Raw genomic sequence first — 144179 nt, forward strand, 5'->3', positions numbered from 1 at the left:
AAGAATGGTGTGAAAAGGGAAAAACATCCAGTATGCGGCAGTCCTGTGGGCGAAAATGCCTTGTTGATGCTAAAGGTCAGAGGAGAATGGACCGACTGATTCAAGATGATAGAAGAGCAACTTTGCCTGAAATAACCACTCGTTACAACCGAGGTATGCAGCAAAGCATTTGTGAAGCCACAACATGCACAACCTTGAGGCGGATGGGCTACAACAGCAGAAGACCCCACCGGGTACCATTCATCTCCACTACAAATAGGAAAAAGAGGCTACAATTTGCAAGAGCTCACCAAAATTGGACAGTTGAAGACTGGAAAAATGTTGCCTGGTCTGATGAGTCTCGATTTCTGTTGAGACATTCAGATGGTAGAGTCAGAATTTGGCGTAAACAGAATGAGAACATGGATCCATCATGCCTTGTTACCACTGTGCAGGCTGGTGGTGGTGGTGTAGTGGTGTGGGGGATGTTTTCTTGGCACACTTTAGGCACCTTAGTGCCAATTGGGCATCGTTTAAATGCCACGGCCTACCTGAGCATTGTTTCTGACCATGTCCATCCCTTTATGGCCACCATGTACCCATCCTCTGATGGCTACTTCCAGCAGGATAATGCACCATGTCACAAAGCTCGAATCATTTCAAATTGGTTTCTTGAACATGACAATGAGTTCACTGTACTAAAATGGCCCCCACAGTCACCAGATCTCAACCCAATAGAGCATCTTTGTGATGTGGTGGAACGGGAGCTTCGTGCCCTGGATGTGCATCCCACAAATCTCCATCAACTGCAAGATGCTATCCTATCAATATGGGCCAACATTTCTAAAGAATGCTTTCAGCACCTTGTTGAATCAATGCCACGTAGAATTAAGGCAGTTCTGAAGGCGAAAGGGGGTCAAACACAGTATTAGTATGGTGTTCCTAATAATCCTTGTTTACATACAATATATTAGCAGGTTTAAGTGTGAAATTTACAAGATGGTCTTTGTGGATAGTAACAGATTTATAATAAATCTTCATTATGGATAATTGTATTATCTTTAAGATATGTTATGGAAAAATTCTTCCTGTTGAGATATACAATACATTTCATAGCACAGAAGCATCTTTTCAGTCATTTAAATATTAAAGAGTGTAACAGTTAACAGAAATTGTGGTTGTACTTTTTTCAGTACGAGCACTTTACGTATACTTACAGTGTACTTTCCCAAGAAAGTACTGTATTATATTATATGTAATTAATATGGGTTAAGGTTAGGGTTGGGGATAGGTTTAGGGTTGGTACCTAATAATTTCTGTAGTTATTGTAATTATATAATACGTAAATGTAGAACAGTACTGTAAATAAAGTGGTACCGAAATGATTGACAGAATAGCATAGTTGACCAGACATGTTATTGACAATCTTCATTGTTTGCTTTGTAACATATCAAACATAAGTTACATTTTGTAAAAGTTAAGAAAAACTTAATGAATGATGCATATACTGTAAGCTTAAATTATGACCAAAAATGACATATATCTTATCTTAAAATTAGATGATTATAATGTGAGGGGAATAGAAATCATAAATATTATCAGTGGACATCAGATGTAGACCAAATTATAGAATCACCCTTATATTTTTACATGCTTATGTCCCTCTACATTTCACTCTATAACCAAATCATCAATTATGTCTTCATCTGAGATTTGCTCTCAAAAATATCAACCTTTACAAGGGTTACGTTTACCGGTAATTTAATTTGCAAAAAGATGACAAAACTTGCTGTTGAAAAGTGGTGGAATAATGATGACTCAGTTGATGTAATAAATTGTGCAAGATGAGTTCAGAAGTGTCGTGCTGACAATTTGTGTTGCAAGAGAAGCGTAGCTCCATTTGGTTTCAGAGTCCACATATCATGACTGTTTGTAAAAGTATAGAATACTAGCTTACTAAATAATGCACAGTATATACTTTACACTGGAAGAAAAAAAAAATGTATTAAAATATGGACTTTAGTTTCCCTATGAAAATTAGTTTCCCTAATATGAAATTAAAATATAGTCTCCATTCTAATATGTTGTGTAGAACAATGTAATTGATTTGAATATGGTGCAAGTTTAAAAAGCATGACTCTTTGTTACATGCCTATAAAATACATAGTTTATCTTATCCTCAACCTATCCATTAGTTCAACTCTTCTCCACAATGGTAACCTCCTAAAACAAATCCAACACGACAGTAACTCCTCAAAAATCCCAACATAACATTTAACACTAACAAGTAACAACACTTGTTTCATTTAGCATAGAAATACATTAAATAACACTTAATTTAAAAATGTACTACCTCAAATCAGGCCTATGCAAAGCATGCTGGGCAATGCAAATCCACTGTCCGGATTCAGCAATACATTGATGCAACACATATTACTCACGTAGTCTCAACACAATTGAATTTAGTAAACATGATGGAATTAATGAAATTAAGTTGAGACCAAATGCTAAAGAATTGTGTAAAAATCACGTTGAGTGCACACCATCCGTTAGAAGTCTGAATCCATTTGAATATGTGATTATATAATTTTTTGATGACTGTGTTGTTTTCAAGGAGTTAAGGAGTCTAATATCACTTCTGGATCATTCATTACACAGAAAATGGAAAGACAAATCCAGCAAAAGTGTGTATACTATGCACAGTATACCTACTATATATGTGTGCTGGGGGGTGATGCAGTACTTTGGTAGCACGCTACATAATATAGTCAATCCCACACTGCCACCCATTGGGTTTGTAGAAGGAAACTCACTCACTCATGGAGGGGACTCCATGTTAAAATATTGCTAAAGAGCTCTATCTAGTGGCTTGAGTCAGAACTAATATCAGCCACATGGTGAGTGTCTGTGCTGATGGTTTTCAGACAAAGCAATAGGCTACTACATGGACAATCCTTTTAGAACTAGCTGTTTTTTGTGTCTTGATCAAACACACAATAACTCTTCTTCTTATAGTTCGATCTTGCTCTAAACCAGATGGGTGCTAGATGGGCTGGTTTGAGTATTTCTGTAACTGCTGATCTCCTGAGGTTTTCACACACAATAGTCTCTTGAATTTACTCCGAATGGTGCCAAAAACAAAAAAAACATCCAATGAGAGGCAGTTCTATGGATGCAAATGCATTGTTGATGAGAGAGGTCAACAGAGAATGGCCAGACTGGTTTGAACTGACAAAGTCTGTGGTAAATCAGACAACTGCTCTGTACAATTGTGGTGAGAAGAATATAATCTCAGAATGTAATTCTGAGATGCTGGTTGGAGCTGATTTGGCGGCACGAAGGGGACCTACACATTATTAGGCAGGTGGTTTTAATGTTGTGGCTGATCGGTGTATTATACATGCTAATTCTTACTTGATTTACATTTGACATTGCTATTTGATGACAACATTGAATTAAACTAACAAGTGTAATACAAGAACAGTATAATTTGGCTTTTGTCATTTGGGTTTACTGCAATTTGTGTATCTACAGTATGTCGTAGCTTCTGTGTATCTTCTGTGTAACTTATGCATTATGTGTAGCTCAATTCTGCCGGCCAGATGCATATCATGACATTTCAGTGTGGAAGTAATGAATCTTGTTCTATATTTGTTGCATCATCTATTTGATACTGTATATGAAAAATAAAACTATATATCAGATATATTATTTTTATTATTTTTTATTTGTCTTGAAAATGTTTTGAAAATGTATCTGGGCATTTTTGGACATCCATTTTGGATAGATACGTGGTGGGTTGCTAAAGACCCGAGTATGTAATAATGTTTGGGGAAACACCCATGAATTAAAGGGTGAAGGAAAGATGGCCCTGGATGTGCATCAAAATGCAAGAATTCTAAAAGATGGCTATTTCCTGAAACTGAACAGACTTACTTGAAGCAATAAAAACCATACCTTTCTTTAAAGGCTTGATGTTTTCAAATTAATGTTTTCATTTTATACCTGTGGTGAATTTAAGTTAGGAGGCTCTTGTTGTGCAATGGCTTCTGTGAAAAAAAATTATAATAATAAAAATCCCCAAGGGAGGGGGATTTAGAGAGATTTTCATAAAAACCTGTGAATTCAACTCACACTATGTAAAGAGTTGTAATGTTTATAATCTTTATGCTGAACTGTTCTAGTACTACACTATAAATAATACTTTAGACCACTAGATGGCTCCCATTATTTAGAGAGATACCTCAGATCAGCTTATTCACAGAGACAGCACTCCAAAACAAATTATAATTATAATAATAATTTTGAGATTTGTGTATTTAAGTTTCAGAACAAAATTCCAACAACTTAAATTGAGTAATCTTGAATGAAATATAATCTAAACAACCGCTAAATTACACTATTTAATTTGAATGAATTTTGATATTAAATTAAAATGCATAATCTTAAAAACAGGCTAACACATTTTTTTTGTTTATTATTAGATTAATTATGATTAGACTGTTACTTTTCTTGCTGAAAGAGATATATTTGTCAAAACCTGCTTAAATCTGACATTGACATTGCTGTCTGTGCTGCTTAACTAGACCTAAAGTCACAGACCTCAAAACAAGAGCGTATTGTAAGATATTTTAATGAACAGGATTGCAAAATGACAAGGTACCTTCTAACTGTATAGGTTGCCCATGGCCAAGCTAAACAAGTACAGCAGCTTGTAATTATGTGCTTTGTTTTTATGTGCTTTGTTCTGCATACAGGCAGACAAGTACTGAATATGGACTTTAAAATGCAAGCAATTCTAAAACTAAATTTGCATAAGTTCAAGATTGTTTTCTTATTTAACACTTGACCTAAATAGCACTGTTTATGGTCATATGGTGGAATTACGTTTTTGTTGTTGTCCCCACCTCTCCTCAAGGTTGGACGTGTTGTGCATTCTGAGATGCTTTTCTGCTCACTACAATTGTGCAGAGCAGTTATCTGAGTTACCATAGCCTTTCTGTCTGCTCGAACCAGTCTGGCCATTTTTCGTTGACCTCTCTCATTATCAAGACATTTCCGTCCACACAACTGTCGCTCACTAGATGTTTTTTGTTTTTGGCCCCGTTCTGAGTAAACTCTAGAGGCTGTTGTTCGTGAAAATCCCAGGAGATCAGCAGTTACAGAAATACTCAAACCAACCCATCTGGCACCAACAATCATAACATGGTCTAAATCTATGAGTTCATATTTTCTCCCCATTCTGATGGTTGATGTGAACATTAACTGAAGCTCCTGATCTGTATGATATTATGCATAGCACTGCTGACCCACGATTGGCTGAATAGATAATTGCATGAATATGTAGGTGTAGAGGTGTTTCTACTAAGTGCTCGGCAAGTGTGTATGCCCCAAAATATTATCAGTTACCCATTTTATATATCTGTTTGTACAGTGTATAGCCATATATCAGATAAGCTACACTGCAAAAAAGAAATTTGTCAGGTAACCTAAAAAATTGTGCTTTGTGAAAATTCGTAATCAAAATTAAATGTAAAATTTACAGTAATCTGACTAATTAGGCTACACCAACATTTTTATGGTTAAGATCGAGTAGAAATAGATCCATAAGGCAACAATTACAGGTTCTGTGTAGATTTACCCCACTCTGCAATCTCTGCAAAGTTGTCTTTAGAATCAGCTCACAGTTCTGACACATTAACTTACATGAATAAGGTGAGACAATTGACATATGGTGATGTCACAACTGTAATATTTATTCATTACACTTACCACCAGTGTTGGGTAACGTTACTTTTAAAAGTAACACGTTAAAATATTGCGTTACTCCTTAAAAAGTAACTTTTTTTATTTAATTTATTTAATTAATTAATTTTTTAATTTTTTTTTAATGAAAAGTAAAGTGTTACTTTACATTTGCATTCTCACAGCCACTTTCTCTTCTGCTATGCTATGCATTCCATACAGATAACCCATGCATTCCAAACAAGAGACATTACAGGTCATGCTGCTGTACAACCCTCATGTCAAAACAACATATACAGATATTTAGAAAGTAGGTCTTCATGTCATATTTATAATAATCAATAACATGCATATGCATGATATGTTTTTCCATCAACTTGGCAGCCAGTATGAATAATGAAGAATAACCGCTGTCTTACCTAAAGCAGCAAAGTCCAACACTTGAACCTGCATCATATCTGTCATCGTGTGCTGTGCCCATCGACAATGTCAGAGTCAATTTATAAAGTTTTTTAAAAGTCAGGCTAAAATTCAGTAGGGAATGCCAGTCTAACATGTTTAAGGAATGTGTCTGATAATAAATGAATATTTTTCACTTAAGTCATCTCAGTGCATGCTTGTTTTGAGATGATCCACGGTGCATACAGATGCCACAACTTCAAAGGCGCAATTTGATACAGCTTGAATGGAATTGTTTTTAATGCTAGCAAAATGTCATAAAAACTGTTTGCTTCATAAATCAAACTACTTGTTTATTATAAAAAAAAAAATTAGAATAATTTTAGAAACTAAGACATTTTCTCTGCATACACAATCAATGTAGAACGTTGCTCAGAGCCACAGATTCAGAGTCTTTTCTCATCCTATTCTCCCAGTTAAGTTGAGCTGTAAAACAGAGCAGTTCGGATGCATAAGTTAGTGAATTGAGTGAGTATTTCACCCTGTGTATTATGTCGTGGCCAGTGGAAGACTTATAATCCCTCTGCTTAAACGCAATTACTAATTTATTAATACAGTGTGTATTAACACATGAATCAACCGTGTTTTACTCAAACTAACGTTGACCTCATATTACTCTAAAACACGAAATGTGCATGCGCATTAGCAAGTTGATTGACAGGCGATGTCTGTATCAAAAAAATGATTGGCTCTATTACCTGCAAGGCGGGGCTTCCTTTCTACATCCATTGAATATTGGGTACTAGAGCTTCTTGGTTGGGTGTTCCAATTTCTCCCATTTATTTAAACAGTAGTGAGTCATCACTGCTAAATAGTCTCTGGCCTCACACTCTGTAGAACTACAATGCCAATCATGTGCTATATCTCCTCCACGAAGTTTGCACACATTTACTAATGATTTCTCGCCATACAGGGACAGTAGAAGTGTACAAAAGCAATGCATTACTTTATTTAAAAAGTAACTAAAAAGTAATATTATGTTCTAAAATTAAAATATTGTGTTACCCCCAACATTGCTTACCACTGGTGTTTAATTGGAAAGCGAGCAAAAGTTGTCTGAGCTACAAAAAGACAACCGGGAGAACAAGAGAGTTATTGTTTGACAGAGGAAAGGGTAAAAATATATCTGAGTATGCTGTGTGAAGGGCTGTTTCGTCCCTTTCTCCTCTACAGAGTGCTGTGTTAGCATTTTATGATTTGAGCCTTGTGTTCTGAGGTTCATGGTCAGGACTGTGATTACTGGGGGGTGAATAACAGAGAGCCAGTTGTCTCCATATTTCTCTGTCTGACACTTACTCACTAAATTTATCTGTATCTTGATCTCCCACATCATGTTCAAACAAGGTGTCATCCTTTCTTATCAATAAATTGCCTTCTTCTGAATTATGGCTGAAATCAGTGAAGAGTGGAAGACCCAATGATAACCAGTGGTTGTTTAATGACTATGGTTGTCAGTCTCAGTGATGGATTTCTCACAGGGAGAGATCGTTATTCAAGTATTCACTGTAATGAGATAAAGCTGTGTGTGACTGAGATCTCATTAGCTCCTCACGTGAGAGTCTTTGTCAGTAGCAGGTAACAGGCCTGGCATCTCTATGCACCTATCTTGTCAATTTAAGCAACGTGATGCAGCTAAACCTTGTGAAGCGAGACCATTTAACATGATTTTTATGAAGTTTTGATAGGTTGCAACAAATTATAACCATCTTGTGTATGTTTTGGGAGAGAGACAGCATGTATAATTATAACAGTTGAGTGTAACAGGGGTTTTTTTCCCTCTGGTCACAAACTGCCATCAAAGCCAGGTGTAGTGGTGACAAGACAGGTGACTAAACAAAAGCTCACACCTACAACATCCACATGATGTCATTTATGAGGATGGTAAATGTGTCAGCCTGCCACGGAATCATCTAGTACATTTATGATGTAAAGGGGAATTCTAAGGAGCTGAATGCACACTCATATGCACATGAATGCACATGTGATTACACGTGTGTGATGCCTATTGCCTACATGTCCTTCCCAACACTTGAACCACACACACAAGACATGTACAAATCTTTACAGGGTTCACTGAATATTGAACTCAAATCAATCAGATCACTCCAGTGAAAAAAGCAATATGGCCCCTGTTAATTGATTTTGTGCTTAATTACTCATAGAGCTAATGGAACCATATCTCCACCAAGACACAAATATCATCGATTGAATTGTTTATATGAATTAGGTAAAGATTCTTATATCTTGAGTTATGGCCAAATGTATTTGTGTTTGTGTGTATATATTATGCAATTTTATAATAAATATATATCAACAAATAGATGTTTTGTAGTAAATGTAATCATAAATGTACAATTTATTTGTATGTAACAATATGATATATTTGAACATACTGTAACTTAGAATAATTATGCAAATATAGATGTGTTTGTATAGTCAGACATTATTTATTAAACATTTATTGTTTTAGTTTTGTGTACACACACACACACACACACACACATCAGGGACGGATTATGACTTGCAAAGTCATAGGGCCAATTATCTCCAAGGGCAGCCCTCCAAAAGTCATTTTCATGGCCAAAAGTTGTTGGGTGGGGGCGTGGGTGTTTTCATTGTTGATGGGTTTTGGAGCGGAGGGGTGGCCAAACTGGATTGTGCAACATTGAAGCCTAGGGCTTTAGTGTGGGCAGTCAAGGGCCCCTGGTAGTCAGTGTGTGTGTGGTTTGGGTGGTTTACGAGGATGACTTTTTAGGTTACAAACTGGTAATTACAAGGGTATTACGCTATAAATGTGGTTTATGATGACTTTTCTAGAGTCCCCATAAATCAAATCGCTTTAAAAAGCGTACTAAACAATGTTTTTTGAAAATTTAAAAGTTTAGAAAGTTTTTTGTGAAGGTTAGTTTTAGGGGTAGGGTTAGGAATAGAATCTATAGTTCGTAAAGTATAGAAATCATTATGTCTATGGAGAGTCCTCATAAGGATAGCCTTACCAACATGTGTGAGGGTGTGTGTGAGTGTGTGTGTGTGTGTGTGTGTGTGTGTGTGTGTGTGTGTGTGTGTGTGTGTGTGTGTGTGTGTGTGTGTGTGTGTGTGTGTGTGTGTGTGAGTGCGTATTTATCCTTTGTGGGGACCAAATGTCCCCATAAGGATAGTAAAACCCGAAATTTTTGACCTTGTGGGGACATTTTGTCGGTCCCCATGAGGAAAACAGCTTATAAATCATACTAAATTATGTTTTATGAAAATGTAAAAATGCAGAAAGTTTTCTGTGAGGGTTAGGTTTAGGGGTAGGGTTAGGTTTAGGGGATAGAATATAAAGTTTGTACAATATAAAAACCATTATGTCTATGGAAAGTCCCCATAAAACATGGAAACACAACGTGTGTGTGTGTGTGTGTGTGTGTGTGTGTGTGTGTGTGTGTGTGTGTGTGTGTTACACACATGTATTTATTTTGCAGTTCATTTCAGATATACAGTAGATTGCAAAAATAAATTTGACTCTTTATAAATAAATGTCACATTTGATTAGTCTATGCTGTAGATGTTCATAGCAGTTCACATCAGTCATGCTGGTAAAAGGTCACTTTCACACTTGTTTTAAATATTAACAGTGGGTTAGCAACTAATACTGAAATAAACGATTTTACAAAGATGAGAAATGGCTGCAAGCATTCACTACAGTTCCATTGGCTTGCATACAAATTTAAAACGCGACAACATCAAAGTTCTTTGATATGCTAAACCTGACAGCTCATAATCTTGCTAATGAGTGTGATAAGTGAAATATTGCACAATCTTTTCTTTGTGTTGGTGCCAAGACCACCACCGGGAGCAGGATCGTGTGAGTGAGAATAACATTAATGTAGTGACATGGGAAAGAGACATCACACTGATACACAAGCATATATAGGCCCAACAAGCACATACTTCAATAAATAGAAGACAGTGCAAGATTCAGCAGTGTTGTACTGAGCTTTATGATTATGGACCATGGTCCATTTAGAAGCTAAATGGTCCTTTATCTTAAAGGCTTTATACTCTGTTTCAAAAAGATCTTGGTTGGACAGATAGTGAGATAATAATGCATGTCTGCTTAGACTAGATTGTGTTCTCTCCATGGCTTGACTCAAAGATGTAAGCCCACACTCAAAATGTTCTGTGTCAACTTTGTGATCTTTGAAAAGAGGAATACCCACACTTCTCCTTAAGAGTGAATTTGGATTAGCGTATAGCCAAATATATCAGTAGCTAAGCAAATATGGACTCGTTTAACAGAATCGCTGTACCACAGAGTCCATTTCAAATAATAAGTCTTTTAAGTTGTGATATTTCGTGTGCAAGAAGCCCTGTCCATGAATTCTGCATGACTGCTTATGGCTGCATCACTTTACACAAGGGAATGAAGGAGAGATGGGCTCTCCCAATTTGCATTTCTCATCAGGGTCAGAACAGCTTTTGCATGCAGTGAATCTCTGATGTTGGTTTAAGGTTTATAATACAATGCATGAAACAGCAGTGATGAGATTGAATACTAAAACATCATTACAGCTACATTAGCCACCAACGCCACCAGAGAGATGTTGCTGACTGGAAATAACATCGCAGGGTGGGTACTATATTAATGGTTCTACAAGGAGACTGACAAACAGGAGGTGTTGACAGGGAACCCTCTACTCTGTCCCATCCTGAAGGTCGTTGCTGCCCTCAAAGCCACACTGATATGCAACATCAGTTTTTATGTGCCGTTTAGGCAATGTGACAGCATATATGTGATTGATGTACTGAACCTTTAACATTGGTAGTTTGTATAAATGTTACAAGGATTAAACAGTTTTCTTTTGCAGTACATCTCTAAGTCGTCCTCAGACGAGCCTTCCATCGTTGCCTCCAGGCATCCCGATTCTCCATGCATCCGGCCAGTTCGTTGGTGCTCTGGGCACCTGTATCCCTCTTGAGTATGTCCACGTATGTTAGCGTGGGACATCCTCTTGACCGATGGCCATGTGTTGGTTCCCATAGCACCAGCTTGCTGGCTGGCAGCTTGCGATGCCTTCGGCAGTGTCCTGCAAGTCTCATTCTCCTCACAGCAATCTTGTTGCTCACTCTTGATGCTCCCTCATACAGGATTTTGTTGGTTACATGCACACTCTTACTGGTATTAAACACTGCACGCAGCATCCTGGTGTAGCACCCGTCCAGGGACTTCTCTAGGGTTGGATTCAGGGTCCAGCATTCACTGCTATAGAGGAGAACGGACTCTACCATTGCGTAGAAGAAGCTGAGTTTGATTTGGCGGGAGAGGTTGGAGTTCCATACACTGTTCATGCCGTTCAGGGCCCTCCATGCAAGTGCCTTCCTCACTTTTAGGTCTTGCTCAGTTGAGTTGGCCCATGCGCCCAGGTACTTAAAGTCCTCAACTTCTTTCAGCACAGTGCCTCCTACTGTTATGAGAGGTTGATGTTCCGGTGGTACGTTGTAGGTCATGACCTCTGTTTTCTTTGCATTTACCCTAAGGCCTACCTTAGTGCACTCTAGCTCCACCCTGCGTAGTAGTTCCTGAGCTTGTTCCATGTTATTGGAGAGCAAACTAATGTCATCCGCATAGTCAAGGACTGTCAAGACTACTGCCAGGTGCCGACTTGACTTCCTTGGTGTCAGCGTAAAGCCAAGTTCCTGCTCTCGCCCACTGATTGCCTTCTTGAGCGCATAATCAAGGACTATGATAAAGAGGAAGGGGCCTAATGTGAACATAGGACATTCAAAAGGACTGAATAAAGACTTGAAAGCTTCTAAAAACTGCTAGCTATGGCGGTGTTGCATTCGTTTTAATAGAAAGCAAAATACCTGGGGGAAGGGAAAGATTAAACTTGATAAAATTAGATTAGAACTTCCTAAATGTGAACAACCCATTGCTGGGATATACTGTTCTGATGCAGTGGGCTATTTCCCAATAAACTGTCAACCCTACTACTTGTCAAGGTGATTATTGGTGGCTGCAATCATTTATCTTTGATTAATCATTGCTTTTAAGCTTCTATCAATGATTCTTTTTAAAACCACACATACAATTTCCCTTCGACCGGTCAAATGTCATGAGACATCACTTGTCTATATGACAGGCTCAGTGCTAAAATCTGTAAACATCAACAACAAGGTCACAGCCCTCCCGTGTTAGCCAATCAGAAAGCTTGAAGGCATCTCTCTGCCAATGCCAGACGTTTTAAGGCGGGACAACTTCTGTTGGAAATATCTGGACATTCAATTCCGATGCTGTTGGTTTTACAGTAAAGTAAACCACAACTATATTTGTGATGTAAAATCTTTTAGTTTCAACTTTTAAAAATTATTGTGTTGCTTTTTTTCAACATGTTCTTCCCACACCGTACAGAAATGACAATAAACAACTTTGACATTTGATTTGGAATTTGGTTTTAAAGGGACAGTTCAAACTCAAATTAAAATTCTCTCATTATTTTTTATTAAAAAAAAAAAAAAAGACTCAAATATTGATCTGTTTCTCACCTAAACCTATCATATATAGCTTCAGAAGACATGGATTTAACCACTAGTGTTTTATGGATTACTTTTATGCTGCCTTTATGTGTTTCATGGAGCTTCAAAGTTCTGTCCACCATCTGCTTGCATTCTACAGACCTACAGAGCTGGTATATTCTTCGAAAAATCTTTGTTTGTGTTCTTGGGTAGAAAGAAAGTCACACATCTGAGATGGCATGAGGGTGAGTAAATGATGAAAGAATTTTCATATTTGGGTGAACTATCCCTTTAAACGTCCTCGTCTTGAGTGCTGCGCAGTCTTGGGAAACGCAAAGACTTGCAAGCAAACCAGACCAACCCCTGGGCGGAGAATCCCAAGATTGATGACTCTAGTTGCGCTCTCTCACTTCTTCACACACACTCGGGATGGTCTCGGACAGAGAGAGGGAGTAACGGAGGTGTTCGCTGAGTAAGGTGGACTTTAGACGTAGCGCATAAGGGAACGAGCGCACAGAGTTACTTCAGAGAAGCTCGACACATGAACGGACAGAAAAATCCGGATATTATACGCTACGTTTTCTTATTTTTATTGTATTTACTCTTTAACCGAAATCAAGTGGAATTGGAGACCGTGAGCGACAGACATGTAAGATATCTCTCGCGAGCTTTACGTGACAGTTTTCTATCTAACTTTTGACTCTGGTTTTTTACATGACAGTCTGTTTTCCTTTATGTTTATATACCATATGTATTTAAATATGCACGTTTATGGCGTTTAAATGCCAACACAAACTCTTAACTTTATCCCAAAAATATACTCAAGCCAAGTGACACACAGGTGACAACCGCTGTGAATGTTTGAAACTTACAAGAGAAACTTAAAGGAATAGTTCACCCAAAATGATACTCTCTCATAATTTACTCACTCCCATGCCATCACAGATTTAAGTACGACTTTCTTTCATCTGCAGATGTAATTCAACAGGGTCCAAAACTTTGAAGCTCAGAAAAGCACATAAAGGCAGCATAAAATGAATATGACTACACTGGTTAAATCCATGTCTTCAGAAGTGATATGATAGGTGTGGATGAGAAACAGATCAATATTTAAAGCCAAAGAATGTAACTTTTTCTGTGTTTAAATACTTTTTTCTATCCCATCTTATTAGGCAGACAATTATAAGTAAGCCATTCATAGATTAATTTTCTCTGAAACTGTAAGCACTGTGTTTCTGTGGCACTTTGAAATTTGTTTGTTTTGAGAGACCCGCTTAGATCCACCCCAACAATGTTACTCAACCAAAGGCTTTAGTTGTGGGCTGGATTATCTCCGTTTGATTATGCATATGCTGTAGAACACAAAAGCAGATGTTAGCGTCAGTCACCATTGCATCTTTATTAGCATACAATGAAAGTGAATGGTGACTGACGCTAACATTCTGCCTAACGTCTCCTTTTGTGTTCCATGAAAGAAAGTAATTCTGGTTTGCAACAACATGAGGGAGAGTTTCATTTTTGGGTGAATTATCCCCAAGCTTTCATTTGCACCTTGTTGGATTTTCTTCAGGTTTGTTCCACTAGAGATATTCAACAAAGAATGAAATTTGTCAACCATGGTCTTCCTTACATGAGTAAGAGAACTCTAATATTTATTTCAGCTGTAAATTATATAAAAGCAACCAGAGGAGCTTGTCACCTCAGATTTATGGCTGGAGACAGATGTCCCAACGTTTTACTGACGTTCCCACACTTTTTACTATTTCCTCAGGTGTAACCTGTCAGGAAGACACTGAGAGGATCTTGGTTGGTGGGCTTAGGAATTTTTTATGGCAATGCAGAGCAATTAACCTGAAATCAGTGTCTGTTGCATCTATAAACAAACTTGAGCTGTTGTGCAACTCGGCAGCTCTAACATGGCATCCAGTCTTACCTTTCCTGGTGTGGTGTGGGCACTGTTGTCCTTCCTTTGTGCGGCCACGTCCTGCGTCGGCTTCTTCATGCCATACTGGCTGCTTGGATCACAGATGGGAAAGCCAGTGTCGTTTGGAACATTCCGGCGCTGTTCATACCCAGTAAGGGATGAAGTGCGTGGTGGGACGGTGATGTTAGAGCAATGTGGACGTTATGCCTCCTTCCAGGGCATCCCGAGTCTGGAGTGGAGGATCTGCACGGTGGCGACAGGGACAGGCTGCGGGCTGCTGCTCCTGGTGGCTCTCACAGCACTGATGGGCTGCTGTGTTACAGATCTCATCTCTCGGACCATTGGACGGGTGGCTGGAGGAATACAGTTTGTGGGAGGTAAGTCCAATTTGGAGATTTGGAGAGATTGTATGGAATGGAAGGATGCACAAATGGTTGGTTGGATGGATGAATGAGTGAACAGGTAGATTTATAGATGTTTGAGGGATGAGTAGATTGATGGACACCTAGTGTTGATAAATGAATGATTGAATGGGCAACTGTCACAGTTTTAAGTAGTGATAGTCTGATATATTGCTCAGACCGATAACTCAGAGGATTTTTGTCTACTTTGAAATATTTTGAAACGTGCCCACTTGGCCAGGTAACAGAAGCGTTAAAGGAGTATTCTAATTTTAATAACAAGTTAAGGTCTGTCGACAGCTTTTATGGCATAATGTCCATTACCACAAAAAATTAATTTTTACTTCTTTTCGTAAAAAAATGGAGGTTACAGTAGGCACTTACAATGGAAGCTAATGGGTCCAATCCGTTAACGTGAAAATACTCACTGTTTCAAAAGTTTAGCTCAAGTCGTAAACAATATGCACGTTAACATGATTTTAGTGATAAAATGTTTATGAACCTTTTCTGTGTAAAGTTATCTAAAATTGTACAACTTTGTTGCTCTGATAACATAACACCGTAGACCCTGTAAAATCTACAAGTTTTAATTAATGTAAGCGCTTTTATATTGCTTTTATGTTGCTTTTTTTTTTCAAAACAAGGGTTTTGAAACATTATGCCACAAATAAAGTCGATTGAGCTGAACTTGTATTGAGAATTGTATTGTATTTCAAGTCAAGTCAAGTAATTTTTATTTGTATAGCGCCTTTCACAACACACATTGTTTCAAAGCAGCTTTACAAAAGATCAGGCATTAACAGAAGATACAAATTTTATATCTATGATGTCATCATATAAAGTCACTGTAAAACAGTTAAAGGATGGGCAAAGAGGAGGCGAGAACCGGCTTGTCGACATAAATAATATTTTAATGTAAACTTAAACCAAAAGCACAAACATAAACACACATGACGGACATGCCCGTAATTCTCTCTCTCTCGAACCATCGTCACCGGCCGCCTTTATCCCTCGCGCGCCTCATCAGGCCGATTGGGGACCGGGCACGCGATATTCCGACCCGGCCCCGCCCCCCTCCGCTCCACACTCCTCCCGGCGTTATCTCAGGCCAGGGTGCCACCGGCATGACGTACACCCCCCCTATCCCTGGGGCGGGGTGTATCTTGCGTCCCACGTGGTCATCCCCGCCTTCCTTGCCCTGGGAGGAGACAGGAGGGGAAAAAACCAACAAAATAGGCGAGGGAAAAGGCCAACACGGTGCGAAAGGGAGAGAGAGAGAGGAGAGAGAGAAAAAGCTCACTCACCGGTTCTCTGATGTACCGTTGCGTGGTCCTCGAACACTCCTCCACACTCAGGCGGACAACAGCCGCTCCAACCCCGGGCGAACCGGAGTGAAACCGTCGACCCCCAGTGGGCAGAATGCGCCTCCACTTTTCTGGCGGCAAATGGGGACACTCCTCCGCCCCTGGCAGCGGCTCTACCGCTCCGGGCGGTCGGAGAGTTTCTTCCCTCCTCCCCTCGTGGACGGCGGTCTTCCCTCGACCCCTCCGCGTCTCTGGGGACGGCAGTGGCTCCTTCGCTCCAGGCGGTCGGGGTATCCAGTCCCCACTTGCCCCGCGGACAACGGCCGTACCCCGCATCCGGGCGGTCGGGCTACTCCGGCAGATGGCAGCGGCGTTCCCCTGGGTGGACGGCGTGTCGAGCACTGTGCGACGGGCATCCCTCCTCCTTCCCGGGTTTCAGCACCAATGTAAAACAGTTAAAGGATGGGCAAGGAGGAGGCGAGAACCGGCTTGTCGACACACATGACGGACATGCCCGTAATTCTCTCTCTCTCTCTCTCGAACCATCGTCACCGGCCGCCTTTATCCCTCGCACACCTCATCAGGCCGATTGGGGACCGGGCGCGCGATATTCCGCCCCGGCCCTGCCCCCCTCCGCTCCACAGTCATCATTGGGTGGTTTGATAAAATACGATTGCGAATTGTGTTTAAAAATAAGTCATTAATTAATAATTGTATTTATAACCCCAATGAGCAAGCCAAATGCGACTGTGGTAAGGAACACAAAACTCCATAAGATGTTGATTAATGGAGAAAAATAACCTTGGGAGAAACCAGACTCACTGTGGGGGCCAGTTCCCCTCTGACTAACATCATGAATATAATGCCAATATTACTTATGTATAGTGCAAGTCATGGTTTAAAATGATTAAACTTAGTAAGTGTTAAAGGTCAGTGTTTAAACTAAAGATTTTATTAATGTTATTGAAGTCCATCCTAGAATTAATGCAGAAGTTCACATAGATGCAATTGTCCTTGTTGGTTATAATTATTTAACTAAAATTGGTCTGTGCTTTCCGAAATACTAAACACTGCCCCCAGTGGCCAAAGCGGTAAGTGTTGCTGGGTGTATGGACATTTGTGAGCTCCATTTTCCAGATGGAAAATCCACTGAGTGGTGCCAACAAGGCAAGTTGTGGTGCAAGTTTTTTTTAGCTGTACAGGCTAAATGTTTTACATTGTAGTGTACATGCATACTTTCCCCTGGCAGTCCTTAGCCTATATTATTTGAGCCTTTATCAGCTATGTTTTGAGCATTGTCCTGTCCACTCTCTAGATATCGTTATTGGCATTGGCCATTGAAAATTCCATATTGGTTGACTACTAGTGTAAGTGTATCTATTGAGGCTTTTGGATATGTAGATGGGTACCTGAAAATGGATAGCCAGGTGAAACACTGCAGTGAACTTCACAAACACACACTTCTGGTTGTCATCTTCCCTTGATGTAAGTACCATCCATCTTCAGAGTGGGAACGAATAATGATGACCTTGTTTTGGCATTCTGTTGCTACGACTCATTCTGTGAGGAGCAGAAACTCTGACCTCTTGTTGATTTGGGCCAAGACATGAAACTGACATCCTGGTGAAAATCAGCTTGAGTTTGTTTGGAACCAGAACAACAGTGAAAGGAAAACAAGCATTTCCTTTCATGTCTTTAAATGCCAAGAGAGAAGACATGTGCATAGCACATGCACACACACATACACACATACATGCACAACACACACACACACACACACACACACACACACACACAGAAAAACAGAGTAGGAGATACAGAATAAATTGCATGACAAATTGCCCCCTATTACTGTGCTTTTTTAAGACCTTAAAAGACCTCATGAAAGCAAAATGTAAGTTTTGTGCCTTGCACTCCATGTCTATAAGCTCTTTAAATCACCATTAAACTTACTTGTTTGTTGTTGGACGACTAGTGGAACATCCTGTCCCATATTTGGGATGTGCATCTTTCTATGACTGCATGTTTTACGTCCGTCGTCTTCAGTCAGTCATTTAAATGCTCCCAAACAGCCATATTTATTGGTTTATATGAGTCTGGTTTTATGTAGGAGTTTGTGTGTAGTAGCCCCAGTTTTCACTTGAGTTGAAAGTTCATGTTCAGTCCGTGTCACTTGGCCAAGCACCACGCGGACACGTCCGTAACACCACCACCAGCACCAACACATGCTCAAGATATTTTCAGATTTAGGCTTACAAAATCTACCTTGCCACGTGTAAATAAATATGTCAACACAGGACAGAAAGCTGCATCTTGTCAAGTGATTTCATGTTGTCTTTATGTTTGCGAGGCAGTATCATAGCTGCTTATGAAGCTATCGGCCCTTTCTAATGAGCTGTGTGTAAAGGGAGGGCCTCTTACAAGCCCTAATGACTTACATCATCGTCTCTCTCTCTGTCCTGCCTCTGTGCAATGACTTTGCTCCATCCCAGTGAGAAAAGCTATAACAAGGGTTGATTATATGTGACCTCCCTGTGAAGGACCCTAGGCTCCTCTCTTTCATGTCCCTTCACCCTTCTCTTTTTGCTTTACCTTTATTTTTATCTCACATACACGGATTGATACACCTGCTTTGCTTTGCGTTTTGTGATGTATTATTCAAGGGCAAAAAAATATTTCCTGCATGCACTTTTTCCTTGTCCTGGAAAGCAGCCTCTTTGCTTTTATCACTTAATACAGTAAAGTAACAGAGACTCTCTCTCTTATGCACTGACTAAATTCTGGGGCAAGTGCCAGATGCCATATTGGTATATCATGTGTTCAAGTTGCCCTTTTTGAGTGGAAACATTGCTTTTTGATAGGTCAGGGTAAGGCATGTGAAGTAAAGCACTCTATTGTACTTCATTCAGGTTTCCATATCAGTTTTTATTCTAATCTTGGATGAATGAATGCTATGGATACTGCATCCTTCTTTGGCTTGATTAGATTTAACTCTCACACCCAGCATTTTCCTTCAAAGCATGTTTGCGGACCTCATGCACGCTTGAATATACAGTGGGATTTATTAGGTTTGTCTCGCCACTGTCAGGATCTCAGCCAATGCGAATGCAAGACCTTGAAATTAGTCTTGTTCGCTTGAAAAGGCCTGCCGATATGACTTGGTGGAATTGGGTGTGAAGTGTATTTTCTCAATTACTCTTTAATGTCTTCTTATCACATTATTACAATACTGAGGACATATCCTTTCAGAACAACCTCAGCTCCTGGGAGACGCTTCTCACTTTGTTATAATGACATTGCCTGATGAGTTTGTTACATTTTCGGAATGCAAAATGTAACTGTTCAGAATTCTCACATGCTTTTTTCTCCCTCTCACGGCCTTTTATTTTACTTTCAAAATGAACCTGTTCTTAACCTGTTCTCTGATACTCTTTCCTTATCTCTCTATTTCCTTTACTTTATACTGTTGCATCAGCTCTTTCTTTCAGTCCCTGTGCAGTAAGTGGAGATGAAAAAGAATGCATTCATTAAGTCATATTGACCCTAAAGTTTCACATTAGCATGATTTGTTTATATAGTAACAACATGGTTAATTTGTGGTACATGTACCATGGTTTTTAAAACCATGATTAATTTTAGTAAGGATGTGTGTTAAAACCATGGTTTTAAAAACCATATTGTACCACAAATTAACCTGGGTGTTACTGTAGTAAACATGTAGTAAACTGAATGATTTAGATTTTATTTGAATAGTATTGGTTTTCCAGTATCATTACTATGGTTTTTCTGTAGGCAAAATAAATATCATGGATAATAAGATGGTTATTTTAGTAAAATCATGATTACATTTTGTAAGGGATGAATTAACGTTTTGCAAGAGTATGCAGAACAATTGCGGAGGAATGAACAACTTATTGCAAGGGAATGTAAAACCTATTTTGAGGGGATGCAAAACTGTTGTGAGGGGGGAAAAAGCTATTTAAGAAAATAAATTCCCTCCCTGTACTCTAAAGGGCTCCGTACATTGAAAACCTGGAAATATTGGGGAATTTTACCTTTGTGATTTTCCTGCCTGGAAAAGTCATACTTTATGTTTTAATGAAAATAAATAACTTATTAAAAAATAGATGTATTTTGTAGTTATGCTCAGCTCTACAATAATTAATTGCTAGAAAGTTCTGCTTGTGAGTACAATCTCTGTAAAATTATTAAAAAAATTATAATTTTTTATAATTTAACCCAGTCAAAATGAATGATTCATGAATGAAAGCTCCCCATTCCAGCATGTGCCCGTCCGACTCCAGCTTATCTGGCCACACACCCACACACCCACACTTTCAGTCAAAACAATGGAACACAAACTTCTTTATATTCGACACCATACCATATTCATTCCATGTCTTTTTATCCCAACCAAACACTCCAGTACATATGCCATGCTATCAGTATTTTATTAAATATTTCAGATCATGCCCATGCATACTTCACAAGTCAAAATTTTTAATCACAAATGACTGAAAAAGTAATGGAAATTCATTGGTCATATGGTGTGGGAAATCTGAAAAATTGTCAAATGTGTTAAAACAAAATACAACCTTACCCTGAAGAAAGCACGAACTAAGCCAGGTGACAACAACTGTGTAAGAATGAGTGAGCTTTGGAACGTGACGATTCAGTGATCTACCCTGTGGCAGTTGTCTCACTGCAAGCTTTCACTTCTCAAACTCTAAACCACAAACAAATGCCAAAGAAGTAGGGTCAGTGAGCCTAAATGGCTTGTAAAAATTATGAACTTTGCCTGTCTATGTTCGAGTTAAGGACCATGTGTAGCAATACACCTTTTTTTCCTCTTATCTTTTGAGTCATTAGGCAGTCAAAGAATGCCAATAATCCTGAACTCTTTTCTAAAGATGTCCTTGACTTTGAGTCTGGTCACAATGAACTTATATGAAGGTATACAAAATAAGGTTTGCTTCCCCTCTTTTAGCTCAGATGTTAATGATGTCATGTGTGTGTGCATGTGTTGTTGTGTACATTTGTGTGGGTGGATGGAAGTGTGTGTGTGTTTGAGCAACATGCCATGTGTATTTATGGTTGTGTGGGAAAAGCCCTGGCTGAGGGTTTGCGCTGGTTTTAGTTGACCCATTCCGACCCCTGGGTGCTTGGAAAGAGATGGCTAGAGAGATGGAGAGGAGGTAGAGTGCTGTGAATAAGAAAGACAGCTGCAGCAGCAGGCAGAGACTTACTGACTCCAATATGAGGAGAAGACTGCTAAGCATCTCTCACTATTTCACACTGTCAGTTTCTTTTCTGTATACAGCATTCTGTGGGTCTGTCTATCTGTCAGAAGTCTCCGTTGTCTCTTTGGAATGTTTGGAATGTATTGGAATGCTGCCAGAAAATAGGAGAAAAAGAGACAGAGAGAGTGACAGATAGTGAACAGAAGGTGAGGAAAACCTTTTCCAGTCCCTCACAAAAATCAATGAGAATGTCTTTGGAAGTGGAATCAGATGGTATCTTGTAAACTCACCCTGTGCCCATTTACATACCAAAATGCTGATTACTCCCAAAAACCAGTTTAATTCAAATTTAGACAAAGCGAGAAATCCATGATTTTCATGATATTTGAAATTATCCCAATAATCGTCAATCGTCTAACCGTGAAGAGGCATGCGCAAAACACTTGCGTACATTGGATAAGCCAGTAAAAATGCCGGTTAAGGTGTTTACATGAGCAAAAATCAACCCTTGTCGATCAGTTTCTTTGTACTCCCCGATAAAAAAAAAGAACCCTGTTTAATGCATTTAGATGACCACACATAATTACGCATAATCAGTGTAAGAATGTGCATGTCAACACACTCACTGATGGGTTCAACACCAATTGGTTTTGAACATTAGGACAACAGATATAGATTTCATACATTCCAGTTTGCTTACTAATCTTTTTTTTTATATGTTTGCAGAAATAGTAAGCTCCAGAAGTGATGAGAAAAAGTCATTTACATATTTTTGCATGTGACATTATTTTCAGAACTGATAAGCTCATTTCTGTGGCAATTCTCACTACTGTAATTTGTTTGGTGATCATGTCTCTTTTACGATTCCATTTTTCTTTTAATGGTGATTCTCCAAATAGTGTTGGACAATATTTTTTATGTGAAAAATAATTATTTCAAATTTGTAGCTGAAGGAAATGCAGAGTGCATTTAATAAATTACATCAGGGATTATTATTAAATAACATATTTATCAACTGTGCATTTTTATCTAGTATATAGTCACCAAAAAGGATTCCAGAATCCAATGGAAGGCTAAATTCTAAAAAAAATAAGTGATGGAGAAGAATCAAAGTAAATGCTCAACCACAAAGTGAGAAGGCAAATTTTTGCTTGGATTTAAAAACGATTTTGAGTAGATAAAATTGTATTTATTGATAAAGTTGTTTTTATTGCAATGGACATGACAGGTCCAACATTACTTTGGACGTAGTTTGAAGTCAAAAAGGAACTTTCATTATTTTATCAGTTTTTTTAATCACTTCCCATAAAAATATGTATACTGTGATATACAATATTGTGATATGAAGATTATCGCAATATAAGTATTTTTTAATATCGCTCACCCCTATTTTTAGTGTCTAGTGGAAGTATGCAAATTCAGATGCAGCCAGAGAATGATATATTATGCTTACGAAAAGAGGCAGTATTAGAGCTGATCACTAACGATTCTCTGTTTATGAGCAATTAGCCATGGTTGAGACTTGCCTTTCTCTGTTCTATCCTGTTTGCAAACACACATGATTTAGGGCATATTTGGGGCCGAAAGAATCATTGCGGCAAACTGTTTGCAAAGATCCAGGGATTTCATTTTCCTCCGAAAACAATGTGCAAGCAGCTGGGCACCATCAGTTAGCTAATCTAATGTTTAAAAAAGAAACCTCGTGGTTTACAAGAAATTATTCCACCGCGGCTTCTTAAAAAATGACTCAGAAACCGAAGTTCCAGCTTGCTTCAACTTTGGCTCCTTTGACGAGAATTTACACAACACAGCTGTAAAGATATATAGGTCACGGCCTCCACTGGTGTTCGTATGTGTTTACATTCTTGAAAGAAAAGCGCTGTACTGCTTGACTTCTTTTTAAGCTTGGCAGTATCTTTGCCTTTGCTTTGCAGTAGGCGGGAACGATTTTTAGATGGATAAAAAATGCAAAGAAGGATTTTAGGGTGACAGTTTTCAGGCCTGCACAGTTAGTAAAACAGGACTTGTGAAGTATGCATGATATGAAATATTTAATAAAATACTGATAGCATGGCATATGTACTAGAGTGTTTGGTTGGGATAAAAAGACATGGAATGAATATGGTATGGTGTGTCGAATATAAAGAAGTTTGTGTTCCATTGTTTTGACTGAAAGTGTGGGTGTGTGGGTGTGTGGCCAGATAAGCTGGAGTCGGACGGGCACATGCTGGAATGGGGAGCTTTCATTCATGAATCATTCATTTTGACTGGGTTAAATTCAACCTTCAAATCCAGTTTAATATTTTAGCTTTGAGGCATAAATCTTGAAACCGGCTCACATTATTGAGAAAGCCAGTGAATCATGAGAGAGGATTTTTTTTAATCCCCTTTGCTCCCAATTTGGAATGCCCAAATCCCACTACTTAGTAGGTCCTCATGGTGGCGCGGTTACTTACCTTAATCTGGGTGGCAGAGGACAAGTCTTAGTTGCCTACGCTCCTTCCGCGCATCTTATCACGTGGCTCATTGCGCATGACACCATGGAGACTCACTGCATGTGGAGCCTCAAGCTACTTTCCGTGATCCACGCACAACTTACCATGCGCCCCATTGAGCGAGAATCACTTATTGCGACCACAAGGAGGTTAAGATAACACTGGATATTCAACAATAACAAGTAGGATGGAAATTGATAGTAGCCTGAAAAGTGGGCATTTTGTGCCAGAATAGAGCCAGACCTAAATGCAAGTGTTGAACACTACACCCATTTGTTGAAACTTCAGCAGCCTTGGTAACATCAGCTGAAAAGGAAAGTAGTTTCAAAGGAGTAGCAAGTTTGACATTGTGATGAAAGATAATGAAGACAAACATTTTGATCTTTGGAACAATGTGCACTGATGAGACGCACTAAGATGAGGAACCTGTATTAAGAAAGTAAATAGGGTCAATGTGCCAAGAGCTAGAAGTTATTAATTTTCACGAATGCAGACACACGCTCACTTGAACAAAGCCAGCTTTTCATGGATAAGCAAATCTTTCCGAATCTTTTAGAAGTTCCATGGCGAACTTGGCTCAGTCCACTTCCAATGCTGCATGGCTCCCTCCCTCAGATTGGAATTCAGGTTTGCATTCTGGAATGTATCAGACTTCCAGATGGTCCCCTCAGGTCCACGACTGTGGCGACACAGACATTCTTTAGCTAAAGTAGAGGAAGTAAATGGTTATCTTTCCTAGCTCTGAGACCACTTCAACAGTGTGGCACATAGAGATTGTTTTGGGATAAAGGAGAAGAGAAGAGGTTTGATTCACACAGATGGCGTATGCATTTTTGAAGAACGCTCAGTAGAGAAGCGCTTTTGTCTCTGGAGTCTCTTGTGACTTCAACATGGTTTCTCTGAGTCTGTACCGTTAGAGCCTTGAGGGTTTTTTTTACTGGTTTCTTGAATTGGAATATTTGTTTGTTCTTTCAAAAGCACTTTTATACCTATAAATGCCTCTTTCTACCATGGCGCAAGTGCAAATGGTTCCTCATGAAGGAACATGGCTAATATAATTTTAAAGAGCAAATATAATTTTAAAGAGCAAATATACTGAGTTAAATGCAATTTATCCTAAATGCATTGTTTTAACACATAATTCACTAAAGGAATTATGCAAATCAGACATTAGCGCCAAAATTCCCACAATATTAGCAACATACTGAACTATACAGCATCACCCCAACACGGTGATCATTTCCTCATTCCTGCCCCACCCAGTGATTTCATGCAGTTGTTAATAGTGTGATTTAAGCAAGAAAATGTTTTGGAATAATCTTGTATTTTGTTCATGAAAACAATGCCAGCTGAAGGCATTAAGTGAAGTCATGATAATGGTTTAGGAGGCACCAGTGGCCTTTTTGCTTCTCTCTGCCCTTTTCTCTCACCATTTCATTCTGTCACTCTCTGGCTGATTGAAATTAGAGTTATGGTCCGTGGCAGACTGTGGTGGTCTTTAATGGATTGTGATGACAGCACAGCTCTACATTATGTGCATGTGGCTGATATCAATGGCAGGCCGCCAACTTGAGCTGGACACGGGTGCTGTCAATCATGTTTAGGGATGCAATGCCAAGTTTTATCATGGTTCACATATCACAGTGTGAACATTTAAGGGTCTACGCAGTCACTGCTGCTCTCCCCTACTGCTTTTTTAAAGGGATAGTTCACACAAAAATGACAATTCTGTCATCAGTTACTCACCCACATTTTGTTCCAAACACTTATGACTTTCTTTCTTCTGTTGAACACAAAAAGAGCTTTGCAAAAAGATTTTGCAGTATGTCCAGAGCGCTCTTTTGTTATATAACGAAAGTTAATGTAGGCGGGGGATGCTGAGCTTCAAACATGACAAGTTGTCCATGTAACTTTTGCACTATATTCAAAGTGTTCTGATATCGTACAGTAGCTTTGTCTGAAGAAGATTATCAGTGAGTTAAGTTTGAAATTTCAGTCTACTCCTCACACAAAGCTATCATATGGCCTCAGGAGACTTGGAATATAGCGCATGAGTCAAACGGACTACTTTAATAGTGCTTTTTTTGCCTCTGTTCCCATGCACTCTCTTTGCAGAAAGATTTTCTGGTGAACCATTATGTAGACTTGAGTAGAAGTTTTTAGTTTGGCTTATGTACAAACAGAGTTCACATACACAAACACACCTAAATTGTGCACACAGATACCCTAATAAAATAAATTGTTATAAAATCCCTTAATGAATCACACAATCCCATTTTTATCCCCTAATAAAAACACTTACCGGTAGCAACAGGTAAGGTTTATCTAGGTGTGATTTATATGCTCTTGCAAGATCAAGACCATAAATTTACTCAACTCAAACAAGTAGAAAAAATAATGATTTTGTAGTGTTCGTGACTGCCTTGTCCGCATCGTCTACACTATAAAAAGAATCCTGTTGTTTTTACAACAAAACAAAAAAACTGGCAGCTGTGGTTGCCAGAATATTTATGTAAAAATACAGTAAAAATATAAACAACTCTATAGAATAACCTGTACATTTTACAGATTAAGTTGGTTGTAAAATAAAAACATTATGTAAAAAATATAGTAAAGAAATTTCATAAACTTGATATTAGCTGTAAAAATCTGCTTATTACTTTATAAGGTATTTGTTAATCACTGTAGTAACTACAGAAGGGCACATGACCAATAAACATGTAGAGACAGTGCTCAGTGTCACTCATACAAACACTAAACACCATAAGGGTAACATGTGTGAGATTTAAATAATGCAGTAAACATTAACTTAATTACATCAAATATAAAACAGAACACCCCAGTGTAAGTAACTTACAATAAAAATAAGATGAAACATAATTCTTCCCATAAAATATAATGAAATGTGATGGGTCACGCAGGGAATTCTGGGAATGCCGATTACGTTTTTTTACAGTAATTGTAACAAATATTTACTGTAAAAAGTACATGTACTCTCTTGTTAAACATAATGGAAATTTTTACCATTAATTTTTCAGGAAAATCTCAAATGTTTTATTTTTACAACATTTTATTGTAAAAACTACTGTATTGTCTTTTCAAATATATAAAAAAATGTTACTATATATTTTCCAGTTAATATTCATTAATCAATTACCATTTTATTTCTGTAGCATTTTTACAGTATTTTACTGTTAAAATTACAGACATTTTTTACAGTGTATGTGCTCTTGCTGTATTCCTTCATGGTATAGTCCATGGGTTAAACCTACAGGCGATCCCTGTCAGGGGTCAGCAGGAGTAAGAAGGTCGTCTGGAGACTGTTGACCCTTTATTGCCCTTTCGCAGACTTCCGTCATGGAATCTTAGTCATGCTATGTTGCTCTTTGTTAAAAGGGTTTTCAGATGAGAGTCATGCAATTCTCTAGAAAAGTCAGAAGATTTTTTTTTGAGTGGGACACACACACTGTCAGTCTTTTAATCAAAAGTTTTAATTAAATTAATTACATTATATTACAATTAATTCATTGAATTAGTTGCACCAATATTTGCTGAGAAAGGACCCACAAATAAAGAGAATCCAATATAAAAAATACATAATAATTCAAATAATTATAAATATTATACACATAATATAATTATTTTGATATTCAGATTTAAATATACAGTATGTGATTGAAATAGGCTATATGTAATATTCTGTCAGATGAGTAAGGCATTGATTAGACAATACAAAATGTGGCTTAAGAAATAAGTAGCCTATATTGTTCAAAGTGTTCCCATGTTATTGAATACAAGCTTAACATTGAACTACTGTCCACAGCAATCCATTTTGAATTGAGTCCATTAATATGTCCTGTTCTTGCAGTCCGTCTGTGCTATTTTTAATTGATAGTCTAGGTACATGTGTCAGATGGATGCTTAGGAGTGTCTCACTGGTTTTCATTGTCATAAATGCAGCATTATTTGTTTGCTGTATCAAGTAGTAGTTGGAAAAAAATTGATTTCTGGATTCTGTCACTGCCTGTGAATTGCACTGACTGCCACCTGCTGACACGGCTTGTAAAAACATGAAGTTAGATGTGCTTTAAAGGGCTAGTTCACCCAAACATGAAAATTCTCTCATCATTTACTCACCCTCATGCCATGCCAGATGTTTATGACTTTCATTTTTTCAGCAGAACACAAACAAAGATTTTAGAAAATTATCTCAACTCTGTTGGCCCTCACAATGCAAGTGAATGGTGATCAGACCTTTGTAGCTTTAAAAATCATATAAAGGAAAAATACAAGTAATCCATATAACTCCAGTGATTAAATCCACATCTTTAGAAGTGATATAATAGGTGTGGGTGAGAAAGAGAACATTATTTAAGTCCTTTTGTACTCTAAATCTCCACTTTAACTTTCTCATAGTCACATGTGACTCTCAGATGTAAAAGTGAAAGTGGAGATTTAGAGTTAAAAAAAGGACTTAAGTTTTTATCTGTTTTCTCACCCAAACCTATTATACCTATTATATGTAAGATATGGATTGAAACACTGGAGTCTTATGGATTGCTTCTGTTTTATTTATGTGATTTTTGGAGTTACTAAGGTTTGATCACCATTCACTTGCATTGTGAGGACCAACAGAGCTGAGATATTCTTCTAAAAATCTTTGTTTGTGTTCTGCTGAAGAAAAAAAAGTCACACATCTGGGATGGCATGAGGGTGAGTAAATGATGAGATAATTTTTGGGTGAAATTACATTTTTAAACTTCAGTCACTCCAATGGTAGAAAAATATATACTTTTATTATGGAATTTACATATGGGTCAGGGGCATAATTAATTGTGTAATTTTTTTTTTTACACTATATTTTTGGAATAATTAGTCTTACTAAATTAATGCTTTAAATTAAATCTAGTCAGATCTTTTCTAATAAGGTTTGTTTAGACAGTGGTGTAAGATTAGTGCTGGGCAATATTGCTAAAAAACTTTCCATCTAACTGTCACTTCATGAAATTTGTGATCACTCTAATAAGTTGTTTGTTTTCTCCTCAAATTTACCCTTCTTTTTTATGTTTCTGGTTGTTTACTAGGTCTCTTTTGTGTTCACACTTAGCTGGTTCCTTCTCATGCGGCACACTTTAACAAACAGCAGCAAATTCATCACTAAAGCTGCCAAAAGCAGTCAGCCGTGGAAAATTCCATCTGCAACAGCAGGTCTGAGTCGGTGCAGGTCTGTCTCTGTGTTTTCACAGTGTTAGGTTTTGATAAGGCAGTACGACACTTCCTGGCAAAGAGTCTTGATTGGCCTGTTTCATGTGGCGGTACACAAACATCCACCTGCCCACCCACATATAGACACAACAGGATGGCACAATTTTAAGAAATGGAAGTAAATGCTAAGCAGAGTTCCAGACTGTAGGTATGTGAGTTCTGGAACTCTTGTCTATTTTTTAATGACCAGTTCACTTGGCAACCCAGACGTCAACAATGGCATGACAAGCTTGCCAGCAGTAACCCTTCATCCCTGGTAGGCCACTTCAAAGTAAGGCTCTTGTAATTGAGATGTAATTTGCCTAGCTCAGTTATTTATAGATTGAAAATTCTCCAAGCCCGTTGTGGATAAAGTCAGATGAGGAGATGACAAGTTACTCTATGTGCTAGTGTTTGCTCCCTTGTGGTTTAAAAACATTGAATGGTAAACTGCTATAGTACTTACAGTATGTTATTTACTTGTGACAAATGGTTAGATTTATTTCCACTGAGTTTTAAATAGGTGTTGCATAATCTTTAGACTAGATGTTAACTTAACTTACTTTTTAAAGGACATTTTTAGTACTTGCCCATTGCCTTGGCGTTGCAATGCGTTTACTAAGATGTTTCAGAGTGGTTGCTGGCGCATTGCTTTTTGTTTGCTACAGAGTTCTAGGTGGTTGCTAGGTGATTATACTTATAGTCACCTGCGTTGCCCTGTGTCATGCAAGCTTTATTGCTGAAGGTTTGCTGTTAAAGCAGGTTCCATATACCTCCTCTGCATGATGTGAAAAGTATTGATTATCCATTTTGCAAGTGTGCTGTAATTATATTGTTAAAAAGCAAAATGGCATTCAAAGAACATCTAACTTCAATTTTCATTCAACCCCAGGAAGTGATATTGGATTTGAAATCACTGCATAAGACAGGCATCATTGGTAATGCAATACTTACATTGATTTCTTTAGGAGAAAAGTGGGAGCCAGACAGGAGAGAGAGGGATGAAGGGAACAGATCAGAAAAACAATGTTCTTCAGAATGGAACAAACGAGCCAATGGTTTAATATGTGACATGTTTAGAATTTCTTTTTTTGTAGTTTATGATTGACTGTATGTATGGACCAGTCAGTTTACACTCAAACCCACTGTGTAAGTGGAAATCATTCATTAAGTCTATTCCAAGCATCTGGCCCTTTGTTTTTTTTTATCTCAACCCACTAAAACTGTGTTTATCTTTGGCTCAACAAATTTAGACACACTTTTATAGGAACTGGTCAGTGATGATGACTTTATAAGTGTTTGTTTATGCTCTTTGTTATTTTGAAGCTTGTGGCTGTATATCTTCCAAATCTGACAATGATTATTTTATCAAAAGTAATAGCTTGACTGTGCAGTATTTGCTTGTCTCTGTCATGTAGCCCAGGCTAGCTGCCCTCAAAAAGCTCTGAAGATGAAAAGAAGAGAAGACTTTTTGCCATTTCTTTAGAGATAAGGCGGGAGACACCAGTGCTAGGGGCCGTTCACTAAGGATGTGCTCTTGTGTCAGTCTGTTGTCCTTTTTAATTGTAATTCTATGTAAGCACACCCTAGATTGATGTGTTGCATCTTGCTGTTTTTTCAGTGTCTTGTGCGGTTAGCGCCATGTATTTAAGACACTGTTAAAACACCTGCATTCTCTTCCATCGCACTGCATCTAGCTGTATTTAAATGTAAGAATGTGTTCTGTGTGACCATCCCCCTTCACTCATAAAAGAGTGAGCAGTGTGATGTGAAGGGACAAACACCCAATTATATAGTCCTACACAGTCAGACAATGCAACACAAACACTCAACCTCTCTCATGTTCAATTGCTGGAATATTCTAGAATTGTCTGTCTGTGCCAATTGTTCAAGAGGCTACTTCACTGCAAGTTTAACTTTTCAGTTTCGGGATTTTATCTCTTGTCGTGGCTCACAAGCAAAAAGAATGAGTCACGGTCACCTTGTATGGCTGAAGGAAAGGACACAGTATTGATCATGACAGGAGAAATATCAATGAAAAGATAATCACTCTTGACCCCAGTGCCACTGTGACCTGTAAGAGTGCACTGATGCTTCTTTGCACACATAAAAAATTTATAAAGATGGTGTAACAGTTCATAAAAAGGAGAAAGCAGGAGCCGGGTGAATAGTCAACATATCGTCGACATATCTTTGGGCCCTCCAATATACATGCACGCACGCACAAAGGACAGGCGTGTCAGTCTCTCTATCTCTCTGTCTTCTCTAGTGTCTGGCTTCCTTTTAAACTCTCCCCCACCCTCACTAGAACAAGAAACAGGTGTTAGACTCATTATAAAAAAGGTGACAATCCTTACCGTTCTCATCTCTCCATTCACACTATAACGCTCATCCACACCCCCCACCACCACAGATGGATTAAAGAAAATGTTTGTTTGTTTGATTTATTTAGTGTGTTCTGGAGTGAGAAAGGTCGAAATACAGACCATTTCTAAATGCATGAGCAATGGACTATAAATTAGAGGGGCCATATTTTAAGAGCACTATGCCTTAGGGCAGGCATAAACGGTAGACATTTTCGGCTGTCGTGTGAGCTTCCGACCGGTCGGGTAAGATGGTGTGGAAATCGGAGAGGAATTAGGAACAGAGCCGAGCGGCTTAGGAGCAGCTCACGACTCCCGATAATTTTTTTTATGTCTAAAATGTTTGGCCGCTGTCGGCTTGAATTTGTGAGGTGTGTGCTGTTGAATGAGCACATTTGGCAATCTATCTGAAGTTGACCAATCTGGAGAAGGTGTTACAATTCACATGAAGCTTTTACACATTTGGATTATTCACAACCACAACACTGAGAAGGATTCTACAGAAAGTAATTCTGTTCTCTGCTCTTCAAACAAATCATTTTCCATACAGGTTGCGCTAGAAAACAATCTTCATCACTCTGACGGACAGAGTTATGGTCTATTTTATACATCATACATTTTGGGGGTTATGTATGTATCATCTGTTATAATTGTATATACACGATAGTGGACTCCCCAAGCGAGTGTCTGATGAAACCAAGGACTTCTAGGTTGAAAGTTATACCTGTCAATCAAGCACTGCACTAAAACAAGATTTTAAAATTTTGCTACGTGTGGGACGTCTTTAAAGTGCATTCACATGGCTAAGACCTCATGGATCTTCTTCAGTATGTCTGCTATCAACATGCAATACAGATGAGAAGGATGTAGCCTACATCTAAAGCTGAATAATACATACAGGTAACCTACTCCACTGAAATAACTCAGAATTCTGCACTAAACATCAGATTTGCAATTCGATTAAATCCAAGTATAAATGGCAGAAGCAATGCAAGAAATGTCCGCACATTCTTTTTATTCTTGTACATTTTGTGCACTTTATTATCATGCAGTAACTGGCAGCAACACACTAACGTTATGACTGAGGTATGCAGTCATGAAATCACACAGCCTCCCTTCGAAATCTGAATCTGACAAATGTCGGAAAGCATTTGTATTAATTATCCATCTTCTTTTTTTTTTTTAATGGGCAGATGAGTCTTCAGCTAATGTAGCCCCTGGACATGCCAGTCTTATTTTTATTTGTAAATCGCAAGCTACAAGGATTTAAAGCAATCTCCGCCTTTGGCTTTATGTCTTATAATGAAAAATAGCGTGAGAATTCATGTAATTGCTTCGAAATTCGCCAGGTCGTAAAGTCATGTGTACCACTGCATATGTATGATTATCAGGACCTCCGGAGTATCAGACCTCGCACTGTGTATGCCTCGCCTTAAGTGCAGAGCTGTGTGATAGCGCAAAGTCAGGGGGCTTGCTCGTGAATTTTATAATTTTGCGCAAGTATGTGCTAAGTCTAGGTGCAAGTGCATTGGCAAAATTGTATACTAATAGGCTGGGACAAGTGTAATATAATTATGTGGTTCTTCTCCGGTTATTGCACGGCCTGGATCCTATTATATAGTCCATTCCCTGTCAAACAACGTCAGTATAAGAGAAGACAGTCCATTTATAAGAATTTGGTAGTGTAATTTGGTCTGTGACTATATTGAGTTCTGTGCTGCTCTTGAGGGGACTGTTGGCTCTCATCCTGCTTGCCCATGTATCTCAGTTACCTGAACTATGCTTTGCTTCTATCCCATTGTTCATTGTTTTGTAATGAATATTTGTTATAAGTTTCTCTTTTTAATATCTTATGTTTAATTTCTGAACAATGTCCTTGAGTTAGGAAAGGCACAATACAAAATAAACATTATTATTATTATCAATATTATTAATAATTTTGATCTACTGACACACAGATAATGACTAGTATTATTGTGATAGATAGCCCTTTGATATTGTCTGCTGGTGGAATCCCCAAATGCAGGAACTGAGTTTAGACAATGTGCTGAGATTTGACATGCTTCTCAGATGTCTTAGCGCGACATATGTCAATAGCAAATTACGTTTTGCGGCACTTTATTAACATACAATTTACCCACATTTTGCGTGCATACACACACACTGTCCCATGGAGGCCTACTTATGCTTTGCGTTGCAATGAAAATTGCGTTTAGAATCAGCGCTCTCACGGAAATTTGATAAGCGTCGTTGCGTGTAGCTCTGCGCCTAGCGCGGCCACAAAAATAGAGCCCGAGGTTTCATTTGCTGCCAGTTTTTGCATTACTTGTTCTTAGAATGTTCTGTGATATTTGACAGTACGGGTGTGTGCATTTTTTTTTATCTCTTTTTAGTGCTGCTATTATTATTGTTCATAATTAAACTTTGGCATGTAACTTATTCATCCTACACAGTTTTTGCTGCAAGCATACCTCAAACATCAACTCATGACATTCATCCACTGGACAATAAAAAACAGAACACAAAAAAACAAACAAACATATATTATGTTGATGGAGGGGCCTTTAGTCATTTCAATCTTCAATTTCAACCACCCAGAGCACCCTAGAAACAGCATAGTAAGTGTTAAAAATCACTCAGAACACCATATCAACCACATAGCAATGCACTGGAAACCACCAAACACACCATTGCATAGTAACTTCAGAACAAATTTATTTCTGAAGGAGAGTAGTCCTTAGCATGTGACATTCTGCACTGAACTCCCTTTCCCCTTACATCTCATTTTAATATTAATACCCCCCAAGAAGGATGGTTAATTAATCGCCTCTTGACATCTATCACTATTTCCCATAAATATTAATTTTTCTTCTCTCGCTCTCCATTTGTCTCTCCACCCTTTGGCATGTCTTTGAAGTTGCTGTTCCTGTTCACTAATGTTTTTTCCCCTGTTCTAATGGAAACCTTTGTTGCCTGAGACTGTTTACCACTAGTTTCTGATCTGACTTCAGGAACCGGATCTGAATTTTTTTTTTATGAAACAAATAGTTCAGACTCGTAAGTTTGTTTGGACGAGCCACGTTCAATTTGTAAAATGACAATAAGCACACCTGTCTGACCACCACACATTATATATTAATGCATGAAGTTAAAAAATTGCTTGGCAGCACACAGTTAAGGCGGGTGCACACTGTACGATTTATAATAGTCCTTTAAGATTGTTGCTTGAAAGACTGTACGATATGAATGCATCATAGCCGACTGTTGTCCCAATCGTCCCGATCAGTGAACGTGACTCACGTTACGGGAGTGTTGCAGAATAGAAGCAAAACGGCGAAATTTGCCCACCACAGATGAGCATTATTTTCTCTCTCTGAAAGTTGGGACATCAGCATTTTCATTGCTCCAATACCACTCCGTCATGAGCATAGGCTAACATTTACAGGAAAGATGGATTTTGTCAAACAGGCCTATAATAAGACTGATCACAAATACAGAAAATTACAGATGTTGAGAATAAACGTGTGGAAGAGGTATTATTATACAGTAATAATGAGCTACCTCAAGCAAATATTTATTGTGGAAATAAAAAGACTTAAAGACGAAAAATTACAAACTTCTCTGTTCACATTGGAGAAAACAAAAAAGGTGGGTTATAGTAAAAAATCTTTTTTAGCTTAGTAAACTTTAGGCCATGCAACATTTTTAAAATTCAAAAAGGCTGATAATATATCACACTTGTAAATTCCCTATGGATGATGCATAAACATGACGTAGATTTCTATAATTTTATCCAACTGTATTTGCTGATTTGGATTAAAACGTCCCATAAATACTTACCAGTATAAATTGTGTGCCTGCCTTTAGACTATAAACTATTTTGTAGAATAATTGTCCAATTGTTATTATTAGTATTATTATTATTTATAAAAACAATAAAACAGTGGATATTGCTACTGTTTTGTAAAAGCAATATGCTACCTTGGTCTGTGCATCACTGTAATTTTACCATGGAGTTTTTGCTTGATTTTCCCACGTTGTGCCTCAGATCTTATTACTGAAATGCATGGCCTGTCATGGCCTTTTGCTTTATTTTAAGCAGAGGGCCACAAGGTACCTTCTTAATCCTTTATTGCATTTTATGAGTGAGTTTTTGTCTTATGATATGAGTATCAAACAAATAACATGAATATTACACGGGGGAAGGAGAAAATGAAAGAGAAATTGTTTTGGGGTTTTTGTTTTGGGAGCTTAACAAGGATTTTCTTTCCTCTCTACGAAGCAATGAAGACTCTACTTGTGATGCATCTCTCCCAGGCAGTGACTTTGATTTCTCTTTTTTTCTCTTAGTCTGTAATAGATTTAATTGTTCTGATAAAGAGTAAATTACTCCTCCTGCTCCTAATGTGGAACTTCATTTCACAGTGACATTTGTCATTGGAACATTTTTCATGTGATTTTTCACACACTCATCTCCACCTTTACATGTTTTCCATAGCCTTCTTTGATGTTACTACTTTCTCTTTTCCCTTCAGATTTCTGCTCCACTGCTCTTCCACGATCAAAGACTTTTTCTTTTTTAAATCATGTGTTGAAAAAGGGAAGATATTAAAAGGGTACAGGCTTTTGAAACATGGCAAAAACCTTACACATTAGCTCTTAAAATTCCATTTTAGCTGAATATAAGGCAGTGACCATAACATTTAATTGAATTAAAATGTACTTGCTTTAAGGGTTAAGATGCTGGATGTATAGCAGTCTTTTATGTCAGTCATGTTCTTAATTAATGACAGAAGCTTGCTGCCCTATGTACGATTTCAGAGTCAAGTACAGTATTTAGTAGTTGATACGAAATTTAAAGCAGTGACAAATTGTTATTTTATGTAATTTGCTATTTCTAAAATATTAAATGTTATTCATGTCAACTACACGTACCTTGGTGAATCTCACGAAAACATGTCCAGATTAAATTTCACCCCAGAATAAGAATAAAAAGAGGATGAAAATAATTGCAGCCTATTTTAGGAAAATTTTAGGACTGTTAAATTGTAAATACTTAAAGGTGCTGTAAGCAATTGTAGCATTCTCTTTCAAGCATATGTTTCGGTTTCTCACTATGGGATATGCCCCTTCCGTGTATTGCAATAAGAAAGCAATGCAATTAACAATAAGTGAAATATAAATCATAAAGCAGGTAATTAAGTTATACAAACAATTCATCTCAAAGTGATTATATTCAAACAATAACATCTAAAAGACAAAAGCAACACTTAAAGATTATAAACAAGCATATTGCAACTAACAACACACCCATAAGGAGAGGCTTACTTACCAATGGCAAGATGCAGCCTGTGGCCAAAACTCTGAAGTCTGGTCCATTCGTTTAACTCCACAGCTTTGACAACCTTTGCTGCATTATCAGTGGTTATGCACGTCTGTCTCTCTTCGTTCAGATGCCAACTGGATAAACACTCCCTTAGTCCATGGGCAATATTCTGTCCCGTTTGGTCTACAGGGAAGTATTCAGTTTGCAAACAGCAAGTCTTCAGCTCGAAGTCATCATTGATAATGTGCACAGTAAGACTAAGACACGGTTCGGTCGTCCTGCTTGACCACAAGTCTGTTATTGTGATGTAATATTCCACGTGTGTCAATTCCGTCTCAACTTTATTCCTACATTCAATGTACAGCTGTGGGATTGCAACTCGGCTAAAATATGTGTGAGAGGGAATTGTATATCTTCTATCCAGCGTTCGGATGAGATTTTTAAACCGCTCTTTGATCACTGCATTAAAAGGCACTATGTCTTTAGCGAGGTAGTGGGTTATGGCATTAGTTATCTCCTGGTGCCTTCGTGAGGTCTTTCATATGGTGTAACAGCTGCAAACAACTTTGCTGTTGCTTGTTACTAGACTGAGTGTCACTGGCAGTACTTTCAGTCGACTTTTTTAGCCTGTGGTGCTTTTTCAAGTGCTGGTAGAGGTTTGTTCTATTCCCAAGTGTTGTGGCAACAATTCCACGACAGCTCTTGTAAATTAGCTTTTTTTGTTCTGTGTCTGTCACTTTGAAGCCGAAAAATCACATATTACCGAAGTGCTGTTTTTCTTTGGTATTATTTCGCCTAATGATCGCTCTGACTCTGCAGACGCCATAATCCCACTCATTGCGCTTTCCTGCTTGTTTTTTAATAGTGGCCGTTTACGCAGTTGGCTAGGGCAGTGTTGATTGGGGAGAATGGAGTTGCGCTCACTCAATTGGTTAGTAAGACTGCCACACAAAGAGGGCAGTCATGCTTTTGCTCTGGGACAGACTTGCTGCATATTTTTCATATCGCATCCACATAGCAGCCTTTTGCGATTAGTTAATCGCAACATTTAAAATCATGATTGCGATTTGATTAATCGTTCAGCCCTACTGAGGACCATTTGGCACCATATCCAGGGGCTGGCGAGCCCCCTTCTCTCACTCTCTCTATTCTCTCATCTCGCCCTTTCCCCTCCTCTTCCCCTTTTCCTGGGGTGGCATTCCACCAAATCTGGCACCCCATTCTCTGGGTTTCCTTAACTCGCCAGCTTCCTCTCTCTCTCAATCTTGCCTCCCCCGCAGGTTGGTGACTCCGCTGCCAGGGTTGCAGGGGTGAAAGCCTGGGCAAGTCTGTTGGTGCTGTGGGGAACCCAGACATTTTTAGGACCAATTCCAGGTGATGGAGGTAAGGGTCCTTGATGTGCCACAGGCTGCCCCCAATCGAGCAGGGACGTACCAGATACCAGTGAGTATTCAAGTGGATTCAGAATGTAATAAAACCTCAATACACCAATGCTTGGTTCAAGATGAGGCTTTAGATGCATCACGGAGGGTGAGCGTGCGATGTGTACATGGGGATGTGCATGAATAGCCTTTAGTGGTTGTCACAATTCAATTCCAGGGCCTCACCCATCCACTAATCTTGGGTACCAATTGGCCAGCGTTCCAAACATTATTGAAGGGAATGTGTGTGGATGGGCCCTGCAACAGAATAATATGTGTGGGGTATGCAGCATGCTGGCTGGGGAGGCGGTGCAGGGGGTCATCCATGTCAGCTCCTCATCAAGATGATGCAAGGGAGGAGTAGGGCTCGACTCTCCCGCCCTTGAGAGGGATTCCCCTAGGGAATGTGGCGGTTACTCTCTCATTCCCGTATTTCTCAGTTATAAAAGACCGGTTGTTTCGGGAGAGGCAGAACCCTCAGACAAAGGAAGGTACAACCCAGTTTTTGGTACCAAAGAGCCGTCAGGAAATGTTATTCCAGGCAGCTCATCATAATCTGATGGCAGGCCACTTAGGGCAAGATATAACACAAAACTGACTCATGGCCTGGTTCTACTCGCCGGGCATTCGCTGGGATGTTCGTAGGTGGTGTGCAACATGCCGCGAATGTCAACTGGTAAATCCACCGGCCAACCCAAAACCACCATTGCGCCATCTACCACTGTTTGGGGTTTGCTTCAAAAGAATTGGTATGGACCTCATCAGGCCATTAGAACAGTCAGCACATGGACATTGCTTTGCTTTAGTCCTGGTGGATTACGCAATGCGATATCCAGAAGCAGTTCCACTCCAAAAAATCTCGGCGTGGTGTGTTGCAAAGACACTCTTCAGAATTATCTCCCAAAAGAGATCCTCACTGATCAAGTGTCACAATGATCAGTCACGAGTCCAAGTGCAAGTGAACAGTTTATTAGAGACGGATAGCACAGGGAGAAACTCAAAACGCAGCGTTACAGGCGGGCGACCTAGAAGTAACAATCTAGAAAAGAGGTAAACAGGACTGGAATATAGCGCGAACACAAGTCAGCGGCAGGATCCAATCTCCCAGACGATCCCACAGAAGACTGGAGGTGAGGAGCAAAACGGGTGGCGCCCACAAGGAACAAGGACACAGGAACTGGGTAACAGAATACAAACATGAATAACGAACCGACACCATGCATGACAATTACCAGCTAGATAAAGGCAGCTAACAAGCAGTAGTGATTAGTAGCAGCTGACGGCAGTGGAGTAATCAGCTGGTGCTAAGCAACAAACGAGCACTACACACACACACACCCACACACCTATAAACACACCAACAGATGACGGAATGAACACATGGATCGATGAACCGTGACATCAAGGCACTGCTTTTATGTCTTGCACTATCCGCAAACTTTACGAATTACTGGGGATTAAATCGATTTGTACTGGTGTGTACCATCCTCAGACAGATGGACTGGTCAAACGATTGAGAACACGATTCGTAATTTTTTTCATGATGATGCTCTTATTGGGATAAGTGGCTCAAGCCCCTATTATTTGCAGTTTGAGAGGTCCCGCAAGCCTCCAGAGGGTTCGAGTCGGATGTGGTCAAGCTGTGAATGGAGAGCGAGACCAGAAGATGAGAGCGGTAAGGAGTAACTTCTATGGCAATTTTACTAACAGCTGTTCTGTGTTGTTGTGAGGTGACATAGAAATAAAAGAGAGCTGAGAGCTACAGAGAAGGACAGTGACACACGCCAGTGTGTGTGTATGTGTGTATGTGTGTGTGTGTGTGTGTGTGTGTGTGTGTGTGTGTGTGTGTGTGTGTGTGTGTGTGTGTGTAGTTTTGTTGTCAGCACTGAAAAGTGTAAAAAGAAACTGAATAAAATACGGAGAATGGAGAATTCACCTGGCTCGCCACTTCCTCTTTTAAGGGAAAACGGGTACTTGTTACAAGAATTCTCAGTGCCCTCTGTTCTTCTCTCTAAAGGATCAGATCGCATCGCTGGGAAAAGATGCGCTGCCACATGAATGGCCTCGGACTCTCCTTAAAGCCTTCCTGCTGGTAGCATTGAATTGCCAACCCTCTCCAGAGTGAGAGAGAAGGGACTGAGAATTATATTAATAGCTCCGCGCTGGCCGGGGAAGAATTGGCTGGCGGAGATCATATATATGCTATATAAACTGCCGTGGCCCCTTCCACTGCGGAGAGACCTTTTGTCGCAAGCACAGGGGGAGATTTTTCATCCTCATTCAGAGTGCCTTGGACTGTGGGCCTGGCCTGTGAGTGGTTCAATTTGAACAGAACTTGGTTGCCCCATAATGTTTTTAGGACTATACAGAATGCTAGAGCATCATATACTAGATCTCTGTAGGGGGGTGTGTTTGAGCGTTGGTGTGCAGATAAACAAGAGATTCCCTTTCAGTGCTCAGTGGCAGTTATTCTATAATTTCTACAAGAATTGATAGATAAGGAGAAAGCATTCTCAACCATAAAAGTGTTTCGGGCTGCTATATCAGCATGTCATAGGCTATGGTAGTAATACAGTAGGGCAGCACTCTTTAGTGTGCCGCTTCTTGAAGGGTGCGCATCGTGCTCTCTCTGTTTCTAAACGCTTTCTACATAATGGGACTTAGCGATGATGCTTGATGCTATTTCAGGGCCTACATTTGAGCCATTGGACAAAATTTTATTTTAAGATATTGTCATTCAATATGGCACTATTGTTAGCATTGGCTTCAACAAAATTAGTCAGTGAGATACACGCACTTTCTGTATCTTTTGCATGTATGCAGATTATGCCAAGGGATGCAGGGGTTTTATTATGACCAAACCCTGCATTCATGCCCAAAGTTATTCAATCTATTGTTCCTCTTGAACGCAGGGCTTTTTTCCACCACCCTTTGCTTTGTGAAAATTCATTCACCCATCAAATTTGCTGGTGGATCATTTGGTGTTAAACTGAGTTTAATTGAAATCTCCATAACTCTTACAAGTCATAGGTATAATTGTAGCTTCATTAATAATGAATCAAAATTATTTTCAGCTCTTACTTTCAGCATGGCTCGGATATTCTCTTAATCACTTCATGAAATGTTTTATGACACAATTGTAGCGCTTCTCATAGAACAATGGAACACTGTTCTTTTCCCCATAACATATCAACTGTCATTTAGCATCTGTTATGGATAATCTGTTGTGGGAAGGTTCCTCCCATCAGAACACTTTCTCAGCTCTCTCCTGCTGATTCTCGAATGACGTCCACTCCTATGTGTGGGAATGTACTCTGTCATAACTGTATCCAGATGTTTTCAATGTTGACTTCAACTAAATCAAATAAACCTCCTATTCGCTCTGGGGTTAAAAAGAAAAGGAGTACATTGGCTTGAAAAAGTGTAGTTCAAGTGAAATAATTTGGCTGTTGAAAGTAGGACTCTAGAAGCACTTCAAATCATAACCCGTTTCCAAAACACCAAAGCTTTGTGCTCCTTCTCTGAAAATGCCTGGCCTATGTACAGCTTAGGACAACAATGACTTAGCTTTCTCTATTTTATTCTCAATCTTAAATTGCTTTCAAGAGTTTGTGGGTGGTCTGGAGAAGTTCTCTTCCATGGTGTGTGCTTTATATGTGATTTGGTGTACCATATCCACCGTATACTAAGGAGGATAAGCCATCTCTCTCTCTCTCTCTGTAATGAACCCCGCCCCTTCGGTTCGCCCCGATCCCACGAACGTGCACGCTCGTTCTGAGCCCGTGAGCTTTCACGCTCATTTTGATTCCTCAAGCTCTCCTGCTCACACGCAATCTCTCCCCTCGGGCTCACATGCCCGCTCCCAATCGCCAGAGTATTGATTACACCTGCACTCGTCCCAATCACCACATCATTGTTTACACCTGCACTCACCTCTTTAAATACCACAGCACATTCGTCTCACTCCTGTTGGTTATTGTTTAGTTACCCCTTCACTTTGCCAGCACTAGTGTTCCCCTAGCTCCCCCTGTTTATTCTACTTGTTAGATTGCTACGTTTATTCTGATTACCCCGGCTTTGACCCCTTGCTTTCCTTGACCACTCTATTGTAGATTTGCCCTTTTATAATATCCTGATTTCCCGGCTCTCGACCCTACGCTTATCTCGACCATTCTCCCCTCTGGATTTTCCCTACTGTACCTTCGCCTGTTCTTTATCTAATAAAGCAGTTTTGACTTGCATTGTGACTGTCTCGTCTTGTGTGTGTGTGTGTTCGGGTTACACTCTCTCTCTCTCTCTCTCTCTCTCTCTCTCTCTCTCTCTATCGATCTCTCTCTCTCTCTCTCTAAGTATTTTTTTTTTATCAGAGAGAGAGAGAGAGATACCTTTGGACAAACATTGTGAAGAAAAATATTTTAATACTTCATTGTGCTTTGATGCTGAAATTGGGATGCAACCAATCAAATTCTGCATATAGAAGCACATATTGAGTAACACAAATTCATCTTCTTCAGGGTTTGAGGAGATCTGCTTATTTAAAATGCTAGATGATACTTAAGAAGGCAAAAAGTAATACAGAAATTAAGAAAACTAAAAAAGTTCCAGGTTGTAATGTGTTCCCATTACAATGTTGTCTATGGTAATGTGAAACTAAATGAATTATAGTTTATAGAATCAGTGTGATTGAGAATAAATGCCTAATTTTCCCCACTTCAGGTACCAGTTTTATTGTCGCAACAAAACATAGTAAAAGTTAGTATACCTTTTTCAACACAATGCATTGGTCCTACAATGTTTACCATGAAACTGCCATTAAATATAAAGTTTGCATCATTCTTAAAAAGGCCCTTCATTTCAGGTTTGAGCTTCAACCATATGCTGCTTTAATGGAGCCATCTGTGATCAGATCTTCTTGCCAGGATGTCACATACTAATGTTGATGACAAGGAAAACACAAGAACATGGAGAGTGAGTTTGGTCATATGAAGCCCTTAGGGCTCCATTTTCTTAAGTGTCTCATCTATATGGGTGAGACTAAAGCCAAGAACTATCTCTACTTCAGGGTTGTCTGTTTCATTAGCCAGGAATATGTTAATTTTAAGCCTTCTAATGTTTCTAAACCCATACTTATTTAAAGCATTGTTTGACTGCACTATAATTAAATTATTAACCATTGTGTTTGATCATATAATTGAACAGATTTTTTTATTTTTTATTTTAATTCAGTGGTCCCGTGCAAAGCGCACAAAATGTACCGTGGTGATGCCATGGTTTATTGATGGTATGCAATGGTAATACCATACTTAATAAGATAACCATTGTGCTGTTTATCTTAAAGAATATATATCACATAGATATGGTAAATCCCATATCCATCCATCCATCCATCCATCGTCAACCGCTTATCCTGTGTACAGGGTCGCGGGGGGCTGGAGCCTATCCCAGCTAACATTGGGCGAAAGGCGGGGGACACCCTGGACAGGTCGCCAGTGGTAAATCCCATAGTAGTACAAAAATGAAACTACCTCCATCCATCCATCTTCAGCCGCTTATCCGAAGTCGGGTCGTGGGGGCAGCAGCCAGCAGGGAGCTCCAAGCTTTCCTACCTCGAGCCACATTATCCAGCTCTGACTGGGGGACCCCGAGGTGTTCCTAGGCCAGTACCTCAGTTTATTAAACAAGGGCTCAGATTCAGATTTGCTAATCCTCATTCCAGCCGCTTCACACTCGACTGCCAAACGATTTAGTGAGAGCTGAAGGTCATGGGCCGATGATTACTTGAAGACCACATCATCTGCAAAAAGCAGCAATGAGATCTCCAGCCCACCGATCCGCACCCCTTCCCCACCCTCCCCCTACACCTCGATATCCTGTCCATGAATATCACAAACAGAATTGGTGACAAAGAGCAGCCCTGGTGGAGACCAACCCCGTGTGATACCCCTGTAGTTGGCACACACTCTCTGGTCCCCCTTTTTGAAGAGGGGAACCACCACCCTGCTCTGCCACTCCTTGGGCCCTGTCCGAGACTTCCACGCAATTTTGAAGAGGCGTGTCATCCATGACACCCCCTCTACATACAAAGCTTTCAGCATTTCTGGTTGGATCTCATCAATTCCCGGGGCTTTGCCACTGTGGAGTAGTTTGACTACCTCAGTGACCTCCCCCAGGGAAATTTAATCTGATCCCCATCAGCCTCCGGCTCTGCCTCTAGCATAGAGGGCATGTTGGGATTTAGGAGTTCTTCAAAGTGTTCCTTTCCACCTAACCTCCTCGGTTGAGGTCAACAGCATCCCATCTTTGCTGTATACAGCTTGGATGGTTCCCCGTTCCCCCTCCTAAGGTGGCAGACGGTTTTCCAGAAGCACTTTGGTGTGGAAGTCCTTCTCCATGGCTTTTCCGAATTTTCACACACCCATTGCTTTGCCTCCCTCACGGCAGAGGTTGCAGCCCTTCGGGCCTGTCGGTACCTTGCAACTGCCTTCGGAGACCTCCGGAACAACATATCCCGGAAGGCCTCTTTCTTCAGTCGGACGGCTTCCCTGACCACCAGTGTCCACCACGGTGTTCGAGGGGTACCACCCCTTCAGTCACCTAAGACATTGAGGCCGCTGCTCTCAACCGCGGCTTCGGCAATGGAAGCTTTGAACATTTCACACTCCGGTTCAATGTCCCCAACCTCTGCAGGGATCCCTAGAAAGCTTTGCCGGAGGTGTGACAGGGACCTCCTCCAAATGTTCCCAGTTCACCCGCACTACTCGCTTGGGCTTCCCAGGTCTGTCCAGAGTCTTTTCCCACCCCCTGACCCAACTCACCACCAGATGGTGATTGGTTGACAGCTCCGCCCCTCTCTTCACCTGAGTGTCCAAAACATATGGCCTCAGATCTCACGACACTGAAACTACCTTTTAATGGAAAATCCATGATGGTAATGCCATTGTTTAATACCATGATACTACAATACAAAAACGAAACTATTGTTATTGACAAACAAACAATGGTATTGCCATCATAATAGTGTCTAAAATGCCATGTTATTACCATGATTGTTTTTGCATGGTATGTTTTACCATGGAAACACCATTGCACTTTTTGTTAGGGGTTGAAAGTTGTATTTATGAGTTGACTCAGCAATAAGGATTATTGAAATTAAGATGAGCTTATTAAAATGTAGTTACTCTTGAAAAGTTTTTAAATGTTTTTTCAAAAAATATTTAATTAATACTAAATATGTCAGTGCTTAAGTTTATATGATGGTTCCTGAGTCAGTAGTAAATAGTATGTTCTGCTGATTGACATGGCACCAGGCCTGGAGCCTTATCATCTCTAAGAAGTGCTTACTAAGGAGAACATGAGTGAACTATACCTAAACTCACAGACCTCATCTTGACCCATTTGTCATGGTCTTTCTTCACTGACCTGACACTCCCTCAGAGAGCAGTCACAGTAGCATTGCTGATCGGTGGCTGTTTTTGCAGCTGCTGAGTTTAATCATTTAAATTGCCATTACAGTCTTCTGAATAAACACAGACCGATTATTTAATAAAAAAGTTTTGGAGTTTAACCTTGTATAATCACAGAATAATTCTAAAATGTCACAAAAAAATAACTCTCAAGTTATAGGGGTTATACATGAATAAAGCTAATTTTGGAAATATGTATCAATGCCATCATTTGAAGAATAATATATGATATTGAGTGGCATATATGAAAATATGACTACTTATTAATATTAGAATATTAAGAAAGTCTTCGATTGTTGTGATATGAAAAAAGAAGAAACACTAAAATATGCTTAACATTTTTATACTTAAATTGGTGCTGTTAATTTATTACAAATAATGATGTAAAAAATTTACATGTTTAATCATACCCACCTCGCCGATTGTGATTGATTAATCGTGTCATAATTTAGAGTACATTTTTATCAACTCACAGCGCTAACTTAAATACATTCAGTGGTCTGCAATCTGTATTGTATAAACTTACATTGCACTGACTATGGCATTAGGATCCTAAGCTAAGTGAATTTATTGTTGTAATCATCAAATCAGCAGAAAATATTTTATCAATAGGAAAAAGTATTTTCTAGTCCAGTAATTGTACAGTCCAAGATATCTGAGATCTTGAAACAAATGATCAGGCCAGGAGGCTCATCTTTGAGCCAATGCACTATTCTTCCTCCTTCCCAAACTTGGAGTGTGTATTTTCCGGCGAAACATAGAGAGATTGTGAGTGGGTGGGCATGAGAGAGCAAGAGAGCAGGCAGGGAGCCAGACATTTAGATCATGAAAGAGCTCTTATGATAAACTATACCAAAGCCCTATAAGAACCACCAGCACTGTATAATTTTCTCCCTTCTTGGAAAATGACGTTTATGTCAGGGTTGCGTAATACACTTGTGGAATAATGGCTTTCAATGTTGAAATGAGAATCAGCTGGGTTTTGTTCACAACCAGAACCCATGGTAGCCTGCCAAAAGCTTTTTAATAAAGAGAGGCAGATTTATGTTGACATCAAAGGGAGGTGCTAGGTGTCTGACATTTCTTGCCAGCCCAGTGCCTAACGGTACAGAAGAGAAGATGATCGATGATAAGTGGTAATATCAAAATTTTGAACCTAGATAATTTCTGAAGAAACTTTCCACAAGCTTTAGACTTGTAGATGACTTCCAAAGTCCCCAATTACTGTATACATATTTTGATTTTAAAATTAGTATTTTCATATCAGAAAAAAAATACTTTGTAAAATGCAACAGCTGTCCTTGATTCAGTAAATTTTGTTTTCATATTTTACTCACCCTAATGTCATAATTTTCTCCTTGTGAATATCTAAGGAAGAATATCTGAGCTTCTCTTTTACATACAATATATATATATATATATATATATATATATATATATATATATATATATATACACTCACCTAAAGGATTATTAGGAACACCATACTAATACTGTGTTTGACCCCTTTCAGCCTTCAGTACTGCCTTAATTCTACGTGGCATTGATTCAACAAGGTGCTGAAAGCATTCTTTAGAAATGTTGGCCCATATTGATAGGATAGCATCTTGCAGTTGATGAAGATTTGTGGGATGCACATCCAGGGCATGAAGCTCCCGTTCCACCACATCCCAAAGATGCTCTATTGGGTTGAGATCTGGTGACTATGGGGGCCATTTTAGTACAGTGAACTCATTGTCATGTTCAAGAAACCAATTTGAAATGATTCAAGCTTTGTGACATGGTGCATTATCCTGCTGGAAGTAGCCATCAGAGGATGGGTACATGGTGGCCATAAAGGGATGGACATGGTCAGAAACAATGCTCAGGTAGGCCGTGGCATTTAAACAATGCCCAATTGGCACTAAGGGGCCTAAAGTGTGCCAAGAAAACATCCCCCACACCATTACACCACCACCACCAGCCTGCACAGTGGTAACAAGGCATGATGGATCCATGTTCTCATTCTGTTTACGCCAAATTCTGACTCTACCATCTGAATGTCTCAACAGAAATCGAGACTCATCAGACCAGGCAACATTTTTCCAGTCTTCAACTGTCCAATTTTGGTGAGCTCTTGCAAATTGTAGCCTCTTTTTCCTATTTGTAGTGGAGATGAGCGGTACCCGGTGGGGTCTTCTGCTGTTGTAGCCCATCCGCCTCAAGGTTGTGCGTGTTGTGGCTTCACAAATGCTTTGCTGCATACCTCGGTTGTAACAAGTGGTTATTTCAGGCAAAGTTGCTCTTCTATCAGCTTGAATCAGTCGGCCCATTCTCCTCTGACCTCTAGCATCAACAAGGCATTTTCAGCCCACAGGACTGCCGCATACTGGATGTTTTTCCCTTTTCACACCATTCTTTGTAAACCCTAGAAATGGTTGTGCGTAAAAATCCCAGTAACTGAGCAGATTGTGAAATACTCAGACCGGCCCGTCTGGCACCAACAACCATGCCACGCTCAAAATTGCTTAAATCACCTTTCTTTCCCAATCTGACATTCAGTTTGGAGTTCAGGAGATTGTCTTAACCAGGACCACACCCATAATTGCATTGAAGCAACTGCCATGTGATTGGTTGATTAGATAGATAATTGCATTCATGACAAATTGAACAGGCGTTCCTAATAATCCTTTAGGTGAGTGTATATATACTGTATATATATATATATATATATATATATATATATATATATATATATATATATATATATGTATATACATAGTGATTTATTCAGCCAAAAGGTAAAAAAAATATATAATAAATGTAGCCAATATGACTTGTGCACCTACTTCAGAAGATTTGGAATATAGTAGACGTACATTCATGATACTTTGTGGTACTTTGTGGATCTCCTTGTATTTCAAGAAAGAAAAGAATGTAGTTAAAACATCATGAGGTTGAGTAAAAGATGCCAGAATTTTTATTTTTGGGTGAACTAGCACTTTATATAGAGTATCACTTATTTCCTATGCTGCCCAATTCCAGAGAACCGGTCATGGGAATCAAACGTGGTGGCAGGGAATTGCCACACAACTGGTAAAAACTAGAATCTGCAGACCTCCATTTCCATATTCCTTTGATGTGAATTCCCCCAGTCTTTTGACATAAGAGTTTGACTAGACAGAGGGGATGAGGAGGCTGATTGCAGTGGAGACTAAAGTGGGATGTTTTTAGACTCTTGTATGCTGTCGGAATAAGATATCCGTCTTATCATTATGTGCTAGAATGTTTACTGAATCCATGAGCTCTTTTGGATTTGATGTGAGAGGTAAAGATCAAATTATTCGTAAGATAAAGAAAACTCCTACCTGTGACCTATTTGCAGCTAATTTTGTATGCGAAGTGACATATTTCTATGTGCAGCTGGATCATTTGGAATAACATTCACAAGACTGAACATGCATTTATAAAGTAAATAGAGTCGATTTTGATTTCACGTTCAGTTAAAGCTGTTTGAAGGCAGTTTGAATCTGCATTGTTGCTACTGCACTGCTGTCCCTTCCTCCATTTCACAGCATGCCTTGTTCCTTGGGGAAACAGACTCTTGAGAAGCCACGAGAACCCCCTATCTCGCTGAAAAGTGCTTGGGTTAGTAGCAAGCAGAGGTGTTACTCTTAGTGATAAGATGGTTGTCTCAGCTGTCCTGTCTAGTATCTTCATCAAAGAGCCGGTCTTGGTGCTGTCATTTGAGGTGTTTTTAGCAGCATGAGTGCTGTGTAGTGTTGACAGTGGACCATCTGCTGTCGTGAACATTAACTACAGTTGTTTAAGAGAGAGAAGCTTGCAGTTGCTTTGATAGCAGAAAGTTATAAAAGGACTCGTTTATGTTTAGGTCTAAGTGGGGTTTTTTTTTGTGAATTTAAATGAGCTCAATAACTGGGGTCTCTGATTTCTCCTCATGACCACATTATTAGTGATAGTACATTCTGTCACCTCTGTCAAGATTTTGTAACATACATTAGCGTACACACACACACACCACTTCCACTAGTTTTAGTGCATACTAGTTTTAGAATGTGTTAGTAGATGAATAGTGGATGCTTATTTTTGTAGTACACACTGCCTTGTCAGCACTAACTAGTGCATAGTAGTATTAAAGTGCATACTTGTTCTTGATGTACATACTACGATGTGTAATCCACCAATATTATTACACTACGAAGTGTATACCACCTAGTGAATACTAGCTTTGGATGCTTGTTTTGGTAGAGCACACTACCTATTATACATTACTTAGTGCAGACTAGTTTTGTAGTATGTTTTTGTTGTGTACACAGTCTAGTGAATACTGAGGCACTACTAGAATGCACTTCAACTAGAACGCTCTAAAAAGTATATACACATTTTTGTGCTGCTACTTCTTACCAAAAGTGAATACTTATTCTCAATGTACACTACATAGTGTATACTATCTCAAGTCAAGTCGAGTCAAGTGGTTTTTATTGTCGTTTCAACCATATACAGTTAGTACAGTACACAGCAAAACGAGACAACGTTCCTCCAGGACCATGGTGCTACATAAAAACAACAAAGGACCAACATAGGACCACATGAGACTACACAACGGAATAAAATACCTATATAAACTACCTATATATACCTATATAAAGTGCACGTGCAAACATGTGCAAAAAGTACAGGACAGTACAACAAATTACTGACAATGAACAGGACAATAGACAGTGCAGCGCCGACCAGTACTCAGTAGTGCAAAAAGATGACAGTTTCTAAAAATGTAAACATAACATACTATGAGATAATGTTCTATGCACATAGCAGTTATTGAGGTAGCAGACAGTTATAAAGTGACAGTTATTAAAGTGCAACTCAGGACACGTGTGTGTCAAACCAGTCTCTGAGTATTGAGAAGTCTGATGGCTTGGGGGAAGAAGTTGTTACACAGTCTGGCCGTGAGGGCCCGAATGCTTCGGTACCTCTTGCCAGACGGGAGGAGGGTAAAGAGTTTGTGTGAGGGGTGTGTGGGGTCGTCCACAATGCTGGTTGCTTTGCGGATACAGTGTTTTTTGTAAATGTCTTTGATGGAGGGAAGCGAGACCCCAATGATCTTCTCAGCTGTCCTCACTATCCTCTGCAGGGCTTTGCGGTCCGAAACGGTGCAAGTCCCAAACCAGGCAGTGATGCAGCTGCTCAGGATGCTCTCAATAGTCCCTCTATAGAATGTAGTGAGGATGGGGGTTGGGAGATGTGCTTTCCTCAGCCTTCGAAGAAAGTAGAGACGCTGCTGGGCTTTCTTGGTGATAGAGCTGGTGTTGAGGGACCAGGTGAGGTTCTCCGCCAGGTGAACACCAAGAAATTTGGTGCTCTTGACGATCTCCACAGAGGAGCCGTCGATGTTCAGCGGAGTGTGTTCACCTTGTGCTCTCCTAAAGTCAACAACCATCTCTTTTGTTTTGTCGACATTCAGGGACAGGTTGTTGGCTCTACACCAGTTCGTCAGCCGCTGCACCTCCTCTCTGTATGCTGACTCGTTGTTCTTGCTGATGAGACCCACCACGGTCGTGTCATCGGCGAACTTGATGATGTGATTCGAGCTGTGCATTGCTGCACAGTCGTGAGTCAGCAGAGTGAACAGCAGTGGACTGAGCACACAGCCCTGGGGGCCCCAGTGCTCAGTGTGGTGGTGGTGGAGATGCTGTTCCCGATCCGGACTGACTGAGGTCTCCCAGTCAGGAAGTCCAGGATCCAGTTGCAGAGGGAGGTGTCCAGGCCCAGCAGGTTCAGCTTTCCAATCAGGTGCTGGGGAATGATTGTGTTGAATGCTGAGCTGAAATCTATGAACAGCATTCGAACGTATGAGTCCTTATTGTCTAGGTGGGTGAGGGCCAGATGGAGGGTTGTGGTGATGGCATCGTCTGTTGAACGGTTTGAACGATACGCAAACTGCAGTGGGTCTAGTGAGGGGGGCAGCTGGGTCTTAATCTGCCTCATGACGAGCCTCTCGAAGCACTTCATGATGATGAGTGTAAGTGCGACGGGACGGTAGTCGTTGAGGCAGGACACTGAAGACTTCTTTGGCATGGGGATGATGGTGGTGGCCTTGAAGCACGTTGGAACGACGGCGCTGCTCAGAGAGATGTTGAAGATGTCGGTAAGAACATCTGCTAGCTGGTCTGCACATCCTCTGAGCACTCTGCCAGGAATGTTGTCTGGTCCAGCAGCCTTCCGTGGGTTGACTCTACGTAGAGTTTTCCTCACATCTGCCGTGGTAAGACAGAGCACCTGGTCGTTGGGAGGAGGGGTGGACCTCTTCGCCATCACGTCGTTCTGCACTTCAAACCGAGCGTAGAAGTCGTTCAGCGCATCTGGAAGGGAGGCATCTTTGTCACAGGCAACTGATGTTGTCCTGTAGTTGGTGATGGCCTGGATGCCCTGCCACATGCGCCGCGTGTCACCGCTGTCCTGAAAGTGACTGTGGATTCTCTGGGCGTGTGCACGCTTTGCCTCTCTGATTGCCCGTGACAGTTTGGCCCTAGCTGTTCTTAGGGCTGCCTTATCGCCTGCTCTGAAGGCGGAGTCTCGGGACCTCAGCAGCGTGCGCACCTCCGCAGTCATCCACGGCTTCTGGTTGGAGCGTGTGGTGATGGTCTTGGAGAAAGTGACATCATCAATGCACTTGCTGATGTAGCTGGTCACTGATGCTGTGTATTCCTCCAAGTTGGTAGAATCGCCATATGTTGCAGCCTCCCTGAACATGTGCCAGTCAGTACACTCAAAACAGTCCTGAAGAGCAGAGATGGCTCCTGCTGGCCAGGTTTTCACCTGCTTCTGAAGCGGTTTTGTGCGTCTGACGAGCGGTCTGTATGCTGGAATTAACATAACAGAGATGTGGTCTGAGTAGCCGAGGTGGGGGCGGGGCTCCGCCCGGTACGCGCCTGGGATGTTTGTGTAAACAAGATCAAGCGCGTTCGCCCCTCTCGTTGCAAAGTCCACATACTGATGGAATTTAGGGAGCACTGTCTTGAGATTTGCATGGTTGAAATCTCCGGCGACAATAAACAGTCCGTCGGGGTGAGCGTTCTGCAGTTCGCTCATAGCCCCATACAGTTCACAGAGCGCTTCCTTAGCGTTAGCGCTGGGGGAATGTAAACTCCGGTTATGCAAACAGTGGTGAATTCCCGTGGTAGATAAAAAGGTCTGCATCTAACAGTCACAAGCTCCAACAGCGATGAACAGTAACTAGAGACTAGCATAGAGTTCTTGCACCATTCCGTGTTGATGTAAACACACAAGCCACCACCGCGAGTCTTACCGCAGAGAGCTGTATTTCTGTCGGCACGAAACGAGGCGAGCCCGTCTAGCTGAATGGCGGCATCCGGAACTCTGTCGCTGAGCCACGTCTCCGTGAAAACAAAGACGCAGCAGTCTCTAAACTCACGCTGCGTAGCCTGCTGGAGTCGGATATAGTCCAGTTTATTGTCCAGGGAGCAAACATTTGAGAGCAGGATAGACGGGAGAGCCGGCCGGCTAGGGTTTGTTTTTAGCCTAGCATGGACCCCCGCCTCTTTCCGCGCTTCGCTTCGCGACACACCGCTTACGACGTCCTCTCCACCGGCATCAGGCGACGCCGAGGGCTGGAGGCCTGGTCTCCGCAGCAAGCCGAGTACGCGTAGCGCCTCCTGCAGGTCATCATGCAGCTTGGTTTTTGCATGAGTCTTATATTTGAGTAGTGTCTGGCGATGGTAGACACGAACACTGGTTGCACCGATGTCCATGTGTTGCAAAAGTCGGGCTTTTTTAACAAAAATAGCACCATTGTGGATCCGGAGTGGCCGCTGCGTGCTACCGCGCCGCCATCTTGGATCATGTCGTCATGTCGTTTTCGTTTGATTTCTCCGTGCACACATATATCTGTTATATATTACACTATGAAGGGCACACTACCTTTTGAATACTAGCTTTGCATTCTTATTTCAGAAGAGCACATTACCTATTAAACACACAATCTAGTAAAATTAGTTTAGTAGTGTTCCCTAGTATACATTGTGTTTTGTAATGTATTCTTTCTAATTTAGTGCATGCTAGTGCAGGACTATAGCAGACACTGTTAGTATGCATTTTAACAGGAATGCTCTACACAACAAGTATAGTTTTTTTAGTACTACTTTCTACCAAAATGCCAAGGGAAAAATTGTTTGTAACACAAAACCTGACTACAAAAAACACTACATATTGTTTTTAGGGGATGCTTGTTGACTGAATCTTGAAAAAGAAATTCATTAGTGTCTGAATAGCCATCACTTTATCTTATAACATTTATATGATTTTCAGTGTTTCTAACTTTTTCTGTGATTAAATAACTTTGTCACTAAATGAGTGTTGTGCTGCATTCTGCAGGAGTTCGTTTTCGTTTGATTTCTCCGTGCACACATATACTCAGACATACATAAAAACTCGCTCAATATTAACTTACCGATACTTATTTAGTAAAACTAATCAAAACTTTTTGGATTGCTTCTGAGAAAGAGAAGAGTGAAATAACACAAAAGCTTATTTCCTCTCCCTCTCTATTCTTCTGCAAAAAGCTTTTTGAGCTGTTGTAGAATGCCATTTTTATAAGTGCCTGACTCAATGTAATGCATTTTCAGCCCCGCTTTGGAGGAAATGTAGAGGAAAAATGAGGCATCTGAAGAATATTAAAGATAAAAACATTTTGACATGCACATCCTACAGAAGTACTTGTGCAAGGCATTTTGTATCATAAAATTTAATGGATCAAATGGATGGATGAATTGAAAACAACTTCAATAAAAAGTATGTATAATTAGTATATTTCAACCAATCAAAGATTTTACTATCAATCAAAATACAGTATATCTAATATATATATATATATACACACATGTATCTGAAGGAGCTTCTTCCCAAAACAATAAACCAATCCTAGGTCAGCCAGCGCTTTAGCTTGTTATTGTGGGAGTGCACCTTGTGTTCAATGTTCTGTCCTGTCATTAACAAAAACATCTGAGAACCTGACTCAATTATTGTAATTCAACACAGTGCAAACTGTACATTACCTCATACACATAGTATGCGTACTTGATTCAGGATAAGTAAGATTGAAAACTAAGAAGCTCTGTTGTGCTGGAAAAATCACACTCTCTCCCGCTTGTTGAGGATGCTCCCACTGTTTTTAGGGTACTTCAGCTCACATTTTTCCCAGTTGTCATGTTTGATTACTTGGGACTCTAGAATACTTGGTTCTGATTGACTAATTGCAGCATTCTGCAGTCAATATTTTTGTATGATGACAGTTAAACTGCATAATTGATGGTTGTCCCAGGCAACCAATTTCCTAGCTGTAATAGTCTCTCGAATCGCACTGCAATCTCTTTCTTCTCCCTTATCACAATAACTTCAACTCTAATCAATATTTCATGCCCTTTTATTTATTTATTTATTTGGTAGGTAGCCATGTAATAAGTGTCGTAATGTACAGTCAGCCTGTCAATATTACAAAATAAACCCCAAGAGAATGGTATTGGATCATTCTAAAGGGGTTTGCTTTGACATAATGATAGACTGACTGATAGACTGATCACATAGGTGCTTTTCTTGGGAACATGTGAACAATTTGCTTCTAAGGTTCTACAGTCTTTATGGCTCTGTCCATAAACTAAGTTATTTAACCCATTGAAGCAAAGACCCAATATGAACCATAATAGAAGTCATCAGTTTAGATGCTTAAATGAAAGGGATATATTGTTTACCATCCTTTCGCTGTTGTTGTTGTTGTTGTTGTGGTTTTTATTGTTTTAAAACATTTTATCAGGAATTTAGTGCCCTGTAGATGGGAGATACCATAATAAAACCACAATTTACTATTTTTCTTGTGTGAATTACATGCCTGTCTATTTCTGCTGAATTCCTACAAATATAAAAGAGAATTCCCAAGATACTTGCTCATAAATATAAGCACTCGCTGCATTCATTATCATATTTTCATGTCTGTTTGGGCCTTGAGCTCAGATGAAAACAAGATTTGTGTTTTATCATCTGTGCAGAGGTGTGTGTTTGCATTAGTTTATGATGGAGTATCTGTGTCAACTCTTGGAAAAAAAAATGAGCTAATGATCTGCGTTGTTTTCAGTAAAACAAATAATAGCTTTGAAACATAATATGAAGTGCTGCTTTTTATGGCTTTAATTTTTTTTTGTTTTTAGATATTACTCTCCTCCTCACACAGCAGGAAACTGTGTGAGCTCTCTTAGTCATCTTACATTTCTCTTGTGCACCGACACTTTATTTGTCCTCTTAATGTCTCTCTTTTTTTTGCAGGTTTACTGATTGGATCTGGATGTGCCCTGTACCCATTAGGGTGGGACAGTGAAGAGGTCAGACAGACCTGCAGCAACAGTTCCGACCAGTTTGATCTTGGTATGTCGTGCACATAAACAGGGATTTGCACCATTCAGAATTGAATTAAAAATGCCTTTTAAATTACAATTTGAAATGAGGTTGCAAATAGGATGCAGAATTGTAATTTAAATGTAAATATTAGGAAATAAAATTAAAATGGGATGAAATTGAAAAGTAAATTGAGAATGCCTTTTAAAGTCCAATTTAATAGCTGAACTTGAGTTTAATATTCTGGGTGGGCCTGGGCCCACCCCGGCCCACCCTTGGCTATGCCACAGAGGTAAAGTAGGCATTGATGTGTTGTTGTGGTGGCAGTCAGATGCAAATGTCTACCACAGTGTGACATCACAATGTCACGGAAGTAGAGAACGAGTTGTTTTGGCAGCTTGGTTTCAACAAATGCTCTTTTTGCAGTGAGGAGGAAGTTTCATTGAAATTATTTGTAAGTTTTGTTCAATTTCTGCAAATTGAAATTCTATAGTGGGGCGTGGCCAATAAAATGAAAGTTCTAAAAGCCGAAACATACTGTATTCTGCGCACAGTTTTGAGAGGGTTACGTTTGAAATGTATTCCACTACAGATTACGGAATGCATACTGTAAAATGTCATTTGTAACGTATTCCGTTAGATTACTCAAGATCAGTAATGTATTCTAAATATTTTGGATTATTTCTTGTTAGATTTTCACTTGTTTTGATTAGAAAAAATCTGCCAGTACAGTAAGACAAAATACACATGTTAAAAATACATTCTCTGAAAAACCTAAATATCTCATGCAGTGTTGTTTCTAAAACAAGATCAATCAAACTGAACAATTAAAAAATGATTATCAAGAATATGATTTTTGCCCTCATATCAAAGGTCTTACTAGAAAAAAATCAATTATGATCCAACGTGAATTTTCTTGATAAAAAATATGATCGTGCCTGGTAACGTGCATGTAAAATGTCTAGAAATAGCATTTTAGCTTAGTGTAAAGCTGACAATTTACAAAGGGTTATTTCTATTTCTTCTGCTCCAAACTTACTTCAAACGTACTTCTCTGTCTGCTCGTATGAATGTAACACATAATAAAGAAGTGTTTCACAGCTGTTTAAATGCACTTTGGGTCGCATCATTTAAATGTAGACATTTTTCCTTCTGAAAGGTCTAAATATTAAATTCAAACTCGCGAACTCCAGGGGTGGTAGTCAGCGTCTTTACTCGCAGAGCTACCCAGCCCCCACTTAACGTGCATTCTTGCGTTACCGTGGTGGTAACAAACCTCAGTTCTCAAGGGGGCGATAGAGTTTCTTTCATACTCTGTGCTATTAAACTGGATGTGTACTTATTCTGGTAAGATGCTATAAATAAATGAACTTTTAATTACTTGCTCAGCAGTATTCTCTTCAAACTGTTGCTTTGCCATTACAGTAGTTGACTTGAAAGTGAAGACTAACCATTGAAGCAGACAGTGTACTCTAATCTCGCTATAGTGCCTCTTGTGAGAATGTTGAGAATGCAATGTGAACTTGTGTTGTGTTATATGAATTGTGGTCTGATGCATTTTAGAACACAACTTGGAGTGGTGGTGGTGTAGTGCACATAACTGGTAAACTGGTAATCAGAAGGTTGCTGGTTCGATCCCCACATACACCACCATTGTGTCCTTGAGCAAGGCACTTAAATCCAGGTTGCTCTGGGGGGATTGTCCCTGTAATAAGGGCTCTGTAAGTTGCTTTGGATAAAAGTGTCTGCCAAATGCATAAATGTAAATGTAACTTCACACAAAATCAAGCTTGCGTAGTTAGAAGCATCTGCATTCATGTACTTAGGTAGAGTATGTTTTGATTTCTTTCATTTTCAATTCTTATATCCTGAATTTTGCGCAACCCTGATAGAGAGATTGGCATATGTATGTTTTACTATATAATGCAAGCATAGTCCGCTTGTGTTTGTGATTATGCTTTTCAGTAACTGCATTTCTGTGTCTATTTCAGGTTCTTGTGAGATCGGATGGGCATATTACTGCACCGGGGCAGGCGCCGTGGTGGCCATGTTGCTGTGCTCATGGATGGCATGTTTTGCAGGGAAGAAACAGAAGCATTACCCTTACTAAACATTAGGACAAAAATGACCAGTAGAGAAAACAATAAACGCCACATATACAGTATGGGCATGATGACTTTAATTCTCAGTTTGAGAGACCTTCTTTATTCAGTGTGATTTCCATCCAGATGCATACCATATACTACAAGGAGACATTAAATGTATCTTAAAGAAGGGACAATTTTAGATTCCTATGACTGACCTTTGGCTTTGCTTTGGGATGTTTTGGTCCAGTGGTATTAAAGTGAGCTATTGGGGTTCGGAAGAGAAGAGTGTGATCAAAATGGACCAGTTGTTTTACTCTCCATTTATCTGTGTTATATGTAAGTGCAGTATTCATTGTGTTGGCTTAAGTTGTGGTGTTTTGGTACAGTGTGTGTTTCTGTGTATTATAATAACCTATTCTATATTGTGTATTCATTCATATTCTATTGCTGACCTGTTTTTGCCTTAAATATCTCAGCTGCAATAAATACATCTCAAATGGATTGTGTATGTGCAAAAATCATAATGTATGTTTGACAATATACTGTGTCTGATATAATCTTTTGTTTGACATTGTAGAATTTCACACTTTTATATAACAGATACATAAATGTCCATTATTTCACTGCAATTGTAAATAAATACAGTTTGAACAAGAAAAGTCATAGTTCTTAAGCATAAATAAAAGGATGTCCTTTTAAATTTTACTGTCTTTATTTTCCGGGACAAACTGAACAAAAATATTGATGATTCATCCTGCACTATGCAGATCTTTGTCCAATTAAATACTCTCTAGAAAAAGAATGTTCTTTCCCCTGCAAATATTTAGCAAGTAGCGAATCATATTTAATGTCTGTGACATAATTGGCTTTTTTAAGGAACAAGCCCTTCAAAATGTCCTGCCAAAACTTACTGTTTCAGTTGAAAGTATGTCAACACAGGGCAGAAAACTGTGCTTCTTAAGTGATTTAATGGGATCGTTAATTATACATTAAAGAATTACGTTTGAATGACATTAAAGGTTTTTCTATTTTATTTGTTTATTTTGTCATTTTTAATGCCAGATATTTAAAACCTATACAGCTTTAACAGAGACTTGGGTAATGTCATTTATAATCTGCATTATCTGTGTATTTTAACCTGACTGTTTGTTTCTCCTTTGGAATGATGGATTGCCTAGTGTTAATTTCCGACAGGGTGATACAGTGCTGAAGTGGTTGCTTGTGGAATGTGAAACCTCATTATTTTCAGGGATCCACACTGTGGGCAGATGTAAAAGCTGATCAAACGTTATTGGCGATCTGCTGTTCCCATTTAGCGCTATCAGCAAACTGTCACACATGCAAACACTGCAGTCAGTTGTTGTTTTGGGAATTAAATGCATAGCATATGAGTCTGTCTGAAGAAGATGAACTTTTACTGAAAATAACAGTATTTCATCAAACTTCACTCTGGTTAAACACTTGATTGAGTGCACAAGAAAATTCAGTTTCCCTCAAGGCTTTGATTACGTTTAACCTGTCAATAAGAAGAGCAGGCCGATGGAGACTCTCAGTAAATTGAAGGGAAACGAAACTCACTGTCACACATGGTGGAGTTTTGAGAAATGCATTGCTTTGCTAAGTTTTTTTCTCCCCACAATTCCAGCAAAGACAATAGAATCTGCTAGACTAAAAGGAAATCTAGTTGTCTGTATGTATTAAGCTCATCTCAGCCCTGCTATTTGATGCACACTTTTCACAACAATTCACAATTCCTTGATTTGTTTCCATCAATGTGTTCAATTAAATTATGATATAATTATTTTCAGTTAAATTGACCCCAAACAGTATTTGGACACTCATGCCTCTCTTAAAAATATATGAATGTCATTGCATGAGATAACAAAATATTAAACAATGTGGCAATGGGTTAAATAAAAAGATGGCCTCAAAGGAATGTCCAATACAAGTTAAGCTCAATCGACAACATTTGTGGCATAATTTTGAGTACCGCAAAAACTAATTTTGACTATTCACCTTTATTTTCAGTGCCTTAGACGAGAAGACTTTTTGCATATGTGTGTGTATGGTAATCAACATTATGCATAACTTGTGCTGAATCTGGAACATTCCTTTAAGAATGACCCAATTAAGTCTGATTGTGCACACAGAAAATGAATTTGAGGTTACTTCTTATCCAGACACTTTCACTTGTTGGTGCCCACTTTATATGTTTTACATATTATTATTTTTGTATTCATTTGGCAGATGCTTTTATCCAAAGAGACTTACAGAGCCCTTATTACAGTGACAATCCCCCTGGAGCAACCTGGAGTTAAGTGCCTTGCTCATGGACACAATGGTGGTGGCTGTGGGGTCTGAACCAGTGTCCTTCTGATTACCAGATTACCAGTTATGTGCTTAGACCACTACACCACCACCACTCCACTTTTTTATTTAAGTAAAGTCCACAATGGTGGATACAGTCATTATCAACTATCAAAAATTATCACATATGTGTAACAAACCTTGCATAATCATGCACTCAGCAGAATATGTCATGAATTAAATATCGGATTAATTACTGTGGAACCCCCAAAGGAAGCAATTTTGAGATCAACACAGTTAGACTCATAGCCCAACAGCTCCTCATTTACTCATTATCACACTGAAGTGAGGAGCATTTGACATGCATGCTGTTAAAAAGGGTATCTGGGACACTTGACAGCATGCAACTGTCTGACTGTGGAATCTGCTGCTCCCTAGTGGCTCCATGTGATTTGTTATTCACTTTCCCCAGAAGAACAAGGAGAGGCCTGTGTAGAGAATGCATGAACTGTCTTTACAGACGATTTACAAGCAATCATTGCACTCAGTAGTTACTAATCAAGGACAGAGGGTTCTGTTTAAAAAGGGACTATCTAGGTACCATCCAGATGGCTGAGATGGTTGTGATCAAGCATTCAGCTGGCAATGTACCATAATGCAATGTCAGTGTAGATTCTCTGAAAGTGTGCCTTTCATTACAGCCCTGTGAAATGGCCATACGTATGTACAGAGATAGCCCGACATCAGATCAAAACCCTTCTGAACCACTAGATGGGAGGAGTTGACACCTTGTAAATCCTGGTTTGGCATATACAGTATATCAGTGGTTTTGATATTATAGGACCATCTACACAGTTCCCTTATGACTCAGTACACTTGACATTGCGTTTATTAACACATATGGGGAGTGCCTTCCTACTCAACATAGTTGAAACCTCTCTACAATAAAGCCAATATTCTAATATTGGCTCTGGTGTTTGAGCCCTGCCCATTTTGGCGCGAAGCTGTCTGCTATAAAAGCAGCTGCACAAACACCAATTCCTCAGAATTTCTTCCTTCAAGACAGTGATCATCTATTGTCTAGAAGCCCTCTACCTTTGCCGTTGGTATACACGACTCAGTGGGCAGAATCTTCACGGGAAGACTTGCCGCTTCCCTGCAGTGCTCCAACAAACATCACACCGCCTCGCCGTTCAGCTGGTGAATGGGCCTCAGCATCCAGCATCCATTGGCAAGTCCATGGGCAGCCTGGCAGTTCTGGATCAACATATATGGCTGACCCTCACAGAAATGAATGATAAGTAAAAAAGCCACTCTGTAGGATATGCCTCCAGCCGGCCTCTTTGGCGGCTCTGTGAATACTTTTGCTAAGTGTTACTTCATGACTCAGCAGCAGTCACACGCTATGAGACACTTCATGCCCAAATTAAGTATATAACAGCCGGTTCGCCCTCGCCCGACTAAAAGCCCCATACCTGCTGCCTCACTGGCACCTGTGAATCTGCACCCGCATTTCCCCAATGGAGGAAAAACCTCTGTGCAGCAAAAGCGTTCCTGAGGGGCACAACCCTTTGAAGCGGAAAGTGGAGCCCGTGGTTCCCTCTGGGTCTGCTCAGAAAAAGGCTTGATTGGAGACACAAAACACTGTTTCCCATCTCCCCGCTGCTGTTTGTCAGGAAAGGAATATTGATGTTCAAAATGTTGTTCAACATGCTGTTTTCTGTGTCTCACATTAATCACATGCAATAAAGTTTGAATATTTATATCTTGTAATGAATTACAACAATTCAAAAAAGATTTAGGGCTCATTGCACTTGCACAACACACTTACACTATTCAATAAAGGGCTTTCCCACAAAGCCTCATATTATGCGCAACCGCTTCCCAATGGTGAGTGCCGCATTATGTCCTGTTATGAACATACCAAATTGCCCTCTGTCCCATTACATGGATGCGAGGCGAGCTCTTACTGGCTGTAACGAGGTAAAAGGGAAAGGAGGAGGCGAGAACCGGCTTTAAAATATAAATAATATTTTAATAACCAAAAAGACAAACGCACACACAGGTGTGTTTCTACTTTACAACAGTTCAAATGAACTTTAAATACCAATAAATTATAAAATGTTTTCATTTTTGTATTCTGTAGGATAAACACAATTTGTGCTCTATTAATAAATAATTTTTAGTTTTAAAATACATATTTAATTGAGTTTGAGAGATTGCATTTATAACAAAATATGTATGTTCCCACCATATCTCAGAGAGATATCATGGAATTTAATTACAACAATATAACATTTTTAACAAAAAAAGTGGTTATATTATGAATATAGTTTTTATTTAACATGTACAATTTTATTAAATTGTTTTAAAAAATACATATTTTGTAATATTCACGAAAAAAGTAGTGTTCCCCAAATTCATGTCTGTGGTGTTACATCAATGGATGTCGCCCCTTTAAGAAAAGGGGGAAATCTGTTTGGACTACTTTCTGTGTGTAAAGGTCATTGCAGGTGCTGGTTGATCTGAGGGGTGCATGGTGAGTACATTCTTTCTTATTCATTTTCTTAAAGTTAGCTAAATTCCTGACAATTTCATGTGTCACACTTTATTAGTGTCTGTGGTGTTATGTTGATAACTTGCAGATTTTACATATTTTAATCAAAAATTTGATAAATGCATACTTATTAATATTTCTAGAATGTCCTCTGATCTTGAAATCATCATGATGGCAGCCTCCATTTTAGAAAAGTCTGGATTTAGGCTAATTTGTCTGTGGTGTTACTGTCTTTCCTGGTAACACCACAGAATCTATAGTAACTCCACAGACAATAGATATATTATTTATTCACTGAAGATGTTCTCTAAATGTTCTTTTATCAGAGCAATTACTTGTAATCCTACTCATGATTAATTTAATTATTTTGCTCAATAAACTTTTAATTGTTAAACCTTTTATGCAATATTATGTCTGTGGTGTTATATTACCTCTGTGGTGTTACTTCAAAATGTGTCCGACATTTCTTTCCTTCAGAGCCATTTAATCTTATAATTTAATGTTTTTAGACTGTAAAATGGTTTTAATATTTTAGAAGAAAGACTATAAAGGTAGCACAGACCATTTTTCCTGCCTTTTTTATGTATATACAATTTTTTTTTAAAAAAGAAACAACTCTTCTTTGGCAAAAATAGGGGACAAGATGAACAATTAAACATTTATTTCAAAAATGATATTTAAATTATCAATGAAATGGGTCCTTAAAGTAATTTATTTATTTATTAATTATTACCTAAAGTTGCATATGCCTGTTTATTTAGAATAAATCAAAATTTTACTTCAAATATTGGTAACACCATAGACATAAGTGGTTGTTTCACCAGTGTTTGATTCAAATTATTTAAAAATCTAAATGTTATTAAGCTTCAATTTTAATTGATATAGAATATTAAACTAATTTTAAATGCATAGCAATACATTTTATTAAAGAAAACAAACAAGCATTTTTACAATTTCTGCCTCTTTGCCACCCCAATTGAAGAATGACCCTAATATTTAAAAAGAGAGGGAAAGGCCAACGAGGAGCGGCAGCAGGAGAGAGAGAGAGAGGGAAGAGAGAGAGAGAAAAACATTTTATAATTTACTCGCCGGCTCTCCAAAACGCCGTAGCTTGGTCCACTGCCCCTTCCACCCTCTAGTGGACGACAGCCGTGCCTCCCCTGGCAGATCGGAGGCAGTCTTTCACCCCTGGTGGACAGAACGCCCTGCCGTTTTTTCGGTGGATGGAAGGGGTCTCCCCGCCCCTGGCAGCGGTTATCTCGCGCCAGGCGGTCAGACAGCAGCCCCTCCCCCTCCCCAATTGCGGTCGGTGGTTCTCAGAGCTGTACAGCTCGCCATGGGAAATACCACTGATGAGGGATCTCCTCTTTCAGGCGTAAGGCACAATGTGGCATCCCCTGCCCTAGCTGTGTAACCTGCATGTGTGGCCCCTGAACGGAGCATGTTAAACGAGCCAGAACTGACTGCAGCATACTAATGTTGGTCGCTGTCCCACGAGACTGCGGCATCATGCTTCCTTTCTGGGAGGTTATGTCGTGTAGTGTGGCGTGATGGGATTCTGTTCCCCATATGCGTTAATAAACGCAATGTCAAGTGTACTGAGTCATAAGGGAATGTCTCGGTTAGGTACGTAACCACGGTTCCCTGAAACGAAGGGAACGAAACATTGCGAATGCTAGCCACACCCCTAGAATATTGGCATTATTGTAGAGAGGTTTCAACTAGGTTGTGTAGGAAAGCACTCCCCATATGCATTAATAAATACATGTCTTCTTCCCTTCATCTCAGGGAACCAAGGTTACATACACAACCGAGAGGTTTTGATTAGTTCAGAATTGTTTGTTTGAATATTTGAATATGAATATTTGTTTTCATTCAGCACTTTTGTTTAATGTAACTTTTAGTGAAAAAAACAACAACAACAATATACTCAGATTTGGAAGTTTTCTCTCATATCAAATGTCCAGTAATTAATTTAGACCTTTTCTTAAATAGCTAAAAATGACAGCTGCTAACTATGATATCGATTTAAACATAAATGTCACAAGTATGGAATTTAGGGAAACCGAATTCATAAAGGTCCTTTTTTTTTTTTTTTTACCAAACACTGAACGGTTAGTAGAGGAATTTTATTTTGGTTCAAAAAGAGCATCACTCCAGTTTTGAGTAAAAGAGGTGGAGCCAGCCCGGTTTTAATCACGTGGTTAGAATCAGCCAATACGATTAGTCGGCAGGAGTGACTCACAAACAGCCATCACCAATACGCGGCAAGTCAAATCAGTTTGAAAATGAAAAGCATGCACTTGGTTTGATTGTTTGGGAAAATTCGTTTTCCTCGCTACAAATTCAGCGATAAACAGAGATTCTTACATTTGGTTTACCTGACTTTTTTTGAGAACCCGAAGATTAAGGTTAGTTGTCGTCATTTTGCCAACCGTCATTAATGGCTTTTGAGTCTTCATATTATTTTGATTCTTGTTGGGGCATGTAGTGCAATGGGCTGTTCACACAGAGCACGTTTTTGCGTCCATCCTCACCATTTTGCACTTGTCTTTCTATAGAAATATACGTAAGACGTTTTTAGACGCCGTGTCAGGTTAAGAATGGTAACCTTTTAAAACTTGCATGCGTGCGGCTAGCTGTTTTTAGCTCAAGAACTGGTTGTATATACAGCCTCTAATGAGGTATGCTGTTCTGCATATTAGATTTGGCTACATATGCATGCACCTATTTGTAGTTGGCAGATGAGTTATTCCCCACCTGTATTCCGGATGGTCCCGCCTTGTCAGAATGTGACTGGGAATAGTAACGTTTAGCAGATGCTTTTAATTACATCAGACACGTTCAGAAATTAAATCTCGTTTAGAAAATGCTTTTGTTAGTGTGTAGATTGTTCCCATTGTGAAAGAAACAGAGTTTCTTTGTTTTACATTCCCCAACAGTGCGGATTAATTGATCATTTTTACCACTAAAATTGATTTTCTTGGATTTTAGAGATGGCAGTTTTTGTGTGCAGGTTTCCCAGTCTTATGGACAACCTAGAAAAATAATAGATATGGATAAAGTCTTGGTCAATAAGTAATTATTTACACACATTTTTGTTCTCCACTCTAAAATGTTTAATCAGCTACATAATCCTCATTGTGGGTGTAATCTCTGTAAAAAAAATATATATATATATATATATATATATTGCTATTCAGAAATCATTAATAACTGAAAAACTTGTGGTAAGTTATAGAAAGCAATTTGTCAAAGTGTGGGTAACCTGTTTAAACTGCTTGTTGACATTTATCTTTTTATTTGGACATTATAACAGAGTGATATCTTATGTTCTGCAGGGGAGATCATCTCTATTGAAGAGAGAAATGGAGCAAGTGGTGAGAAAGGTATTAATTTTCTTTGTTGACCTAGTTGGTCAGAAACACTAGATTAAAGGGATTGTTCTCCCAAACATGACAATTCTCTCAATGTACTACTCACCCTCATGCCATTTTAGATGTGGATAACTTTTTTCTTCAGCAGAACACAGATTTTTTGAAAATATCTCTTCTTTGTTGGTCTATTCAATGCAAGGAAATGGTGGTCAGAACTTAGAAGTACATAAAGCAGCCTAAAAGAAATCCATATGACTCCAGTGGATAAAAAAAAAATTCTTCAGAAGCGATATTATTGATTTGTGTGAGGAACAGATCAATATTTAAAAATTTTGAAAAAAAAGAGCTTTAAATATTGATCTATTGCTCACCCTCACCTATAATATTGCTCCTGAAAACATGGATTGAACCACTGTAGTCGGATGGATAATTTTATTTTAATTGTTTATGCTGCCTTTTTGTGCTATTTGGAGCTTCAAAGTTTTAGCCACCATTCTCTTGCATGAATGGACCAAAAGAGCTGAGATATTCTTAAAATCTTCATTGTGTTCTGCAGAAGAAATTCATAACACATCTGGGATGGTGTGAGTAAATCATGAGGGAATTTTAATTTGAGTTAACTATTCCCTTAACTTTTCTTATTCAATTAACTTCCCATGTTTACAAAAGTAAAATATGTTGTTTACTTAACCATGCTCTTTAATTATTTCTATTCAGAGTAACAAGGAGAACACCAAACCACGTTGTGGCCCCAAAAATCAAGTCATCAATAGTATTGTATCAAAACGAAATGTATTAAGTAAATCGGCACCCCTTCAATCCAAGTATGATCTTAAAGAGGGTAATTCTGGAAAAAGCATGAAGGATAAGGATGTTAGGCCAATGGACAGAACTAATGATGCTGATCCTGCTAAGCTGAGCACACTTAGCCAGGCCTTCCGTACCCAGCAGTCTGTTAGACACCGTAAGCTTGTAGAAGAAGTTAACAAAACACCTTCTACTGTACTTCAGAAGTCCAAACCTGGTATCTATAAGGGGCGTGTGGTACAGTCTAAAATAGACTGTTTCCGGAAACCCAGTGGCGATGTGAAGATCACAGAAAAGAGAGTGATTTCAAAACCAGATTTGACCAGCCCAAAAACCAAACTGCCTAAAATCCGGTCCAAGTCTGTTACTGCTCTGCCAGTGTCCACTAGACCCGGACTCAAATCCGCTTTGTCATCTAGACCAAAATCTGTCTCTGATGTTCTACTGCATGTCACTGAAAAATCGGTCCAGATGACTGTTTCCCAAAAACACATACCTTTGAAAGTCCCAGGCTCTATCTCCCAAGCAGTTACCCACAGAGCCTGCATTCCTCCCAGGCCAGTCCCTCTAGCTACAGGCCGCTCGCCCGTCAGTAAACCCATCCCTTCTAAGAAGAAAGAGACAGTGGTACCGAGAGCTAAACCCAAAGCTGTTGTCATCACCACTGAACAGAAAGTCAAAAGGCCTATCGCAAGCAAGATCAGCCAGTACAGAGTGCAAATGGAGACGGCTGAAGAGAGAAGGTGAGATGTTTGCACATTTTAGAATGCTTCACCCATGTAATACCTGATCAATTTAAAACTGGTGTTTTTACTTCAGCCAGTGTAAGGTTACATTTGAGTCTGAGTATCAGTCTGGTGCCAGAGGATTTGTGACCTGCTCCATCATTTTGAGTCACTTTGACCAAGAAACACATTTTGAGTTTTACGTAATAAAATAAAAAAAGAGTTTCAATCAACATTTAAATGATCATATTTCGTCAATTGTTTGGAATAGAAACGATTGGTCTTTTCAGTGTGTTTCTGGTTCACAGTGGCTCAATATGATGTAGCAGGTCATGGTTTAGGACAGTTGATCTTCTCAACTGGTTTTGCTTCGGAACCCAGATTTTCCAATGGACATCAACTGCGACCTAACATAGTAAAAAACATAAACATTTTTAATGTAACTTCTTATGTAACCAAGACTTTTGGAGATCCAGACTTTAAAGTGCCTTATGTACTTGCCCTTATAGTTACAGTGCAATGCCATGTATTAGGTTGATGTAGCTAGACTTAAAAATAATACATTATTATTATAAATTACAATATTTGTTAAGAAAAAATAGTAGCCTATAAACATTTAGAAACTTTAACAACAACTGCCACAGTCATTCAAATGAGGTCTAATAGATCTGACTTATTACATTTAAATTATTTAAAATGAAACTATAACATATTTGTCTGTTTATCACACTTTGTTACTACTGTAAAATCATGATAGATTTTAATGTGTGATGTGTCAATTTAAAAACGATTATTTTGGTACATAGCTCAGTGTTGCTCTTTTCCTTCTCAGTGCAGTTTTGCATGTTTGGGCTGTCTAATGTTTGTGAGGTTTGTTTTGCCTCTTTTTCTAGAGCACTTTAAACTAGAAAATACTCTAGAATTCAAATAGTTAATCAGTTTTATGGTCTGCAGCACGATATAGAGGGAAGTGTGTGTGCCTGATATTAGAGCAGAGCAGATCATTAAAGCAAGTGGCTCTTTCAAAACAAGGCTTCAATCGCGCCACAAAAATATTGTGTTGCTGATTAACTCACCCTCAGACCATCCCTGATGTGTATGACTTTCTTCTGCTGAATAATATCTCTGCTCTGTTGGGCCATGCAATGCAAGTGAATGTAAAGCTCCAAAAATGCACATTAAGGCAGAATAAATGTAATCCATTTGATTCCAGTGGTTTAATATATGTGTTATGAGGCGATCTAATCGATTTTGGGCGAGAAGAGCCTGAAATGTAATTCCTATTTCACTGTACATCTTGCTATTGCAGTCTCTAAGCACGATCATGATTTTAAGGTCAATTACACTTGCTAGTGCTTGATGTGCATATTTAATGTGTGTAAAGTGCAGAATGCAAGAATTCATTTAGTCTACATTGCCAATGAAGGTAGAGATAGGCATTGCTCTTTCCTTGCTGTCTGTGACCCACCAGTTGGAAAACACGGGTTTAGGATGTATTGATGTCATTGCCTAATGTTTCGTTTGGTTTCTCTTGTCAGAGCGAAGCTTGCAGAGTGGCTGGCATCTAAAGGAAAGGCCCTGAAGAGGCCTCCAATCTCAGAAAGGTCTGCAACCCATTCAGTCAAACCAGCCCTGCAGCCTAAAACTGGACCAAAAGCCACTGTCATTGCCCAGTCTGATCCAGTCACCCAGACTGAGGCTCTAAAACCAACCCCTGAAATAAAGATGGACATTCAAAGTGAGGATAATAAAGTCCTAGATGACAAAGAAGTGCACACTAGCAGATCAAGTAATATTATGAATACCACACTGGATTTGCTTGACAACAGTGATATGGATCTGCCGATTGACCCAGAGATAAGGATGGAATCGGTAAGAATGATACTGAAGCTTATTTATTGCTTGCACATGCCTGTTTATTGATATTTAGTGTAATTCTCTTTTTCTTCAATATGCAGTTGGTGCTCAACTTGTGTGATAAATTGGAGGCAATGGAAACACCCTCATCATGTAAAGACGGTAAATTTCATTCAAATTCTTGATGCAAGAATTGCTAAATAATCAATAATATTTCAAGAATAAAATAATGAGTTGTACTCCTTGAAGTGTTACGCATCAAGTGATTGTTCATAAATTTTTACTCCTCTTAAAGATGCACTCAGTACCTTTTAATATACCTTTTTTGAAGTATATGGAAGTATGGCTTACTTCAGTTACCAATGCTATTGTAGAAATTCACTATGCACTGTAAATCAGGATTAATTTAATCATTGAATGAAAGTAGGGCTGCACGATTATGACAAAAATCATAATTGCCGATTATTGCCCTTGATATTGTAATCACGATTATTTATAAAGATTTTTGATGTAATTACTGTGACGTCACTAAGCAGGCAACCTGATTCTTCAGAACAGCAGGTTATGGGCTGCACTGCAGTTTCTTTTAAGCATTACATAATGTAATAATATTTGTTAATGTTACTAAAGGTTATTATATGTGTATATATATGGTTTAAAGTATATCTTTTTAGGTTCTTTTTGAACTATTGATAAAACCAGTTTTAATTTCAGTCAATATGATTGTGTCATGTATCATGTTGATGTATTCACATCCTCTCACATTTAACACTTCCAAAGATGGAAAATGTGGCATAAAAATGTGTCTTTACTGCTTACATTATTGGCCCACATACAGTAAATAATATTTGATGTATTTAATAGTCAAACTGAACAGACGATTTAAACTGAAGTTACTTACTGCATTTAAAATCCTGTTTTATGATCTTGTTCACATAAGATCATGTTCACTGCATCTCTGATTGGCCATTGTCGTTTCATTGCTCAACGCACACGTGTGAGATTGTGTTTTTGCAGCAGTTGAGTTTCTAACCATTCTAAATAGAAACCATTAATGCAACAGTAGACCTAAATTGAATAATCGTCAGTTTTCACGATTGCATAATCGTGACAGCCGTAATCGCAATTGTGATTCATTTTTCGATTAATTGTGCAGCCCTAAATGAAAGTGTCCAATAACAGGTAGGTTACTGAGATTTAAGCAAGTATTATTCATCTGGTCATGTGATGCTAACATGGCAGCCCCCATGAGGCACCCATACTCAATGTAGAATAAAAGAGCTTTTGTAAGGTTACTGATATGACTGAACTCTTCATCTCACATGAGTGGTCATGATTTTATTCTTTGGTTTCAAAATTACTATTTATTTCTTTAAAAGTTAAACTTTTTAAATGGGGAAAAAACTTACTTAGTGCACCTTTTAAGGTACAAAAGAGACTGACAAAGCTGATGTTTTGGCAGAGAAAAAAATGGAAGTGCAAGTGGAGGAGGAAGAAACCGATAAATTGTATGAAATTCTGGAGGATGAAGAACTGGAGGAAAAGGAAGACTCTGATTGTGATATTACAGAAGACACTAAAGAGGCTGTTGTAAAGGATGATGATGTGAACAGTGAGGATGAGATAAGCTCTACACCTCCAGAGATGGAATGTGCATCCATTGTGAAGTACAATGTGAAAACTACTCCATATTTGCAAAGGTAAGTAGTAGGGATATTTAAAGGGATAATTCACCCAAAAAAGAAAATTCTGTCATAATTGTTCCAAACCCACATAACTGACTTCTATTGAACACAAAAATGTTTTATACTCTCGGCCCCCATTTACGTTAATTGCATCTTTTTTCCATACACTTAATGTGAGTGGTGACTGAGACCAGAGGTTAAATTGGGCCGGAGCGCAGCTCCGCCTCCTCAGGTCCACAACACACCCTGACGAAGCTCAGCTCCGTCTCCTTCAGCACCAAATATTGTTATTCCACTTAAATTATTTTTCATCTCCTGACTCCTGGCAAATACATGGCATATGAGACTGAATAATTAGCAAGACTACACAGAGACACCCAGGCTACATGGAATTATCAGACGTCATAAATGCATTAATCGCTGGTTCAGCACCCCGCCCACAACCATCAAGGGAAAACTGTCACTATTCTAAGACAGCGACTTTACCATGGAATCCCGCTAACGGCTAGAGCGATCGAATATAAAAATAGCATGTAGCTAGAACATGTTATATAACTAAAGCATGTTAGTTTACTTTATTATGTTAAATGACCTACTAAATGAAGAATAACATCAGCTGCGTGAGCATTTAAAGTAATATATTGATTTTTAACAGTTTGCATATACTGTAGGTGCACGACAGTGATGCCAGACTGCTCCTGTCTGTACTTATATGAGCCCATTATTATCCCATTTGTTACCTAATATTTATACACATATTACACAGAAGGAAAGGCTCCTCATTACCATGGTTAGGTCAGTGTGCTAGTCGTAATTAATAGTAATAATAATAATAAATGAATGTATTTATGAAAAATAAATACTAGCTGAAACACATCTTGAAACTTTAAACTGCCACTGTTGATGTCTAATAAATTTTACCTTTAGATTAATTCATTTGAAACTGAAATATTTTGTCAAAATATAACAGTTCCTTTTACTGTAAAATCCTGAAACAAATTTGTAAAGGTGATGTGTGTAATTATTAATATTTTTAACTATTTTGGTAAAGGGGCCACATCGGGTTTTAAGTAGTGCATGGGGGGGCCACATTGTAATGCTTTTGAGATACAATGTTCTGCATTGATTTGGTTTTTGTAACTTAAGGCCAGAAATAGTTGTGTACTCAATTTTCTGAAGTGTATCTGTGACTAATGGGACTATTCTGCAATTGCCTAAAGTATTGTATTGCGCTACAAAGATAGATACTTTTCTATCAGGCATTACAAACCTCAAAGGTGAGATTATAATTTTTTTTCCAACTCTACTTCCCTGTTAATTTGTTATTCAGTTTTACTAATAATAAAAAAAATGTTTCTCGCAAAGCGGGCGAGTTTACTCTTTTTTTTCTTTTTTCTTTTTTTTTTCTTTCTTTACCCGTTTACATGCTAAAAGTGTCATGATGCGTTTCTCCTCGATGGTTTTTCAACACTCAACAGAATAACACAGGCTGCATGAATATGATAAATAATTACTGCAAGAGTTACATTTACATACAGGTGCGAAGGGACTTCAACGTTTCTAAATTGTACAAATAAAAAATACATTTACATATTCGTCTCTGGCTTGCAATATTTTCAAACATGTTCCTTTCATACATTTTACGAGGGTGAAATCCGTTGCCCGCCTGTTAACATTCAAGATAAAAAATTATAATAAAATAAGTGAATTGTAAAGTATTTGTCTTTGTTTGAATAACTACTCAACCCTACCTTACACATTAATACTGGAAAAAGAGCCCCTTTGGTGTAAAAACCCTAAGTCATTTTACGGCGGGATTTTGAATGATGACCATTCACTGTAAATAAGGGCTCCCCCTCCCTACAAAAGCCAATTTAACCACTGACTGAGACAGTTATTTTTGCTTAACATCTCCTTTTCGAGAGCTTTCTCCCACAGAAGTAAAATGGGTTTGGAGCAACATGACTGAGTAAATGATGACAGAATTTTCTGTACATGTTGTGTATACCTTTTAATTGTATGTTAGATTCACTTACGTAAAATTTAGCTAAATTGTAAATATGATATTTACTTTGTCTTTATATTTATTTTTTTTTTCTATCTGTGCTGTTAGTGTGAAGAAGAAAATTGACTGTGAAACGGCACCAGGCAGTGGCTCACGATGCAAGAGCACCATCAAAGACCTGAAGTTCCTCACCCCTGTGCGAAGATCAACGCGAATCCAGCGCAATTCCTCTCGTCTGCCAAATATGCTGAATGAACACGACACCTGTGTGTCCTCACTGGCTGAGCTGGTGCAACTAGAAGATGCAGACGCAAGTGCGTATATCTACAGAAAAAACACAGCTCTACTAGAAGATCTCCCTGATCAGCCTGAAGATTTAGTAAAAGGATGCTGCTAAAGAATGTAATGAAAGGTTGTCAATTTCAAATGGTGAACCGGAGGTTTGGACCTTTTATAGCAAACTTAAAGGAATAATCACCCAAAAATGTAAATTATCTCATTAACTCACCCTCAGACCATCCCTGATGTGTATGACTTTCTTCTGCTGAACACAAATGAAGATTTTTTTAGAAAAAAAAATCTCTGCTCTGTTGGGCCATGCAATGCAAGTGAATGTAAAGCTCCAAAAATGCACATTAAGGCAGAATAAATGTAATCCATTTGATTCCAGTGGTTTAATATATGTGTTATGAGGCGATCTAATCGATTTTGGGCGAGAAGAGCCTGAAATTTAATTCCTATTTCACTGTACATCTTGCTATTGCAGTCTCTAAGCACGATCATGATTTTAAGGTCAATTACACTTGCTAGTGCTGGATGCATGTGCAGAGCACTAGATGGCATTAGAAAGTGTAGTCGAGTTTGAAATCATGATTCCCAAGGAGACTACTGATGTCAATATTTATAGTGGGGGAAAAAAGTTATATTTTCATCTGTTCTCACCCAAAACCGATTTAATCGCTTCAGAAGATATGGATTACTTTGATGCAGAATTTGTTTGTTTTTTAGCTTAATAATTTTGATCACCATTCACTTACAATTGATGGATCTACAGTGCAGAGTTATTCTTCTAAAAATCTTCATTTGTGTTCTGCAGAAGAAAGTCATACTCATTTGGATTGGCATGAGGGTGATGAAATTAGAGAATTTTCATTTTTGGGTGAATAATTCCTTTTAACACTTACATTTAAATGTTCTATGTGACACTGTTAAAGATGTAATATTTAAGTGTGTCTTGCATTGGGCTGCTACATTGAGTAATCTCTGATAACTGAATTAGTAGATTTAACTGCTTTGAGCTACCATATGTGTAACATTCTTCTATATCCATGACATTCTAACATAAGGCTCTTTGTGTACATAACTCATGCAGTGTGTATGTATAAAAGGTGATGCATTGAATCATTTTTATTCATTGTGTAAACCTGAATAAAGTTTTAAATGACTGTTCTGATTTGTTTTGAAGAGTTGTGTATCAAAAGCATGAACAAACCAAATAATTTTCCCTGATGTTTGAAATGTCTGCGCTGCAATTGTTTATTTGTAGCTGTTTTGTATAATTTCTCACTTGGAGATGTGGGACAGTTTTCTGAAAATACAGTAATTTTAACTGGAGTGCATGAATCCCTCAGTTTTGAGGCAAAAACTCAAGAATTAATTTAAGTTTTGACCATGTCTTCTTAAAGGTAAGATTGAACATTCACTGTATGGTATATTAATATGACACCAGCTTCATCTAAAATCTTGTTCAATGCACTGACGTAAATTTTAATAAATATTGTTTTAGTACACTATCAATGTTTCACCCCGACTTTCATTTTGGTTAGTTTAGATTAATTATACATTAATTTCCCTTGCTCATTGAAACCGCTATACATTTTTAAACGTGTCATTTACAATCTCGCGCCAGTTGCTACCTCATAACGCACGCTGATTGGCTGATGTTTTGAACTCATGATGCACGAGCGAAGCATTGTGGGACGGAGCCGAACTACAACGCGCTTCTACTCCAGACCACATAAAGCACTAGAGTGCCGGTCAATTTACCGCTTTATTAGTCGCTAAAACTACATTTTTGAATCTTTCTGCGAGGAATGTCACTCCAGTGATTCAAATGAAAGCAATTCGTTTTTAGGATTCGATTCAGAGTGAACGCACGATGCCTAATCTCTGCTCGGCGCTAAACTGCAACAGGACCAGCACAACCTCGGTGCTGGCGTTCTTCAGGTTTCCACGGGACCCGGAGAGGTAAATTACACAGGTTTATATCGTATAACTTCGCCTTCATCAACCAGACGACTGGATTTTGTCTTTAACTTGTATTTAACAGTGCAGACGGCGCATGCATCGCGCAGAGCTTCATTGTGCCCGTTAGCTCGCTGGAAGATGACAAATAAAGTTGAATCTAGACTATATAGTATACAGACACTCTTATATATTCAATAATGTATATATGCTACATAAAGTAATCTTATAGAGCTGGGAGTTGTTTAGCAGGCTGTCCTTTCTTTATTTGGTTTTGTATTGTTCATAATAATGATGATGTTTATCTGCTAGCTTGACGCGCTATTACAACTAATTTCGAAAGCTGACGCTAATAATTATATCTATAAAGTCCATGGTTGATAATGTCTCCTCGTATAGCTTTTAGTCAGACTGAATGTACTTACCTGTATGATGTGATTTATTGATTGCATTATGTATTAGCAGGCAGACACAAACTGCATTTTACAGTACAGCATACAATAAATACAAAAATTAAAGAAACAAATGCACAATAAACAATATTACACTGTTATCCAGTACACACAAATGTATGTTTTGCACATATCAAAGGTATGTATTTCATAGATACAATACAATACAATAACCACACTATCAGCATAACAGTGTCTTTAACTGTTTGTTTGTATGTATTCTCTAGATGTAAGAAATGGGTGGAAAACTGCAATCGGTCAGATCTGAAAGACAAATCACCGGACCATCTAAACAAATACCACAGACTGTGTGCCAGGCACTTTGAACCTAACCTGATATTCAAGTCTGTAAGTGGTGTTATTAATCTAATTGTGTAATCATTACATGCCTAGTAATTAATTATCTAGGGAGTTGATAAATAACATGGGCATTAACACCTTTTATTTTTAATATCAAGATTTTGGGTTAAAATGGGTGTACAATGAAGTCAGATGTTTACATACACTTAGGTTGAAGACATTAAAACACATTTTTCTAACCACTCCACAGATTTAATATAAGCAAACTGTAGTTTTGGGACATCTGCTTTGTGCATGTCATGATTCATTTTTCCAACAATTGTTTACAGACAGATTGTTTCAATTTTAATGGACTATATCACAATTCCAGTGGGTCAGAACAAACACTTAAGTTAACTGTTCCTTTAAGCAGCTTTGAAAATTCCAGAAAATTATGTCAAGCCTTTCGACAATTAGCATCTGATAGGAGGTGTACTGAATTGGAGGTGTACCTGTGGATGTATTTTAATATCTACCTTCAAACTCCGTACCTCTTGCTTGACATCATGGGAAAACAAGCCTAGAATTTGCTTCAGGAGGGACTGGTGCACTTCACAAAGTAGATGGCATGATGAGAAAGGAAAATTATGTGGATATATTGAAGCAACATCTCAAGACATCAGCCAGGAAGTTATAGCTTGATCGCAAATGGGTCTTCCAAATGGACAATGACCACAAGCATACCTCAAGTTGTGGCAAAATGCCTTAAGGACAACAAAGTCAAGGTATTGGAGTGGCCATCACAAAGCCCTGACATCATTCTGATAAAAAGCGTGTTCGAGCAAGGAGGCCTACAAATCTAACTCTGTTACACCAGTTCTGTCTAGAGGAATGGGCCAAAATTTAAGCAACTTATTGCAATGGTACCAAATACTAACAAATTGTATGTAAACTTCTGACCAACTGGGAATGTGATGAAAGAAATAAAGGCTGAAATAAATAATTCTCTACTATTATTCTGACATTTCACAATAAAGTAGTGATCCTAACTGACCTAAGACAGGGTATAAATGTCAGGAATTGTGAAAAACTGAGTTTAAATGTATTTGGCTAAGGTGTATGTAAACTTCTGACTTAAACTGTATACAGAGACCCCAAAAAGTATTTGGACACTTAGTCGCACTTAAAAAGGTACTATGTCTTTGCATTAGGCCTAGCTTTTATGTCAACATATCAAACCAGTGAATATTTTTTTTTTTAAATAGCACATACACTTTTGTTTGTTTTAAATTATTAAACAATAAACATTCAGACATTTTAAGTGTGAAGTATGTGTCAGAATACATTTTGGGGCAACAGAATATGGGAAAATGTGCAGTATATTTTAGTTGCTGTGACCATTTCTATTAAAGTTTCCCCAAAGATTAAAATTATTTCATCATTCATGCCATCTCAGATGTGTATGACTTTCTTTATTCTCCTGAACACAAAAGAAGGTTTTGAGAAGAATGTCTCAGTTCTGTAGGTCCGCACATTGCAAGTGAATGGTGACCATACATTTTAAGCTCCAAAAAGTACAAAGGCAGCGTAAAAGTGATCCATACAACTCGTGGTTAAAAGTGGTTTAATCCATGTCTTCTAAAGATTTAGCTCTACCTTTTTCCACTGTACATCTTGCCATTGCAGTCTCTTTTCACAATCATGATTTCAAGCTCGATTACACTTCCTAGTGCTTGACACATGCACAGAGCGCTAGATGATGCTTTGAAATTTAATCGAGCTTAAAATCATGATTGCCAACGAGACTGCTGATGTCAAGATTTATAGTGTTAAAGAAGTTATATTTTGGCCTGTTCTCACCCAAAACTGAAAAGAAAGCTTAAGAAGACATGAATTAAACCACTAAGGTCTTATGGATTACTTTTCTGCTGCCTTTATGTGCTTCTTGGATCTTCAAAGTTTTTGTTCTCCATTCACTTGCAGTGTGCGGACCTACAGAGCTGAGATTTCTTCTAAAAATATTGGTTTGTGTTCTGCTGAAGAAAACAAGTTTACACATCTGGGATGGCATGAATGATGAATTAAAATTTTGTAATTTCTATTCCTTTAACATTTCCCTTAAATTTTAGTACATTTACATTTATGCATTTGGCAGACGCTTTTATCCAAAGCGACTTACAGTGGACTTATTACAGGGACAATCCCCCCAGAGCAACCTGGAGTTAAGTGCCTTGCTCAAGGACACAATGGTGGTGGCTGTGGGTAATCAGCGATCTTCTGATTACCAGTTTACTAGTTATGTGGTTTAGACCACTACACCACCACCACTCCAACCTTTTAGCTTTTTATATAGCTCACTTAAAATCCTGTATTTAATTTTTTTTTTTAAGTTTAAAACTACATGTATAATAATAATTCAAGAATTTAACAAATTGTGTGAAGGAGTTTTAAATAAAGAAGCATGCATAACACTTTTTAGCATGTCATGTCATGTCACCTGCAGATCAATAATTAAAAATGTGTTTGTCTCTAACTTTGTGTATTACTCATTTTCTTATTTTTATCCAGAGCCCTTTCAGGACAGTCCTAAAGAATAATTCGATACCAACTATATTTGATGATCCTTGCCGCAAACGGTCAAATAAGGAAGTAAGAGATCTGTATATTTGTATGGGTTGTTAGTCTGTGTTTATTATGCCTCTTTAAAGTTAAAAGTCACCTTAAATGAAAAGTTCACCCAAAAAATTAAAATCCTGTCATCATGTACTCACCCTGATGTTGTTCCAAACCCTGTATGATTTTTTTCTTCTTCAGAACAGAAAATTAGATGTTAGACAGAGTGTTAGGGACTGACAGCCTTGGATACCATTTTCTTTTTCATTGTATTGAAAAAAGATGCAATGAAAGTGAATTGTGACTGTGGCTAACATTCTGCCTTATATCTCCTTCTGTGTTCCTTGGAAGAAAGAGAGTTTGGAATAACATGAGAGCCAGAAAATAATGACAGAATTTTCATGTTTGGGGGAACTATCCTTTTAATTCTGAATAAATAATGAATGTGAGTGGTTTACTGAAGAATCTGTTATGTTTTTATAGGTGGAAAATAAGGAAGCCCCTCAAGCAAAGAAGGGTAAATGTGAGTTGTTTTTGTGATGATTTATTTTTTCTTTCAGTGTTATGATTTGGAACTTATCTTGCCAGTACAACACTGTATGTACAGTTTTTTTCTAAATCAAATATTCACTCTATTCTCAGCGGATACCCAATGTGAAGAAGATATTCGTGGCACAACAACCGAGAAGATCAGTGAAAGCAACAATGGTGATGGGGCTGAAAGTGGCCCCCAGACTTATGATGAAGAAACGCTGAACAAAGAGTATCTCAAGTCTTTGTTTGATATTGTTGTGATGATGGGTACGCAGAACATTCCTCTGCATGGGCACTCTGATAAAGAGCCCAAAAGCAAAAGCTTCACTCCCAGCAACTTCCAGGCACTGTTGGAGTACCGCATCAATGCAGGTGATGAATTCCTCAGGAAGAAGTTTGAGATGTCTGCCATAAACTTGGAGTACTGCTCCTCTACTCAGTTACAGCAGATGCTGGAAGTGAGTGAAAATTGTGTCCGTCAAGAGCTGTTAGCTGAAGTTAAAGAGGGACGTTTCTTCTCATTGATTATTGACAACCTGGTTGAGATAGTCGGAGAGAGCCATCTCCCGTTGTTTGTACGCTTCGTGGACAAGAGCAACTGCCTTCAGGAAGTATTAATTGGGTTCTTGCTTTTTGAAGGAGATGCGGAGGCCATAACTGAGAGGCTTATTGTTGAAGTGACCGAGAAATGTGGCCTGGACATGCAGTATTGCAGAGGGCTGGCGTATTTGTGCTCTGGTGTGTCTGCTATGAAGGTCAAAGCAGTGGCAGCCAGAATATCTGAGTTACACCCGCTAGCTGTCCTCACCCCCTGCTCCAATAGCTCTCTAAACGTCTGCCTGGCAAACAGTATGAACCTCACAGGAGTGCATCTTGTCATGTCTACACTGAAAAAGCTGGATGCGTTTTTCAGTAAATCGCCATTATTGCAGAATCAGTTGGAAAATGCCATTTTGATCTACTACCAGGGAAATGACGAGAAAGCCAACGTTCTCAAGGAGGCTTGTTACTCCAAATGGACAGAGCAGCATGATACATTCGAAGTGGCTGTTGACCTCCTGGAGTCTCTCCTGCTTTGCATGGATAGTGTCCATGACAATGAAGATCACAAATGGAGCAATGAAGTGGCACACAATGCCTTTGTCATATCTGAAGCACTGGCTGATTTCGAATTCGTTATGACATTAGTTGTGTTGAAAAACACCCTGTCCTTCTCCAGAGCCTTTGGCAAGAATCTTCAAGGCCAAACGAATGAGGTCTTCTTTGCATCTAGCAGTCTAACTGCGGTTCTGCATTCACTGAATGAAGTGTTTGAGAATATTGAGGTCTACCATGAGTTCTGGTTCGAAGAGGCTGTCAACCTGGCTGCAGCCCTTGAAATACCAGTAAAAATTCCCAGGCTGTACTTCAGAAAACGACCAAATTCTGGTGAGGAAATCCAACCAGAGACATACTACAAAGAACACGTCACCATTCCCGTGGTCACCCATGTCATCAAGGAGCTGTCTGAGCTCTTCTCTGAAAATCACCTTAAGGCTTTGAAGTCCTTAACACTTGTTCCTGCCATCATGGGGCAGCTGAAGTTCAACACAGCAGAGGAGAGCACTGCAGACATTTACAGGAATGACCTGACAAACCCAGACACCTTTCCTGCAGAGTTGCACTGCTGGAAGATCAAATGGAAGCATGGAACTAAAGATGTTGTACTGCCATCTACCATCTATGAGACACTTCAGCTGTCCGATGTGAAGTTCTTTCCCAATGTGTGTGCTCTCTTGAAAGTCCTGTACAACCTGCCAGTCTTTGCTGTGACAAACGGCCAGTGCAGCACTGCAAAACAGCGGCTGAAAGTGTACCTGGAAGATACACCTGCGCATCATAGAAATAAGAGTCTGGCCCTGGTTAATATTAACTGTGCCATTCGGCATGATTTGGATGTCATGGTGGAGACATTCCTGAAAATGTATCCAGATAGTGAGCCAACTGAGAAACATGACTGATTACATGAATCAGTTCAGGCTGATATATGGCAGTATGATGACTGGGTTGTGAATCGGCAGTTTGCAGATATAATTCTGTTACTTTTAATTTTATGCATGGTGATTCAAGATTGGCAGGACTTGAGACTTTTCTTCCTGTCCCAATTTGTTTTATAGTCTTTATATAGTGTTAAATTTAAATTGACTTTAAAACATAATCAATCTTTTGATGACAAACTTCATCAGTACTCCTCAGTCTTGAAATGTTTGTCAAAGGAATAGTTCACCCAAAAACAAAATTTCTCAACATTTACTCGACCTCATGCCATCCCAGATGTGCATAACTTTCTTTCTTCTGTGGAACAGAAATGAAGATTTCAGCTCTGGAGGTCCATACAATGCAAGTCAACAGGGATGAAATCTCTACGCTTCAAAAAGCACATAAATAGAGCCTAAAAGTAATCCATATGACTCCAGTGGTTAAATCTGTGCCTTTTTTCTATACATTTTCCAGTGTGCCCAGTAGGTTGGTGATGTGCACAAAGAATGTGAATGGCCATAAACAAAAGAAGAACACTTAGGAGAGAAGAGCACTTGTAAGGGTTGTTTAAAAGTGGTGATTTATAGTAAAAAAGGACTTAAATATTATTTAGTTTCTTGCCCACACCTATCATATCACTTTGGAAGACATGGATTTAACCTCTGGATTTGTAATGATTACTTTTTTGCTACCTTTTGTGCTTCAAAGTTTTGGTCACCATTCACTTGCATTGTATGGACTTACAGAGTCGAGATATTCTACCAAAAATCTTTGTTTGGGGTTTCTGCAGAAGAAAGAAAGTTATACACATCTGGGATGGCATGAGGGTGAGTAAATTATGGTTCTCTCCAGCCTAAGGTTGGAAATTGGGTGAACTTTTCCTTTATTATTAATTTGCAGGCTTTTCCTAATAATATTTCTTATAATATTTAGCCATCTTTAATACATTTCTCAAAAAATTTAAAATGTTGTGTACGACTGGTGTCACTCAATATTAAATCAATTGTAGTTTTTTTTTCAGTCTGGTAAAATAAATGTCTTTGAAACACTTTTTTCTGTGTTATTACTTGCATTATTACGAAATAATATTTCCCCTGGCATAAAAACTGCTTTATATACTTGATTGACATTTGAATAATTATTATATTGTGCTTATTGACATTTGTATTTAAATGAAAATTACATTTATAAAGAATTGTATTGCCATATGACAAATCTAGTAATTTTACAGTTAAATGTAGGTGTATTTATCATCCTGCTGCATTAAAATATCACACATTAAACTACTACATATGTCCCTACACCTACCTAAATAAGTGATAATCCTAAAATATGTTTTCCTCATCATAATGTACATTCAATCTCTTTTATTTCCATACCTATGTTATTCAAGGGGTGTGACCTCAATTGTTCACGTGGGTAAAAAAAAAAACAACCTTGGCGCCTCGTGGAGAAAGGGAACAATTTTGTTGGAGTTTTAGGATTGTAATACCAGCAGTAACACAGGATTGACATTATTGGCTTATACGGAGTGTGTGTGAGAAAATGAACTAAAGATGGTGATTGACTAGAGTAATTTGGTGGGTGGATCGATCCTCAGTTTAGTCTTAAGTATTTGTTTCCGCTCCACATAGGTGTTCTTCCTGGTTGTTGATTAGATTTTGTAGTTGCAACATTTCGGCCTCGAGCAAGTTCCAATAGAATGCACGCTACAATACAAACTAGCAGTTGAGCTTTCGAACCATCTATGTAACGATTTTTTAGCGATTCGAAGCTTTTCCGTGCGCTGAAGGATTCGTGCAATGCAGTGTTCATTTTGATTGAGTCCAAAATGCCCGACTGCTGTGCTGCAGCAAACTGCAAGCCGAGTACCGACCAGTCTAACGTTTCCTTCTTCAGGTTCCCGCTGGATCCAGACCGGTGAGTGCAGATTGTTTTGGGAGTAAATGCCATTTTAATGTTTTTATTTCTAACCTTATAAGATTTTTATTTAAGGCCAGGGAAAGCCAATTAGCATTATTTGTTAGCTGGTTAGCTTCTGCCCCCCTTTTGCAACGATTCATTAGGTGCATGGCACCCCTTTTCCAAGCCTACGTTTAATGTGAAATTTTATTAATCTGGGTATGCAACATTGTGGAGTCTTTTATTTTTTATTTGGCCGTTTAAAATCCTCTTTAGCGTTTCTTTAATGTGATTTTTTTTGTGTAACTTTTATATTTGTTACTGTAAGCATATGACTCCAAGACACGTTCGCCATCATCAGACCCTTCCCAAAATGGCAGGGATTTTATTCCCTCCGAATACATTCTGTACTACGTACATTGATGTCCGTGCTATGCTGGATTTTTCTTTAATCGTATTGGGCTATTTATGTAGTGTCCGTGAATGATTTTTCCCCGTGATTCATTAAAAATGAGTTAAGGTTTATTACTGATAGAACATCACTTTTGGATTTGCACTACTGCATTAACCACTTTTTTATCTTTAGATGTAAACAATGGATAGGAAACTGCCGCAGACCAGATCTGGAAAGCAAAACACCTGCATTTTTACACAGGAACTATAAATTGTGCTCTAAACATTTTGAGACGTCAATGATATGCCAACAAGTAAGTGTGAATGGTTTGGTGCGCATTTTCTGTTTAACATTTGTATTATTTTGTATATTTAAAAAGCTTTACCTGGTAATATTATTTGGTATTTGGTGTGTTCTGACTTCATATTAGAACAAAACAAATTAAAATAATTTATTCAATAGGGCATTGTCAGTGGGTAAGCTGTGTTGCCTTAAAGGAATAGTTCACCCAAAAATCAAAATGGTCTCATCATTTACTCCCCCTCATGCCATCCCAGATGTGTCTGACTGAATGACTTCTGCAGAACACAAAGATCTTTAGACTAATATCTCCGCTCTGTAGTTGACCTTTGATTTGGTCCGCCTTGGCATAGATGTAGAAATATTTCTAAAAAATAGAAATATTTATACACACAGTAGTGGCCAAAAATATTGGCACCCTTGGTAAATATACACAAAGGCTGTGAAAAAAAAAATCTGCTTTTGATCTTTTGTTAAAACATTTCACAAAAATCTAACATTTAATTAAAGGAAAACAATTGAAATGGAAAATATCTCATTAAATAAATATTTTTGTTTATAATTATTGGCACACTTTTATTCAATACTTTTTGCAACCTCCCTTTGCCAAGATAACAATTCTGAGTCTTCGCTAATAATGCCTAATGAGGTTGGAGAACACCTGGCAAGGGATCTGAGAACATTAGTCCATACATAATTTCCACACTTCCTTCAAATTCAGGGGTCCATGTTGGTGGACTCTCCTCTTCAGTTCACCCCACATATGTTTTATGGGGTGGTCAGGGGACTGGGATGGTATTGGCAGAACCTTCATTTTGTGGTCCGTGAACCATTTTTGTGTTGATTTTGTGATGTTTGTTTTGGATTATTGTCCTGCTGGAAGATCCAACCAGGGCCCATTGTAAACTTTCTGGCAGAGGCAGCCAGGTTTTGATGTTTTATCTGTTGGTATTTGATCGAGTCTTTGATATCATGTATCTGAACATGATGTCCAGGACATATGTCATAAAAACAGCCACACAACTTTCAAGATGCAGCACCAAATTTACATTTATGCATTTGGCAGATGCTTTTATCCAAAGCGACTTACAGGGACAATCCCCCTGGAGCAACCTGGAATTAAGTGCCTTGCTCAAGGACACAATGGTGGTGGCTGTGGGGCTCAAACCAGCATCCTTCTGATTACCAGTTATGTGCTTAAACCACTCCACTACACCACCACCACCACTCCATTAAACCATAGGGATTTGTACGCCAAACATATCTCTGGTGTTTGCTGCCAAAAACCTCTTCTTTTTTTTGTTGTTTCATCTGACCATATAACCTGTTTGAATACATTTGAAGTTCCAGTAGTGTCTGGCAAACTGAAAACGCTTGAGTTTGTTGTTGGATGAGAGCAGAGGCTTTCTTTTCTTGAAACCCTCCCAAACAACTTGTGATATCTAATTTTTTTTATTTATTAAGACCCAACTAATTTCTGCAATTCTCCAGCTGTGATCCTTGGAGATTCTCTGGCCACTTGAACCATCCTCCTCACTGTGCGTGGAGACAATATAGAAACGCGTCGATTAATTCGTTCCAGGCTGATTCTTTAGATCTCCAGTTGATTGGAACTTCTTAATTATTGCACTAATGGTGGAAATTGGTATTTTCAATGCTTTGCCTATTTTCTTATAGCCACTTCCCATTTTGTGGAGCTCAACTTCCTTTTGCTGCACATCAGAACTATATTCTTTTCTAACCTACTGTGATTGATTATTAAGGGAATTTGGCCTGTGTGTTACTTCATATTTATACCCCTGTGAAACATGAAGTCATGGCTGAACAATTTAATGTTCCTAGTCACCCAAATGCACTAACATTTTTTTAAATATGAATGGGAATATACTTAAGATACATTTCTAGGGGTGCCAATAATTGTGGCCAATGTGTTTTGGAGAAAAATATATATTTAATAATTAGATATTTCTCCTCTTTCAATTGTTTTACTTCAATTAAAGGTTAGATATTTGTGAATTTTTTGAATGAAAGATCAAAAGGACAATGCAGATTTTTTTTTTTTTTTTTCTTCTTCACAGCCGCCTTTGCTAATATTTTTGGTCTCTAGTGTGTGTGTGTATAAACTCAGGAAAAAAGAAACATCTATTTTTCACGACACTGTATTTTAAAGACAATTTTGTAAAAATCCAAATAACTTTCATATCTACAGATCTTTATTGTGAAGGATTTAAACATTGTTTTCCGTGCTTGTTCAATCAACCAGTTTGGAACGGTCGTTAAGACACTAAAAGCTTACAGACGGTAGGCAATTAAGGTCACAGTTACAAAAACTTAGAACACTAAAGAGACCTTTCTACTGACTCTGAAAAACACCAAAAGAAAGATGCCCAGGGTCCCTGTTAATCTGCGTGAACGTGCCTTAGGCATGCTGCATGAGGACTGCAGATGTGGCCAGGGCAATAAATTGCAATGTCCTAAGACAGTGCTACAGTGAGACAGGAAGGACAGGTGATCATCCTCGCAGTGGCAGACCACGTGTAACAACACCTGCACAATGATCGGTACATCCGAATATCACAGCTGTTGGACGGGTACAGGATGGCAACAACAACTGCCCAAGTTACACCAGGAACGCACAATCCCTCCATCAGTGCTCAGACTGTCTGCAGTAGGCTGAGAGAGGCTGGACTGAGGGCTTGTAGGCCTGTTGTAAGGCAGACCCTTACCAGACATCACCAGCAAAAATGTCGACTATGGGCACAAACCCACCTTCGCTTGACCAGAAGGGACTGGCAAAAAGTGCTCTTCACTTATAAGTGATTACATTTTTTAAATGTGTATGCGTAATTCAGTGACCTTTTAAATAAGTGCTGTTGGAAAGTTCGCTCCATTGGCCATCACAGGTGCCACCCCAATATCTTAACTATGATTGGCCAGCTCCAAATTCGGAGGTGGGCATTCAATACCGCCAGACAGAACATAGTTGGTTTAAAACAGAGAGCTGGGAACTGAAGCAGTGTTAAGAAATTACAGGTAATTAGGTGGACTCTCGGAACAGTGCGTACAGTCATCCGAAATGAAATATGGCTTGAACGCGCACTATACGTTGTGCAGCATTTGCGTGAATGCGACCACTAAAGTGCACCCATGAAGCGAGCTTGATATAAAGTCAGGTGAGTGGAAAATTTAAATACAAACAACAGTTCCATTCACTCCAAACACCACAACACAAGCATTATAAGTGAACAGAACAGTGCTCTCAAAAATCCCTTTTCTGCCCTGCCAGCAGTAAACGAATTCTTCATAAATCATTTTCTTATTCTGACTAAAACCCGTTTTGGGGTGTATATAACATCTGTGTGCATCATACTGTAATTAGTTTGTCGAACGTGAGGATATCTCCTTTACTTTAAGTTTTTAATAACAGTATGATACAATGCCATATTTTGGCAGGTTCTTAATCATAATCATATTTTGGAGTCAACTCAATTAATAGGCCTCTCAATTTAATTTGCAGAAATGTGCTTTGTAGCTTTTATTTCCTTTCATAATGTAATGCATTCAGCCTTAATCCATGGCCTCTTCAGGAGGCTGCACACTGTACGATTTTGGCCACGATTCTGCCGTCTGAAACTAATTTCAGGAACCCTAAAGGATTTCTGTCGTCGCAGGGCAAAATCGGCAATCTTACTACGTTCAGTGTGACATGTTCACAGACGGCCGATTAATAGCCTTTGCGATGATCTTCAGCCTCTTGGCAGTGTCTGAAATTTAGCATTGCATCCGTGTAGTGTGACTGCTATTATGATGGCCAGATGAGATATTCCGCTCCCCTCTCGCACCTGAAAGAAACTTGCTCTGCAAAATTTGTGCTTAGTTATCACTTAGTCTCAAGCGCATTCAAAGTTTTTCTTTTCATTTAAAAATACTTTGAGAAAAGTGTAACACGTGAGCAATATTCTCTTAATGAAATACAGAGCTTGGGCTACAAAATGAAAATAAATAAATGATTGCATTTTCTCGTTTTAATTTTCTTTACATTTTATCATGCATATAACCCACCTTTTTTGTTTTCTCCAATGTGAAGTTTGTCATTTTTCGAGCCACAAGTCTTTTATTTACACAATGAATATTTGCTTGTGGTAGCGATTTGGTTGCTCATTATTACCGTAGTCTACCTCCCACACTCGTTCATTCTCAACATCTGTACTTTTTTGTATTTGTGATCAGGCATTTATATTATGGGCCTATTTGACAAAATTCATCTTTCTTGTAAATATTAGCCTATGCTCGTGATGGAGAGGTATTAGAGACTTTCTGAGAGAAAAAAAAAATGCCCCTCCATGGTGGGCAAATTTCGTCGTTTCGCTTCTATTCCGCTTACGATTAGGACCACAGTCGGCTACAATGTGTTTTGTGCAGCCTGACATAATGTCACACAGTGTGCCATGGCGATATCAATGCGTTCATATTGTACAGTCTGACAATTAACAATCGTAAAGGACTATTATAACTCATACAGTGTGCATACGTCTTTAAGAAAAGAAGCAAAAGTACAATTCTAGTTTTTGATATCACAACAGGAAATTCAGTTTTAATGTCATATAATGGTAAGCAGGCTAAATGCATTAACAACACAAAAACATTATACAGCATTGTTTAATTAAATAATCCTATTCAATTTGGCAGTCCCAATAAATGGTAATACTGAATGAAATCCAGGACAATATGTAGCCTAGATCTATGATAAGAAATATCTTGAATATCATCTTTGTCACAAAACAATATCCTACTTGATAGTATAATGTCATGGCACAGTGTGTTCAATGTGAGGAGATGCACTGTTCTTAAAGAGACCATAACCATGTTTTAAGATACGCTTACATTTAGTTGTTGAGCAGACATTTTATCCAAAGTGACCCAACATCCATTAAAGTTTATATTGAAATGAATTGTGCATTGTGCAAGTATAGGACACTTGATGATTTTAATTTTAGAGTAATACAGTTTGATATATGCAATGTTTACTTTTGGCCCACTGCCCTCAATCAAGTTTGATTTTTGGCCCTTCATAGGAAAAACTTAAGGCACCTCTGGAATGCAAGTGATTTTTTTTTTTTATTTTTTTTTTGTTGAAGCACAAAAAGGCAGCATAAAATTTATCAATATTACTCCAGTGGTTTAATACATATCTTCTGAAGTGATCTAATCTGTTTTGGGTGAGAACAGACCAAAATGTAACTCGGTTACACTTCCTATTTGTTGACACATGCGCATAGTGAACCGTAATCAAGCATGAAATCATGATTGCCAAGGAGACTGCTGATGTCAAGGTTTATAGTGAAAAAGATTTGGATTAGATCACTTTAGAAAAAATTTATTTAACCACTGGAATCGTATGGATTACTTTTATGCTGCCTTTGTGCTTTTTGGAGCTTAATTTCTTTTTTTATCACCTTTCACTTGCCTATGGGCCTACAGAGCTGAAATATTCTTCTAAAAATCTTAATTTGTGTTCTGCAGAAGAGAGAAAATCATACACATCTAGGATGGCATGAGGGTGAGAAAATTGATATTTTGGTGAGCTATTCCTTTAACATAGGAAATGGCACAGATTGTGTCATGCCACCATATATTTAGCAAGAGCCCATTAAATCCAGCTGTCTGTGATAGAAAGATGGACATTCATTTATTTAGTTTAAGTTAATTTTCTACATGAACGTAAAATACGTTCAAAGCAAATCTAGTTGTCAAAGCGAATTTATCCAGGTCCAGATTTATATAATAGATGATAAAAAAATAAATAAAAAAAATTTGGCTAAAGTTTATCCTTGAAGAATTTATTGGTGCATTTTCCTAAAATGATTTCTGAAATTTTTCTAACACGATTTGGAGGGAGTGCTGCAATAACAAACCTTCTTTTCTAAGTAAATGATTAAGGTGAATCCCCCATGAAGTTATGTATTGAAGAAGCTACCTAACCTTCACAAAGTCTGAGTAACTGCATGGAGAGAGCAGTGTTTCATATTTCAATAATTTTCCTGCATGCAACCTTAATGGTTTAGTTTTGTAAAATAATACACTAATATTTGTATTGGTTTATGTATTTTCCATTTATTCAACTTGCCCTTTGACAAAACACAACTTACCATGCTAATATGGTGCAAACCTTTTTATACTGGTAATATTGTAATATTTAAATGATTCAATGTTAGAGACACTTTGTTTTATAGCAGACACATACAATTGGTATATAAGTTTTACCTCTGTCTAGAGGACAACAAAAAGTGGCACAGTTTACCCCACTCCTAAAGATGCATAAACACATGTTGTACATTGTTGCTAATAATAATAGTGGGTAGTATTATTACCAACGATACAGAGTTGTGTATAGGAACCAGGTTAAGTGATTACTGTTAATTAGGAATGTGTAAAACCTCTTTTTGTTTGATTCAAGAGCGCTCTTAAGTCCGTTTTGAAGGAGGATGCAGTTCCTACTTTATTTGACTTTACAACCAATGAGGAGATGGCACAAAACAGCAGCAGAAAAAGAACAAGAGAGAAAGTGAGTATTTGATTAAACCACATGTTTAGATGCAAAATAACTTATTTTATTATATAATGTTTTTGTAATTTAATCATTAATTGTTTCTTTTTTTTAATTGTAGTCATCAATATGGTGTTTGCCAATGCTCTCAGCTTTTTGTGTGCTCCTTATGTTACTCCTATGCAAAAAATTAATACAAAATATGCAGGAAAAATAGAGATTTCTTGAATCACAACTAAATGTATTGGTAACATCTGGAGTCCATCCACATATTCATTGATTTCCAATTGGGAACTCATGCTGAAATATGCAGCGCATAATCATATGGACTGCATTCCAGTACAGAGATTTGAAGTTTATTCAAGTTTATTTCTGTCTTTCAGAATGTTTAGGTCTTGAGAACTAGGTCTTGGAAATGTTTTTTTTTTTTTTTTAACTACAAGATAATAATAAACGTAATGCATGGGCTATAAATGTACCATATTAACCATATTAATAGGTTGCAGTGTGTTGGTGCATAGCTGCAAGTAGTGTTTTGGTGCTGAGATGGTTTTAGCTGTATGCATAGCGCACCTAATTCAGCAATGGACTATACACCCATTTATCAATGCAATCTTTTGCAAAATTAGCTTTTATGAAGCAACAAAACAGAACCATTTTATAATGGCATTGACTCAATTTGGTAACTCAGAATGTTTGTGTATGCATCAGAAATGCTGTTAGTGTGAAAGAACTATATGCATCTGTTTTTTAGTACATTTACATGCACATTAAGGGTGTTTGGTTCATTTAGGCATATATGAACATTGCAATTGCACACTGATCTGTTCCAAAACAATCGGTTTGGGACCACCTCTGATTGCAAATGATGTCAGGAGTGGTTCGCTTGTGAGAATGCGATCCGATCCAACGAATCAAACAATATCCCTATAAAACCATAAACATACCTGCGAAGAAGAATCTATAGGTCAGCTGGTCACTGTAATTTATCATCAAAGTGAGGATGTAGCCTTTTGGTGACTATATTAGATATAGTTGTTCGTTTAAAATGGGAGTTGTTTAATAATTCCTGAGTTCATTTTATTATGATCGCTTCTCTCTTTTGGGTAGCGACAGAACAGACACAGGTAGGATGGCATCAGCAACATTTTGACTGATTTAAAAACGTGGGTTCACTCTTTCTGTGTGTATGTGTTTGTTTGGGGGCACGAGAGGGAGAGAGAGCTCCATGACCTCTTTAATGCAGAAATAAACCTACAGCAACTAATGACAGATAAAAACAGAAAAAAATCATAACAGAAATTTTACATCTCATACTGTGTCGGATTATGTTTATTTGCAGCGCAACTTCTGACTGGAATGCATGTTTTGTACCATGCTGAAACATTTTGCATAACCATCACATAAACGATACTCAAATATTTGTACCTGTTGACACATTTTACAGGTATAACATTTTAACCAGTAAATTGATGTGTCAATATATTAAATCCTGGAACATTACACAAACATTCTGACCAATGAGCAGACAGTATGCACACATGTGATATTTATTGACATGGTTTTGGTCCGTTTAGAAATATTCCCTTGTGGAAACGTACCAAACCATGAAGAAAATGTAACTTTGTAACAAATTTCGCTCCTGTTTTAGATCAGATCAAGCAAGGTACAGGTCTGAACACCCTAAAAGTTCGATTTCAGATTAAAACAATAATTAATCTTTTTAAATTATGCTAAAGTTTAGTTTGACTGTTAAAACAGACTCCGATAATGTCATCAGTGATTGTAGCTAGGCTTCTTCCGGCATATAAAACATGTTAGTCAGATCACAATATGCCTTGGTATTTAAAATGTTCTCAGCTGACATCTTTCCTTCAAGTAGTACGTTGTGCATTTTGTCATGCATATTTGGAGACACAGAAAAAGACTGTAGTCGAATTTGGACTGTAAAAAAAAAAAAAAAACCCTTTTGTATCTCATTTATAACTAGTTATGTAAATGTTCTGACTGTAGTTAAGCTGCAGCGACACTTGAGTGAAACAGGCTTGAGTGTGTATTACAAACACACATGATCATAAATGTAAGAAATTGTGTTTTAATTTTCAGACCGAAGAGGAGACAGTTGTCACAAAGAAAACTAAAGGTAATAATGCATTGTCATGTCAGCATTTTTTATTTTCTCTTCTTTTGTAAATGCACAAGCTCAAAAAATAAGAAGAATCTCCTGTTTTTAATTTATACGTATATGTGTGTGTGTGTGTGTGTGTGTGTGTGTGTGTGTGTGTGTTCTACTAATGAAGGTACCACAGATAACTCAAAGCTCTCTGAAATAACAGCTGAAGTTAATGTTGAGAGTGACCCTGTTGAGAACATCGAAACGCAGAATCATCCTGTACATGATGAATCAGAGAAGGAGGATCCTGCTATTTCCAAAGCTAAGGAAACTTTGAAAGACTACTTCAAGGAGACTTTAGCTTTAACTGGTTTCAGCATCTGCAACAATCCAACCCTCAACACTACCAAAACACTGGGAAAAGACCCAGCTGGGCCACTCTCTGTCAATGCCATATGTGCAGAGAAGATTGACCGGAGAGAAGTGCTCACCTTAGGAGAGGATGTTATGCGTGAAGAGATTCGCAATGGATTGCGCCTTGCTCGCTTTTTCTCCATACTTCTCGAAGACAAGATAAACACTGAGGGCAAGGACCAGATCCCTGTGTTTGTCCGCTCCATGACAGGTGTAGGCTTCCCACAAAAGCACCTTATGGGATTCCTTCCCTGTGACATTGACTCTGACAATCTTTTTCTCATGCTTATATCTGAGATCCGCAATAAGTGGGGCCTGCGAATGGAGCACTGCCGCGGGTTCACATACCTGTCAACCGGTAGCATGAGTCTTAAATTGAAGGAACTCGCCTGCAGGATGCTGCGGGATTTTCCACAGGTGGTGTTGGCCCCCTCTGACCCTTACGCCTTCAATGTGTGGTTGATTCGCTCCATACCTATTCTTTCAATTCAAGAGGTTGTTGGTACTGTTGAGGAGGTCGCCGCCGTTATTAGGCAGTCTGAAACTCTAGCGAAGAAGCTTGAGGCCAAGATCACTGCTTCATATGGCCACATCAAAGGTGAGGTGGACAGAGTCAAGGATGCTTGCCATAACCATTGGGAATATGGCACCGATGCTTTCCAGACAATGCTTGAAATCTTGGAGCCCGTTTTGAACAGCATTGGAGAGATGTGCACCAGTGCCCTTTCAGATGTAGATGCAGAAACTGTTGAAGCACTTCTAAAGCTTAAAGAGAAGCTAAAGAATTTTAACTTCATTATTACTCTTGTGGTCTTGAAGAGCACATTGTGCTGTGTAAGCATCCTGAACCCCAGTCTCAGGGGAATAATCAGTGTCAGCAGCACTTTACAATACACAATCTCCAACGCCTTAAAGCTTCTCAACAAACATATGCAGGAGATCGCCATTTTTCATAGGAAGTGGTTCTCTGATGCAGTGTGCAGGGCTAAAAAGTTGGGCGTGTCGGTCAGTCTGCCAGAAGATTTGGTGACAAATGGTGAAGATACAGAGAAAGCCCAGTCCTCCTTGGAGGATTACTACAGGGAAGCACTGAGCAAGTTGGTCTTGCAATACCTTGTTGATGAAGTCAAAAGAGTCCTAGGTCCTGAAATGATAAGAATCCTCAGATGGTTGTCATTGGTGCCATCGTACATGGCTGACCACAATTTTAGCATCCGTAAAGACAAAGTTGCTGATGCTAACCTGAACAACTTGGCTCGACCTGACTCCTTTTATGATGAGCTGGGCTGTTGGGAAGTGAAATGGAGGCATGCTAGCAAGCGACGGATTCTTCCCACCAATGTATATGCTACGCTTAAGATCCCAGATATTGGCTTTTACCCAAATATACAGAGCCTGTTGAGGGTGCTGGGTACCATTCCATGTATCCGAGCTGAAGCAGATGTGTATGGGCAGTATGAGATGGTGCTTGACCGGTATCGCTCTTATATGAAGGAGGTTCCAGCAGAAAAGAGACTGTGCAATATGGCCTTTGTTTATGTGAATCAAGATGTTCACTTCAGCATTGAGGAAATGGTGGAGGCATATGTTAAGAAATATCCAGAAATCCTTGAGCAGTTGCATGAGGTAAATGTATTTTTATAATCTTTGTGTATTTGAATTTCTGGAGATAAGCAATGGCAAACTCAAGCTGTCTTCTGACCTTTCTTACGGTCTCGTTTGTCATTAGGATGAAGTGATGGAAGTGCAGCCATCAGGTAAAACTTCCTTTACCTGTGACCTATTCTCTTTTAAAAGTCATCTGATTTTCAAAACTACAACATAATAAAAGGGATAGTTTAGCCAAAAATAACAATTTGGTCATTTACTCTGATATTGTTCTAAACATTTATGACTTTGTACCGTGGAACACAAAAAGAGACGTTTGGCAGACTTTTAGGGTCAGTCACCATTGACTTTCATTGCATCTTTTTTTATTTTTCTTCCATACAATGGAAGTGATTGGTGACGGAGGCTGTCATTCTGCCCGACATCCTTTTGTGATCCACGAAGTCATTTGGGTTTTGTAAGTAAATGATGACAAAATGTAAATTTTTGGATAAACAATCACTTTAACTTGAATTGAAATAAATATTTAATTATAAGCAGGTGTGTTGATGACTTTTTGTGTTTTATTTTGTTTTACTCCAAAACCCATATAGTTCCAGAAACCAGTGCAAATGACACTACTAAAGAAGATATGGAAGAACCAAGAGAGATGACTTTAAATATGGAAACTGAGATACAGAAACTGCCCGAATGCGCAGAAACTGATAAAGAAGCTTTGAAATCTGCATTACAGGCTGCTGTCACTGCAGCCTATTGCAGGCAAAGCAGACAATCCCATGGTGATCAAGATCAAGAAGTGGAATACGTGACCAAATCTGAGATTAATGAAGTCCTTAAAGTGTGTGAGGATGTTGTCAGGGAAAGAATTCTTTCAGAGGTTGGCAATGCATTCTTCTCCATTTTTATTGACCGTGTTGTCAAGCTTGGAGAAACTGACTACTTACCCATGTTCCTCAGATTTGTTGATAGTTTTGATGTCATGCGCCTTGAGCTTATGGGATTTGTTGAGGTGACTCTGGACACAGAGGCCATGTGTGAACGACTTTTTGATGTCATAACTAAAGAGTGGCATCTGGATTTAAGCTACTGTAGGGGTCAAGCTTACCTTGGCTCTGGTGAAGTGTCCTACAAGCTCAAAGCCTTTGCATGCAAAATACAGGAGAAGTATCCACTTGCTATATGCACACACTGCTCATGTTACTCTTTCAATACTTGGTGGTCAAGGTCAGTTCCTGTCGCCACAATCGTCAGAGCAATAGATACTTTAGAGGAGATAGTGTCGTTTTTCCGCAGCACTCCTACTCTTGAGAAACAATTAGATGAAGTCTTAACCATTGGCCTGAGAGAGAGCTATGAGAAAATCCATGAGCTTCAAGGAAAATTCTGCTCCTCTTGGCTGGAGAAGCATGACTCTTACGAAGTCTTTTCTCAGATTCTAGAGCCGTTGGCAGTGTGTCTCGAAAATATTAGTAATGGCACGCCACAAAAATGGAGTTTGGCAGTATCCAACCGAGCCAAGAGACTGCTTCAGTTCATTCGGGACTTTGAATTCATTGTGGCAATGGTTACACTGAAAAATGCCTCGTCCTTCACTAGAGAACTTAGTGCAGCACTGCAGAAAGACCATTTTAGTGCTGCCTCACAGCTTTGCCAGATCAGTGGCATTGTGGCCACACTCAACCGGGTGAAGACCAACATCAAGGTTTTTCATCAAAACTGGTTTGATGAAGCTTGTGCTTTTGCTCAGAATATGGGTGTGCAGGTTAAATTGCCTGATAGTGTGACAGTTCCAAGGGACAGCATCTTGAAGCCAGGTACGTACTACAAAGACACAACTAGTGTCCCTTTAGTTGACCACCTCATAAACATGGTAAAGGACTATTTCTCTGATGACCACAAGGAGGCACTAAACCTTTTGTCCCTGGTACCGAGCTCTGTTACTATGAGCTATGTTTTTGAAACCCTCAAGTCAAAACCTCCATTGTACGTTGGTGACCTTCCGGATCCTGACAACTTTTTCACTGAGCTCAGCTGCTGGAAAGTTAAGTGGAAAACAAAAGTGGTTAGTTTAACCATACCAGAGACCATTTTCCAGACTTTGCGCCTACCACTCATGCAGTATTTTGTAAACATCAATACGTTGCTGAAGATTATGTGCGTGTTGCCGAGCACTGCTCTGGAATACTGCGGCGAAGTGAAGCGGCATACGATGTATCAAGACTACTTGAGAAACACCTCGCGTAAGGACAGATCACCTTGTTTGGCCATGCTTCAGGTGGGCACAGACTTCAACAGAGACTTAGACAGGATGGTTGCTCAATGCTTAAGGGTCACCCCAAAGACTCTGGAGGGCATATGCCTGGTAAGGATCCATATTTAAATCAGTTTTGAAATGTTTCATTTGCTTTCCAGATGTGTTTCTAATGTTCTTTTTACTCACACAGGACAAAGAATCCAAAACTTTAGTGAGGACTGCCGAAATAAAAATAGAGGGTATGTCATCCAATTTTTTGTGTGTATTCTTTAATTGTAATAACTAACATCTGAATTATTCTGTCATTTTAATGTAGCTGAAATTTAATGTTCATCTCTTGGGGAAAAAAATGTCAAAGTTTAAAGAAAATGTTTCATGGTATATTGCAATATTAATGGAATTTATCAGTGGAATTTGCAGTAATATGCTTAACATTAATGTTAATATTATCCTAAGCTGACAAGATATGATGTCATTAATGCTCTCTTTGCCACCATTCTAGATGACAATCAAGAAGATGGAGCAGAGGACAGGGAAACTCTACAGGTTTGTAAAAAGGTAACACTTTATTTTGATGGTCCAAAGTAGATATTTAACTGACTATAAGTGACTTATCAACTGGCTTGCTATAGCTAGTAAACCGTGTTTCAACAAACATTCAGTAGACTATCAATAGTCTGTATAACAGTTGCAAAATAACAGCTTATCGACTGAATTGCTATAGCTAGTAAACAGTATTTCAACAAACATTCAGTAGGCTTTCAGTAGCCTGTAAATAGATCTTTATTAATAACCTTTTAATGAACTGATGTTCTCAACAATAAGTAGGTCATTAATAGGGATCTATATACAGGCTACTGAAAGTCTACTGAATGTTTGTTGAAATACTGTTTAATAGTTATAGCAACTCTGTCGATAAGCTGTTATTTTGCTGATATTATACAGGCTATTGATAGTCTACTGAATGTTTGTTGAAACACTGTTTACTAGCTATAGCAAGACAGTTGATAAGTCACTTATTGTCAGTTAAATATCTACTTGGGAAATAAAAGTCAAAAATCAAAATAAAGTGTTACCAAATTTTATAATTGTGTTAGATTGGGATGTGTTATTAAAGGAATGTTCCAGGTTCAATACAAGTTAAGCTAAAAAAAAAAAAAGAAAAAACTGAGGTTACAGTGAGGCACCTATAATGGAAGTGAATGGAGCCAGTTTTTGGAGGGTTTGAAGGCAGAAATGTGATATTTATAATTTTACAAAATTCTTAAATCTCATTATTTGAGCTGTAAAGTTGTTTAAATTGTGATTTTTAGTAATTTTTAGGGTTTGTTGACATTGCCTCGTCATGGCAGCAAAGTTGTAAAATTGGCTTTAACTTTACACAGAAAAGGTTAGTAAGCGATTTTTATCACTCTAAAATCATATTACACGCAAATCCTGTCTTGTGGCTATACATTTGAAAAAGTGAGTATTTTTACAAATTTGCAAGCATTCACTTCCGTTGTAAGTGTCTCACTGTAACCCAATTATTTAAAAAAAAAAAAAATTAAAGAAAGGGTTAATGAATTAAAGTTATTTTATTTGTGGTAATAAATTATATGCCACAAATGCTATCGATTGAGCTTAACTTGTTTTGAACCCGGAATATTCCTTTAACAGTTCTACCACTATCAAGTTGTATATCTTGGCAAATGTTTCAACAGGGAGAACACTGCAGATTGATCTTTTTATTATTTTAGATATAAATTTGCTTCACATCAATTGTTAGTTTTATGTATTTTTCATTATTGTTCTTACGCAGTATTTCTTTTTGCAGGGCAAAGACTCCAGAATACAAGTGATGAATTCCCAGATGGCAGTCAAAGGTATGTCATTGTTTTGAACTGATCTTGCACTGGAGTCCAGGTTTTATTTAACCATCTGTATTTCAATCTTAAATGTTAGAAATATTTGTATTTCATTTTAAGTGCCATATCCATTGTCAGAAATAATGTTTACTCTTGCTTCTTGAAGGAATCATCCAAGAGGCAGCAGAGTGCATAGAGGCACAGCAACAGTCTGAAAACACAGTTGAAGTGGTGACTGAGGAGCAAAACATAAAACTTAATGTAGAGAAGCAGACTGTGGATGAGATTTGTCATTCTGAAGAGCCAGCAAACAACATTCAGAACATTGTAAAAGTCTTCAAACAGGCAGCTATGGTTGCAAGGAGAAACTGCTCATTGATCGACCTCAGTAAACAGGAGCAAGATGATGTTGTTCAGAAGCTTTCATCATGTCATTGGGTTCAGGAAGATGGGAAGTTGTTTTCAGAGGGGGAAATGCTACAAAACATTGTGAAAGCCATAAGAGAAACAATCCTCACTGAAGTTCAGGACTCACCTTTCTTTTCCATCATCATTGATAGAGCTATCTCAGTGGGTGAGGCCAAGTTCCTACCAGTCTTTGTTAGATATGTGAATGACTGCATTCCCAAAGTGGAGCTCATAGGTTTTCTGCCCTTTGATGAAAGTTCTGATGTAAATTTGCAAGCAAAGGCCCTGTCAGCCACTCTTGAGGATGAATGGGGACTTCAGATGGGCTGCTGTCGTGGCCAGTCCATCATGTGCATGGGTACAGGGAGCCAAAGTCTTAGGAAGATGGCCTTAGACTTTCTAGAGTGCTATCCGTTAGCTGTGAACACACCAAGTGAGTCTTGTGGACTTGCCTACTGGCTTTCTTTAAGCCTACAGAATGCCTCCATCACAAAGGTTCTAGACATAGCTGAGGATCTGTTACAGTTTTTTGACCAGTCACCTAGACTAGAGAGTGAGCTTGCCAAAACAATGGATGGGCTTCTAAATACCCCACGTGAAGCGCTTGCAGAGATCCCAGAGACCTGCTTGTCCAGATGGAAGAAGAGAGAAGACTTCTTTGATATTTTGGTGGACATGCTAGAGGGAGCCTTGAACTGCTTGGATTTAGTGACCACCAATCCCAGTGGATCGTGGAGTAGCAGCATGTCGCTGCATGCTCTGACCCTGTCCACAACTATCAGGCAGGCTGATTTTGTAATTCGCTTAGTGATTTTGAAGAATGCCTGTGCTCCCTTGAGGAACTGCAGCACTGTGTTTCGCTGTGGAAACCCTGCTGACATTATCTGCGAGCTTGAGAAGATTGTGCCAATAATAGATACTCTTAGCAAGATGTTGGAAAATGTCAGTGCAGTGCATTCTACCTGGTTTGAGGAGGCAGTGGATCTGGCTACTAAGGTCACAGGATTGCTATCATATCCAGAATCTGTCAGTGGCTACAAGTCACCAGAAGTGTTCTACAAGGAAACAGTGAGCATACCAGTTCTTAATAGTTTGATTGAAGAAATGAAGTTCAATTTCTCAGAGAATCACCTGAAAGCTCTAAAGGTGTTGTCCCTGCTGCCGACCTGTAACCCTCTACCCATTCTCCCAGAGTCCACTGATAAATTGCACACCATCTACATGAGTGATCTCCCTGAACCAGAAACAGCTGAGGAAGACATTAACACCTGGGCCACATTATGGAGGGAAAAGTATCAAGATGTTTCTCCTCCCACCTCCATCTCTGAGACATTGCTCCACAATGAAGCCAAAAATCTTCCAAATGTTGCAACACTTCTTAAGCTAGTGGCTGTGTTACCTAGCATTAGCATGGAGTGTGATCTTATGAAGACCACTCTGAACTCCTTGAGGACTTTACTCAAAGATGGTTTCTTCAGTAGGGGTAGTAAGAGCGACGCTGTTATGCTTCTTATGCATCGCCAGGCACTCCAGAGCCTGGACGAGGTGATTGAGAAATGCATGGAGAGTGATACAAAGAGTCATCAATTTCTTGCTCAGGTATGGTAAAATTATTTCCAGTTGACCATTTTCAGTACATCTCTTGCAAAAAATTTAAATGTAAAAGAAAATGTCACAAGTCATACAGTGCATCTGGAAAGTATTCACAGCGCATCACTATTTCCACATTTTGTTATGTTACAGCCTTGTTCCAAAATTGATTAAATTCATTATTTTCCTCAAAATTCTACAAACAATACCCCATAATACAACGTGAAAGAAGTTTGTTTGAAATCTTTGCAAATGTATTAAAAATCATACACAAACCAGGCCATGAAGTCCAAGGAATTGTCTGTAGACCTCCGAGACAGGATTGTATCGAGGCACAGATATGGGGAAGTGTACAAAAAAAATGTCTGCAGCATTGAAGGTCCCAAATGAGCACAGTGGCAACTAGGGCTGGGATAAATGATTATTTTTTAAACGATTAATCTAGCGATTATTTTTTGGATGCATCGATTAATCTAACGATTCATTTTTTCCAGTTTGATTTCGATTATCTCCCCATTAATTGACTAATAGCAATTTATACATGTTGATGTACATATCTGAATGAAAAAAATAAATGAATTCCTTAACATTGCAATATATGTTTATTGCTCTTTAAATTCCAAAATAAAAGACTATACAAGTGCAAAGTAATGCATTCTTAGTCAGAGGTAGCATTCAATAAAACCTTGAAGCCTTGAAAACACATAGTCCTAGCTTACTGAAAAAAGTGCATCTTTTAATTCTTCATTCACATAAAAATAACAACAACATATAGTAATACACTCTGCCACTCACCTTTTTCTTAAACTAAAAATTCAAGTAAAAGTGTACAAGAGCAAAATAATGCATTCTGATGTCTAGCATTCAATAAAAAAATTAAAAGGTCACCCAGCCACCCTTTCTTAGAGCTATTGAAAGAATACAGTAACTGTTGTAAACTTGGGGGCTTTAAGCTAATACAGAACGTGCTTTTCCAACAAAAAATAAATAATGAAAATAAACATTCAGAATTCAACATTTATGTTGAACGTACTGAAAAAAGTATCTTCATTCACATGCAAATAACAACTTACACTCTGACACTTTCCTTTTACCTTAAGAATACTGTGTGTGTGTGTGCACCAGCACTTTTCAGGTGCTGGTGAATTGCCGTGGTGCTAGAATGGAAGGCCATCTCCATTTTGCAAAGACGACATATCACGGAATTGTTTCCTTTAATTTAAAAGAATTCCCATACTTTAGAGGAACGAGTGCCTTGCACTTCTGATAGTCTGAGGAGCCACTGGTGTTGCTACTTCTCTCCGGCGCTGCCATCTTTGTTTTGGGTCTGACGAATCGACTCGCATATTATGACGTCGACGCGTTGTCCCAGCCCTAGTGGCAACCATCATCCGTAAATGGAAGAAGTTTGGAACCACCAGGACTCTTCCTAGAGCTGGCCGCCCGGCCAAACTGAGCGATCGTGGGAGAAGGGTCTTAGTCAGGGAGGTGACCAAGAACCCGATGGTCACTGACAGAGCTCCAGCATTTCCCTGTGGAGAGAGGAGAACCTTCCAGAAGAACATCCATCTCTGCAGCACTCCACCAAGAAGGCCTGTATGGTAGAGTGGCCAGACGGAAGCCACTCCTCAGTAAAATGCACATGACCACCCGCCTGGAGTTTGCCAAAAGGCACCTGAAGGACTCTCAGACCATGAGAAGCAAAAATCCCCAAAATAGGTGTGCCAAGCTTGTAGCATCATACACAAAAATACTTGAGGCTGTAATTGGTGCCAAAGTTGCTTCAAAAAAGTATTGAGCAAAGGCTGTGAAATATGTATGTACATTTTATTTATTTATTTTTAATACATTTGCAAAGATTTCAAATAAACTTCTTTCACATTGTCATTATAGGGTATTGTTTGTAGAATTATGAGGAAAATATTGAATTTAATACATTTTGGAATAAGGCTGTAACACAGTAAAATGTGGAAAAAGTGAAGTGCTGTGAATACTTTCCGGATGCAATGTACATGTTGCGAACATTCCTCAACATTAATATTAATACCCCTAATAAACCAAGAACAAGTAAGTGTTCCAAAAAAGTGCCCAGTTCTGTTTTAATTTCCATTTTATTTTTATATATATATAGGTAAAAGCAAGAGCCAATCACCTGAGAATGGAAAGTGGTAAGTAAATCCAAGTATGTAAAATGAAAGAAAAAGCACATTTACATTCTATACATCTTAGGGATGTTAATTATTTTAAATTATACTTAATTTTTGTTAATAATTTGTTCAGTTAATCAATTTCAGCACAAATGCATTCAGTGATAAGACTATCTATACAGTAATCCGCTGCTAGAGGGCACACTACTATTCACCTGACATCTCAGCAGAAAAGTGGTATGTTATGTACTGCATTTATGCAGCGTGTTTGGATTTGACTTAATTTCAAATATAAAAAGTGAAAAGGTACGAAAGATCCCACTATCCACAACGTGAAGTTTTTATGAACTTCAATAGCAATCTTCTATAAAAGCTATACAACGGTAATTCATTAACAGTAATCAGTTTTCAGGTTCATACTAAACATTGCTTGTATGTATTAAAGTGCACTGAACTAAGAATATTTTAAGTGCAAAATGCTAATACTTGCATTTCTTGTGTATTAATTTAAATTACGTTTTAACAGTAGGCTACATGTTCATATTATTTGGAGTGCTCCACGTGCATTTTGCAGTATTGTGGTTAAGGATTATTTGATCTGTATTTTCAACAACAATCGATTATGAAAATGTAATTTTCACAATTGACAATTGCCATCATTAATACATCTAGAAACATTTCTTAATTGATTAATTGTTGATATGTCATTTGTTTGATCTGTTGCATTTTGAATTGCACAAATGCGCCCTCAATGTATTGTAATCGTAATTGGTAGAAATAATGTTAAATTTAGAGGTGGAACTAAGCAGTTTGATTGTATTCTGACACTCTATCCTATCCATCTTTAGAGGTGATTGCCATGGCTCCACAAGAGATCACTGTGGATACAAATGGTTCCAATTATCAACATGTGGCAAAGGATGCTGTTATTGGTCAGTTATTTTTCAACTATTAAATGTTTAATATTGAATGAAAACTATTTACAATAACTAAGAAACATCGTTATGAGTACCTGTTGATAATTCTATATTTTTTTCCTTACATTAACACGTTTCATTCTTTCTTTTAGAAGTTAACACTGCTACTTCAGAGGAAATCTCAATGGAAACCAATGGCTCTACTTGTATAGAATTGGCTAAAGAAACATCTGTCATAACTCTTGAGGGCTCTGAAAAACCCGCAACTGCACTTCAGGTCATCCATGCTTGCAGCTCACTAATGATCAGCACATCTCTCCAACCAACAGAATCCATCCAAGATGCCATTAAGCAATCCACAGCAGTTGAACAAGATAGAACTGGTGAACTGATGGCTGTTCAAAATGTAAATGATGGGTCTGAAGTACTTGATCAATGTGGAATTGGTCTGACAGTAACAGAAGATCAAAGTGCATCTAATCAGTTAATGGCCGTGGGTCATGGTAGAATTGAGCAGTCTGAAATAGAACTGCAAGTTAGAACTGGTCAGTTAGTATCAGTCGATCAAAATGAAACTGATCAACCTATGGAAGTTGATGAGAGTGGAAATGAACAGTTTGTAGCACCAGATCAAGTTGGAACTGACCAGCCAGCAATAAGCGAACAAATAGTACCAGATTCATTCATGGAAGCTGGGCAAGTTAAAACTGATCAGTCTTCAGTAGAAGGCCAAGATGAAGGTTGTCACACTGTAACAGGGTTGGCACATGAAGGTGGAACTGGCCCGTTGGGATCAGGGGATCATAATGCGTCTGTTCAGCTCTCGGCAGTTGGTCATGGCGTAAATGAGCAGTTGGTGTCAGGGTATCAAAGTGAAAGTGATCAGGTTATGGAAGTTGATCAGAGTGGAGATTATCAGTCTGTTGCAGCAGATCAGGGTGGAACTGACCAACCAGTAAGTGAACAAAGTGTAGCTGAGCTGTTAGCAGTTGGTCAAGTTGAAACCGGTCAGTCTGTATTAGAAGGGCAGGATGAAGTTTGTCAGAGAGTAACTGGGCTAGGAGATGAAGGTAAGTTAGTAACAGGGGAACAACTTTTATCTGACCAACTTATGGCAGTTGATGACTCTAAAAAGGGCCAGTCCATTTTAGCAGAAAAATGTGGAACTGGAGATACTGGAGTAACTGGAGATAAAAGTGTAGCCGATCAGTTCATGGCAGTTGGCCAAGTGGAAACTGAACATTCAATAGTTGCAGGTCAGGTTGAGGCTAGTCAAACAGAAACAGCAAATGAAGATGAAACTAGTCGGTTAGTATCAGAGGATCAAAATGAATCTGAGCAGGTTATGTTTGACACTACAGATGTTCAGTGTGTAACAGCAGATCAAATTGTTACTGATCAGTTCATGACAGTTGGTCAAGATAAAACTGTTTATTCTATGGTAGAGCGTGAAACTGAGACTGATCAGACAGAAACTGATTTAGCAAATGTAGGTGCAGTTGATAAATTGGTATCAGGGGATCAAGGTGGATCTGATTCGCTCATTGTAGTTGATGATTCTGGAAATGTTCAGTCTGTAACAGTAAATCAAAATGGAACTGGTCAGTCTGTAACAGGAAATCAGAGTATAGCTGATCAGTTCATAGCAGTAGGTCAAGTTGAAACTGATAAATCTATAGTAGAGCATCAAGAAAAGGCTGGTCTGACAGAAATGGGATTAGCAAATGAAGCTGGAACTGCTCTATTAATATCAGAGGAACAGGGTGGATCTGATCAGCTCATGGTAGTTGACTCTGAAAATAATCACTCAGCAGATCAAAATAGAATTGGCCAGTCAGTAACAGGAGATCAGTTTGTAGCTGTTCAATTTATGGCAGTTGAAGTTGAAACCAATCATACTATAGTAGAGAGTCAAGAAAAGGCTGATCCGACGGAAATGGGATTAGCAAATGAATGTAGAACTGGTCAGTTAGTATCAGGGGATCAAAGTAGATCTGAGCAGATCATGATGGTTGACTCTGGAAGTGACCAGTCCATAACAGCAGATCAAAATCGAATTGGTCAGTCAAGAACAGGAGAACAACATTTTGCTGATCTTTTCATGGCAGTTGAAACTGATCGTTCTATAGTAAGGGGGCATGAAAATGTTGCTCAGACAGAAATGGGATTAGCTGAGGAAGGTGGAACTGGTCACTCAGCATCAGGGGATCAAAGTGGTTCTGAGCAGCTCATAGTAGTCGACTCTGGAAATTATCAGTGTGTAACAGCAGATCAAAATAAAATTGATCAAAGTGTAGCTGATCTATTTGTGGCAGTTGAAGTTGAATCTGAACGTTCTATAGTAAAGGGTCAAGAAAATTCTGGTCAGACAGAAATAGGATTAGCAAATGTAGGTGGAACTGGTCCGTTAGTATTAGGGGGTCAAAGTGGATCTGAGCAGCTCATGGTTGTTGACTCTGGAAATGATCAGTTTGTAACCGCTGCTCAAAGTGGAACCCGTCAGTCAGTAATAGATCAACATATTGCTCATCCCTTTATGGCAGTTGAAGTTGACACTGATCATTCTATAGTAGAGGGTCAAAATGAGGCTGGTCAGACAGAAATTCGGTTGGCAAATGAAAGTGCTAGTCACTTGGTATCAGATTATCAAATTGGATCTTATCAGCTGATGGTAGTTGATGACTCTGAAAATGACCTGTCTGTAACAGCTGAGCAAAATGTAACTGGTCAGTCAGTAACAGGAGATCAAAGTGTACCTGATCAGTTTGTGGCAGTTGGTCAAGTTGAAACCGATCAGTTTATAGTAGAGGGTCAAAATGAAGCTGGTCAGACAGAAACTGAAGTAGCGAATAGAGGTGGAACTGGTCAGTTGGTATCGGATAATCAGTGTGGATCTGATCAGCTCATGGTAGTTGATGAGTCTGGAAATGACCAGTCAGTAAGAGACCAAGTTACAACTCATCAGCCCACAGTAGAAGGTCTAGGTGGAGCTGGTCAAATTATATCATGGAATCAATGTGTTACTGATCAGCCCATGGCAGATGAATGCTGTGAAAATGATCAGACTGTAGTTAAAGCTAGAGTTGGAACTAGTCTTTCAAATACTTATAATCAGAGTGTACCTGATCAGTTTGTGTCACTGAGTCAGGATGGAACTGATCAGATTGTACCAGGGAATCTAAGTGGAATTGATCAGTCCAAAGCAGAGGATCAGTCTCGCCCCGACCAGCCTCAATTAGCTGCAAAACATGGCACAGAACAGTTCAGTTTACCAGCTCCAAATGAAACTGCATCAGTACATGCTGACCCTGATCTGCCCTCTATAACTGACCATTCCACACCTGCTTCACATGATATTACTGATCAGTCCTTGGCACATAATATTATTGATCATTCCTCAGCACCAGAAATAGAAGGCACAGACCAGTCTAAATCAACGGTTCAGGATGGTGCAAACAAAGTAGCTTCCCTGGATGGCACTGGTCCTGCACAAAGAGTTTTGACCCTCTATGATACTGCTGCCCGAGAGGAATTACTCAAAGAGCTGTGTGGCATAAAGTACTTTACCATAGTGACTGAGGAAGAGTTGGAAATTGATGGCCAAGCATACATCCCTGTAGGAATACACTACCTTGACAAACAAGATGATCAGTGTGAAAATATATTGGCCTTTATTCCCCTTGTCAAAAACATTACTTCATTTGTGGATACTCTGACCTTTGTTCTCTCTGAAAAGTGGGGTTTAAACTTCGCTTTCTGTAGAGGTCAGACTTTGGCAAGACCCAATGCTTTAGTTTCTCAGATGAGACAGGCTTCAGCTTTGCTTTCCCAGAGACTTTCTCATGCTTTTGGTGTCCTAAACCCTTTTACTCTGCAGACTTTGACAGCAAGTGCATCCTCCATAAGAGAGATAATGCATAGTTTTGAGTGCTTGGAGCAGCTGTTAAGGTGGTTCTCTGATGATGTCCAGCGACGGGTAAGGCTAGAGGAAGCTGTTGTACATTTATTTAAACAGGATGAAAAGGCCAATGAGCTGAAAGCAAAGCTAAGCAACAATCAATGGGCAATGAGTCATGAGATTCTGGAAATTTCTACAGACATTCTAGAAGCCATCATCCTTTGTTTGAATGAAATGAAGGGTGACCATAACAATGAGGCAAATGCAAAACAGGCTCAGAGCTTCCTTTCCACCATCCAAAACTTTGATTTCATCTTGACCATTGTGATCATGAAAAACATCTTGAGCCTCACCAAAAACCTATGCCAGAGTCTTCAGGGAAATTCATATGATGTGTATCAAGCTGTTAATAGCCAGCCTGATATCCTGTCCTCTCTCAGTGAACTTAAGAACCGTATTGAGACTCACCATCAAATCTGGTTTCAAGAGGCATTTGCATTGGCTTCAAAGCTGCAGGCCACAATGCATCTTTCACTACAGCCACCCGTGAATGTGCACTACAGAGAGGACATCAGTAAAAGGACCGTTGAGCACTGTATTGCTGAAGTGGAAGGGCTCTCCCAGGATATTCTGTCTGCTCTTCGCTGCTTGCTGGTTGTGCCTTATGTCATGTCCAAAGTGGAAGGATGCTGCAAGGATATTGAGTTTTTCAAGGTTTTCCAGGAGGACCTGCCAGACCCAGGGTCTCTCCAGGCTGAGCTGCAGAGGTGGTGGGACAGGTGGCAAGGCCCCATTGCATCTCACCAACACCTGCCCGACACTATTATCGGCACTCTCAAAATTTCTGACATCATGTCTTTTCCCAACATTTCAACAATTCTCAGGCTTCTGGCAGTCCTGTCCTGCTCCAACATGCAGGGTAGCTTCAGACAGGGAAAGATAACATCTGAGCTGTATCCTCTGTAGAAGTCTGACCTTAACTGCCCCCAAACAAGGCCTCCATTAGAGTGTCATACACTGCTGAATCTTCAGAACGGCTCACTGTATTTTCTAAACTGTAGATCCCATCTGCCTCTAGGTTTCAGTATGCTTTTTTTAATTAGAAAAATTAATTAGACCTGTGTACTTTAAGGATAATCACTTTATGGTTTTATACTTTTTTTTTTTTTTTGCTTTTTTCCTTTTACACAAGTGGCATGGATAAAGAGTACTGCCAGTTGGGACCAATGTCTTACCAAAATAAAAGCAAAAAGAGAAAGAAGAAAAAAAGATGCCCTTTGGGGGGCTTTACTGCTTTGTGCCTTTAATGTAAATACCCTACATAACTGAATCATCACACAGAAAAAGTCTGCATGGATGCTTTCAGATCAGACTTTTTTGAAATTTCCTAATATCTTCAGGAACTTAAAATCATGTAAATCCTCTAAAATGCATTGGGTAACGAGAACCATGTTTTATCACACTGAATTATGATGGTTGTATTATGTTGTCAAAATGTTCTTTCCCTGTATCATTATATGTGTTACAATGGTTGATTTGTTTGCAGTTTTATTTAGATGAATAGATTTTTCTGTAAACATTTCTCCCAGAAGCCCTCCTCATGAAGGAAGCATTCATATATATTTGAATAAAATAAATACAATTATTTGAAAAGAAGCAGCGTTTACATTTGAACCTCAATTAAATGCTAGTATATTTTAAATTATGTCCACAAGATGGCAGTGTTATCCTTTTATGGTTTGTCAAGAGGGCAATTACTTGTTCTTTAGCTATGCCCTAAGATCTTTTACCCAGATGAGTAATGCAAATTAGGAGCTCCAATAGTCAATTTACCATCAGAGAAGTGTTTGTGTATTCTATTGTAATATGTTATATTAAATAATTTTATAGTATTTTATTAGTAGTATTTTTTTAAATTTTTCCCCAAAATTAAGGATAACAATCTTGGTGTGGTTCACCACTTTGTTTTCCCTACTCTCCCACTGAGTCAAAGGTAGTTAATGATTAATGTGCTCACTTTTTAATGGCTTTTTTTTTAAGAGTTCAGGCTTTTCACAGTCGCTTTGGCCCCCTGTAGCCTGTCGATGATTTGCAGCCATTCTTTAACCCCTTGGTTCATGGACTGCAGATCCATCACTGTACATTGTTTTCAGGAGCAGATTTTGAGATGTCATTGAGAAGCAATCAGTCTCTTTTTTCTACGTAATCTTGGACATTTGATTCACCCTTGGGGGCTAGAGTCTTTGACCTTTAAGGGCAATTTCTTGTGCGCGGCAGTAGATGCGGTTGGAAAGCACAGGAAAATAAAGCTATTAACAAAACAATGCCACAGTAATTACAACTACAAATCAATCAAGGCCCAGTTTATTTCTTTATTGTGGCAGACGGAATCCATGGCTAGCAGTCAAGAGAAAATAAAGGAGTAGCTTTTCTGAAACTAATGAAGATTATTCCAGAGAATGTATCCATTTTCTTTTCTCCCAAGGGCTAGACTGGGATACAAGTGTCTGCCAAATATTGAAGTTACTTAAGTTTGTGAAATGGATGAATTTTTATAAAAAAGGATAGACAACATGATGGTTTGTACAAAACCTTTTGGATAATCTTGCGGTGTTGCTGATTGGAAAGTATGGTTAAACAATAGTGTCCAACATTCAAAAGATCCATATGTCCTCTCACGGGCTGCATACAATCTAGAAGAATAACCATTTTAGACCTAGCCCAAAATCAATTGCTCATTTGGTCAGTTCCCAAAAGGTATTTTTTATGTAGATGTTTAATAGTGCATTGACGAGCCAAATCCTTGCCTGTCTTTCATCAACTAATGCGTTATGCATACCACAGTGGTTTTTAATTCTCACCCCATTTTCCACCAGCAATAAATTGTAATTATTAGTGTGATTTGCCAGCCATTGCACTAAAAAGTTGCTTCCAAGATAATCCAATTTATCATGTCATCTTTAGAAATCGCATTCCCCACATGTCATATGATTGCTGAGTTTAAAGGCACATCGAGGACAAGAGTTGAAACATGCAGAGTCAAGGGGGCTTGTATCCTGTTCCTTACAGCTGCAAAATGGGTCTCTTGTTGTTCGATACTGTAAGATTCAAAGACATTGTTGCCCTGGTAAAGTTTATGGATTATAAAAATGTGTAACATTAAACACCTGACCTATCTTTAGGAATTATTGTTTTTGAATTCTCTTTTCTTTTTTTTTTCTTTTTTTGTCAGCCTTTCCAAGGCTAAGAACATGAGGCTTAAAATCCCTGGAGCCATTAACTGCAATGAAAATGCTGAAATACCTTTTCTCCTGTGTACTTGGATTAGTGCGTTTCCTCTTTCTCATTCAAAAGCACTCACTCTGAACGCTGTTTCTGTGAGTTCTTCTGGAGCATCCTCTGCTCTGATCACACTGAATATGGCTCATGTATTCCGTCTGTATACCGAAACAAAGATGCCCTCTCCCTCCTCACAGAACAAGGGTCTAATTGTGTCTGCTCAGCCCAGTGTGAAAAGTATCTCACCATGTTCTTTCTGCTCATCCACAGAGCAAACGGATCCATCTCCTCTGTTGCCTGGGCTGTTTGTAGACCGGATTATGCGTGAGTCCTCCAGACCTCTGGTTCTCAGAGACTTTTCTGTATGGCTCTCTTCCACCATCAGCTTTTGACAACCTAAATGGTGAATGCAAAGCAATATGTAATGCAGGATGCTTCTACTTGGAATGCATTTCATTTCTTAGTCTCTTAATTATGAAAAAATTTGTGATCTTGTAATCTTTAAAATCAAATATAGTGTCAAAGATGTCTGATTAAAAAGTGTTCTTTATAACAGCAACTTTCCCCTCTGTTTGGTTGTATTACATCGTCTGCTAATCTCCAAGCCAAACTGAGAATTGCCCTAATTGAACTCCTGAGCTTGTTTCCTGCTGGAAGTCAAAGCTGGGCCATGCCGTAGGACCTGTGGCGGTGCATAATCATGTCCATACTCAGCATGGTTTTAACTACACTCCTGAGAGAAACGCAGAGGGCTTAACAGGATTTTATTTCAAGGTTTCCGTGCAGGCAATGCCTAGCCAAAATCTCAAAACCACCAACAAATAACGCATTTGGTCTGAGTTATTCTGATGTTAGATATGTTAGTCAGATCCGGAAACACTGGTACACTGGTGGCCAAAAGTTTACATATTTTGCTCTTATGGAAAGAAATTGATACTTTCATTCAACAAAGTGGCATTCAGCTGATCACAATATATAGTCAGGACATTAATAACGTGAACAAGTACTATTACAATTTGATCAGAACGTCTTAAACTACTTCAAAGAGTTCTCATAAAAAAATCCTCTCCATGCAGTAATGACAGCTTTGCAGATCCTTTGCATTCTAGCTGTCAGTTTGTCCAGATACTCAGGTGACATTTCACCCCACACTTCCTGTAACACTTGCCATAGATGTGGCTGTATTGTCGGGCACTTCTCATGCACTTTACAGTCTAGCTGATCCAACAAAAGCTCAATGGGGTTAAGATCCATAACACTCTTTTCCAATTATCTGTTGTCCAATGTCTGTGTCTCTTTGCCCACTTTAAACTTTTCTGTTTCAAAAGTGTCCATTTCTTTGCAATTCTTCCCATAAGGTCTGAACTCCTGAGTCTTCTCTTTACTGTTGTACATGAAACTGGTGTTGAGTGGGTAGAATTCAATATAGCTGTCAGTTGAGGACATGGGAGGCATCTATTTCTCAAACTAGAGTCTCTGATGTTCTTATCCTCTTCATGTCTCATTCTGTCCTTGTTAGAGTCAGTTGTCCTTTGTCTTTGAAGACTGTAGTGTACTCCTTTTGTATGAAATCTTCAGTTTTATGACAATTTCAAGCATAGTATACCTTGACGAGTTTCTAGAGAACTCCGTTTCTTTTTTGCCATTTTTTGACCTAATATTGACCTTAAGACATTCCAGTCTATTACATACTGTGACAATTCAAAACAAACACAAAGACAATAAGCTTAATTTAATGACTCAAATAGCTTTCAGCTGTGTTTGATATAATGGCAAGTGATTTTCTAGTACCAAATTAGCAATTTAGCATGATTACTCAAGGATATGGCTGCTGGAAATGCGGCCTGTCTAGATTTGATCAAAAATGACTTTCGAAATAGTGATGGTGCTGTTTTTTACATCAGTAATATCCTGTCTATACTTATCAGTTGAATGCCACTTTGGTGAATTAAAGTAACAATTTCCTTCCAAAACAGGAAAATCTGTACATTATTCCAAACTTTTGGCCATCAGTGTACATCTAGACCTTAACCTGTGGGTTTTTAACCAGTTTTAATGTTTCCACTTTCTTCACAATGCTCTAACTGAACTTGAGCATACTTGAAAACTGAAGTGGACATATCCTTGTCAGATTGATATGGCTAATAGAATTCTTGAAATATCTGTGTGTGCTTTTTGTCCCTCTAATTTAAATCAAGATTATTAGGCAAGTGTGTTTTATTTGGTTGCTTTTTTGAGAATTTGAGGTCTGAGTGCCTTCCGATATATGAATAATGCCTTGCTGTTAGAGTGGAGGGCAAGTAGGATTATCCTGTGATTTGGAGTGATTAGGTTACCACTCCTGGCAGCTTTTTCTCCCTACTACTCTGCTTTCAGACTGGGGTGTCTGTAGTTCTTATAACCATCCCTGGTACTCTGGTTTCTTTTTCTTTAATCCTGCTGCAGGCTTATTGATCAAAAACAGATGTGTCGGTACAGTTTATCTATTGTTCTACTTGTTACCTCATTCTACCCTGTTAATCTCCTCTGCCTTAGTAGATCAGTGTTCATCTAGACCCAAAGCTTTGCCAAGTCTGTGCCCTTACCACCCAGACGGCTCACTCCATTCTTTCAATGGTTCAAATTCCAACCAATCGCTAAATCTTCAGAAACAGATATTCAGTAATTATAAATCTTGAAGTCAGGTGAGAGAATTTTTCAATTGATACTCTTAACCATTGTTTTATATATTCTTTTGAAATGGAATTGGACAGTACATTTGAGCTGTTTTATTTATTTATTTATTTAATATAGGTATACATGATATGTTATGATTATGGTGGTATTGTTTTGAGGCCAACGGTATCCATTCCTCTAGCTCTTGTAATGATGTACAGTGCCCTTTGATCTAGCTTTTACTAAGAATGCAGTAACAGCATGTACTCTGCCTGCTGTCTCATTTGCAATGACAGTGGTTATATCTCATCTGTATAAACCTTTATAACTTCCCCACTCTGGTTGATGAGCATCTTCTTTTGATCTTGTTTTGAGCATAAAATGCTCTTATGACAAGTACGTCCCTCATGACCGATAAAGTTGATATGATACTGATTTCATCTCATCTGTATCGCCTGTCCCAGCATTCTCCTTGGGTTGAGACTTTGATGTTGTACTCTGGGAAAAATCACCCTCTCAAATGCAAACAGGACAACACAGACACACAAGGCAATATCTGTGAGGCCTTTCATACTCCTGCTGTTTGTAGCTGTGGCTTAATTCTCCTTCCATGTTTCATGCTGGCTTGCGAACAAGCATCCATTGTTCCTCCCCCTTCACTTCCTTGTCTTTCCCACCTATTTTATTTACAAGCAGAGAGATCAAACCTCACACTGCTAAAATGCTGCAGTTACAAGCCACCGAACACTGCCCGTGCGTAAGATGGTTAATAATTAAAGATGTTATCACAATAAGAGTCATTTACCCAAGTTTTGTAATTTTCCAAATCCGTTTGCATAGAACTATATCTTGGAGACTTTGAAGTAGCAAATGTTACCAGACTCCAATAGCAAAAGACAAACGGGTGCATGTTCCCATACAGTGAGACAAGTCACTTGTGTTTTTGAAAGTACCTCCCATCTGGTACATGAAAGGGGCCATCGCCTTCAAAGAGGAGAAAGAGAGCCAGTCCTAAACAAATGGTCCCTTTCTGAAGAGCAGGTCCAAGCTTCTCTTTAAACAGTCTGACTTGGATGCTGAACGTTTTCTCTCAATGTTCTCCTGCTGAGTGTGACTGTCCCGGTGTTTTTACAACGAAAAGCACCTGAGAACACACAAACCCAGACATAAAACCATGGTCCATGCGTCTGTTGTGCACCAGAATAAAGAATGGAAAAATGTTATAATTTTGTTTTTACATAAAGTCAGAATCTTTATTGTGAGCTAGAGTGTAGTTTTTTTAATACTGTGTATGTGTGTAAACTTCCTAATATGTTCTCCAAAACAGTCAATTGTTTAGATTCAGGCCATTTGAACTTTAGCACCACCGTGCTTGCAACAGAACCAAAACCTCAAGATGCTGGCATGCTGACATTAGCTGTTTGTAAGGTCTCTCTTCGTTCAGCCTATTAAATCACAATTTGTTTTTATGAGATTGCTTAGTTAAAACAGGTTTCAAAAGAGCAGCCAAAACAAAGGTTATCCCACCTTAACTTAAATAAAATGCTTGGACATGGTGCTGCTGCCAAAATGATGCATTTCCTTTTAGTTTAAACAGCCAGTCAACGACAGACTCTCCATCATAGCACAGCAGACAGCCCCAAACAGGCGCTGCCGCCTTTTTGTGTCTTGAACAAATGGATCCTGTATTTGTCGGAGACACACAGCTGCAGAACAATGTTTCAAATCACATCGGTGTGCTTTGTTTGCACTGTGTAGATGTATCCCTGAAAGGGGTAACGATTCCCTTCATTCTTTTCAGAGTAATGCAGTCGTACAGTATACTCTATGCCAGAGCAATGTGTCTCACTTTTTCTATTACAAATCTGGCTTTCTATATAATTTCCTGAAAAAATAATTTGATCATTTCTATTATTATTACATTTTGATTTTAGCATGGAGTCAATTTTCAGATGTATAAGAAAATTCATACTTGACCATATTCTGTGATAGCCTATACATAGATTATATGTTTGTTAGATAACAGTAACCAGTTTCAGAAAGTTCTTGTATCCCACAAGCATGAATGTGAAACAACTCATGAAGTGCGTGAAAGTATATTATGTATTTGTATAATGAGTACCTGTACATTCTTTTGCAATAGGGTTTTTGCATTGAGACATTATAATTAGATTTAGCAATTAGGTTACATTACACAGTAATGAAATAAAACCTTGGGATAATAAAGATAATATGGTTATTTTGAGTGATTATTAGAATAATTACAGGTTTCAATATAATTAGCCATTAAAGGTTTAATGGCATTTAAAATTTTTGAGAACTTAATATAATGTTCAACCATTTACAAAATTGCTTTGCACTCAAAATTGTTATTAGTTTGTGATTTTAATGCAATTCCTAAGGACATGCCGCTCAGAAATAGCAGAGTTCTACCTCTGCGCTGCTGACAGTCGCTGAGACAGAAGACAGCTGTGAACAGGGCAGAGACCCGAGACATCAGGGGATGGGGGCACTGTGTCCCTGTACTCCTTCAACAAGCTTAGAATTAATGATCTGAATATCAGTCAGGGTAAATGGTGCTATGTGTTTGATGATGTCTCAGATAGAAGACAAATAGCGTGGACCAGTTGGCACAGCACAGCTGCTGCATATGATTCATAATGCAAACGCTAAATCATTAGTCTCAGTAACGGCAGTGAACTTCACACATGGATACCCATCACAAAATGTCTACAATTACTAAATCGAGTTACCGTTTCAGAGGAGACATTTCCAAAAAAACAAATTTTCTCATTCAAAGCACATGTATTTTTCTGCTCCATGCATAATTTCATTTATATAAACTGAAGTAGCTTTCATGCCCTCTGTAAACCAGATTGAGGCTATATAAGACACTCTGTGCAGGCAGATCAAAGTGGCTGTGGTGCTGATCCTAGTACGGGGAGGAATTGAGAGCCTGCGTGTTAAAACCTCAACACAGATGCGCAGGGGATGTCACAGCGTTGGTCGGTCAGTCTTCAGTCCTGTTTGACCTGATACTAAGAGTTCAAGCCCATTCACAGCTCACTGACACTAGATGCTTTTCACCTCCCTTGCAAAGTATAGTTTTCACATATTCACCCTCATAAATAAGGCAAATCAGTGTTTCAACATGCAAAGTGTAATGTGAGATTAAATGAAGACTTATATTCATGGCCAAAGTCTATTGTCTGCTGCATCCCCCCATACTTATAGTAAAACAATTCATACATTTGCTTTCCCAACACATTGGGTGGAGATTAGAGCTCCACAGGCATTTCACATTATATTGAGCTGAAACGGCGCAGTTTGGCAGCGAATGGAAAGTCATGCTTCGGCAATTGTCAGTGGAAAGTGGTACCTCTAAGAGTATCACATTAGCTCTAAATATACACCCTGGCACTTTTTCGTTATTCACCAATTTGGTATAAGTTGTGAGATGATTACTTTATTTGATTATTTCTCAAACATATTAAACTAAAATAGTTGTTCCTTTAGTTTCCAATATCATGCCTTGCTCACAAGTCTAACAGAAGTCAATGACATAAGATTGTGTGACATTTGCTGTTCCATATTGCTTATGTAACAGAACACATGAGAAGCATTCGGCAGGTCAATCAAGGTTATGGTGCACGATTTGTTGGACAGTTGATGATGAGTGGTGCCTGTGATTAACTCATGATCTCCTCAGTTAAATTAAAGTTAAGTTAAAGTGAATTAAAGTTCACTCAGTTTCTTTTTGTTTTGATATTGAGGAGCGTCAGAGCACAGACCAACCTATATTCAAACATTTGCTTTTATGTCTGTTAGGAAAAAGTGCATCATTTAAAAACAAAGCAGACATAATGTATTGCTCATTTAGTAGAAAGGATGTTGGCAATATCTGTTTTGACCTTATTATTTTAAGGCTGCACTGTGCTTCTACTAGCTTAATAGTATAACTAATCACCCAGATTTATTTATTTTTGTCTTTTCATATCCAGTGTATTGACCTTATTATGTTTTTTCTTGCACTGTTTTAATGTTGTTTCTTTGTTTTTTCCTCTCTTTCTTTCCCTCTCTTTTTTCTTACAAACTGTACCTATACATACACTTATCCACAACATAAACGGAAGTGCCTACTTTATATAAAACAGTACTTTTAACAGTGGAAAAAGTCTTAATGATTGTATTTTTATTGCGTCATTATTTGAAAATTGGGTTGTGTGGTGTATTTTATAGGGGAAAGTTGTGAGTGTTACAGAATTAACTGCAGGAGGCGTTTTGGACCAGAGAGAGTCAGGTTAATAAGAGAAGGATATGGCCAAAGAACATCTTGACTTTTATTGCACCATAGACACTATTAAAATGACAGTTACCTTAAATGGTAAAAATATTAACTTGGCCATTGTGTGTGGTGAATTCTGTAATAAATGGACACACATGTTGGCCAATTAGTCATTCTATAAAAAATATTTTCCCAACACATTTATATTTATTATTAGCAATCTGTAATGATAATGAATCATTTAAGTGGCTCTTTTATACTTCTTAATGGGCCAAAAATAACAAGAGAATTTAATAGCTCATTATTATAAATTAGGAAATATCTTTGCTCAGATTTGCACTTCAATGGGCTACTGGAAGTATTTCAGAGGGTTATATAATTTATTGTGTGAAATGCAGAAGAACCGTCCTTTGTCATAGAGTGGCTATGAAACGTGCATCAGGACGTATTTATCACGTTGAAATCGTTATTATTGTGCTTGGAATATTGCCTTGTTTTTGGAGTGGCCATATGGACCGCGTACAGCACTATAAAATTGGGGAATCCCTGGTTTGCCGCCGCTGAGCCTGCTTAATTTTATGGGCCTTGCAAATACTAGAATTTCCAACATTTTAGCGAATTACCGGATTATATTTCCTGAAATTGATGGACCCCTGATTCTCCTTCCATTTTTGCTCTAACGCACTTGACATTAGAAGTAATTGCAAACAACTCTAAAAACCCATGTCAACTGAAGTAGCGAGATGTGTGTGTCTCAGATTTTTAACGTTTTCTTTGGGTTAGAAACCCTAACCACTTTGTTATTATGCTAATGGCCCCTGACATCAGCGCGAGATCAAAGTGGCGCGCGCGCACATAAAGTCTCGCACTCCGTCTCCATCGTCAGTTCAACAGATTCCACAGCGCGAGCAGCACTGCACTAGAGATCTCAATATACTTTTGCATGATGCTTTCTCATTCGGACTTTCCTCAGTCACAAAAAACGGATTAACGGACCTTTTGATATCTGTCGAGAGAACTGGATTTATAAGCAGCAACACTTTTGGATTAACTTTATACAGGCGGCGATTTGTTGGCGTCATTCCCGTTTGAAAAAGGTGAGGATAAAAGTGGACTCCCGTGTTATTGTGCGCAAAGTTTGTGGTAGGTGTGAGAAAATCGTTTATTACGTTTAGTTGCATTTATAATTAACTAAGTCTAAATGTCGTCCCTGGCCCGTGATGCAAATTAAAGGTAATTGACAGGGCAATAATCTGAATAGTACCTGGGTTGTATGAAATGAACTAAGTCAGTAGCATTTTAAGTTAACCTCGTTTTCCCCGAACGATAAATGTACGTATATATATATATACACACACATATATTTATTTTTTATTATATATATATATATATATATATATATATATATATATATATATATATATATATATATATATATATATATATAATAAAAAAATAAATATATGTGTGTATGTGTGTGTATTTGTTTTTTGTTTAGCGAGGTGAAAATACAGAGTATAAAGTAAAAAATGCACAATCTAGATATGTTGCAGCCTGCAAGAAAGCAGCTAAAAATGGTTTGCAGTGTTATTGCTTTTTGTTGCATTAGTATGACAAAAATATGAAACGATTATTTTTGATTTCGAAGTAGTCATTACCAATATCTACGTTTATAGCACCATTATAGATATACTCATGTAAAAGCATATACTCATGCAATATATGACACAAAAAGATTTAAGACAAATGTAATTTTGAAGTCTGTATAGCTGACCTTGCAAATGGGATTTAAAGATTTACCAAAGATATGCATAAGACATAAACGACAGTTTTTATTTCCAGCGGGCAGTGTTCTTTTTTATATTTATTAATGCACAACATAAAAAGTAGGAGTGATATAGCTATTGCGATAGTAGCTACTTGGATTTGTAATTATTATTTCCCTTTTTTAATATAACCCATATCTATAGTTTTTATTATTTATTTATTTATTTGGGTAGGCCAATAGCCAGCAGGGAAAACAAATAAAAACAAAAACAAATCTTGCAATCTGGACAATCGCTGTCTGTAAGTGAACTCATCTTGCCTGAGGCCCAGACAGCATGTCCACTGGGAGGTAGTATCTGTTTATTGCCCTCCCATTCCAGCAGATTGAATAATCGTAAAATATTTGATAACATTCCCAATACTGCCACGCCCATATTTGTTCAGAAATGTGCGCGGACAGTATTAGAGTACTTGGTATCATAAAAAGTACAGTATGCAATTAGCCCTCAATAAAAGTACATTTATTGTTATTCTTTAGTAATTTGCCTTTTCCTTGTCCTCCTTGACTATTACTCACGTGAAAGTAGAATTCAAAACTTTAAATACACCTTTTTTATCCTCGACATCAGCAATTATATTACAATTATAAAAGAATACCAATTGTCCAAATAACAACTAATGGGTGCTGTATTTAAAGGCTAAATAAAGGCTTAAGTAGTAATCAAACTCCTAAGTAGCCTAGATATCAAGTGCGCAATATATATCATTAGTTATATATATATTATATAATATATATAATAAACTATAATTCACTATATGTAATCTTTTCTGATGGTGGATTTTTTTCTTTACATTTAAAGCAGGAGAGGGGCCGAAAGAAGGAATCTGTGCCATGGCTTTTGGCTTTTAATTGCAAGTGTGCCAAAAACCTGTGAGGTCAGCGTGCGCACCTGCATCACTTTCTTCATATCGAGCTGGATCTTTATTCTACAATATGAAGCGAATCTTCCCTTCACTGCCGCTCTGTCTCCTCACATTCCTGCTCCTGTCACAGCAGTGCATGGGAATCAGATGGCTGTGAGTTGCTCATTTCTCTGAAACTGTTTGAAATGCATACAAGGTGTTTTATTTAAGTCAAACATGTGCAACGTGAATAGGTCATTTAAAATGGGATTAGGAAGCATCTTGTTATGAAATAGTGACTTTTAAAAGTAGCCTATAGAGAAACATCAACTTAAATGTGAAAAGAATCTTCATAGAATTAATTCCATTAAAATAATAATAAAATAATGTTAAATTCAGTTCATGACAACACACATTTTCTGGCTACTGTGATTTCTGCAGTGTTCTTTATTCACATATTCTTTCTTACTATTGCATTGCCATGGAAAACATGATAGTGGAGGAATTGGGACATAAAAGGGGCCATTTTGCATGAGCAAACTTCTGGTAAAGGTTTCTAGTCTTGATATTGCATGGCAAGAAATGCAAAACAGATGCATCTATAAACACCTGTGTTCTCTGGATAACAAAAAAGAAATGTGTGTGTGTATGTTTGAGTATGTGTGTAGGTTAAGACAGGGGTCTGTCAGTCACAGCATATCACGGAACATAAAGTGGCGGCCCCTAATCTGAAACAAGCAAAGGTAGAGGGCATTAGGTAGAGGGCATTATTTAGTTCTCACGAATGGTGATACATGTGTGTGTTTTTGTAAAAAGAGTGGGTAGAAAAGAATACTACAAGTTAAACGACAAACTGAAATTAATATTGTCTGTTTTTAAATTCTGACACAAAAGCAGAGAAAGTTTCTTGCAACTTAACAATTTCAGTCTGTTAGAATTTTTTACTGCAATGTTGCATAACCTTGCAAACAATTTTAGAGTCCAAGAATGAATCTTCTGTCATTGTCTGACAGCTAATTTACCCTGGTACATTCAATCATGTTTGAACTATTTTCCAAATCATCTTGTGGATGAACAGTTCTTTCCATTGGCATTTACTCTTTGGTGCCGTTCTTGCTTCCAAGCGATGCCGGAATAACCCCTTCTTCCATTTAGGTCTAATCTTGATTGATTATCTCTGGGAAGGGGTTGTTGTTTGCGTGCCTTTGTGAGCCAGACACTGAACAATTTTAGCCCGCAGCTTAAATGCATGCAAGAATGTTTATGTAAATGCTTTTAAACAATGTTGATATTTTAGAGCTGGCTCTAAATGTATTTATTTGATTTTGGTTGATCCAATCACTTGCACCCTATTCCAACTTAGCACTATTATGACCACAAATATTTTGATCACTTTTAACATCACCGTAATCATTTTAATCACTTTTCAAGTGTATTTTAAATTCTACTGTAAATTTCAATTAAACAGCTCTAGCGCAAATTACATTTAAATGAATGTATAGATTTTACAAACATCCAGTGTTAATTAAAACATATACCCGTCCTTATTCAGGGCACTATCACAGACCTCACAACACATCAACAAGACCCAGCACTGCAAGACATTGCCAGGGCTCGTCTCCTCTCAGGCGCAACTCTGTAGGAGCAACCTGGAACTCATGCAAACCATCATCCAAGCAGCACGGGAGGTTAAGAAGGTCTGCCAAAAGACCTTTGCAGACATGCGCTGGAACTGTTCCTCTATTGATGCTCCAAAATACCTCCCAGACCTAGAGCGAGGTGAGTTATCGAAGGAAATCATGTCCAAAAGATGGCGAAACATTTTGTGTGAGGCAATGCTGAAACGTATCCCATAGAGTACCAAAGGTACTTGTATACATGTGGCATTGTTCTGTACTCAACAAGTCTCAAGAAGCACACACCTCCCAAAAAAACTAGAAAAACATATTGAACGAATATGCAGCTAAGTTGGCTTACTGTTGCTCTCAAATAAACTTTTATTCTCATCAAATACGCATTTGGTAAGGATTAAAGTTTTTCTGGGAGCAACAGCATGCCGACTTACAGAATAACTTACGGGCAGAGTACAGAACAATAAAGCTGCAAAGGCAAAACAAAGTAACTGCACCAAAACTAAAACAAAGAAAATGCTCCAAAGTTTTTTGATTGCCCAGCCAAATGTGGATTATCAAACTTTCACTCTCTATTTTCTTTGAATCTGAGCTGAGTTAAACTAAACCCATCTGTCAAACTGAGAGTCTTATTCTCAGAGACAAGATTTCAGTCATGACTCAATTTTGACCAAATGTATACTTACTACGTTTTGCTTTTGCACAATATTGCTGTTCTGTGCTGACACTGTAAGTTGCCTTAAATGTAGAAAAGTGCCTCTGTCAATCCATTGCCAGTCCCTTTAAGGCAACTGAAATGACCACACAGTTCTCTTTATACCAGAGTGTGGTCTCATTCAGGTCGTAATAGGTCTAAGAAAACCATCTAATTGTTGAGGAAAAAGTTTATGAGGGCAATGTTTTAGAAGGCAGCCTACAGTGATCTTTATACATTCTCGCTCTGGGTAGCGCAGATTATGCCAGTCAGATGCCACTATTCCCTTTAAGTGCCTCACTGCATGATAAAAGACATCATACCCCTGCCCACCCGGAAACCTCCAGAATTCTTCTGCTGGGCTCTTCTTTCTCAAGCTCTTTTTGATGCGAGGCTTCACGGAGGAGTAACATTTACTGTTAAGGTTCTAACAATAGAATCCATTCTATTCAATGAGAGATGCTATTCAGTTAGTCAGTCAGTAATTGACAGGGAATTGCTTTTTTGCAGTCTGTTCTGGTTTCAGAGTCCACATTCTATCTAGAGGTTTTACCACTAAAGCATAGACATATCATTTTTATCTGTCAACCAATTAAAAAAAAACATTAAATGAACTTGGTAAAGTCAAGCTGTGACTTTCGGTTATTAAAGGGGATATCTTTTTTCCTCTTTTTCCATTCCTGATTTCCCTGTGGATTTATGAGGTGGTGTCATGTCCTAAATTTCCACGCAACTCGGAAACTTTGACGTGATATACGCGCACACAACTGCTTTAACGTGATTAAATTGTCCTCCCTATTTATTATAAATTATAAGAGATTTTACTGTGACCCAAAATGCCGGAGATGGTCAAACTAAATCTGGTTGAAGTTCTAGACCCCTCACTGTGAAAGAACTGTATGACATCCTTCACTGTCGACCATTTACATTTGTCAAGAGTTAAACCAGGCTTAAAACACTCCTGCCTCTCATAAGTGCTCTGCTAAGGAGACAGCCTTTCATGTACCTTGTTCAGGGTCAAGCTGAGCCTCTCCTGTTTCCACACCTATTATCTTGTCATGACATATGTGCACTGTGTGAACAGTTCCATAATCTCCTCTATTATCCTTTCATATTGCAGTCTAACGGGTTTGGTGTTTTCTCATGTTGCTTTACTTTTCTGTAAGTAGTCCAACATGGAGGAAAGAAAGACAAATATATGGAGGATTCACAATGTTATTTTTTGATATCAGCAAATTATTCTAATCCATCTCAATTTATTATCTCTCCCTTTCTCTGTCCTCTAGGAACGAGGGAATCTGCATTTGTATACGCGCTCTCCGCAGCAGCTATAAGCCACACTATAGCACGGGCGTGCACCTCTGGAGACCTGAGATTGTGCACATGCGGTCCAATTCCGGGTGAAATTCCTGAGCCAGGGTACAGGTGGGGTGGCTGTGCTGATAACCTTCACTACGGTCTCCTGATGGGCTCCAAGTTTTCCGATGCCCCCATGAAGATGAAAAAGAAATCAGGCTTGCATGCCAACAAGCTGATGCATCTCCACAACAGTGAAGTGGGCAGACAGGTAAAGGAAACCTCATAGTAACCCTGCAACTGATTTAATGCAAAAGCCAAAGTCACATGATTTTATCTGGACTAAATTTATTTTTCCAGGCAATCCTCTTCAACTGCTACACAGATACAAAACGTCAAATTACAATTATAGCATGTGGAAATTGACAAAGCAATAAGCTCAAATGCCTTTCTTGCAGTCTGATTTTTAATTTGGTTTCTAATGATTTAGTTGTTGAATCTCTGTTGGGTTTTAGTATATTGGTCCAAAATCTAGCTCCACAGCTGTATATTAAAAAGATCAAATGTTCTCTGATTGGTTGTGATTTTGTCCCTTTACATTTCGCTTTCAGTAAGGACATATAATTTACTTGATGCTATAAAGTTTTTTTGCAGTGCACCTGGTTAGGACACATTGATATATATATATATATATATATATATATATATATATATATATATATATATATATATATATATATATATATATTATAAAACTTTAAAATTTATTTTAATAAAAATTGAGCTTGAGTTGAATTTAATTTCATATTTACGGCTGAAAAATGAATAAATATCAAATAAAAATCACAATATAATGTAGTGCTATTTTCAAACTGGGATGTGATTTAATTAAATAAATATTCAGCACATGCTGCTCGCTGCACTTACTTGATGTGTGGTCTTTCTTTAGTGTTCCACCAGAATAAAAGCTTCTGCCAAAATAAAGGCTTTAGGGTTTAACTGGACCGCAAAGCTATATCGCATGGAAGTATAAATTAGTACATAAATATTCAACAGTTTTATCATTATTAAAAATAATAATATACAAAAATATATTTCCATAATAATTCCTTAATAATAACTTATTTTTGGGTTCAAAAAAATTATGATGAAAAGTTGTCTGAGACATATGAATTTTCTTCACCATTTTCTCTCTACATAGGCTTTGCGAGATGCTCTGGTTATGAAGTGCAAGTGCCACGGTGTTTCTGGTTCTTGCTCCATTCGGACATGCTGGAGAGGCTTACAGGACCTAAAAGATATCGCGATGGACCTGAAGACCAAGTACTTGTCAGCCACTAAGGTGGTCCATCGGCCCATGGGCACACGCAAGCAACTCGTCCCCAAAGACATCGACATCCGGCCAGTCCGAGAGAACGAGCTGGTTTATCTACAGAGTTCACCTGATTTCTGTATGAAGAATGACAAGATGGGATCTTTTGGAACTCAAGACAGGTGAGACTAACAAATTAATCAATAACTTATTTAAATCTTATCTGATGAGTTCAAAATGTTTTGGAATTTTATAAAAATGGATTTATTAAGCATTTATTAAGGGTTATATGGGTGTTGTAAAACCAAAGAACAGTGTGTGCTTCGTATTTTATGTTCGTTCATGCCATAGTGTCAGCCATTCAGTCGTTTGTAGTAGGGATATACACAAATACATGAATTGTGACTTGATTTCTTTTTCAACATTAAAACATTTGACACCGATCAAAGTCCAGTAACAACTGCCTAAATGTGGCCTCATTTTTAAGTTCATCGTGAATATATTGCAAATATTTGATATATTGCCCAGCTCTCTAAGTTACTATTCATACCTTATAAACGTCTTTGAATTCTTGTTTAGGAGATATTCATTGTCACGTTCTGTACACATGGACGCTTCATAAGCTCTTTCATTTGCGCCCTTCTTCACCCTGTTCTGGCACCATTTTGTTTTAAAATGCCCTAATAAACCTGGGAGGCTCTTAGACCAGTCTTTGTGTGCACACACTCACATGTGTCTCTGACATGTCCAAAGTGACTGTGTTCCTCACAGTCCTCTTGTTCCTCTTTACTGTTATCAGAGTCTGTCTGTGAGTAATGCTACTATTCACAGAGCTAAGAGCTCTCAGCTGATACCAACACTGCACACAGAGATTAACTCAACAATGAATTCTTCCTGCTTATTTCCTATTGCTTTATCAGTGGAGACTCAGGTGTAGATATAATAAGAATAGAGTAAATTTTGCTTCCTTGCTTTAGTTATCTTTGCCTGTTAACGTGCTCTTGGTTTAGCTATACAGTATGGAACTATTGGCTCATATGACTTTGCATGCAACATTTAATTTGCATGGTTCATATGAATTTTCAACAAGTATGTGCAGTCCACTTCACATTGTTCCTAACAACACAACAACATTGTGCAATCACTATAGCATGCAACATTTTGTGGCATATTTCTTTTATTAAACGGTTATAGACTGTCGGCTGTATACAGTTGCAAGGCAACTATAAAAAACATATATTTGCAGTTTCTAACAGTTTAGAATGTGGCTAATGCTCATACAATCAGATTTTGGCAATATCCATTTTATAATTATAATTCTAACACTCAATTTTCTTGATATTTTCACCTGAACATTGAAAGAATTTAGGCATTGCTATTAGAAGTCAGTGGAAAGATAACCTAAAGACATGCTATATGTCAGGTGCACTCAACACACAGAGTGCATCCTCAGTTATAGTCCTGATAAGCCCACTCACACATGCTTTCTGTTCTTATATTTAGTGCTTTACACTTGGTCACAAGGCACTGGTGTGTTTTGTTACCATTGGAGATCGTCAATGTGTGTCACATTTGTTGCTACCATGGTGGTCTCTGGACATGTGACTATAACATCTATTGTCCTCAAAATTAATTAGGCTTTGTTTTGACACATGTTCTGCAGAAGGTCAGTTAAAATGATACCACGCTATGAAGGTGAATTTCACAAAACCTGCCAAGAACATGTCACTTCAGTATATTTCACTTCAAAAATCATAAATGGTAAATGGTCTGTGCCAATATAGTGCTTTTTTTTAACCGTATCAAAGCGCTTTACACTGTGTCCCAATCACCCATTCACACACCCACACTCATACAACGATGGCGGCAGAGCTGCCATGCAAGGTGCTAGCCTGCCATTGGGATTCAGTGGCAACTTGGGGTTCAGTGTCTTGCCCAAGGACACTTCGGCATGTGGAGTCGTGTGTGCCGGGAATCGAACCGCCAACCCTGCGATTGGCTGCCGACCCGCTCTACCGCCACAGCCGCCACCTCAGCACACTACACCCAAATTCTCCTTTCAGTAAATTAAATAAATTTTCATTACTGTAACGTGAGAAACATAATGATTTATTTATTTAAATTGTAAAGTTTTTTACATCATAGAAGTATTTGTTATTCTGCCTTTATATCTTCTAATTAAAATATTTATTACATTATTTTTGACTGTAATACAGTAAAATAAAATGTTTTGCAGTAATGATCATCTAATAAGAATCATCATTGAGAATAGTAGCAATTAATAACAAGTAAAACATCTGGACATAAGAGAATTTAGGGACTATAATAATATTAAAATATGAATAATTTTTTGTTTTAATTGTGGGGTGAAATGTGATATGGGCATGTTTTCATGAGATTCACCCATGAAGCCTTAAAAAAGGGGTCAGGAAGCTGCTATCATTGCCCCTTCATTGTGATTTGGAGAGTTTTAAGATAAAGAGTCGTGAGTGTTACCCTATCTATAGAGCTGCAGAGATGGGGTAACTTCCAATCTGATGTGGTGTTGAGAGACGAGTAGAGACTAAATGACAAGATAGAACATATCTCCTCTCTCTTATCTGGTTACATTGCTGACAATGTTCCCCATGCTCTTTTATGGGCCACAACACGGCTATTAATGAAATTGGTGCATTAGAAGTTCAGGTGGAATAACATCCCAAAGGCTTAGAGATGATCAGTATCACTAAAGAAACAAGCACTGTGGTCTTCTCTGAATGAGAGAGAGCTATTTAAGAGATGTGTTTCCACTTTAGGGTAAAATGAGAAGTTCCGCTCATAGCTGTTAAATTGTAAAACTGATTTGAAATCCAGATCACTTTTGAAAATATTAGGAGGTTTGGAGCAAAAGTTGGATTGATTTTTAAAGCCTTGTTAAAAAAAAAACCTTAGTTAATTTAGACTTTGATTTAAAAATAAAAAGATCTAATACTCTTTATGAATTCTGTTAACTTACAATTCAGAATTGGAACTTGGAATTTTAGAGCTTGGAGCAGCCCACTATTGGAACATATGCTACTCATTGAGACCTGACTCTGTGCCCTCTCAGCATTGACCTGCGAGAGACTTTTTCTTTAGTAATAGCTTTGTCCCCGTTTTAAATAACAGCATTCTTCACCTTCCTCTCCTTCTCATTGCAGCTATCCCCACTGTCTGTCTCTCAGCACCCTGGCCATTAACACCACACAATTATAAAACAATGCACTTACGCGGAGAGGGCTACACAGAGGCAGACCCCTAGTGTATAGAGCGTGATTTATGACAGGGCTATTCTTTGCTTACTTAAGATGCCTTAGGCATCTGTAAATTAAGACTTCTACAGCATCCACTCCTGGTAGACTTAAATCCTAAAACATTTTCCCTCTGTACAAATCAACCGTCTCTTAAACCAGCTATAAGATGGTTTAGTGCTTTTAGTTTAATATGTGGCTGAGCTAAATGTTTTCTTTGGTGGGTGCATATGGTTTAAAAAGAGGCTTATGTTCAGTAATCGGTCCCGTGGTCACAGAGAAAAGTTTGGGTGTCTATTTGTGCAAGTGTATTTTTAAAAACATGTTCCTGAAGTTTCATGAGCAAAGCCGTTTGGATGGTCTTGTCTTGGTTTTATGGTGGTACAGCATGTACCACATGTTTTCCTGTAAAATATCGAAATAGCCATGCAGGTTTCTTGATAAGTCGTAATAATAGCACGAAGTGGTGAAATCATTAGAAATCGTACAGTTTAACTTGCAACATTTACTCCCATTGAGAAAAACAAACCTTAACATAACCATGTCTAGCCCCTTACCAAAAACCTAACTATGATTTTAAAAGGGAATTAACTTTCATGTACCATAGAAGAAAGAAAACATTGGCCTTTGGAACGAGACAAGGGAAGCCTACTACAGTTTATTGACATATTATTAATTTACATTGCATAAACAAATATGGAATGAGTAACCAAATGTATTCATAGATGATCACGTTATTACAATATAGTGTTGAATAGGAGGCTAGATGAAATTTGATGGCTGTATTGTATTGTTTTGAAATTCTGTTTAATAATTGGTTGGTGTAAAAGTAGTATCTTTCCTTTTGAGCCAAGTTATATGATAACTTATGATTTTGCCATCTTGTACGAATTATTACAAGTTTGTATAAGACTATCGATGTGTTCACGTCTTGTTGGAATTACCGTAATCACGAGATTCTGAATTGTAAAAGCTCTCATGTCTTCGTAGAACTCATAAATACCAGTTCCCCTTCTGTAACTCACTCGACGTTGTGTCGAAGAAGTGACACAAGGGCTCCCAAGGAAGACCCCTTGTGTCACTTCATTTAACACAATGTCTCATTCCCTCCCTCAGAGAATGGAGGTTACAACAGTAACCGTGGCGTTTCTATGAAAGCTCCGACTTGACAATCATGACGTCATGTAAAAAGAACCAGTATGGTAGTGAACACATTTGTGTTTGATATGCCATTTTTATTATAGTCAGTGTTACCTGGAGTGCTTTCTTTATTCTTAAACATTTAACAACATATAGATGTGAATTCATGTAGTGATATTTTGCTTTTATTAAGTGTTGCCACAGAAACAAATAATTTCAGAGGTCCCAGGACGGGAACATCTCCAAGTAAAATATCTGAGTTGCCATCTCGTAATTACAGTAATTCCGACATGACTTTAATAAAGCATATGTTGAAATATTCTTCAGATATAAATCTCACAATATTCTGTTCAATTTCTCTGAAAACAAGACTTAATATCTTATGTAATTTTGCCTCTTAAATAAATGCATCTTGTTTTAAGGATGTTTAGATATTTTTACTGGAAAACCAGATGAAAAGTATTTTTACCTTCTCTTATAATCTCCACCTTTTGTTCTTTCTAATGCAGGCAATGCAATAAGACCTCCATCGGCAGCGACAGCTGTGATCTGATGTGCTGTGGCAGAGGCTACAACCCCTACACAGAGAGAGTCGTGGAACGCTGCCATTGCAAATACCATTGGTGCTGCTATGTCACATGCAAGAAGTGCGAGAGAACTGTGGAGAGATATGTGTGCAAATGAGTTTGTTCACCATCTCTGCATTCAAAGGCAAGATCTACAGAGATCCAGTCACTTTGCGCCTATTCTCAAATAAACTATCTAAACTTCAACTAAAAAGATCTAGAATCAACTCATTTGAAGATCTGGAATGCTCTCTACTCATTTTAACTGGACTATAACAAGCTGAAAATTCCAAGACTTGAGTGTGTTCTAGATTTGTTCAGAGCATAACTTTTTGTGTGGAGCATAACTTTTGTCCACGTAACTTCTCTGGCCACAGATAACCAAAGCACTATGTTACCAACAAGGCTTACTTTTGTCTTATGCATTTCCAGCTTGTATAATTTTGACGAGAAATTGTTTATTTTTGGCTTTATGAAGATTTATTTAGAAACATCAACTCTGGGCTTCATGTTTCACAGCACAAATGAATACGATTTCCACGAAAATGCCCAGTTATTGGTTTCACCGTCCTCAAGAGGGGTGTTCCTCGATTTTTCTTTTAACATGAAAACATATGCTCCTTTATCTGGATCTTAAAGTTTATTTTCTTACACAGTACCTGGGTCTCTTTTTTTAAAGGTACATTTTCCCTGTTTTGTCAAGAAATAGATTTTCAGCATTCTTCTTAGAACTATTCTTTGGAATCGGTCGAAGTTCCAAAGGATTTCACATTCCGAGTTCTAAAGGATACAGACCTCAATCTCAGATGGTACTCTTCTTTTACAAGTCAAGACTTTTTAAAAGACTGAAAACATAAAGAAAGTGCTGCCCATGCAAAGGGAACTTCAAATACAGCTCTTGGATGAGGAACTGTGAAATGGCTTCCATCTCTTGGTTCTTATACTTCAGTTCTAAGCCTTTAGAGGGATAATACCTGCATTTATCACACATATATCTGCAAGGACTATTGGATTACATGTGTTGTGCCTTGTTACATTTTTACCCAATGTAAAAGAAAATGCAGGCATTCATATGCCAAAACCTCTAAGCATGTGATCAGAGTATGTGGGTCACCCATTACGCCGTGAACCACTTATCTGTGGATGTACATACTGTCATTTTTGTATGCTGAATTAAAAAAGAAATATTTATAAACTAATTAAAAATTCTTTACCATTTAAACCTGCAAGACTCCTTTTCTTCTTCGTTCCAAGTTACATTCACTTCCATGCCATATTGAGCAAGATTGATTGCAAAAACAGAACAACACTGGCCGATTGTATCTTAACAGTTATTTCCTAAGTTTTAGCATAGTTGTCATTACTTTAAGTTACTGGTCTTGAACAAATAACAATTTAGCACAATTACACATGACACTGGTATAAATCATCTAACACTTGTCATTGCTCCGATTAAAGACACAAGGACTGGTCTCTTAAACTCAAAATCCCTGGGAAAGTGTTTGTTTGGACACCCATACCCTAATAAACAGCAATGTAGTGCCTTAGTGCTTGGCACAATGGGCTCCACTCTTTCCAGTGCTTAACTGTCCATTACTCATAGGCCAGTAAGACTCTTGTTTTATTCCAGATTTACAACAACAGAGAATGTGACGTAGATGTGGAATGAAGCATTCTGTTATAATAGATGAAAAGAAAACAATTCAGGCTTAATTCTGGATCTATCTTAATTACTTTCAAATTTCTCATGTAATTGGTTCTCATGGTATGACCGGAGCAGAAAGGGATTTTCAGGGGTTAGCGTTAAGACAAGCCTCTTGGCATTAGTTCTGTTTTAACACTTTAAGGTCATGAGCACCACCCGGCGAGCACATGTTAGCCATGTCGACAGAGATTGTGAGAGCACGAACTCGGGGTAAGAAAACAGACAATGCACCACCAGTCAGGGAGGCCAGTTAAACAGAGGCGCAATCATTGCTTCATTAGAGCTTTAGAGGTTTTACAGTCTCTTGGTTTGTTTACAGCTGTATTCTCCTCTGCCAGAAATCAGTGTGGGTGTGATTAGCACATATTTTTGAGAGGATTTTAATTATAAAAGTGCACATTTTGTATACAGAGCAGATCTGCATTGTAAACTGGCCAAGCAGTTGTCATAGACTCATATGGATTTTTCACGCCAAGACTGCACTTGGGCCAAGAACAATGCTGGTGTTTTCATACATGCTGAGGAAAACCCTGTAACAGAGAGTAATTTGTAAAAAGAGAGAGACCACTGAGAAGGAAGCATCCTGCTCATACATCAGATTTCAAGACAAGTCCAACTTAAATACAATTTCAGATAGTAGCAGCTACAGTAGCTCATTACACACTGCACTCCCAACAGGAGTTGAGCCTTTCAACAAAGATTAGAGGTATTATTATAAATCTCTATTACTTGGCTAATCTGAAAGTCATGAGTCTAAGAAACAGATATAGAATGTAAATAAAGTCCTAAAAACCCCATGAAATGGCTTAACAATTGCAGGTTTCTTTTCAGAGTTGACATTTTGCCTATTGACACAGGAAGTTAGAGCAAGATGTATCGAAAGGGCTCATCCTTTTAGACAGCCAATGGACCCTTTTCACAGATTGTGATGACACATTTCTGCCTTGATTTCGCAGCGTAAATCTAGCACATGTTTATATATTTTAATTATTTAACATAAACATATAACATTAGTCTTAGTATTCTCATTGTAGACATCATATAATTGGACAAATTATATATATATATACCTCTCTGAAAAGATTACTTATCAGTATTTATGGTCCACAGTAAAATGTACATATTTAAATTCTTGTGTCATATTTTTAAAGGGATGATAGCTGGTGGTTGCATATATATATATATATATATATTTCTAAAAGTCCACAGTTTTATATATATATATATATATATATATATATATATATATATATATATATATATATATATATATATATATATATATATATATATATATATATATATAAAACTGTGGACTTTTAGAAAGTAAAGTATCTTTAATACATTTTTCACACCCTAATTTGTTTTTAATTTGTCTACTAACAATGCCCAACAGTGTATGTATATGCATTGCAGAAAATGTATGTAATTTTTTACTGAAATTCATAAAGAAAATTACCCTGAAGTGTCACTTCCATTACATCTCAAATTCTGTATAGTGTTATGTGGTGGAAATGACAATGATGTCAATTACATTTTTAATATTTTTGAAATAAAAGGTCGACTCCTTTGATGAGTCTAATTTCAAAGCTAATTTATGTATCTTAAATACACATAATTGTTTTTGTTTTTTTCTCTAAGCATGCTCTTTGCTGACACTTTGTCTACTTGGTTAACAAGTACTCACCTTTATACTCCCAAAAAAAAATATATATTTTAGAAACCATTTTCACAAAATAAATATTGAAATGGATCATGTCTATTTAATTCCTTGTTTAGAGCATCATATATTTAAATGCCATACTCTATGTTTTTATAACATATTTTCATAGTTTTATATTTAAAGTCTGTATCTGGGACAAAGCTAAAACAGTGAAATCTGTACATATAAAGAGGCACACCAAATGGGAATGTTCGCCGTGATTAACATTTTGATTTGAAACAATGGATTCCTAACAGACCATTCACACCTGGAGCAAACATGTGCGCTGACAAAGCAAGGCTTTTATTTACTGTGAGTGTACATTTTTTCTTCTTCTCTTGGCGATGAAATGCCCTGAACATTAAAAATGAGCTTTGGATTACGTGTCAGAAACCGTTGCAGTTACCAAATACAGCGCAACAGCTGGCGCTAAAAAACAGAATGCTGTTTTGGCCAACAAAATTAAACGCTGAAGGAAATCGGGGAGGAAATCCTGAACCAGCAGTGAGGAAGTGTATTTCATTTGCATCAAATTATATTGTAGCATCACTTCCTTTCATCCCCTTTAAAATGATCTGATCTTATTTGTATTGTCTTCATAATTTAATACATATTTCTGCATTTTTTTTGCCTTTGCATTTAATCTCACGTGAGTTCTCTTACACTTTAACTACAGTGTATCTCTAATAAAATATATAGAGGAATGTTTGCATCACCTTTTTTTATTAAAAACTTTACGTAACTTTGTTTTGTTTTCTTCGCCAAATATTAATACTATTGCTGTGTCTTGCAGTGCAATGCAGATATACCAAAATAACATTATTACTATGTGCTATTGTTAATAGTTGTTATAAGCTGTCATTGGCAGTTTTAAAGTATCTAATAATGGGCCAGACTGAAGATGGGTTTTGTTGGGTGAGATCTGTGTTTTATTGCTTGCATTTTATAGATTCTTGGAGTGTTTTAATTTCGTCACATTTAAGGGTTTTGAGCAAATGTGCAAAGGCCTTAAGACATTTGGAGATGACCAGAAATAAATTATGAAGGTCTGGAAAAACAAATTCAGTCAGATTTTACATGACCTTCTGATAACAAAAAGAAAACCCATAAAAATCAACCCATAGGACAATAAATATTTTAAGAACCACACCAAAGTCAGTCATAATGTCACACTGGGATGAGGATGTCTCTATGCATGTGTAACCATATGTATATATAAGTATTTGTCAGGGCAGATATTGTGTAAAGAGAGGAAACTGCAGTCCTGTGCAGGTGCGAGTGGAACCTCAGCACCCACAGCTAGGTCTGTTGACAGACTCAAGGACGCCTCTTTCAATGGTGTGCCCTATCCATGCGGCTGGAGGTGGGGGTTTAGGGGTGTTAGTTGCCCCTGACCTCTCTGTGTCAAAGAGGTCTGCACTATCAACAACACCAGCGACTCTTGCCTGTTGAGTGAGAAGACACATGACTGGGTACCCCATTATAAGAAGATGGCAAACACGGAGGGGTTTTGAACTGAGAACTTAGAGTTCCCTCCTCTCTAACACTTCTCTCTTAGCCAGAAGCCATACCGGTCACACACATCTTCAAACAAGTGCTTGGGTTTTCCTAAAAGGAGATGAAAGTATGTGCCACTAAGCACAGACTTATTGATACAAGTGACTATATTAAGACCAAAACAGATATTAAAGTTTCGCCCAGGCAACACCGCTCACATTCTCTTAAAGGGGTAGTTCACCCCAAACTCTCTCATTATTTACTCACCCACATACCGTTCCAGATTTGTATGGCATTCTTTTTCTGCAGAACACAAACAACGATTCTGAGAAGAATAGCTCTGTAGGTCCGCTGCCATGTTTCTTTATTTTCTCCCCTTTTTCTCCCCAATTTGGCATGCCCAATTCTCAATGTGCTATAGGTCCTCATGGTGGCGTAGTGACTGGCCTCAATCCAGGTGTGCGGAGGACGAATCTCAGTTGCCTCCACGTCTGAGAACGTCAATCCGCGCATCTTATCACGTGGCTTGTTTACCGTGGAGACAGGGCATGTAGAGGCTTCAAACTATTCCCTGTGGCATCCCTGCACAACTCACCATGCGCACCACCGAGCGCGAACCAAATTATAGTGACCATGAGGAGGTTTCCCCATGTGACTCTACCCTCCCTTGTAACCAGGCCAATTTGGTTGCTAAGGAGACCTGCCTAGTGTCACTCAGTATGCCCTGGATTCGAACTCTTTACTCCAGGGGTGGTAGTCAGCGTCTTTACTCGCTGAGCTACCCAGGCCCCCTTTGACTATAAATCTTGACATCAGCAGTCTCCTAGGCGATCATGATTTCAAGCTTGAATACTCTTTCAAAAGCTATGTGCATGTGTCAAGCACTAGGAAGTGTAATCAAGCTTGAAATCATCTTGCACTGGCAAGATGTGCAGTGAAATAGGAGTTATATTTTGGTCTATTCCCACCCAAAACCCATTAGATCACTTCTAAAACATAGATCAAACCACTGGAGTCATATAGACTTATTTTATGCTGCCCTTATGTGCTTTTTGGAGCTTCAAAGTTTTGGTCAACATTCACTTGCAAAAATATGAACCTACAGAGCTGAGATATTCTTCTAAAAGTATTTGTTTGTGCTCTGTAGAACAAATCTGGGATGGCATGAAGGTGAGTAAATAATGAGAGAATTTTCACGAACCATTCCTTTAAGATGTTTCTTTAAAAAAAATGCAAGCAGAGCTCAAAGGTTCAATATAGAATTCCAAATGTTTTTATTGAAAGCATAAATCCTAGTAATGCACAATAGAAAATATGGATAACTATTTAACTGCAACCTGGAATAGAAAAAGTGTATTATGTTCAGATTGGAATAAAAGTCCTGATATGGAATAAAAGATATCCTGATCTGCTTCTAGTATCTGCCCATTTTGACCAATGCAGATAATAATAATACAAATATTTGTTTAAAAAAGATAGTATTAGCGAATACTGATATGGTCACCAATACTGTGCGTTCCTAACAAAACCAGATGTTTTTGAGGGTGTGCCTGGCTATAAAACAATTTAATCTAATTTATTACATATTATTACATATTTATTACATATTTTATCACTTAAAATTTAAGCAAACGTACTGTGGTATGCCTAAATATGGGGGTGCTGAAAGCTCACCTCCATCTAAAAATATTATATTACCAAAATAAATAGATTTGATTGGGCTTGAACAGCATTGTGTCAGATTAAGTGTAATTCAGTTCAGGAGATCAGGAATAATATTTCCCAACTTTTGACCTGATTACATTGAAACTGGGGAAGCCAAACCACAATTACATATTTGATTTATTATTTCTTATAATTTGTTTCCTGTGTAATTCAAGATCAGTTCTTTTGTCTCATCAATTTGGGGATTTTTAAATAATATTTCATAATTTAATTTATATGAATTGTTCATGGCACAACTCCAATTGAGAGATACAGGAACAGTTTTTGATCTATGACCTGTTGATTTTAAGCTCTTTTATTTCAGTTCTTCAAGTTTTCCCTCAATGTCTTGTCTTTTACTTTAAACCTAAGACTTTTCTTCTTTTCTCCACTCAAATATGTGTGAGATTTCCCATCTTTAGATGTGTTTACAAATCCCAGCATTGTGTCCTGTGTGGATGCTCCGAGGATTGACCTCATTTTGACCCCTGTAAAAGCAGGATTAGGGTAAGATGGGAGCAAAATACATGCAGCTCAAACTCACAGGGTGATTTCTCCCATCGCTGTGTCCTGACACAAAGCCAGCCTGAAACGGAAGCGGGGCTATGAGCTAATGTGAGGCGGACGGCTCTAAAGGCCAGGACCCCCCCTTTTGTTACAGCTGCTAATGTCTCCTTAACAGCAGAATCCTTTCGGAGCTCGGAAAAAGGCTGGCTGTTCCCTTGTACAGAGGAACTAATTATTGTTAAAGGCAAGTTGCGGAAACTCGTGCTGCTAGATTGCTTCACACTTGAAATGACCTGCATGACAGAGGAAGAAAATGAGAGGTTTAATGGAGAGGAATGTCGGTGTGATAGAGCAAATGAAAGAGCAGTTTAATGGAGAGGAGTCAAAATCTGTAGGGTTGATGTCATTGGAGACCATAAACCGTGAACCACCCTTTTGTGTGTGGCATGGGCTAGATGCTCATTGTCAGTGTGTGTGTGGGGGGGGGTTGGGGGGGTGGGGTGTGGGGTGGGGTGGGGGGGACAAAGAATTTGACTGGATTTGTAAAGGTATTGAGATGTACTGACCCGTACTGTAAATTGACTTTTGTGAAGCTGGTTTCACCCCACCCTCCAACCCTTTTGTAAATAGCTGGAGCAGTGTGCTAGGTTAAATAATGTTTTGTCACCATTGTGCCCCCAGGCATTTCAGAACAGGCTTCAGGCATGTTGCCATGGAGAAGGTTGATGCAAGCATTCCCGTCCATTACCATTCTTTCATTTAGAGAGGCTGGGGCATCAAAAGTGGCCAAGGATTTGTAAGGAATGAACAACCAGGCTGAAGAATCTTGAGACAACTGATCTCTAATCAAGCTCTTGCATCCACAGATTTATACAATTTCTAAAATTGCAAACATTCACATTGGGTTTTGAAACATAAATTGTGCTGTGTGTTAAGAGGTAACAATTACATTAAGGTCCAGTTATGTAAAAAATTCTCCAGATTCATTTAACATAAGTGACATTAAAATACATTTGAAACAAATGGTCATGTTGTTGCAAACCTGTGGAACATAAAAGGAGATAGTAGTAAGGGGCTTGAGGAACTCAGCGAGTATTGATGCTGACTACCACCCCTGGAGTTGCGAGTTTGAATACAGGGTGTGCTGAGTGATTCCAGCAAGGTCTCCTAAGCAACCAAATTGACCCGGTTGCTAGGGAGGGTAGAGTCACATGCGGTAACCTCCTTGTGGTCGCTATTAGTGGTTCTTTGCTAAGTTGTGCATGGATCAAGGAGAGTAGCATGAGCCTCCACCCGGATTGAGGTGAGTAACCGCACCACCACGAGGACCTACTAAGTAGTGGGAATTGGGCATTCCAAATTGGGATCAAAATGGGATAAAAAAAGGAGATAGTAACATAAAAGTGAAGCAGAAGCCTCAGTCTTATTCACCATTCACTTTCATTGAAAGCCAAACATCTCCTTTTGTGTTCCATGGAAGAAAGTATGTTTTGTGGGTTTGGAACAAAATAAGGGTGAATAAATGTTTACAAAATGTTCATTTTTGGTGAACTATCCCTTTTCAAAATGTTGCTTGGATGAATTCAACTCCATAACAATATGATGTAATTCCAAGAAACAGTTGTATGATTTATTAACTCCAACGTAGCCTAGAATAGGTCCCAAATAGGCAAGCATTGACCTGAATAGACTAAGATGTAATGGAATTTTACAGAAAGAACAGGTGGGGTGTTAAGCACTTTGGGAAAAGTCAACACAAGTCAGTGTAATTGCTGTGGAGGTGAGAGAGAATAGCCTTTTACTCTAAATAATGGAGTCAACAAACACTAGCATAATCAAACTCTAAGGGGTAGGGCTGAGGTTGGTGAAAGTGGAGGGAACCTGGGAACATTTCAAATAGGCACTGTTTGACTGGGGCCTCTGCCAACGTGTGCCACATATGTTCCATTTGTGAGCCTTTATTAGAATGGGATTGAACTTAATCACATTTGGCTTATGCTGCACCCTGTGATTGCTGAGAGTAATTGACAGGGCCAGCTGCACTGAGAGACTCCCTGCATTTCCCAACTTCACCTATTCTTAAAGGTCCCATGAAATTGCTTGATGAGCAAAGTTTTCTTTCCTGTGCTGATGTCAGCCTGGTCTCATGGAAATTATGTAACTGTGTTGACATTTTTGTAAAATAATATTACATGGTTACAGGGTAGCAGTACCGAGGTGAAATGTCCACTGTGTGGCCCTAAAAGTGAGTAAAATGTTGTTCCATACAGATGAGGTTTTTAAGGTTAATACTCTATTAAGCAAAACCAACCTACCTACCTACCTAACTCCCTTCCCTTTACCTAAACCTAACCAACATTCATAAAAAATGAATGTGAGATGAAACACTATTGCTGAAGTAGTGCATTTTGTGCAGTGGTGGCTCAGTGGTTGAGGCTCAGGGTTACTGACCAGAAGATTGGGGTTCAAGCCCCAGCACCACCAAGATGCCACTGTTGGGCCCTTGAGCAAGTCACTTAACTCCAGGTTGCTCTGGGGGGATTGTCCCTGTAATAATTGCACTGTAAGTTGCTTTGGATAAAAGCGTCTGCCAAATGCATAAATGTAAATGTTCTGTGACACTTTAAATTCTTCACGTTCCAAGTGCAACTGTCTATCAGTAAGTTATGCGTAAGTTTCCATTGAATGTAACTGCATTCAAACAAGCTTGAAAATCTAGTTGGTTATGTAATGTAATGATTCAAATGTAAAGCCTTGAAAGTCATGCGCTATAGTAAAAGTGTTTAAATGTCATAAGATAGCACTGTGTGAAGAACAGAGTGAAAAGTAAATATATTTGAACTGATAATCTAATGTTTTACTCATGAATTGTGTGAAACTAAATAAAAGTCATTGTTGTTGTAGCATCTCTAGTGTTCATTTCACCAGGAAGCTGTTGTGATATGTATAACTAGGCATGCAAAATAATTTTGCTAATATGTAGGTATACCAATGTGATTTTATGAGCCCAGATTGCCTGAAACTATAAGTTTGGGTGCAACATATCAAAGGGCTTATCCCTTTTTTTTTTTGGTTACATCAGCAACATCCTACTTGCTAGTCGGTTGCAGGTGGTATTAAGGGGAGGGACTTTCTCACTCTGGAGAGCATTTGATTGGCCTTAAATCTGTGTAGAGCAGGATGAGTCAGCATATTTTTGTATGTTTTCCCAGAACAGAAAAACTGTTTTTAATTGTGTATGTCTGCTAGAGGTTCGTTTAATCAACTTTTTTGAAGTACACTAGCATTTAGATGGCTTCAAAGATAACATACATAGATCATGTGGTCTTAAACAGGATTCAATTATTTTCCACTCTTTACACACTTAGTCCATTGTAGTGAAACAGATGAACTGCTCTTGAATCTGACCTAAGTTTAGAGAGAGTGTGATCAACTGTACATCTTCTCAAGTCAACACATTCTGGTATGAATTTGTGCAGTTGATTCTTTAATCTAGTTTACGACTGGGTGGGCTTCTGATAATCTGGTAGAAGAGAGCTCTTGTAAATGCGCTATATTAAATTCCACAGGCTTGTGATCTACTGTAGCCTTTTGTTCCCACCTCCCATTTTTCCTAAAGATGAATGTGGTTTCAAAGAACTTTAGAAATATTTTGATGCTAAAGTGCAAAGTCCAGTTTTAATTGTCTTGTTCAACTAGCATAGCCTAGGGTAATACAACACCCTGTGCATTTTATAAAATGCTTAAAGATGTCTGTTAGCTTTGAAGTCATATATATGATAGTGTATTCCTAGAAGTTGACAAAATAACCTTATAAAACCATAAAAAAAATATTGATGACAATACCCAATAGGCCAATAAATTGCTTCCTTGAATGAGACTGTTCCTCCCCCTAATACCACCACAGTAAGTGCATGGCTTTGACATAACTAAAGTCTATTGGTTATTCAAAAAGAGAGGGATGAGCCCTTTGATATGTCCTGCCCAAACATACAGTTTCAATCCGAAATACGTTAACACAAGACAGACAACTATGCTTGTCATGCAATTTTGTGGGGGTTTTAAGGTTGTTGTCCTAGTTTTCCCTTCAATTTCGATTAAATACAGATTTTCTGTTCAACAGATTTACAACAGATTTGCAACTAATTGAATTAATCAGTTTATAAAGGTAAGTTTTCTTCTTGAATTATCATTAGAATGAACAATAGGTCTGCAATTAATTTTCAAAAATGATCCAATAAATGCATTAGCGTTCTCCCCGAATGATTAAATATCAACTATTATGAAATATGACTGTGGCTGATGTAACTCACTCACATTTCATTGTTCTGTAGAATTGTCACTGGACAGGAATGCTAGTCTTTGGCTGGCCTTCTGTCTGCAGTCATTACCTCTAACCTTCTAGAAAACCTTTACAACAGTAGTGCACCTACAAATGCAGAAACTATAAGAATGAACATTTTCTTCAAGAGATTGTCTTCTTACAGCAGCCTCTGACATTCTCCTGAACAGCACCCAGCACCGTAAAGATAAATAAGTCACATGGGCTTGGAATCTCCATCCATTTCTTGAAAGGCAAGAAAAACATCAGATTCCATTTGATTAGGGCAAAATTAAATGTATAAACATGTACATTTACATCCATCAATCTTCCACCTCCGAAAACACAAGTGATTTCAAGAGTTAACAAGTGTTCTCCTCGTTCGTTAATTGCTTCCATATAGTTTGGTCCCAGATGAGGTAATTCCATGTATTTAGGGCAGACTGAGAGCAAATGGCAGCAGTCAAACTCATTATAACTGATTATGAGTGCTTACAGAAGAGTGTTGTCTGACGTACATGAGAATGGTCTGATTATGGCTCACCCATCGGGAATCAGTGTTGATTCCTCCCCACTAGTACAAAAACATTTTGACATATCATTAACCAGCCATGTACTTACCGTTTCATATTATAATTAAGGGACTTGCCATCCCCCCACTCATCTATCACATTAAATTATTATTGCAGGCGAAGGTCCCCTGCGTGTGCTTTGATTTATACATTAACAGAGCGATCACTCCTCTGTTCATTTGAGCAGAGTTGGGTTTTGACAGCAAGAGCAGTCTATCATGTCTTGGGCAGCTGACCCCATTCATAGGCTGCATATATCATACCCAGGCCTGACAGAGCCCCGATTTACAGTCCTTTATTATGGCACTGTAATGTGTTAAACCTCCACCTGGGCTGCTAAAACAACTCCGTGGGTAAATCTGGAGGGAGACCTAACTCTAGACTGAGAGCTGTGAACTGGCACTTATTAAACTCGGATTGTAGCTCAGTAGACCCCGAGAGAGAGCAAGAGACTGAGAGAGATATGATAGTTTTTAAGGGCTGAACTGTATCAGCTGAACTTGGGCAGGAAGTCCATTTAATGTTCTAAAGTATCCACAACTTTCACAACCCTTTGACTTCACCTCGGTTTCACCTTCTGGCTCACCCAAACATTCCTCCTTTCTGCTTGGACTGTAATAATTATAATTTGCATTCCAGTTCAGTATTTGTCTATATTTGGAGACACTGTAAGTGGTCAACGGTAAAGTCTTTTCAGTAAGAGCTCAGCCAAATGTTTGGAAATGAAACCCAAACACAGCATTCAGCTTGAAACATTACACTTACATTAACCCTACTGGTGCATTGTACCAGTCAAAAGTTTGGACACACATACTTAGCCTTTATTATTGCTATTTTCCAAATTTTTATAATAATTGTAAAGTCATCAAAACTACTGAATAACATAAATGGAAGTATAGGAATTAGTTAATGATTAAAAAATGGTAAACAAATCAAAACTATCCTATATTTTAGCTTCTATAAAGGAGCCACATTTTGTTTAGATCACAGATCAGCAAAATCTTTACATCCTCTTAACCCACATCCTGGGATGCTTTTTAAACAGTATTGAATGACTTGCAATGTATTTGTGCTAGGATTTCCCTTTATTATCTGGTCTTTTTTTGTCTTGTAAAGAATACATACTTAGGCACAATTTATTTTTGAGAGAAAAAAACAATTTCAAGATAAGCTTTTAGATCAAAATTATGAAGATAAAATACAATTTAAGAAAATAAAAAA

General features: G+C 38.4%; 6 protein-coding genes across 10 annotated transcripts; all 6 read left to right on the top strand.

Annotated features, from left to right (window-relative positions):
- The first annotated feature begins 13110 nt into the window (after positions 1 to 13110).
- On the top strand, positions 13111 to 59283 carry lhfpl6 (LHFPL tetraspan subfamily member 6). The gene is made up of 4 exons (XM_052115554.1): positions 13111 to 13330; positions 14453 to 14982; positions 56198 to 56296; positions 58258 to 59283. Exons 2-4 carry the CDS (start codon positions 14598 to 14600, stop codon positions 58374 to 58376), a joined length of 603 nt encoding a protein of 200 aa, XP_051971514.1. The 5' UTR covers positions 13111 to 13330; positions 14453 to 14597; the 3' UTR covers positions 58377 to 59283.
- A 6199-nt stretch (positions 59284 to 65482) lies between these two features.
- Positions 65483 to 75420, top strand: LOC127635468 (cytoskeleton-associated protein 2-like). Of its 2 annotated transcripts, none has more exons than XM_052115548.1 (7): positions 65483 to 65628; positions 66559 to 66606; positions 67312 to 68144; positions 69665 to 69998; positions 70085 to 70145; positions 71446 to 71683; positions 73782 to 75420. In XM_052115548.1, exons 2-7 carry the CDS (start codon positions 66586 to 66588, stop codon positions 74068 to 74070), a joined length of 1776 nt encoding a protein of 591 aa, XP_051971508.1. In that variant the 5' UTR covers positions 65483 to 65628; positions 66559 to 66585; the 3' UTR covers positions 74071 to 75420. The 2 variants fall into 2 exon arrangements, with proteins under 2 accessions (XP_051971508.1, XP_051971509.1); XM_052115549.1 differs by having other exon boundaries at positions 66559 to 66597.
- A 243-nt stretch (positions 75421 to 75663) lies between these two features.
- On the top strand, positions 75664 to 82851 carry LOC127635466 (52 kDa repressor of the inhibitor of the protein kinase-like). 2 transcript variants are annotated; one of them, XM_052115542.1, is made up of 5 exons: positions 75664 to 75920; positions 76597 to 76717; positions 79217 to 79297; positions 79745 to 79784; positions 79904 to 82851. In XM_052115542.1, the coding sequence occupies exons 1-5, from the start codon at positions 75832 to 75834 to the stop codon at positions 81793 to 81795; spliced, it is 2223 nt and encodes a 740-aa protein (XP_051971502.1). In that variant the 5' UTR covers positions 75664 to 75831; the 3' UTR covers positions 81796 to 82851. The 2 variants fall into 2 exon arrangements, with proteins under 2 accessions (XP_051971502.1, XP_051971503.1); XM_052115543.1 differs by having other exon boundaries at positions 79745 to 79778.
- A 739-nt stretch (positions 82852 to 83590) lies between these two features.
- LOC127635737 (52 kDa repressor of the inhibitor of the protein kinase-like) lies at positions 83591 to 97336 on the top strand. Its single transcript, XM_052115970.1, has 8 exons — positions 83591 to 83734; positions 84303 to 84423; positions 90868 to 90975; positions 93064 to 93100; positions 93258 to 95110; positions 95214 to 95241; positions 95686 to 97083; positions 97242 to 97336. The coding sequence occupies exons 1-8, from the start codon at positions 83646 to 83648 to the stop codon at positions 97334 to 97336; spliced, it is 3729 nt and encodes a 1242-aa protein (XP_051971930.1). The 5' UTR covers positions 83591 to 83645.
- Positions 97336 to 111948, top strand: LOC127635465 (uncharacterized). The gene is made up of 8 exons (XM_052115541.1): positions 97336 to 97454; positions 97537 to 97585; positions 97849 to 97892; positions 99163 to 99211; positions 99360 to 101200; positions 103323 to 103359; positions 104187 to 104270; positions 104408 to 111948. The coding sequence occupies exons 1-8, from the start codon at positions 97359 to 97361 to the stop codon at positions 109117 to 109119; spliced, it is 6912 nt and encodes a 2303-aa protein (XP_051971501.1). The 5' UTR covers positions 97336 to 97358; the 3' UTR covers positions 109120 to 111948.
- A 7317-nt stretch (positions 111949 to 119265) lies between these two features.
- LOC127635469 (protein Wnt-11-like) lies at positions 119266 to 132172 on the top strand. 3 transcript variants are annotated; one of them, XM_052115553.1, is made up of 6 exons: positions 119266 to 119515; positions 121000 to 121216; positions 122595 to 122821; positions 124654 to 124934; positions 125865 to 126157; positions 130894 to 132172. In XM_052115553.1, exons 2-6 carry the CDS (start codon positions 121134 to 121136, stop codon positions 131066 to 131068), a joined length of 1059 nt encoding a protein of 352 aa, XP_051971513.1. In that variant the 5' UTR covers positions 119266 to 119515; positions 121000 to 121133; the 3' UTR covers positions 131069 to 132172. The 3 variants fall into 3 exon arrangements, with proteins under 3 accessions (XP_051971513.1, XP_051971510.1, XP_051971511.1); XM_052115550.1 differs by having other exon boundaries at positions 119266 to 119469; XM_052115551.1 differs by having other exon boundaries at positions 119266 to 119469; positions 121003 to 121216.
- The last annotated feature ends 12007 nt before the right edge of the window (positions 132173 to 144179 follow it).

The sequence above is a fragment of the Xyrauchen texanus genome, chromosome 43 (assembly GCF_025860055.1).
Source record: "Xyrauchen texanus isolate HMW12.3.18 chromosome 43, RBS_HiC_50CHRs, whole genome shotgun sequence".
NCBI classification, from domain to species: Eukaryota; Metazoa; Chordata; class Actinopteri; order Cypriniformes; family Catostomidae; genus Xyrauchen; species Xyrauchen texanus.

Excerpts from the sequence above, each read along its gene's own strand:
- lhfpl6 (XM_052115554.1), top strand. The coding sequence starts at position 14,598 with ATGGCATCCAGTCTTACCTTTCCTGGTGTGGTGTGGGCACTGTTGTCC. Across the intron at positions 14,983-56,197 it reads AGGAATACAGTTTGTGGGAG|GTTTACTGATTGGATCTGGA; the intron begins GTAAGTCCAATT and ends TTTTTTTTGCAG. Across the intron at positions 56,297-58,257 it reads TTCCGACCAGTTTGATCTTG|GTTCTTGTGAGATCGGATGG; the intron begins GTATGTCGTGCA and ends TGTCTATTTCAG.
- LOC127635468 (XM_052115548.1), top strand. The coding sequence starts at position 66,586 with ATGGAGCAAGTGGTGAGAAAG. Across the intron at positions 66,607-67,311 it reads TGGAGCAAGTGGTGAGAAAG|AGTAACAAGGAGAACACCAA; the intron begins GTATTAATTTTC and ends ATTTCTATTCAG. Across the intron at positions 68,145-69,664 it reads GAGACGGCTGAAGAGAGAAG|AGCGAAGCTTGCAGAGTGGC; the intron begins GTGAGATGTTTG and ends TTCTCTTGTCAG.
- LOC127635466 (XM_052115542.1), top strand. The coding sequence starts at position 75,832 with ATGCCTAATCTCTGCTCGGCGCTAAACTGCAACAGGACCAGCACAACC. Across the intron at positions 76,718-79,216 it reads CTAACCTGATATTCAAGTCT|AGCCCTTTCAGGACAGTCCT; the intron begins GTAAGTGGTGTT and ends ATTTTTATCCAG. Across the intron at positions 79,785-79,903 it reads TCAAGCAAAGAAGGGTAAAT|CGGATACCCAATGTGAAGAA; the intron begins GTGAGTTGTTTT and ends CTCTATTCTCAG.
- LOC127635737 (XM_052115970.1), top strand. The coding sequence starts at position 83,646 with ATGCCCGACTGCTGTGCTGCAGCAAACTGCAAGCCGAGTACCGACCAG. Across the intron at positions 95,111-95,213 it reads TCCTTGAGCAGTTGCATGAG|GATGAAGTGATGGAAGTGCA; the intron begins GTAAATGTATTT and ends GTTTGTCATTAG. Across the intron at positions 95,242-95,685 it reads GATGGAAGTGCAGCCATCAG|TTCCAGAAACCAGTGCAAAT; the intron begins GTAAAACTTCCT and ends AAACCCATATAG.
- LOC127635465 (XM_052115541.1), top strand. The coding sequence starts at position 97,359 with ATGCTTCAGGTGGGCACAGACTTCAACAGAGACTTAGACAGGATGGTT. Across the intron at positions 103,360-104,186 it reads TCACCTGAGAATGGAAAGTG|AGGTGATTGCCATGGCTCCA; the intron begins GTAAGTAAATCC and ends ATCCATCTTTAG. Across the intron at positions 104,271-104,407 it reads GGCAAAGGATGCTGTTATTG|AAGTTAACACTGCTACTTCA; the intron begins GTCAGTTATTTT and ends TCTTTCTTTTAG.
- LOC127635469 (XM_052115553.1), top strand. The coding sequence starts at position 121,134 with ATGAAGCGAATCTTCCCTTCACTGCCGCTCTGTCTCCTCACATTCCTG. Across the intron at positions 122,822-124,653 it reads CCTCCCAGACCTAGAGCGAG|GAACGAGGGAATCTGCATTT; the intron begins GTGAGTTATCGA and ends TCTGTCCTCTAG. Across the intron at positions 126,158-130,893 it reads TCTTTTGGAACTCAAGACAG|GCAATGCAATAAGACCTCCA; the intron begins GTGAGACTAACA and ends TTTCTAATGCAG.